The 143,038-nt window shown below is 37.8% G+C and overlaps 11 protein-coding genes and 5 pseudogenes across 14 annotated transcripts; 9 read left to right on the top strand and 7 right to left on the bottom strand.

Annotated features, from left to right (window-relative positions):
• Positions 1-390: 390 nt before the first annotated feature.
• Positions 391-2,612, bottom strand: LOC136282179 (uncharacterized). Its single transcript, XM_066169499.1, has one exon. It carries the CDS (start codon positions 2,568-2,570, stop codon positions 1,248-1,250), a length of 1,323 nt encoding a protein of 440 aa, XP_066025596.1. The 5' UTR covers positions 2,571-2,612; the 3' UTR covers positions 391-1,247.
• LOC136282180 (uncharacterized) lies at positions 1,952-3,550 on the bottom strand (annotated as a pseudogene).
• Positions 3,551-5,711: 2,161 nt separating this feature from the next.
• LOC131778631 (uncharacterized) lies at positions 5,712-9,045 on the top strand (annotated as a pseudogene).
• Positions 9,046-9,864: 819 nt separating this feature from the next.
• LOC131778630 (uncharacterized) lies at positions 9,865-20,095 on the top strand (annotated as a pseudogene).
• A 1,324-nt stretch (positions 20,096-21,419) lies between these two features.
• Positions 21,420-25,636, top strand: LOC131778629 (ubiquinone/menaquinone biosynthesis C-methyltransferase UbiE). 3 transcript variants are annotated; one of them, XR_010718148.1, is made up of 4 exons: positions 21,420-21,554; positions 21,714-23,417; positions 24,080-24,427; positions 25,009-25,636. XR_010718148.1 is itself a non-coding variant. In XM_066169500.1 (2 exons), the coding sequence occupies exon 2, from the start codon at positions 22,034-22,036 to the stop codon at positions 22,817-22,819; it is 786 nt and encodes a 261-aa protein (XP_066025597.1). In that variant the 5' UTR covers positions 21,420-21,554; positions 21,714-22,033; the 3' UTR covers positions 22,820-23,839. The 3 variants fall into 3 exon arrangements, 1 of the variants encoding a protein (XP_066025597.1); XR_010718149.1 differs by having other exon boundaries at positions 25,318-25,634; XM_066169500.1 differs by lacking the exons at positions 24,080-24,427; positions 25,009-25,636 and having other exon boundaries at positions 21,714-23,839.
• A 2,658-nt stretch (positions 25,637-28,294) lies between these two features.
• LOC131778632 (uncharacterized) lies at positions 28,295-31,303 on the bottom strand. Its single transcript, XM_066169498.1, has one exon. The coding sequence runs from the start codon at positions 31,163-31,165 to the stop codon at positions 28,916-28,918; it is 2,250 nt and encodes a 749-aa protein (XP_066025595.1). The 5' UTR covers positions 31,166-31,303; the 3' UTR covers positions 28,295-28,915.
• Positions 31,304-33,679: 2,376 nt separating this feature from the next.
• On the top strand, positions 33,680-34,586 carry LOC136282536 (uncharacterized; annotated as a pseudogene).
• Positions 34,587-38,687: 4,101 nt separating this feature from the next.
• On the top strand, positions 38,688-43,563 carry LOC136282177 (uncharacterized). The gene is made up of 2 exons (XM_066169497.1): positions 38,688-38,812; positions 40,653-43,563. Exon 2 carries the CDS (start codon positions 40,734-40,736, stop codon positions 43,551-43,553), a length of 2,820 nt encoding a protein of 939 aa, XP_066025594.1. The 5' UTR covers positions 38,688-38,812; positions 40,653-40,733; the 3' UTR covers positions 43,554-43,563.
• Positions 43,564-45,197: 1,634 nt separating this feature from the next.
• Positions 45,198-49,448, top strand: LOC131778626 (uncharacterized; annotated as a pseudogene).
• Positions 49,449-53,366: 3,918 nt separating this feature from the next.
• On the top strand, positions 53,367-64,872 carry LOC131778624 (uncharacterized). 2 transcript variants are annotated; one of them, XM_066169323.1, is made up of 8 exons: positions 53,367-53,569; positions 54,864-55,181; positions 55,851-60,576; positions 61,024-61,053; positions 61,490-61,574; positions 62,158-62,463; positions 62,574-62,752; positions 63,220-64,872. In XM_066169323.1, the coding sequence occupies exons 2-8, from the start codon at positions 54,907-54,909 to the stop codon at positions 63,616-63,618; spliced, it is 6,000 nt and encodes a 1,999-aa protein (XP_066025420.1). In that variant the 5' UTR covers positions 53,367-53,569; positions 54,864-54,906; the 3' UTR covers positions 63,619-64,872. The 2 variants fall into 2 exon arrangements, with proteins under 2 accessions (XP_066025420.1, XP_058951025.2); XM_059095042.2 differs by having other exon boundaries at positions 54,864-60,576.
• LOC131778625 (uncharacterized) lies at positions 64,184-69,298 on the bottom strand. The gene is made up of 5 exons (XM_059095043.2): positions 69,171-69,298; positions 68,677-68,767; positions 67,404-67,589; positions 66,850-66,957; positions 64,184-66,199 (listed from the first exon to the last, which is right to left on the bottom strand). Exons 2-5 carry the CDS (start codon positions 68,752-68,754, stop codon positions 66,080-66,082), a joined length of 492 nt encoding a protein of 163 aa, XP_058951026.1. The 5' UTR covers positions 68,755-68,767; positions 69,171-69,298; the 3' UTR covers positions 64,184-66,079.
• Positions 69,299-70,894: 1,596 nt separating this feature from the next.
• LOC131778639 (kelch-like protein 3) lies at positions 70,895-76,667 on the bottom strand. Its single transcript, XM_059095053.2, has 5 exons — positions 75,968-76,667; positions 74,188-74,561; positions 72,101-72,309; positions 71,635-71,997; positions 70,895-71,449 (listed from the first exon to the last, which is right to left on the bottom strand). Exons 1-5 carry the CDS (start codon positions 76,595-76,597, stop codon positions 71,220-71,222), a joined length of 1,806 nt encoding a protein of 601 aa, XP_058951036.2. The 5' UTR covers positions 76,598-76,667; the 3' UTR covers positions 70,895-71,219.
• Positions 76,668-76,845: 178 nt separating this feature from the next.
• LOC131778636 (thiopurine S-methyltransferase-like) lies at positions 76,846-78,650 on the top strand. The gene is made up of 2 exons (XM_066169532.1): positions 76,846-77,243; positions 77,713-78,650. Exon 2 carries the CDS (start codon positions 77,873-77,875, stop codon positions 78,584-78,586), a length of 714 nt encoding a protein of 237 aa, XP_066025629.1. The 5' UTR covers positions 76,846-77,243; positions 77,713-77,872; the 3' UTR covers positions 78,587-78,650.
• Positions 78,651-79,212: 562 nt separating this feature from the next.
• LOC131778635 (RNA polymerase-associated protein RTF1 homolog) lies at positions 79,213-92,272 on the bottom strand. Its single transcript, XM_059095048.2, has 17 exons — positions 92,144-92,272; positions 91,948-92,061; positions 91,066-91,186; positions 89,760-90,267; positions 89,580-89,660; positions 89,012-89,102; positions 88,025-88,107; positions 87,760-87,847; positions 85,550-85,657; positions 85,092-85,169; positions 84,122-84,243; positions 83,532-83,589; positions 82,986-83,057; positions 82,627-82,728; positions 82,253-82,288; positions 81,640-81,787; positions 79,213-81,044 (listed from the first exon to the last, which is right to left on the bottom strand). The coding sequence occupies exons 1-17, from the start codon at positions 92,261-92,263 to the stop codon at positions 80,935-80,937; spliced, it is 2,040 nt and encodes a 679-aa protein (XP_058951031.2). The 5' UTR covers positions 92,264-92,272; the 3' UTR covers positions 79,213-80,934.
• Positions 92,273-92,379: 107 nt separating this feature from the next.
• On the top strand, positions 92,380-102,844 carry LOC131778637 (zinc finger FYVE domain-containing protein 1-like). Its single transcript, XM_059095051.2, has 11 exons — positions 92,380-92,531; positions 92,727-92,840; positions 94,060-94,588; positions 95,018-95,229; positions 96,536-96,633; positions 97,182-97,293; positions 97,821-97,918; positions 99,977-100,094; positions 100,527-100,697; positions 101,252-101,460; positions 101,768-102,844. Exons 1-11 carry the CDS (start codon positions 92,424-92,426, stop codon positions 102,168-102,170), a joined length of 2,172 nt encoding a protein of 723 aa, XP_058951034.2. The 5' UTR covers positions 92,380-92,423; the 3' UTR covers positions 102,171-102,844.
• A 1,596-nt stretch (positions 102,845-104,440) lies between these two features.
• On the bottom strand, positions 104,441-111,254 carry LOC131778627 (fibrillin-1-like). Its single transcript, XM_066169954.1, has 8 exons — positions 111,127-111,254; positions 110,217-110,494; positions 109,779-109,893; positions 108,960-109,082; positions 108,133-108,255; positions 106,950-106,980; positions 106,353-106,479; positions 104,441-105,447 (listed from the first exon to the last, which is right to left on the bottom strand). Exons 1-8 carry the CDS (start codon positions 111,197-111,199, stop codon positions 104,929-104,931), a joined length of 1,389 nt encoding a protein of 462 aa, XP_066026051.1. The 5' UTR covers positions 111,200-111,254; the 3' UTR covers positions 104,441-104,928.
• Positions 111,255-143,038: the final 31,784 nt, after the last annotated feature.

The raw sequence follows: 143,038 nt of genomic DNA, 5'->3' as shown, positions 1-143,038 counted from the left end.
ACATCTTTCGTTCTTCTATAACCTTTAAACTCCCAGAAGCAACTGAAATGCACTTACTTCTTTGTATGATATCCATAAATTACCAAGCAAACAGGTAATGAGAATATTCAAACTTATCAGGTAGAAGCTGTTACTTTGATTAAACACTAAATTTTCATAATTAATTTGGAAGGAAATGTCTGGCAGCTACAGTAGAGAAGAAAATTAAGAGTTTAACTCTTGCCTCATCTATGCACAGCCCAGATTATGTTTAACAGATTCAGTAAGGGCAGAGCTAGAAACCAGGTTGGGTTGAAGGTAAATTTAAGTGAAGTTCAAACCATGCTAATTGGACAAAGTTTAAATTTTTTAATAGAATATATACATTTTTTAATTTTGTGTTACTTTCTATATATATTTTTTGTGGTGGTATTTTGATGATTGGGGATGGGGTCAGCACATTTAAGCCTGCAGGCTGTTTAAGATGAAACCAATCCTGCTATTAAAATTGGTCAGCACATACATTGTAACATACTTGCTTTATTTCCAAAAAAAATTAACTACAATGATACATGTAGTATTAACAGGGTAATATGCTTCTTAGATCCAATTAAAGTTAACCTCTTGAAGTAAAGTAGTCCCCTTAATACTAAATTTGTTATTATCCTCAACATTACGAATTCTACATTTATTGCAGCAGATACAATGAAATTTAATATATCAGTATATCATTTTTTACATATGATTATTTAATATTTTTGTAAAGCCATAATAATATCCTACAGTTGCAATGTTGAACTGTACTGTTGGTATTATAAGAGAAAAACCATCAGTGGGATCCAGTTACAACTCTACCTCATTTGGGTGAAATGATTTTGTCAAATAAACTAAAATAAAATCATGAAAAAAAAATAAGGGAAAACATAACCCAATTTGATGAGAAAAATGGTTAAAAGTTTAATATCGTAGGCAATTGTGTGTTATATGTACATAAGGAAAATCCTACAGGTTATAAAAAAGTTAATAAAAAGAATCATACAGTGTAATAATTCAACCCTTTAACTCCTTGTATGGTGGGAAGGGATGTTAATTCTTACAACTAGGAATTAGGTCAAATTTTCAGGCTAAGCCAAGAAATTTGTAGTAATAATCATATCTATTCCAAACCGGAGCAAGTTTCATTTACATCTTGAGTTAAAGCGTATATACAAGAGTATTACCAAAGCACAAAGCGCGCTTGACTTACTTTTTTTCCTTCAAAATACTGCTTACACTTGTTCAACATCTGTACTTTGTTTATTCACTCTGTCACTAATAATTGTATTTTCATTTCTTGACTCTGGGTAGAACTGTTCCACTGCAGAGTGAATTTTTCTTTCCAAGCTTACTCTTTCCAAGCCTTTGAATGATTTTCCCTCAGTTAAAAGTTTTAATAGTAATGCTGGAAGAACCCCAGTGAGAACTACGGCGACGACGGAGAAAATAGCGGAAACGTCATTTTCACTTCCGTAAAAAGCAATTGAATATACCACTAAAAACAAAAATATCAAAATCAAAACCATATTGCGAAGCATGCGACAAATTTCAGATTTAACTGGCAAAACTATGTTGCACACAAACCAATAAAGCCTGGTCGGTATTGTGACGTTGGAATGAAAGCTTCCGGTATTCTTATGTAATTCCCATAGGCATGTTGATATCATCCCCTTGACCTCTTTGTATCTGTTCTGAAAATTAGCGTAACAGAGATAAATGTTTGTAATAATTACAAGGACGAAAGCTACATATGGCGTTACATTACCTGCGTTTAGGGCGATTCCCACGATAGTATACGCTACAGTACTGGTAAAAAATCGACAAGAAGAGGTCAACAAAGTTATGGTAAAAAATAAAATTGCATAAGAGCACATTACCAATACCAGCATTGTAAAAACTCCAATTACCCTATTCAAAACACGGTATTCGCCAAAAGCTCTGGTTACTCTACGCCATGTCTTTAGAGAAAAAATGAAAAAAAGGGTATAGAAAGGTGAGAAAATAACTAGAAAGCAAACTTGCATAACAAGACAGAGGAAGATGAAGAATACTTCACCAAAAATGGCCAAAAGTAGTGTAAGAAAAAAAGAAAATATGACCCAGGCAGCACAAAGTGCGCTCCTCATTCGGGAAATTTTATGATTACTTATTGTTGTCGAACACGTGAAGGTATTAAACAGCGTGTTTAACCTACGTAGATACCAATTTGTAAAAATCGGCACCAAATTGTAGACTCCATATCTCAGTAAGTTCAAATGAACACGTATTTCATCTCCCACTGAGCTTCGTTCGATATCTAGTAAAGGAAACCGAAGCAGCTTAGATAATCTACCGCATAAACAACGCCTTGTAATCTGATTTGATAGTAATAAATCTTTCGGTCTTAGAAAAAAGCAAGGAAAAGAGACACAGATTGAATAGGCAATGAATAAGACGGGATTAAATGAACTACGGTCTATTTTTTTCCTTAAGGCTTCATCCATGTGTCTTTTGTTTATCGCTAAATTGAGCCCCAACTGAACGTAGATAGGAAGTGGACAAAGAAAGACGAGCATAAAAGCTAACTTAAGGTTGAACGAGAACCTCGAGTCAGGCAGTCGTTGAACAACTTGAAATAAAAGAGTTGAAATAGTCAACGGAGTGGCATCATCCACGGCAATCCCATCGTCCTCCTCATCATCCTGATTGATTTCAACATATCCATTTCTCGTGTGATGCAAACGATCGGCGTGCCGACCTCTGTCTTCCGTAGGGCGATCTTCGGCCTTGTCACACTCTCGCTGAAGGCTAAATATATAATCTGGCAGTGCCAATGGAAACGCCGGAAAAAAAAGGACCAAGAAAATACCAATGAGAGTAAGAATGGTATCGAGCAGCTCTGCCCAGTGGCTTCTGCTAACAGTTTTACACCGGACCTGATGAGATTCAAGATTGTTAGGCGATATTTTACAGCACCGATATTTAATATGTTTACTATCTTTCCCTATTATCACTCCCACACAGACTACTTGTGACTGTAAATCACTAGAGTTTTTTTTCTTAACGGTATATATTCTAACAGCATTTTCCCAATAGCCATGTTTTGGCTGGATGAGTTCAAACTCGCTACACATCCTGTTGGTTTATCCGCCAAATGCACGTCCAGACTTGTCACCCGATACTTTAACAATCCCAGTGATAAAACATCGTAATTTTCGGGCAAAGAAAGCATATGTTCCTTGATTGACTTTGCCCAAACCCATCTTTCTGGAAGAAATTTGTCCGGTAACTTCAATGGATGGTAGCTTCCGTTTCCAATCTTTAAATTCAAATAAACCATTTTCACACGTTTTTTGGATGCTTGGTGGCGAAATTCCGTGGAAATATCCTTATCAGTGGGTAAAAGTCTGCAGTCAACATCCCGCTCGGCAGTTAAGAAATGTATGAAGGGGTAAACGTATAGTAGAGAGAGGTACATGACATGTAGAGACATTTTTCACCGATACTTCTGGGTTCTACAGGACAGCGATAATATTCTTAAACTTTCGATTTACAGTTACTTACTCTAGATTGGTTTCTGCTTTTGACTTGTTAAGACGTGTAGACCACATGATCTTTATTATTTTGTTACTTTGGAAACAGGACGAGAAAATAAAGTGTTAATGACCTCTTTCGCAGCTCTCTCTCTCTTCCGTCACGCATCCTAGTAGGCTGGAAGTCTTCCAGGCTCTCTGGAAAACTAGCTTTCTAATCGGCATCAGCAGTATTTAGATCAGAAATCTTAGAAATCAGGTCTTATTCAAATGAAAATTGTAAAAATTATGGAATCTAAATCCAAACTATAGCAAATGCTAATTGTACATAAAAAGTGTACATACACCTTTATTCAAATTCTATATACAAAATAAATTTATATATAAAAATTTGAAAAGGGGAGTTTGGAGGTTAGCCCTATATAACAACTCCCCTGAATAAAAAATAAAAAGTAACAAATGTAGAACTATGTACAGAAAAAAAAAAAAAAAAAAAGAAGAAGAAGAAAGGAACTATCTAATGTTTACAATTTTAAAAATATTTTTAATTTTAATTTTAAAAGTTCCAGAGTCCCTGCCTCTACAACATGCTTTGGTAAATTGTTCCAATCGCTAACTACCCTAATAAAAAAAGAATTTTTAAAACAATTTATCCTCGAAGATTTGAAGTAAAGTTTATAAGAATGATTAGCCCTTGTGGAACGCACTTTTGTAAATTCGAAAAATTCTTGAAAGTCTAAATGGGAGAGGCCAAAAACAATCTTGTAACATTCCACAAGTGAAAAGTAGGTTCTCCGTGTGGATAAAAGAGGCCAATTTAAAATGTTACATCGTTCCTCGTACGGCATTTCACCTCGTTTCTGTCTGAGAGCTAATCTCGATGCACGGCGTTGCACGTTCTCGATTGCCTGTATATCTTTCACAAGGTAGGGATTCCACACTGGTACAGCATACTCTAATAGAGGTCTCACCAAAGATTTGTAAAGCAGTGAAAAAGTACTTGTATTGGCTGTTCCAACAGTCCGCCTAACGAGTCCCAGGACTTGGTTGGCTTTGTTTACTATGATACTGATGTGTTGAGACCAGGAGAGATCTTTTGAGATTACAACTCCAAGATCTTTAAAGCTATAAACATCCTTTAAGGTCGAGCCGAGAGTGTAATCCGTGGACGATTTTTCACGGGAATGCGTTATACGCATTGCTTCACACTTTTCCTCATTGAAACGTAATTGCCATGTATTCGCCCAGTGACCGAGGCTATCAAGATCAGATTGAAGTGTTTGTATGTCAGAAGTCGGATTACGGAGTTCTCTATAGATCTTAGTGTCATCCGCATACAATTTAATATTGGACGAAACACAGTCAGCAATATCGTTTATGTATGACACGAATAAAATTGGGCCAAGGATGGTGCCCTGCGGGGTACCAGATACCACGGGTGCCCATTCAGAAAAGGTACCTCTAACAACAACTAATTGCTTGTTGAAGACTGAATTAGGGACCTTACCTTGGTTACTGAGATCTTAATAATAGAAAGGTCAAAGAATTTTCAATTTTGATGCTAATGCATAACAATTCAAACGATTTGGTCCATTATCCCAAGTGGAAAATAAACATAATGCTTACGATAGTTTTAGATTTTGCGCACAAAAAAGTACAAGTTATGTGTTTGTAGAAGGTGTATTCGATTGATGAATAGGACATTGAAAAAAAATATTTATTTCCTTCCGAAAGCCAAACGGGATTATTCCTTAGATTGCTCTATATTCTTGTTAACCTTTCAAGCTTATGTTTGCCATATTTTACATAATTCCCTGATCATGATTATACACAAAAATCATGGTTTAAGTCGCAAAAATAGAACTAGTGCTTGTAAAACCCGAGTTTGAAAGAAGAGGGATACTCAAGTCCTTAGAGATACGAGAAAATCTTCCCCTGCAGATGCATCATTGAATTTAAATCCCATAAGTTAATATTTGTAGTACCTCCTGATTCTAACTCCTATTGTAAATGTATTCTCGATGTTATTGTCATTTTTTATCATTTTTAAATACAATCGTACACGCATGCATCAAAGCTGAAGAAACCAAATTGAGAAGAATATTTCTTTTCAACTCTACGCCTTCGAATTACAAGGACACCCAGAACCTTATTGATATGGCGTTCCGTCCGGCTTGTTTGAGATCCTTAGTATGCAAAGTCCTCAGAAATCGTAAATAACGAAAAAATCGTCTCTATTGTATCGTTTAAAGACATCACAGTACAGCTACGGTGTACCTAAATTTTGTTCTTCTGATTGATCGATTTTTTTCTTAAAGCTTGTCTTAAGTACCATCCTGATGGACATTTCTGGAGATGCTTACTTGGGCTTCCGCAGGAAAGCCTGAGTCTTAAAATGCAGGCCTTTCTTAGGCGCTAAAAGAGGGGTCATGGTCCCAGGCATTCTTCGCGTAAACCGCGGAAGCTGGGGATGAGAGTCTTGCACTTGTCTTATCATGTGCTCGCTCTTCGTAATCAACATAAATCAGTTTACGAAATGCTGTGTGTTACGAAGTCCGCTCTGCAAAGATTCCTGTCTCATGCGCTCATCTCGCATACGTATGCATACGCTATTCGTGGTAGGCCCACACTAAATGATGTCGAGCGTTTTCAGAATGGGCCGGTCCACAGACTCTCTAGCTTGAAAGCTAGCCAAATGTGCAAAGTTTATACTAGTTCTTACGCGATAACAAATGAGCCATATGTGAGTTCAAACTTCGAAAATACTAGCAAAACTGTGACAGCCGATTTAACAACGAACTATGATGCTGAGATGAACACCTCGCTTGCTGAAAAAATCAAGAAAGTTCGTGAACACAACTTCGAAGATGGCGCTAACGACAGCGAATTGGATAAGGATACTGACGTAAGCAACTTGAATAGCAAGGTTGAATATCTAAGCTTAACTCTTCCGTTAAATATCCTGTTTCTGTTACTGGTTTTTATTGGGTTCAATACTAGTAAAGTACGATTTGGTATTTCTTACACAATCAGTATTATTATTGTACAAGCGATCGTGAATGTTGGTTTGCTCTCCACATGGGGTTGTGTGTTCTTTGTATAAGACATGATGAATACTCTTGATGATTGTGATATACTAGAAAAAGTTGTCAATATGACCAATGTACATGAACATAAGGATTTTACAGTGTCAATAAAAGTACAACAATTCAGATCTCGTTGTGCAAAGTCTGTATATTGTAATCGTACTCGTGTTGTGTGTGAATGCCATGGCTATAAACGTGATCGTGAACCAAGCAGAGTACCAGTGAGGATGTTAAAACGTGTCTCTAAGAAAATTTGAAAACTGCAGAGTTATGTACGGAGCCGTTTAATTAAAAACGTACCAAAGTCAATGAAATTCCATGATGTTATTAAAAATAATGCAACATGAAAAAAAGGTACGGTAAAATTTCCGCACAACCCCATCCTACATTATGCATTCAGTTCTTGAACAGAGAAAACAATGACAAAAATACACTTCCATTGGGAAAACAGATTTGTTTTACAATAGTATAGGGCTGTGCGGAAACTTTACCAAAGGTTCATATAAAACAAGAATCAGGTTTGTACAAAAAATGGGAAGGAAACCAATTTTTAGAACAAGAAACGTTTACTCTTCAATGAGATATGTCTACAATTCATGTAGAGATAAACATGGAAAGAAATATCTCAAATACTTAAGGTTCTTTTTGTGTAATTTCCCACATAGTGAGTACAAGGGTGTAATTCACAGAGGCAATTGTACAAAGAACAAGCTCTATAATGATGTAGAGAAAACCCTGTTCCTTGTAGGCACCTTGTGGATTCCAGAAAACAAAAAAAATAACATAAAGTCAAGGGGATGTTGTATTTGGACAAAACACTGGGCAACAATGTGTTGCAATGAGTTTATGTGCATTAATATACCACAATATGAAAGAAATAGGCAATCCCAATGAATTGAAACAAATAGTGCATATTGGAAGTAAACTATATAGCAGTTTGTCACAATTATCAAGACAATCATTTTTACTGCTAGCAGATTTACCATCAATGCTTACAGTATGAGAGGAAGATTACCAGCTAGAATATAGTGAAAGTCACCTTGGTAATGTCCATGTTGAGCCTACCATTGAGGGATATCAATACTGTATGGGCCTGAAAAGAGCATTTGAGTTATTGATATCAGAACAATATAGGTTATATATTTTAACAGTTGGATGTATTGTTGTGAGTATTAGTTACTGCGCTCATGATGGCCATTTTAAGTGTTTGACTCACATGCTAGAGATTTTTATGGCAAAAGTCACTCTTGAGGGATGTGGTCTATTAGATATATCATTTACAGACGACTTAGTGCATCACTTTCAAAGTTTATTTATATAATAAGCTCAGTTATGCACATATTCTGATTGGTTCTCACTTATGATCTACTGGAGGACAGACTTATAAATGATGCCATCATTAAAAACTTTTTTTAAATTCTTTATTATATAAAACACTGAATAGATTCCAAATTGCCATGCGTCTGTTCAGTAATAGATCACAGAGGATGTCAAAATGTGGTAAGAACATCAGTGCCTCATGTGCCACTTTTTTGTTCTTACCACATATTGACATCATCTGTGATCTATAACTGAAGAGATGTACAGCAACTTGGAATCTATTTGTTAAATGGAGCAACTGATCTGTTTGAACTAAAAGGCTAACATTACAAAATATGATGTGGCAATTAGTAACAATGTAAGAGAGGTATTAAAGAGATATCAGGTCAACACAAGTGTCACAAAGACCACTGTTTTGCAGTAGTTCTTTATTCTACATTACTAAATCATTTCACCTTGTAATTTCTAGAACTCAAATACTTTAGATGCAATTATTGAAAATGGATCTCAGCTTAACAATACAATGCAGAGTAAGCACTGTTTAATATCAGCTACCCTGACTGACAGTTTTACAATTTTTGGCACTAACATAAATGTACGTGTTAATGAAGTAAGTCACAGAGAATTAAGTAATTTAACTGAAAGCAGAATATCTTTAGAGACCTTGATTTTAAGGAACCCCACTGGGAAAACAGGATTTTTAATGTGGATTTCAAGTTACTGTATAGCTTGTATTTATCAACAAAATACAAAAGTTAAGCAATTGTTTTCTCTTCTGACATATGAAGACAGTCATTCACCTGCAATGAACAATACACATTCGTGGTGTGGATAATCTAGTAGAGTAAATTAATATTATTCAAAATAGACAGGAATGTCACTGACTATGGAATGTGATATACAATTTATTCGTTGTTCATGTAAAATTACTAAAATTGAAAGGAAACACATCATGAGAAAACACAGAAAAAACATATGTATGACAGCATGGAACCTGTTGCCAATTGGTGTATTCAGTATTGTTTTCTGTATTGCCAACTGTTCAATCTTTTTTAGCCCAGTTTCTTGGCAAAGCTGTGACCCTAACGATAATCATTGGAGACTTAATCTGAACTTGAGCATCCCATGAACAAAATAACAGAGAAACATGTTTCATACATTTGTACAAGGCCATACAGATCAATGAGTGGGATAACATCATGATTATTAATGATTGAAAAAAATAAACAAGTTTCTGGCTGAAACAAATTTTGGCAGTTGTGCTAATGTGTATATACTGATGCCTTCGATGTTAATTATTTTGCAAATAAAGCAAGTTACCTAAAGTATCAAACTTAAACAAAGTATTCTTTTGGTAGAGAGGCCTGTGGTTCTGGGCAGAGGTTTTCTGTGAGTATTTACTCTTTGTGGATAATCTAGTAGAGGAAATTAATAATATTATTCCAAATAAACAGGAATATCAGACTAAGGAATATGATATACAATTTATCTGCTGTTCATCTAAAATTACTGAAATTGAAAGGAAACACATCATGAGAAAACAAAAAAAAAAATATATGTATGACAGCATGGAACCTGTTGCCAAAAAAAGGTTTCTAGAAGACATTAAAGAAAATATTCAACTATGGATGCTGGAAAGAAGAAAGAATTACTTTTCTGACCCAATGAGAAATTAGTGAAAGCCAGATTGGTTGAATTGTGTATTAACCAGTTAAAGAGGAAAATAAGAGAGGGCCCTTAGCTTATTTTATATGTACTGTCTGTAATCGAATACTTTATAAGAAATCAGTAATAACATGCATAAACGAGAAGTACCCTTGCCAAACATATTTCAATATTCAACAGTCATTTGATGGAAAACAGTGTATATGCAACACATGTCACTCAAAGGTCATAAAAGGAAATTACCATGTCGGGCTGTAGTGAATAATATGTATGTGGATGAAATACCCACAGAACTATCTTCATTAGAAAAACTAGAACAAATACGAATAGCTCAACGAATAGTATTTGAGAAGATTGGGGTTGTGCATAAAGGACAACAGAGAAAAATTAAGGGTGTAATATACAATGTACCTGTAGGATGTGATCAGACATGTAATCAACTCCCTCATCAACCTGATAGATCTTGTATAATAATAATTAAGCTTAAAAGAAAGTTACAATCTGGAGGACAAGTTTATTTTGAAGCATCACGACCAGAGTTAATACAACAAGTTCTTAACTGGCTCAAAGTACATAATCCATTGTACAAAGATGTACTAATTGATATCAACAATATTGATAGCAACCTCACAACTTTACAAAATGATGCAGACGATAATGATACACATCGACAAGCTACATCTAACAATGTAACAACAGATAGTGATCCTGCTTTGAAGTTTGATGCAAGAGAAAACGATAAATTAAATAGTAATGGAGAAGAGAATGATGACCCCTTAAATGAATATAGAGCCCCAGTATGCGAGACATGCTTAGAGTCAATTATACCAAACCAAACTATCCAGAGGTGAATGCTCAAGTAAAACGCTCGATACGAAGCCCGAGTGAACGCTCCTCGAGGGTCTAGTTAACTTAAGAAAGTAATTTCACTGATTTCAGAACGTAGTTTGTTTTAATTGATAATTTAGGTGACTTCAGACGGTAAATAATCCTTCGAGCTTTAACTTAAATCAAACCTTTTTAAAAGCTGGCCACGCTGGTGCTGATGTTAAACGGAATAATACTGTTGACATCTACATGTTATCTGCAGCAATCATAAGCAGACTACTCTGTGGGCTTGAGGCCGCGTGACGTCAGTTATTTGATACGCTGGTGTGTCAGTCGAAAGACGTACCAACTAGCTCAGGCGTGGGGAAGGTAGGGTGAAATCTGAGCCCAGTTAGTGATTAATTTGTTAATTACGGTTTTGTTAATTGTTAGTTACGGTTAACCGAAGGCTTATGATCAACCTCTTCGGTCCACATATATCATGTGTCGACGGCAGATGATGAGCGAATGCCGGAAATCGAGCAGGCTTTTGAGGTGGTTAGACGCGGGTAATTGCACTGATTTTTGGCTTGGCTCTTACACGTTTATCGAATTTTGACGTGCCCGAAGCTGGGAGGTGAGCGGCATTTGGAAGCGGAAGAAATTTGCGAAGTTCTGGAGATTTTTGGCCAAGACAGTCCTAGAAGTTGCACGCCTTGTGTTTTTCCTTTGCCTTTGGAGGGGCATCAGTACAAAGTGGCGAATGAACCGTCCCAAACTCCCGCAAAATCACTTTGGACAACACAGAAAAACCAAGGTAAGTGAACTTTATTTACCTAACTGTCATTAAGCGGATTTTGGGGATGAAATGTTACGATTTGCGGAAATTTTGATCGACCGTTGCAAATTACAAACAATGTAAGAGTTCAACCAGCGCATCAAATAACTGATGTCACGCGGCCTCAAGCCCACAGGGTTCTCTGCCTGTGTAGCAATCAAATCAAAATATTAATCCCAGTATTGGGAACATAATACTCGCTGTACACGTGGTGCTAAACTACTGACATTAACGATTTGCGATCGTAATTCTCGCAGTTTTTCCACTGAATATTAGCGCTCATAAACTATAGCATATTTCAAATGACAAGCTTATCTCAGACATCGTGACGGCTAGAGGAATAGCGCCCGTTAAATTAATAACATCTTACGAACATACAAAAACTTAAACAGTCTTGATGGATAATCCATTTTGGGTCAATGAAGTTATTTATCTACAAGATCTAATTAATTTTCTTTTTACGCGTTTTTCCATCTTAAAAGAACCTCACAAAATATTCATTTCCAAATAAACAAGACCCGTATTAAATCACCTTTCCCGGTTTTTTTCCGTGACAAGCGTCGCACGGTCAGCTGGGTAACCGCGCGTCATAGTCAGCGGTATTATGAAAAGCCTCGTTTTCGTTTGTCTTTCCCAGTAATTCACTTCCGCGAGAATTTCTCGAAAACAATCGCTCTAGGACAGAACAGAGGTAAGTGTGACTTCAAAAAAGGTCCTCTCGCTTTATGAGCTTTGTGATCACAAAACTACTTGATGAGCGAATGTTGAAAAGGTTATAACTCAAACGAAATATAATTTGCCGACGCACAAGGATCGCGGATGGCTAGGGTATCTGATTACAGACAGCAATATTATCTTCAACTATGCATGGTTTGCTCGGTTGGGAGCAACTCAGACCAGTCACTGATGTAGTGCATGGCACGGTGATTATTTATGACCTTGTTTTTTTAAACTCTGTATATTACTCCTCCAAACAAAATCAGTTTGTCAGTGCGTTTCTTGACCTTGCCTCAAAAGATGCGACGAATTCGAAGACAAAGGAAAATCTCGATCGTCTGAAGACGGAACCTTTACTAGCTCTGCTTTTTGAGAATTTGCACAATTATGCGCCCGATGTCTTTTATCTTTTCTCGGGAAAATCCTAGACGATCGGCGATTTCACTGTTTCCCGAACATCCCAGATTTTTTCGACAAATGAGCACTTGAGATTGTAGAGATCCTCCCACTGTCTCGGCGACAAATCAAGAAAATTGGAAACGTTTCTATTTTCCCAATGCCTTCCCAGATTTTTACGATGATGGCGATCATTAACCTTGTTCACGGTGTATGAAAGCTTCGATTCTCACGGTCGAGGAAGTCGGTTATAGCGTTGCCTCCCTACCAGTCCTCCAGTTGCTTAGCTACAGTACCCCTGAGTCACAATTGAAAATGGTGTGCGCAATTATTTCAATGGGACAGACGTCTGTCGATCCATCGATATATTAGCAAAATCAGGGAACGTCGGGAACAGTGAAATCGCAGATCGTTCTATTTTGACGACATGGGAAAACCAGTCTTATCAGGTCTTAAACTTTAGAAATAATCACACGAGTTTGGATCTCAGATACCTTTTCATGCAAAAGGGGGTAAGAGTTACCCGTTTCTTGGAATGAATATTACTGCTATACAAACTAGCACGTCCGGTTGGTTACTCTGTGTAAGATATCAGGAAAAAGTAGACGTGTACATCTCCTTTGTCTCAGCCAAAATGTGCTTGATTTAGGATTTCAACTAAGTCGAGTACGTATATCATATATACTAAAGTTTTCAATCTAATTTAGAGGTAATGCACGGCCCATTGACAAACTAAGAAGGCAATCTTTGGGTGTTTGAATGGGAAAAGAAATAATTCTTTGGTGACAATGGACAAAAAGAAAGAATTCAAGACACTATGTCCGCCTACAAGTGTTCAGGGTCACATTCAACAGATTTTGAAGCAGAATAACAGCCTCTCGGGTCTACTCTCAGAAGAGTTAGAAACTATCGTTGCAACCTTAGTAGCACTTCCCTTCAAAGATGAACTACAGCGAGGAATCTTCCTTGAACAAGTACAGAAATTGCAAGGCTACCACATCCAGATTTTCAACTTAGCTGTTGCTCCATGTCGAAACTCTGTGGTGGAATCTTCCATACATTTTGGGCAAAATTTCAAGAAACTTGTTGATATTTGTATCCTTTTTTGTTACACCTATGATGAGTCGAAGCGAGTTGGCTTTTACTATTACACGAGCGCATTCTGTTTTCCTTCTGACACCAACCTGAAATGCCTGTCCTTGGGAGTTCTTTCTAACTTACTGAAACTTGTACAAATTTTTCAAGATGGGAAGTTAAAGGCTTCGGCTGACTCTTACTATGATGATAACTTTATATTACTCGGCAAACACAATTATACCAAAGATTTCTTCAGCAGACTGCTCCAGGTTCTTGACAGTAGACGCAATGAAGACTATCTAGTCGAGGTCATCGATATAACAGTAAGGTTAGCCTCGGTAGACGACAAAGATGTGATCAAATCAAACGATTATGTCGGTGCACTGCGAGAAGGACAGACGGTTTCATCATTCTTGGTAACCAACTGAATGAAACTTCTGGAATCAGCGAATGTCAGCATGTGCTTTAGCGGCGGTTGATCTTTCCGGAGAGAAAATCGAGCCTCTTGGTGTAGGTTTCCAATATTCAGCATCCACTTTTCCTTGTCAAAGTACCATTTTCTATTTTTTGGGGGTTTTAGAAGAAATGAAAAGGAAGGCCGATAACCATAGGATGCCCAACGACAAGACAAGGATGAACATACTTTTAAACCATGTAGATCACTTCTGCATCCACCCTAACGTAGCTGCCTTATCCCTTCAGTTGCTAGCAGCGATTACTATTTCCAATGATGTCTTGAGAGAAGTACTCGATGGATTCTTTCACAAAGAAAGAACTGAGTCATGATTCTTGGAAACAGCGCTCGCGCTCCTGTTAAAAGGTCTGTTGCTATGTCCAAACAGTGAGCTGCTCAACAAAGTCGTGAATTTTTGGATAAAAGCTTTTTCTGATGACCAAGGCTACGGAAATCTTGCTTGCTTGTTGGCCCTTTTGGATGAAGGATCAAGCAGCAATACGGAAACAGCTGAAAGTGTACTGAATTACCTAGAACAACTTCCTCGCACTTTGTTGCCTTCGATGATGGTCTGGAGAAATGTGTTTTGGTGGCGAACTAAGATATTTCCAACCTCCTTTCACTTGCGTCAAGAGGTATTGGTCTTGATTGAGAAGAGTTCAGCTGCAGCCGCAGGACTACCAGTTCAATGGCACTGGCTTGAACGCCCTCCCTATGGACTGGTACCAACTTTACAATTTTTACGAAGGGTGTACCATCAGAATTGCACAGAAGAAGCTAAGAGCGAGATGATTCAGCTGCTCACCTATTGCACTCTCAATGAAACAACTAGCAACTCATGGGCTCCTTCATCAGATGTGGATCTTGTTGAATTCTTAAGCGTGTGTGAGCAGCTGCCGTTCAACATCAAAAAGCATCTTCTTTGTGATTCAAACCCATCCCTTAGGAGGCAATTGAAAACACTTTGGAATGAATTTTCTACTAAAACAAGATCAAGTCAAAATCATATGTGTAAAGGAGAAATCTTGAATGAAGTTCTCTCAATTGTCATGACTTTTTCTGCCCAAGAGGGACCTGTGACCATTCCTGAAGATGTATTGGAGGCGTTATTATCCCTACCTAGACTGCCGCTCTCAGGTGAAAGAAAACTTAGAATCATCAAGTGCCTTTCGAATAAATCTGAAACTAATTATAAGATTGTTCTCTACATTCTGCTACTGATGCAAACACAAGCGTGCGTCCTGCAAGAGGAAACAAACGAATACTTTGATCTTCTTTGGCATGCAGTTCTGGATACTCTAAAAGGCGACCATTTGTCACGTGAAAAGCTACTTTCCAGTCAGCATGACCACTATTAAAGCAAGCAATCACTTTAAAAGCAACTTTGTTGAAGAGCATTTAACATGGAAATCATGTGAGATTTATGTCTGTGAATAAAAGATTGTATTAAATCATTTACCTTCATTTCTATTTTTTTGTAAAGGACACTCTTCCCATACCCATGGTCCGCACAAGCACTTGACAGGTACTAACATAGATGCAACACAGTCTCATGCAGATCATGATGAAACTCATACACAAGTAGATGTACTAAAGAACCAGATTTCTCAAGTTGAACCTGACGTATTTATTGGTCTTTCCTTATGCTGTGGATTCGTGTTCATGCTGCTGATTGATCATATCAGTGGGGACCACTCACATGCTCCTCCTGCATCAGGTGTGTGTTATTCAACTCCAGTGTATAGCAGTCTCCTCAATGAGTCTCTTAAAAAAAACCGTTTTGTATGTTCACCAGTATTATCTCACAGATGAGAAAGGATGTTTCCTTGCAAACCATGTTCGTGCATGGCAGTAACGTTTGAATTTAGTCGGAGCTCTTGATTTAGGATATTGGTCCGAAAAAATGCAGAATTTGAGAAGAAAGTGTGAGTAACTTGCATGGAATTCCTTTCAGAATCTGCATTTTGTGTGGGATGTGACACAATACATTTTAAATGTGTATCAGGAAATGGAAAAAGATGGTGTTACTCCATGTACCTTAACAGTGGCATTGTTGTAAGCCTTTATGAAAGGTCTTTGCTTTCTCTTTCTCAAACAGAATGTCAATGAAGGTTCTGTACTTACATATAATTATGTGTAGATTTCAGCTTTGTTTTCTTTTTCATTTGCAAATAAATTATTTATATCTTTATTTGATGTAGATCCAGAAGGAAATGGCAGACAAAGACACAGTAAAATCACAGCAACAGTAGGTCTAGTTGTTCATGCTGCAGGTAAGTGTTAGTTTTGTTTTGTTTTCTCATTTATTATATTCTAAGTGGCTAAAAAAAAAATCTGATTTTCAACCACTTACCCTCAAGGCACCAGCTTTTAAGTTCATCTACATTTTTACATGACTGTACAAATGATAAGTGAAGCTTGTTTGTTGACCAACATACTTAGTTGTATCAATGATAAGGTATGGCGTTATCATTACTTTACTGCTCCAAAATAAATCTATGATTAAGAACAGGAAATTGTTGCAGCAGTGTTAAATAAATATATAGCCTCAAGTGGACCTTTAATGATGACCCTTTTTTTCGGTAGCTGATGGTGTTACCTAAGTGCAGCTGTGACAACATCAAAAACTGAAGTTGAAGTAATCGTGTTTTTAGCTATCATGTTGCATAAGGTATGGGTTTTTTTTTTTTTTTCGTTTTTTGGTAGTCTTGCCTGGTGTGGAGTTGAATTTGTTTTTCCTCTTAGGGAAGGAAAGTTTTGCTTACCATGACAAGTAATCATTGGTCTTCTGCTCAGTGAGGTCTCCAAGGACTATAGTGAAACATTTCTAGGCTCATTTACAGTACATATAGTTTATTAAATTCTGGTCATATTATTTTTTTTTTGTAGGCACCAGCTGCATTTGGTTTATCAACATTTCTTCTTCATGAAGTGAGTCTATCATTGTGTTTTACCTTCTCGTAATATTTTAAAAATTTTTCAATCTTTTTAAAATCCAATGTTCAGTCTTATTGGCTGATGGAAGTGCATTATTTAATAGCAGTGTAAGGCACAATGCATATGCATTTACAACCTACTTCAACACCATTTTCCTTATTTTAAATCTTAATTCAAGTTTTTTTCCTGGCTCTTCAGACACACTACACTGTAATTGACTGAGTTTTGTCAGGCTTGATGAGAAATACATGTATTTGGCTTGAGATTTTGAGGCACAAACTGAGAGCAGTAAGGTCCCTGCCTGATGAGATAGTTCATCTGGCATGACCCAACTCAGTGGATAGGTAGTTAATCTTATGATCACTAAGGCATGATTTGATAGTAGGGAGGGAGGTAGGCTGTACAAGTACAAAAAAATTTTATAAGAAGACTTTTTGTTATATCTTTGATCTCCTGTTCTGAAGCACAAAGCAACAGAACCTCAAGAGTGCTTACCGGTACCTGAGAAGACTACTTATTCCAGACTATAGCTCATGTCAAATGGTCTGGCTTTACACATATGAGCTTTCTCTATGTTGTCTACGTGATTATTTGAGCATTGAGCTGTATAGGTCATGTATAAGAGATTTTTATTATTTATTATTTATTTTGGGTTTCTATCTCAGGGTCTTGTTACAACTAGAATACGTAAACATCTTATGGTGTTTGCTGCAGCAGCACCAGTGATGGCTTTGGTGACTTACTTCGGTCTTAGTCAGGTAATAATGTAATAATCATGATGCTATTTTATCATTTTATGGCAAAGTTTGAAGTAGATATAAATTCCATTGACTCTTTGACCCATAAGAGCGATTGGCATTTAATCCTCCTTACAATATCACCCCAAATCACATGTACGGGTGACAAGAATAAAGGAAGAGATGAAAACTTTAAGAAGCTCTAGTCTAAGATTGTTTAATTATCCTTTTTTGTGAGCACCTTAGGATGTGTATATAGTTTGGGGAATATAGATCAATCTATTGCCATTTATTTGTGATGGTTTTTCTTATCGTTTACTCCAAACAGAGCAGTAAAGAAGTACTATCCAGTGTGAAGGGGACTGGAGTAGCCACGCTGTTTTCAGCGGGGACGTTTCTTTATGTTTCCACAGTTCATGTCCTACCAGAACTTATGAGTATGAATACGCATTGTGACAGTAGTTCCGACCAAGGCCAGTCTGACAAAATGCAAAGGACTGATCTTTTCTTGATGGTGTTTGGAATTGTGTCACCTCTTTTAATTTCCCAAATACATAGCCATCATTAACGCCTCTGATATTGTTACTGGATTTGCATTGTCTTTTTTCTTGACCTGCGGCATGGTCACACAGTAACCATGTGAAAATATACAAAAAATGAAACCCTAAGTGTGAGCCTTTTGCTTTACATGTACACTGCAAATGCATGGTTGTTCAGGTAGGGGTTTCTGGACTGGCCTTTCACATATGCAGTGAAGTCATCATAGGTTCATATTACCATCCTTTATGGATAATGCCTTATGTGTAAAATCGTGTAAAATTTATCCAATACTTATGTTTGTATGAAGAAGTTTTGTACAAAATATGGAATTCTTGAAAGTATATGGAATTCTGCCACTAACAATGATTTTAAGACCCCTAAACAGATCAAGTTTTGAAATGCAAAAATTCTGGAGTTTACTTTCGACCTATAGCAATTGCTAACTACATGTTGGAGACTATATTAAGAGATCTTACCTTGGCTAAAATGTCGGGTTACTTCATAGCTAGAAAGGTCTGAGAAGTTTCAATTCTGTTGCACATGCACAGCAATTCCTACTCAGTTCAAATGAAGTGATTTATAACAGTAATAGGACCGAGTGGAGTCCAATTCCATCTGTAGTCATACAGTACCAGTGATTGACAAAATTGGATGACTGCTAAGTGAGAGTCCAATTTGTTAGTCACTCGTATGATTACAGACAGAATTAGACGACAAGAAGTCTTGTTACCAAGTAATCATAACCATTATAATTTCCAAAAACAACAAATAAATTTTGGTCAAATATCTCTGGTAGAGACTATGTCTAAAGTGAAAAAAAATTCTCCATTTTAGAAATTCCTCAATTCATTTTAGGATTACTGGTTGTTCCTATGGTTAATGTGATTAATTCTGTAATTAGTGGACTTGGCTGAGTGGATGATGGCTGCTTCAAATGTCCGATTACAGGTGTCCGAAGTTGTTTAAAGAAGAGAGCTTAAACGGTTGTTTAAGCTATCTTCGGTGCAGGCTGGTGCACAAATGCGTATTTTGTATCACAGAAATATAAAACACTTCTAATACAAACGCTTTATCAAGGAGAGGAAATCAGTTGACACTGTTTGGAAAAGTCATCTTCAAACATATTTCACAAACCCGTAAACAGAAAATTGTCTGCCTTGAAATACAAATTTAGGTTGCACAATATAATTTAGTACCATTTAACTTATATTTGCGAGCACAAAACGTGAGTGCAAACAAAAATAGCACTTCCTGGGGAGTAAGGTTATGCTGAGAAGCATTAGTTTCCTCAGATAAAGGTCCGGTCATTGTTTTACCACCTAGGAGGGATGGGTGTTGTGGAGGATTTTTGTTGTGTTATGATAAAATATTATTACTATGATCTCCGTTCACTGAGAGTTTATTGACAGTCAATTCGCTCTTTATGCTCTGCTGTTGTCGATTTACCCTCCCTCCGTCTGTTACCTTCCCCCCTTAAAACCATATGACCCCCCCCCATTCTCCCCCTTTCCCCCCCCCCCCCCATACCAGGGGATAGTTAATGAATGGTCCTTTATCTGATGAATGCTTCTAAGCGTAACCTCATTAGAAGTCATGGATGATATCATCATGAAGTAGCTCTTCCTCACTAGTCACGTTTTTACCTCCAACCACACTTGTTTACATACAATACGATACAGTTTATCATGTTGTTTCATCACTCTTTATAACATTCATGCTTCGCGAAGGACAAAAAGAGTCGCGCACGACTGCGCACGACTCGATCTACAGGGATTGTGAAAAATTGACGTAAATCTTAGCCTGCGTGCAGACCCTCATTGTTAACCTTTCAAGCGTTAAGGCAAGCGAGCGAGAGGACTGCAAAGAATCTACGTCTAGCACTGACTTATTTGTATAATTGGTGCTAGACCCCCGGCAAACCTCTCCCCGACTCGTCTCAAATCTATTATGCAGCGCTAATAAAATGAAGGCCTTGTGAAATGCTACTTACTTCTCGTTATTCATCTCAAATAAAAAAAAGTAGTGAAATAAAATTGTATAGCGAAGCTTCTGTTTGAAGTTAGTTCGACTTGTGCTTCTCGTTCTACTAAGAGTGAGACAAACTACAGGTGGTATAGATTTTCTTTTCATGGCCGACTGGTGCAAAAACAGGCTCAGGTCTCGTGCAAAGCTTAATCTCTCCATTAATATTAACAGCTGGAGAGTCAAAGGATCTTGCCGTGAAAAGAAAATTGGAGTTTAAGTTTTGAAATCGATTCATATATCTTTTGGTTTCCTGACAAGAGCTAGGGGAAAAAAATGCATGGATTCACCTTCAGGGTCCTTCTTTCGATTTTGGGGTTTTGTTAAAGTTTTCTCCGCATTTTCAGGTCCTTTAGGTTTCAACCACATTTTCAGCATCTCGATTTTCAAATTCTGTGAACTTTCGATAATTTCTATGAATGCGGTATACATTCTTTGTTTTTCCTCGTTGGTTTTATTTTGGTGCGGATTTAAACGTGCACAAAGAGATCGTGGGACAAGACAACAACGACATCTTCTCAAAGAGCTTTACTCCATAGAGGTTGAAAAGATTCCAATGATCATTGATCGCTTTTTAAAGCTATACAGAGGAAGTCCACGTGGTGAGGAGGAAATCTACGCAAAGGACAGTGCGAGTTGTTGGGTGGAAAAGCGCTGTGCAGTGTGTTTAAAACTTGTTCTAAAATCAATGAAGGCTGTTCATCACATGACGCTGTATTGGAACGAGTATATCTCGTTTGCTATTGTATCACACTACTGTTTTAGACAAGGTATTTATACCACTTAAATTTAGGAAAGAATGAGTAGAACATAAATCATATTTTCTGTAAAGTACACGAGCCATCCTAACCTCATTTGTCAACTGCTTTCCAGGCATCATCTGTAAAAAGCCTCTTCGATTTTTCAAATTTGAACAATTTCAGCAAAAACTGTAGCTCCCAAAATATATCTCTCACCTTGCCTAAAAAAAATTAAATTCAAAGTATCACAACTTTGCTTATTCCTGCCCGTAGGTCCAGCCAAGCCCTTACGGTCATTAGCCCCCGCAATAGCCGTCAACAATGGCATATAGATATAGGCGTTTAGTGTTAACTTGTAAAACTCCCTTAGGAAGTTTACGACAGTTAGACGAAACGCGTCAGAGAATAAAGAAGTTTTACAACTACTGTTTGCAGAGCGCTGCTCTCTTGTTCAGTTTTAAATTTTTTTAAAAATTGTTCAAAAAATCATTGAAAAAAAAAATTAATAACCGTTTGAGTCGGAGCTATCCCTGTCAGCGGTGAAATACAGGAATGGCTCCAGTCTCTGGTCGTCCTCCTGAACTGACTAAATGAGTTTAGTTAGCGGAGCTAGTCAGCAGATGACTTTTTCATCGCCGAAATATCGCTGAATGACCTCGCTGAGCAAGAAAGGCTGCCTTCCCTTCACTACGTAAGTAACCATTTCTTGTTTGACACATCGGTGTTTTCACTCGCATTGATATTTCATTGTTCCGCTTCGAGACACGCGGTTAACAATACTCACGAGCAAGAACTTAAGATACAACTTATTAACTTTTACTCTTTTACTATTTTTATCTTCCAATTACAGGTCGGAGCCATTCCTGTATTTAGTCGGTAGTTTCACAAGCAAATAAAACTTCTTTGGGACGAAGGTTATGCTGAGAAGCATTAGTTTAGCTTAAAGCCATGTGATCTTTCCCCCGCGAATTCTCCGCTCCATACCCCTCCTTCCCAGGCGATGAATAATGAATGGTCCTTCATCTGATGAAACTAATGCTTTCAAGCGTAACCTTGTGACTCAGCATTATGATTATAAAGGCCTCTTGAAACCCCTTGTAGTTACCATCAGAGTACAGTTCAACCTGATCGTGAAATCATTCTCCGTACCGTCTCCGTCTGTCATCAATCATGATAAACAGTGCGCAAGCAGCTAAGGGTTACCAGCAAGCTTCAGCCACGATGCAAAGATCTTGGGGCAGAAAGTTAATTGAAAATGTTCAACCACGTCTTGGAAATGTGATCTTGGATTTAGGATGTGGCACTGGAGAACTGTCTGCCCATTTGGCGGAGCTCGTGGGAAGAGATGGAAAGGTTGTAGCCGTGGACCCTGACACTGCTCGAGTTCAATTGGCCCAAAAAACACACGGAGGAATCAGTAATCTTGCCATTCAAGAAGGAAGTGCCTCAAACTTCCCAGGAATGGGATCACAGTGTTACGACGTTGTCTTTTCCAACTTTGTGCTTCACTGGATTCAGGACAAACATGAGGCCTTCAAGAACTCGTTTCAGAGCCTTAAACCAGGCGGGAAAATTCTGTTGTCGTACGAAGATTCATTGGTTAGCATGTTTGAGCGCTTTTTTAAAGAACTTGTCCCAGAAAACTGTAACACTATATTAAGCAAGTGGCACTTCATAGAGAAAGCAAAGATAGAGGAGATGTGTGCAGCTGTCGGCTTTGATATTGTGAAGAGTTACGACGTGAAAAGTGATGCCTTTGTATTTGATAACGAAGAAGAAATGATTTCGTTTTTCTGGGCAGATTCACATGGCTTGTTTGATCGCAAGCTAATAAGAAAAGACAGGCTGGCAAGTTTCTGCACTCGGTACACAAGTGGAGAAAATTCTTCACCATTTAAGTTGTTTCCTGGTGAAGGTGATCACTATTGTGTGTTGGTTGCGGCAAAACCGGTATAAAATATCTCTGCTTCCTCCTTTGAAGACTGTTGAATTAGCCAATTTTTCCAGTGTTCATGTCACGGAATTTTATGCGAACGTATTTTCAGTATATTCTTGTTCTCTTCAAATTAGGAAATCGTTAGAGTTCTTTTTATAGAGCATGTAGCTGGTTATCCTCGAAGATCATAGCAAAAAATCATCGAAACTCGTTTTCGTGTTGCACGGATTGGGCAGATATAAAGGATAAGTGTTAATCTTATTGGAATGTTGTGAAGAGTCACTTTCCAAGAATGTAAACAAGAAATGCTAATAATTCAGTTATCTTAAATTTCCATAATAATGATAACGAGCAATTATCACGCAATTACTTGATGTTAATATTAAGACAAAACGAGTTTGTGCCACGCTTGACCACACTAGACAAGAAAGAAGCACAGTGTTCAGATTCAAGTACAAATCAGAGAGAACGATGAACAATGTGTAAGCGTTTAGTTAACCACCTCCCCCGCACTCCCGATTCAGTACACAGCACAAGGTGTTTATCTTCATGAAAGCTGGTTTATGTGCTGCATATAAATTGGAAACTGATGCCTCTTAGCATATGCTTCTCATCATGGTATTGCTTTTTAACTGATAATAACTTCCTGAAGCTGTAGAATATTTTATCAGTGTCGTTCATCTTAGTATTGTAGTCAAATAAATAGTTTATGTCAGTTAACTGATGTCGACATGTCGCTACAAGATTATACGCACCACTCAATCAGGAGTAACAGATTCGGTTTTATATAGTCAGTCATAAGCGGGTCTTAATAAAGTTATACTTAACAAATAGAGAAGCTTTGACTGTGCTTTGTTCTGTTGTAAAGCACGCAGGAAGCGGTTAGAGCACGAAAGAGGTGTAGGGAGAGTGAGTTCTTGAGTGCTCTAACCGCTTCCTAAGTGCTTTTCAACAGAACAGAGCACAGTCAAGGCTTCTCTATTTGTTTTATAATAAAGAATCCATTAAATTCCCTGCGCATTACTTTCAATTTTCAAAATAAATTTTAAATCCAAAGCGAACCACAGTGTCGTCAGCATGCTTTCTACTTTCATAAAGCACGCTACAATAGGCCAATCATAATTGTTGTTATAATAGTTCAAATAATCTGATTGGCTGTACTGGACTAAAGCTGTCAAAAATGTCAAACCATCAAAGTTCATTCTGCAGGAATTGTTTACAAACTTAAATAGTTTGGTAGGTCTAATCTAACACTTTTGCTTTTTTAATCTCTATTACAGAATGTGGAGGTGAAATGTTCAGTGAAATCCGGCCGAATTGTGGCTCACAAAAACACGCAAGTTTTTTCACATGACAACTAGTAAACAAACTGCTCAAGGCGAGTTTTACGAAAGAAGGACAGCCGAATTCACCGAAACATGAAGATTGCTCGTGATGACAGAGCCGTAAAACTCGGTTGCAGTGACTGATGTGGACTTCACTACTCAACGCATCGGAAAGGACATCAGAGCAAGCCCTTAGTTGTTCACTCGAAGGGCGGTCGATGTAATTTCTGAGGCATGCTTCACTGGCGATCTCCGAGCTAGCCACGTTGGACTTCAGTAATCGCTCCGACACCGTCATGATTGGTATGAATTATATCAGTTATGCCACTTTGGCTATATTTTTTATCATTCCTGTTTTGTTCTGTTTTGTTTTTGAAATCGAACTTTATATACTATACGAGTGTTAGCTGTGTTTTATTTTTATTACCACTCGTAAGCTTGCAATCTACCTGAGCGTGAAAACCTTCAAAACTCGGACTGTCCAATTTTTTTTTTCAGGATTTTCGTCTCTGCTCTCGTTATAATAACGTCAATTACGGTGCCTGGCATGTTTATAAACCTTTGTTTGGTTGTTCTGTTGCTACTTGCCGGCTCGCTTGTTTCGAAATTTCACTTTCAATTAACGAAAAAAAGCTACAGAAAAGTCCCGGGAAAGGTCGGACATAGTCCAATTTGGGAGATGTGGCGACAGCTTTAACTCAGCTCTATGCTCTATACTCTCATAGAGCACGCTCTTTCAACCAATGACAGCGCGCGTTATATCCGAACTTTATTAGAAATCGAGATAATATATAAATATTCAGATCAAATATAATTAGAGATATTTTCTGAAACGATTATTACCATTGGACGCTACTAGATTAATGAGTCATAATTAATTGCAGTAAGCGCTGTGGCTCAGCATGTGGTGGGATTTGGAGCACGACTCAAACAGTTGAAAAAGCCAACGTGGTTTGGTATTTTCACTCACTTACGCCCCCACAACTATGGAACGTTGTAATGTTGGCATGAAATCAAGTAACGTACAATAGACATGGCATTGTTTACCACTTTATCTCCACAACCTCAAACTCTCCAGGAATGGGGCGGAAACTTCCTACCTGTGAACACTGACGCTTCTAAGCATATGTCACACGCCATGAACTGACTCACCGTCTCCAATTGATCAAAGCTTTCAAAACTATTTTTTTCAGTATCGGTCATCTTCACAATGGAAATACCCAAACAGTCTGAGAAGAGCCAAATCGGGTTGGTATTTTCACTCACCAGATATTTTTGTATCGATTCTTCCTGTATCTTTATTGTGATTGTTTCCTGGTGAAGGGAATCGTTATTGTGAGTTGGTTGCAGCGAAACCGGCACAAAAAGAGTACTTTTAGGCTTCTTTGGAGACTGCTACCTTGATCATTCCTTCGGTTGTTTAAATTTTTATGGAATTTTGTTTCAATGTCTCAACACATTGGAATAGGCTGAAGACACATTCATAGAAATTTTATTTATTCTCTTTGAATCTGAGAAACTCGATGGGTTGCTGTTAAAATAGTTTTTATTTTTATATTAAAAATCTGCGAAGGTCAAATCTCTTGGGACTGCATTGTATGTGCAATTTTTAATGAGTACAACTAGAAACCCTTCATGGTAAATTATTCCAAAGCCCTCTTTCATTGTCATTCTGGCAGAGTTTGAGCATGCACAGTACTACTCAACCATCACAAAGCAGTAAACGAGTCAACATACAAGATGTAATCATCAGCGTGATATTCTACTCTTCTACTCTCGCCTCTTCCTAACTATTTGATAATTATCGGTAAAATATATTGTTTTGTAGGATTGCAGGAGAGCCAAAGAATCTTCAACTCTCCATAGTTTCAGATTTAAATTGAAAAATAACCAAATCTGTACGAGTAAAACATGTATGAACATGTTACTACCAGTTTTTCCTTTTTTTTCCCATTTAAGTACTGTAGTTACCAGAAAATCTTATTTTCCATTAAGTCACTCCCAGTTTTTCCAATCTTCATGTGCTTACTGTTCTTTTAAATATTGTCCCTTTGCCGCGTTTTGGTGAACACAATTAACTTCTCAGAAGCAACTAGACCATTCTCAAGTCTTCATGGACCAATAAGCACCTCTCCTTTTACCCGAAATTTTAAATAAGCGCCCGTTCGTTAGGGTTGTCCGATTACAGCCAACTGTCCATTTACCATTTGCGCTGTCCGATCACAGCTGTACAGAATGATTAATGAAAAATAAAGCAGCTTATGCACCAATCACATTTGATGAAATTGTAATGGTTATGATTAGACTCATAGCCTCTAAAGGAAAATGAAGATGATGTTTACAACACTCAAAAATGTGTACAATTTATGGGTTTATTTGTAGGTCTATTAAAATGGTAAAAAGACTTTAGTGACATGGGGAAAGAGAAATGGAGAGTATAATGTTGCCTACATTGGAAGAATGAGACATCATAGAAAAAAAAATATATAAATAATCTCATGCTGCCCTAGGTTGGCCATGGAATGTAAATGTATGTGTTTGTACATTAAAACACTATGAGTTAATTTATATGAGATCATGCAAGCCAGGGGAAAAATGCTCTTTGCAAAATATTACAAATAAGGTACAGCTTTTTAACACTTTAACTCCCATTCATGAGTGATCAAGACAGAATTTCTCCTTACAATATCAATACAATATCAAGCAGATAAGTGATAAGAATAGAGAAAAATCTTAATAAGGGGATTATTACATGTAGTTGATCTAAAACCAAATTCTCCAAACTAACATCAGGAAAACTATATGGCAGACATTAAGGAGAATTACTAATGAGATCTTGGGAGTTAAAGGGTTACATGAATAAGTACAGCAAGCTTGGGAAGATGGATCTCATCTGATTAACAAACAACAAAATCGAACACGCTTATTTATTTTCTTGACTTGAGAGGTATTGTGAAATAATTATAGGGAAAAGAGACAGAAGTAGTGATTGACTGCATGTATGGCCAATTAAATTCATTCTATGATTGTACAGAAACTTGACCTGTGGAGAGACATTCCATAATTTTCTATTGGATTCCTGTTTGCTATATGTGCTCGGAGTGCTATTTGGTCTATATTCTGTGAACTGTATCAAGCACATGATCAGGCACCAAAGTAAAGTTGCATTGCAGTTGTGTGGTGAATTTTACGGAAAGCACAATGTAATCGACTCTTCTGCAGTGTTTGATACAATGGTAAATGGCCTAAATTAAGGTCTTGTCAATACTTTGTTACACAATTTAGAGAACACAACAACCACTTGGGATCACTGTGAATACATGTAATAATGGTATGATATGCTTTTGAGAAAGTACAGAGAAGTAATGACACAGCATTTTGGAATCATCCATCATTTTTATGGTGGAGAGGAGATCGACTCAGCCCTTGAAATTAATCTAATTTAAATTACAATTTGTTTGGCTTGAAGAGAATTTTGAAAACATTCTCTCTTTTGTTGTACACAATGCACAATTTCTTTAAATCAGTGTAGATGGTAGGCATAACTGTATTTTTGATACAAAGTTGTATCCTCTTACTTTGCTACAAGGCAGTACAGAAAAGGTGTAAGCCTTTTCAAGCTTGTTCAACTCTTCTTGGAGATGGCAGTAACTTTTTTTTTCAGAGCCTGTCAGTTACATCTTTCGTTCTTCTATGACCCTTAAACTCCCAGAAGTGATTGACATGCACTCACTTCTTTGCATGATATCCATAAATTACCAAGCAAACAGGTAATGAGAATATTCAAACTTATCAGGTAGAAGCTGTTACTTTGATTAAACACCAAATTTTCATAACTAATTTAGAAGGAAATGTCTGGCAGCTACAGTAGAGAAGAAAACTAAGAGTTTAACTCTTGACTCATCAATGCACAGCCCAGATTATGTTGAACAGATTCAGTAAGGGCTGAGCTAAAAACCAGTTTGGTTGAAGGTAAATTTGAGTGACGTTCAAACCATGCCAATTGGACAAAGTTTAAATTTTTGAATTGAATATACACATTTTTTAATTGTGTGTTTCTATATATTTTTTTTGTGGTGGTATTCTGATGATTGGGGATGGGGTCAGCACATTTAAGCCTGCAGGCTGTTTAAGATGAAACCAATCCTGCTATTAAAATTGGCCAACACATACATTAAAACATACTTGCTTTATTTCCAAAAAAATTAACTACAATGATACATGTAGTATTAACAGTGTAATATGCTTCTTAGATCTAATTAAAGTTAACCTCTAAATATTTTTGTAAAGCCATAATAATATCCTACAGTTCCAATGTTGAACTATACTGTTGGTATTATAAGAGAAAAACCATCAGTGGGATCCAGTTACAACTCTACCTCATTTGGGTGAAATGATTTTGTCAAATAAACTAAAATAAAATCATGAAAAAAAATAAGGGAAAACATAACCCAATTTGATGAGAAAAATGGTTAAAAGTTCAATATCGTAGGCAATTGTGTGTTATATGAACATAAGGAAAATCCTATAGGTTATAAAAAAGTTAATAAAAAGAATCATACAGGGTACTAATTCAACCCTTTAACTCCTTGTATGGTGGGAAGGGATATTAATTCTTACAATTAAGAATTAGGTCAAATTTTCAGGCTAAGCCAAGAAATTTGTAGTAATAATCATATCTATTCCAAACCGGAGCAAGTTTCATCTACATCTTGAGTTAAAGCGTATATACAAGAGTATTACCAAAGCACAAAGCGCGCTTGACTTACTTTTTTTCCTTCAAAATACTACTTACACTTGTTCGACATCTGTACTTTGTTTATTCACTCTGTCACTAATAATTGTATTTTCATCACTTGACTCTTGATAAAACTGTTCCACTGCAAAGTGAATTTTTCTTTTCAAGTTTACTTTTTCCAAGCCTTTGAATGGTTTGCCTTCAGTCAAAAGTTTTAACAGTAAGGCTGGAAGAACCCCAGTGAGAACTACGGCGATGACGGAGAAAGTAGCGGAAACGTTATTTTCACTTCCGTAAAAAGCAATTGAATATACCACTAAAAACAAAAATATCAAAATCAAAACCATATTGCGAAGCATGCGACAAATTTCAGATTTAACTGGCAAAACTCTGCCGCACACAAACCAACAAAGCCTGGTCGGAATTGTGTCGTTGGAATAAAAACTTCCGGTATTCTTATGTAATTCCCATCGACATGTTAATATCATCCCCTTGACCTCTTTGTACCTGTTCTGAAAATTAGAGTAACAGAGATAAATGTTTGTAATAATTACAAGGACGAAAGCTGCATATGGCGTTACATTATCTGCGTTTAGGGCGATTCCTATGGTAGTATACGCTACAGTATTGGTAAAAAATCCACAAGAAGAGGTCAAAAAAGTTATGGTAAAAAGTAAAATTACATAAGAGCACATTAACAATAGCACAATTATAAAAACTCCAGTTACCCTAATCAAAACACGGTATTCGCAAAAAGCTCTGGTCACTCTATATGTCTTTAAAAAAAAAATGAGAAAAAGGGTATAGAAAGGTGAGAAAATACCTAGAAAGCAAACCTGCATAACAAGACAGAGGAAGATGAAGAATACTTCACCAAAAATGGCCAAAAGTAGTGTAAGAAAAAAAGAAAATATGACCCAGGCAGCACAAAGTGCACTCCTCATTCGGGAAATTTTATGATTACTCATTGTTGTCGAACACGTGATGGTACTAAACAGCGTGTTTAACCTACGTAGACACCAATTTGTAAAAATCGGCACCAAATTGTAGACTCCATATTTCAGTAAGTTCAAATGAACACGTATTTCATCTCCCACGGAGCTTCGTTCGATATCTAGTAAAGGAAACCGAAGCAGCTTAGATAATCTACCGCATAAACAACTCCTTGTAATCTGATTTGATAGTAATAAATCTTTCGGTCTTAAAAAAAAGCAAGGAAAAGAGACACAGATTGAATAGGCAATTAAAAAGACGGTATTAGATAAACCACGGTCTATTTCTTTCCTTAAGGTTTCATCCATGTGTCTTTTGTTTATCGCTAAAGTGAGCCCCAACTGAACGTAGATAGAAAGTGGACAAAGAAAGACGAGCATAAAAGCTAACTTAAGGTTGAACGAGAACCTCGAGTCGGGCAGTCGTTGAACAACTTGAAATAAAAGAGTTGAAATAGTCAATGGAGTGGCATCATCCACGGCAATTCCATCGTCCTCCTCATCATCCTGATTGATTTCAACGTATCCATTTCTCGTGTGATGCAAACGATCAGCGTGTGGACCTGTGTCTTCCGTAGGGCGATATTCGGCCTTGTCACACTCTCGCTGAAGGCTAAATATATAATCTGGCAGTGCCAATGGAAACGCCGGAAAAAAAAGGACCAAGAAAATAGCAATGAGAGTAAGAATGGTTTCGAGCAGCTCTGCCCAGTGGCTTATGCTAACAGTTTGATCACACAGGACCTGATGAGATTCAAGATTGTTAGGCGATATTCTACAGCACTGATACTCAAGATGTTTATCTCCTGCACCCTTTATGACCTTTATCATTCTCACACAGACTACTTGTGACTGTAAATCACTAGAGTTTTTTGTCTCAACGGTTACATATTCTAACAGCATTTTTCCAATAGCCATGTTTTGGCTGGATGAGTTCAAACTCGCTACACATCCTGTTGGTTTATCCGCCAAATGCACGTCCAGACTTGTCACCTGATACTTTAACAATCCCAGTGATAAAACATCATAATTTTCGGGCAGAGAAAGCATATGTTCCTTGATTGACTTTGCCCAAACCCATCTTTCTGGAAGAAATTCGTCCGCTAACTCCAATGGATGGTAGCTTCCGTTTCCAATCTTCAAATTCAAATAAACCATTTTCACACGTTTTCCGGATGCTTGGAGGCGAAATTCCATGGAAATATCCCCATCAGTGGGTGAAAGTCTGCAGTCAACATCCCGCTCGGCAGTTAAGAAATGTATGAAGGGGTAAACGTATAGTAGAGAGAGGCACATGACATGTAGAGACATTTTTCCACCGATACTTCTGGGTTCTACAGGACAGCGATAATATTCTTAAACTTTCGATTTACAGTTACTTACTCTAGATTGGTTTCTGCTTTTGACTTGTTAAGACGTGTAGACCACATGATCTTTATTATTTTGTTACTTTGGAAACAGGACGAGAAAATAAAGTGTTAATGACCTCTTTCGCAGCTCTCTCTCTCTTCCGTCACGCATCCTAGTAGGCTGGAAGTCTTCCAGGCTCTCTGGAAAACTAGCTTTCTAATCGGCATCAGCAGTATTTAGATCAGAAATCTTAGAAATCAGGTCTTATTCAAATAAAAATTGTGAAAATTATGGAATCTAAATCCAAGCTATAGCAAATGCTAATTGCTTGTTGATGACTGAATTAGGGACCTTACCTTGGTTACTGAGATCTTAATAATAGAAAGGTCAACGAAATTTTCAATTTTGATGCTAATGCATAACAATTCAAACGATTTGGTCCATTACCCCAAGTGGAAAATAAACATAATGCTTACGATAGTTTTAGATTTTGCGCACAAAAAAGTACAAGTTATGGGTTTGTAGAAGGTGTATTCGATTGATGAATAGGACATTGGAAAAAAAATATTTATTTCCTTTCGAAAGCCAAACGGGATTATTCCTTAGATTGCTCTATATTCTTGTTAACCTTTCAAGCTTGTGTTTGCCATATTTTACATAATTCCCTGATCATGATTATGCACAAAAATCATGGTTTAAGTCGCAGAAATATAACTAGTGCTTGTAAAACCCGAGTTTGAAAGAAGAGGGATACTCAAGTCCTTAAAGATACGAGAAAATCTTCCCCTGCAGATGCATCATTGAATTTGAATCTCATAAGTTAATATTTGTAGTACCTCCTGATTCTAACACCTATTGTAAATGTATTCTCGATGTTATTGTCATTTTTTATCATTTTTAACTCGTGAATTGCGCGCATGCGCAAGAACGAGTTATAGATACGATGTGGGGAATGGCATTCGCTCGCTCGCTCGATTGGTCGATTCCTGTAAACTTTTTTTTAGATTTTAGGCTTTTGAGTGCATTTTATAGTTTTTGGTGAGCAATAAACTGACGAAATGGCGACCTTTGTTGCTAAGAATAGTGGTGGGGTGAAAAAGAAGCCAATGATAATCTTAAAAGAGTTTTTTTTTTCGTTTTAGTTTCAACAAGCGGCGCCAGCGACTGGCAGGCATGCAAGGATTCACACTGAAATAACAGAACAACCTTCGTTTTTCATAAAATTGTAATTTACAATCCTTGAACTTGAAACAATCCGAAGATTCATTGAAAATATCACTTACTGCGAAGCGCTCGGAGTTTACAGATGTTCAAAAGCTTTTTCTGTTATAGCGTGAGATTGAGGACAAAATTGATCATTACGTTTCGTCGCGTGTGTTTTTCCTGTGTGAAGCAACAAAAGATGCCGGCGACTGACGAAATAACAAGTTAACACGAAAATCAGATAACACCTAAACAAACAATTTTAGCGACCGATTTTCAGTGAATTTTTAAAGAAAAATTTTCTTTTAAGTTTTTAAGACAAATTGAAGATTCAACATACATACAACGTACTAAAATGCGAAAGTTACACACCACAAAATTGATAAATAGGCCTGAAATGAAATTCTCTCTTGCTATTGATCATACGTTGCCTAGCACGTGACCTAAATCTACCCAGGCGGAGATCCAAAATGACGGTGGCAGGCTTGGCTTAGTTATATCACTCAAAACCCGTTCCCGTTTGTCTCGTTTGATAAAGAGGGAATCGTTAATGTTTTCATTAAAAAATGACAGTGTTGCCTTGATTTTCTAATATTTACAACGAAAGACAGTAAATTTCACTTTTCACCCACATTTACTTCCAACCTTTTCTTTTGAACCAGAAACAAAAATGATAGACGTTTAAAACACATGACATCATCCACCTTGTCAAATGTAATAGCATGATCATTTCAATTGTAATGCCTTCTTATCCCAACGTTACTTTGTTTCTTTGCTACATTAGCGAACACTGAACTACTGCTCGTACTCTAGATATGACAATCAACCACAAAATTCCCTAAACCAGATAACATTGAACATAATATAAAAAATCATGTGTCAATTCACGAGTTTGCTCACAGAGCACTTTGATTAAATACAATCGTACATGTATGCATCAAAGCTGAAGAAACCAAATTAAGAAGAATATTTCTTTTCAACTCTACGCCTTCGAATTACAAGGACACCCAGATCCTTATTGATATGGCGTTCCGTCCGGCTTGTTTGAGATCCTCAGTGCGCAAGTCCTCAAAAATCGTAAATAACGAAAAAATCGTCTCTATTGTATCGTTTAAAGACATCACATCACAGTAAATGCAGGCCTTTCTTAGGCGCTAAAAGGGGGGTCATGGTCCCAGGCATTCCTTGCGTAAACCGAGGAAGCTGGGGATGAGAGTCTAGCACTTGTCTTACCTTGTGCTCGCTCTTCGTAATCATAAATCAGTTTACGAAATGCTGTGTTATACGAAGTCCGCTCTCAAAGATTCCTGTCTCATGCGCTCATCTCACATACGTATGCATACGCTATTCGTGGTAGGCCCACACTAAATGATATCGAGCGTTTTCGGAATGGGCCGGTGCACGGACTCTCTAGCTTGAAAGCTAGCCAAATGTGCAAAGTTTACACTAGTTCTTACGAGATAACAAATGAGCCATATGTGAGTTCAAACTTCGAAAATACTAGCAAAACTGTGACAGCCGATTGAACAACGAACTATGATGCTGAGATGAACACCTCATTTGCTGGAAAAATCAAGAAAGTTCGTGAACACAACTTCGAAGATGGCGCTAAAGACAGCGAATTGGATAAGGATACTGACGTAAGCAACTTGAATAGCAAGGTTGAATATCTAAGCTTAACTCTTCCGTTGAATATCCTGTTTCCGTTACTGGTTTTTATTGGGTTCAATACTAGTAAAGTACAATTTGGTATTTCTTACACAATCAGTATTATTATTGTACAAGCGATCGTGAATGTTGGTTTGCTCTCCGCATGGAGTTGTATGTTCTTTGTATAAGACATGATGAATACTCTCGATGATTGTGATATACTAGAAAAGTTGTCAATATGACCAATGTACATGAACATAAGGATTTTACAGTGTCAATAAAAGTACAACAATTCAGATCTCGTTGTGCAAAGTCTGTATATTGTAATCGTACTCGTGTTGTGTGTGAATGCCATGGCTATAAACGTGATCGTGAACCAAGCAGAGTACCAGTGAGGATGTTAAAACGTGTCTCTAAGAAAATTAGAAAACTGCAGAGTTATGTACGGAGCCGTTTAAGTAAAAACGTACCAAAGTCAATGAAATTCCATGATGTTATTAAAAATAATGCAACATGAAAAAAAGCATAGCCCCATCCTACATTATGCATTCAGTTCTTGAACAGAGAAAACAATGACAAAAACAATACATTTTCATTGGAAAAACAGATTTGTTTTACAATAGTATGGGGCTGTGCGGAAACTTTACCAAAGGTTCATATAAAACAAGAATCAGGTTTGTACAAAGAAATGAGAAGGAAACCAATTTTTAGAACAAGAAACGTTTACTCTTCAATGAGATATGTCTACAATTCATGTAGAGATAAACATAGAAAGAAATATCTCAAATACTTAAGGTTCTTTTTGTGTAATTTCCCATATAGTGAGTACAAGGGTGTAATTCACAGAGGTAATTGTACAAAGAACAAGCTCTATAATGATGTAGAGAAAACCCTGTTCCTTGTAGGCACCTTGTGGATTCCAGAAAACAATAAAAACAACATAAAGTCAAGGGGATGTTGTATTTGGACAAAACGCTGGGCAACAATGTGTTGCAATGAGTTTATGTGCATTAACATACCACAATATGAAAGAAATAGGCAATCCCAATGAATTGAAACAAATAGTGCATATTGGAAGTAAACTACATAGCAGTTTGTCACAATTATCAAGACAATCATTTTTACTGCTAGCAGATTTACCATCAATGCTTACAGTATGAGAGGAAGATTACCTGCTAGAATATAGCAAAAGTCACCTTGGTAATGTCCATGTTGAGCCTACCATTGAGGGATATCAATACTGTATGGGCCTGAAAAGAGCATTTGAGTTATTGATATCAGAACAATATAGGTTATATATTTTAACAGTTGGATGTATTGTTGTGAGTATTAGTTACTGCGCTGATGATGGCCATTTTTAAGTGTTTGACTCACATGCCAGAGATTTTTATGGCAAAAGTCACTCTTGAGGGATGTGGTCTATTAGATATCATTTACAGACGACTTAGTGCATCACTTTCAAAGTTTATTTATATAATAAGCTCAGTTATGCACGTATTCTGATTGGTTCTCACTTATGATCTACTGGAGGACAGACTTATAAATGATGTCATCATTAAAAACTTTTTTTAATTCTTTATTATATAAAACAAATAGATTCCAAATTGCCATGCGTCTGTTCAGTAATAGATCACAGAGGATGTCAAAATGTGGCAAGAACATCAGTGCCTCATGTGCCACTTTTTTGTTCTTACCACATATTGACATCATCTGTGATCTATAACTGAAGAGATGTACAGCAACTTGGAATCTATTTGTTCAATGGAGCAACTGATTGGTTTGAAAAAAAAGGTTAACAAATTACAAAATATGATGTGGCAATTAGCAACAATGTAAGAGAGGTATTAAAGAGATATCAGGTCAACACAAATGTCACAAAGACCACTGTTTTGCAGTAGTTCTTTATTCCACATTACTCAATCATTTCACCTTGTAGTTACTAGAACTCAAATACCTTAGATGCAATTATTGAAAATGGATCTCAGCTTAACAATACAATGCAGAGTAAGCACTGTTTAATATCAGCTACCCTGACTGACAGTTTTACAATTTTTGGCACTAACATAAATGTACACATTAATGAAGTAAGTCACAGAGAATTAAGTAATTTAACTGAAAGCAGAATATCTTTAGAGACCTTGATTTTAAGGAACCCCACTGGGAAAACAGGATTTTTAATGTGGATTTCAAGTTACTGTATAGCTTGTATTTATCAACAAAATGCAAAAGTTAAGCAATTGTTTTCTCTTCTGACATATGAAGACAGTCATTCACCTGCAATGAAACAGACAATACACATTCGTGGTGTGAATAATCTAGTAGAGTAAATTAATATTATTCAAAATAGACAGGAATGTCACTGACTATGGAATGTGATATACAATTTATTTGCTGTTCATGTCAAATTACTAAAATTGAAAGGAAACACATCATGAGAAAACACAGAAAAAACATATGTATGACAACATGGAACCTGTTGCCAATTGGTGTATTCAGTATTGTTTTCTGTATTGCCAACTGTTCAATCTTTTTTAGCCCAGCTGCTTGGCAAAGCTGTGGCCCTAACAATAATCATTGGAGACTTAATCTGAACTTGAGCATCCCATGAACAAAATAACTGAGAAACATGTTTCATACATTTGTACAAGGCCATACAGATCAATGAGTGGGATAACATCATGATTACTAATGATTGAAAAAAATAAACAAGTTTCTGGCTGAAACAAATTTTGGCAGTTGTGCTAATGTGTATATACTGATGCCTTCGATATTAATTATTTTGCAAATAAAGCAAGTTACCTAAAGTATCAAACTTAAACAAAGTATTCTTTTGGTAGAGAGGCCTGTGGTTCTGGGCAGAGGTTTTCTGTGAGTATTTACTCTTTGTGGATAATCTAGTAAAGGAAATTAATAATATTATTCAAAATAAACAGGAATGTCAGACTAAGGAATATGATATACAATTTATCTGCTGTTCATCTAAAATTACTGAAATTGAAAGGAAACACATCATGAGAAAACACAGAAAAAAAAATATATGTATGACAGTATGGAACCTGTTGCCAAAAAAAGGTTTCTAGAAGACATTAAAGAAAATATTCAACTATGGATGCTGGAAAGAAGAAAGAATTACTTTCCCGACCCAATGAGAAATTAGTGAAAGCCAGATTGGTTGAATTGTGTATTAACCAATTTAAGAGGAAAATAAGAGAGGGCCCTTATTTTATATGTACTGTCTGTAATCAAATACTTTATAAGAAATCAGTCATAACATGCATAAACGAGAAGTACCCTTGCCAAACATATTTCAATATTCAACAGTCATTTGATGGAAAACAGAGTATATGCAACACATGTCACTCAAAGGTCATAAAAGGAAATTACCATGTCGGGCTGTAGTGAATAATATGTATGTGGATGAAATACCCACAGAACTATCTTCATTAGAAAAACTAGAACAAATACGAATAGCTCAACGAATAGTATTTTGAGAAGATTGGGGTTGTGCATAAAGGACAACAGAGAAAAATTAAGGGTGTAATATGCAATGTACCTGTAGGATGTGATCAGACATGTAATCAACTCCCTCATCAACCTGATAGATCTTGTATAATAATAATTAAGCTTAAAAGAAAGTTACAATCTGGAGGACAAGTTTATTTTGAAGCATCACGACCAGAGTTAATACAACAAGTTCTTAACTGGCTCAAAGTACATAATCCATTCTACAAAGATGTACTAATTGATATCAACAATATTGATAGCAACCTCACAACTTTACAAAATGATGCAGACGATAATGATACACATCGACAAGCTACAACAAACAATGTAACAACAAATAGTGATCCTGCTTTGAAGTTTGATGCAAGAGAAAACGATAAATTAAATAGTAATGGAGAAGAAAATGATGACCCCTTAAATGAATATAGAGCCCCAGTATGCGAGACATACTTAGAGTCAATTATACCAAACCAAACTATCCAGAGGTGAATGCTCAAGTAAAACGCTCGATCCGAAGCCCGAGTGAACGCTCCTCGAGGGTCTAGTTAACTTAAGAAAGTAATTTCACTGATTTCAGAACGTAGTTTGTTTTAATTGATAATTTAGGTGACTTCAGACAGTAAATAATCCTTCGAGCTTTAACTTAATTCAAACTTTTAGGAAAGCTGGCCAAGCCGGTGCTGATGTTAAACGAAATAATACCGTTGACATCTACATGTTATCTGCAGCAATCATAGGCAGACTACTCTGTGGGATTGAGGCCGCGTGACGTCAGTTATTTGATACGCTAGTGTGTCAGTCGAAAGACGGTACCAACTAGCTCAGGCGTGGGGAGGATAGGGTGAAATCTGAGCCCAGTTAGTGATTAATTTGAAATTTATTACGGTTAATCGAAGGCTTATGACTTATGATCAACCTCTTCGGTCCACATATATCATGTGTCGACGGCAGATGATGAGCGAATGCCGGAAATCGAGCAGGCTTTTGAGGTGGTTAGACGCGGGTATTTGCACTGATTTTTGGCTTGGCTCTTACACGTTTATCGAATTTTGACGTGCCCGAAGCTGGGAGGTGAGCGACATTTGGAAGCGGAAGAAATTTGCGAAGTTCTGGAGGTTTTTGGCCAAGACAGTCCTGGAAGTTGCACGCCTTGTGTTTTTCCTTTGCCTTTGGAGGGGCATCAGTACAAAGTGGCGAATGAACCGTCCCAAACTCCCGCAAAATCACTTTAGACAACACAGAAAAACCAAGGTAAGTGAACTTTACTTACCTAACTGTCATTAAGCGGATTTTGGGGATGAAATGTTACGATTTGCGGAAATTTTGATCGACCGTTGCAAATTACAAACAATGTAAGAGTTCAACCAGCGCATCAAATAACTGATGTCACGCGGCCTCAAGCCCACAGGGTTCTCTGCCTGTGCAGCAATCAAATCAAAATATTCATCCCAGTATTGGGAACTTAATACTCGCTGTACATGTGGTGCTAAACTACTGACATTAACGATTTGCGATCGTAATTGTCGCGGTTTTTCCACTGAATAATAGCGCTCATAAACAATAGCATCTTTCAAATGACAAGCTTATCTCAGACACCGTGACGGCTAGAGGAATAGCACCCGTTAAATTAATAACATCTTACGAACAAACAAAAACTTAAACAGTCTAGATAGATAATCCATTTTGGGTCAATGAAGTTATTTATCTACAAGATCTAATTAATTTTCTTTTTACGCGTTTTTCCATCTTAAAAGAGCCTCACAAAATATTCATTTCCAAATAAACGAGACCCGTGTTAAATCACCTTTCCCGGTTTTTTTCTGTGACAAGCGTCGCACGGTCAGCTGGGTAACCGCGCATCATAGTCAGCGGTATTATGAAAAGCCTCGTTTTCGTTTGTCTTTCCCAGTAATTCACTTCTGCGAGAATTTCTCGAAAACAATCGCTCTTGGACATATCAGAGGTAAGTGTGACTTCAAAAAAGGTCCTCTCGCTTTATGAGCTTTGTGATTACAAAAATACTTGATGAGCGAATGTTGAAAAGGTTATAACTCAAACGAAATATAATTTGCCGACGCACAAGGATCGCGGATGGCTAGGGTATCTGATTAAAGACAGCAATATTATCTTCAACTATGCATGGTTTGCTCGGTTGGGAGCAACTCAGACCAGTCACTGATGTAGTGCATGGCACGGTGATTATTTATGACCTTGTTTTTTTAAACGCTGTATATTACTCCTCCAAACAAAATCAGTTTGTCAGTGCGTTTCTTAACCTTGCCTCAAAAGATGCGACGAATTCGAAGACAAAGGAAAATCTCGATCGTCTGAAGACGGAACCTTTACTAGCTCTGATTTTTGAGAATTTGCAGAATTATGCGCCCGATGTCTTTTATCTTTTCTCGGGAAAATCCTAGACGATCGGCGATTTCACTGTTTCCCGAACATCCCAGATTTTTCCGACAAATGAGCACTTGAGATTGTAGAGATCCTCCCACTGTCTCGGCGACAAATCAAGAAAATCGGAAACGTTTCTATTTTCCTAATGCCTTCCCAGATTTTTACGATGATGGCGATCATTAACCTTGTTCACGGTGTATGAAAGCTTCGATTCTCACGGTCGAGGAAGTCGGTAATAGTGTTGCCTCCCTACCAGTCCTCCAGTTGCTTAGCTACAGTACCCCTGAGTCACAATTGAAAATGGTGTGCGCAATTATCTCAATGGGACAGACGTCTGTCGATCCATCGATATATTGGCAAAATCAGGGAACGTCGGGAACAGTGAAATCGCAGATCGTTCTATTTTGACGACATGGGAAAACCAGTCTTATCAGGTATTAAACTTTAGAAATAATCACACGAGTTTGGATCTCAGATACCTTTTCATGCAAAAGGGGGTAAGAGTTACCCGTTTCTTGGAATGAATATTACTGCTATACAAACTAGCACGTCCGGTTGGTTACTCTGTGTAAGATATCAGGAAAAATAGACGTGTACATCTCCTTTGTCTCAGCCAAAATGTGCTTGATTTAGGATTTCAACTAAGTCGAGTACGTATATCATATATACTAAAGTTTTCAATCTAATTTAGAGGTAATGCACGGCCCATTGACAAACTAAGAAAGCAATCTTTGGGTGTTTGAATGGGAAAAGAAATAATTCTTTGGTAACAATGGACAAAAAGAAAGAATTCAAGACACTATGTCCGCCTACAAGTGTTCAGGGTCACATTCAACAGATTTTGAAGCAGAATAACAGCCTCTCTGGTCAACTCTCAGAAGAGTTAGAAACTATCGTTGCAACCTTAGTAGCACTTCCCTTCAAAGATGAACTACAGCGAGGAATCTTCCTTGAACAAGTACAGAAATTGCAAGGCAACCACATCATTCAGATTTTCAACTTAGCTGTTGCTCCATGTCGAAACTCTGTGGTGGAATCTTCCATACATTTTGAGCAAAATTTCAAGAAACTTGTTGATATTTGTATCCTTTTTTGTTACACCTATGATGTGTCGAAGCGAGTTGCCTTTTACTATTACACGAGCGCTTTACAATTCTGTTTTCCTTCTGACACCAACCTGAAATGCCTGTCCTTGGGAGTTCTTTCTAACTTACTGAAACTTGTACAAATTTTTCAAGATGGGAAGTTAAAGGCTTCGGCTGACTCTTATTATGATGATAACTTTATATTACTCGGCAAACACAATTATACCAAAGATTTCTTCAGCAGACTGCTCCAGGTTCTTGACAGTAGACGCAAAGACTATCTAGTCGAGGTCATCGATATAACAGTAAGGTTAGCCTCGGTAGACGACAAAGATGTGATGAAATCAAACGATTATGTCGGTGCACTGCGAGAAGGACAGACGGTTTCATCATTCTTGGTAACCAACTGGATGAAACTTCTGGAATCAGCGAATGTCAGCAATGCTTTTGCATGTGCTTTAGCGGCGGTTGATCTTTCCGCAGAGAAAATCGAGCCTCTCGGTGTAGGTTTCCAATATTCAGCATCCACTTTACCTTGTCAAAGTACCATTTTCTATTTTTTGGGGGTTTTAGAAGAAATGAAAAGGAAGGCCGATAACCTTAGGATGCCCAACGACAAGACAAGGATGGACATACTTTTAAACCATGTAGATCACTTCTGCATCCACCCTAACGTAGCTGCCTTATCCCTTCAGTTGCTAGCAGCGATTACTATTTCCAATGATGTCTTGAGAGAAGTTCTCGATGGATTCTTTCACAAAGAAAGAACTGAGTCACGATTCTTGGAAGCAGCGCTCGCGCTCCTGTTAAAAGGTCTGTTGCTATGTCCAAACGGTGAGCTACTCAACAAAGTCATGAATTTTTGGATAAAAGCTTTTTCTGATGACCAAGGCTACGGAAATCTTGCTTGCTTGTTGGCCCTTTTGGATGAAGGATCAAGCAGCAATACGGAAACAGCTGAAAGTGTACTGAATTTCCTAGAACAACTTCCTCGCACTTTGTTGCCTTCGATGATGGTCTGGAGAAATGTGCTTTGGTGGCTAACTAAGATCTTTCCAACCTCCTTTCACTTGCGTCAAGAGGTATTGGTCTTGATTGAGAAGACTTCAGCTGCAGCCGCAGGACTACCAGTTGAACGGCACTGGCTTGAACGCCCTCCCTATGGACTGGTACCAACTTTACAATTTTTACGAGGGGTGTACCATCAGAATTGCAAAGAAGAAGCTAAGAGCGAGATGATTCGGCTGCTCACTTATTGCATTCTCAATGAAACAACTGGCAACTCATGGGCTCCTTCATCAGATCTGGATCTTATTGAATTCTTAAGCGTGTGTGAGCAGCTGCCGTTCAACATTAAAAAGCATCTTCTGTGTGACTCAAACCCATCCCTTAGGAGGCAATTGAAAACACTTTGGAATGAATTTTCTACTAAAACAAGATCAAGTCAAAATCATATGTGTAAAGGAGAAATCTTGAGTGAAGTTCTCTCAGTTGTCAGGACTTTTTCTGCTGAAGAGGGACCTGCGACCATTCCTGAAGATGCATTGGAGGCGTTATTATCCCTACCTAGACTGCCGCTCTCAGGTGAAAGAAAACTTAGAATCATCAAGTGCCTTTCGAATGAATCTGAAACTAATTATAAGATTGTTCTCTACATTCTGCTACTAATCCAAACACAAGCGTGCGTCCTGCAAGAGGAAACAAACGAATACTTTGATCTTCTTTGGCATGCAGTTCTGGATACTCTCAAAGGCGATCATCTGTTATGTGAACAGCTACTTTCCAGTCAGCATTCCACTACTCAGTTTCCTTCAACTAATGTGTTAAAAGTGTGGACCTTTACTGCCAGCGGACTGATATCGCTGGGATTATTTAGGGAAGACATCGATGTGAAAATTTGCCGCCCTGTTCTTAGTATGGCATGGGGGTTTGGTTCTCCATATGAGATTTTGCAACTTTTCTCTCTTACGAGATCAACAGCTCTCAGACTAGCTTGTCTATCCAGAAGTCAAACGGAAGCTTGTTCGTCCCTTAACTCTCAAGAGTCTTTTAAGGGGTGCTCTACTAAGAATTCCGATCTTTTGGAGATGTTAGTTCGAGCTGCTGGAGATATTCTGCATTTTAATATGTTCTCAACTATGACTAAGTTGGTATTGATCAAGAATTTGTGCAATATTACTCTTAGTAGTCCACCAACTATGGCAACATTGACAAGTGCCATGCACCACTTGCTTCCCTTTTTTCAAGTGTCTTTGGCGAAAGGCAGTGTTTCAAGCTATGAGGAAATCCACTTGCTTAATCAGGTCATCGATATCTTACATGATTCCGCCCTGCTGAACAAGCTCGCAAGAATGCCAACAGCCGTAAGAAGAGACCTTTCGTCTGCTTTTTCTGGAAAGTTTTCCTCAGTGTCTTCCATAACTGACGGGCTAAAGATTCTTGTCCTCATTTCCTCAATGCAAGACTTTCTTCGACCATTTAGGACCCTTTATCAAGGTGGCCATTGAAAAGGTGTCATCACTGAAGAGCGTTCTAGATGTTTTGGAAGAGCTGGTGCATGTTATTCGTAATGTTCGACCAGAGCTGATTCCTTTCACGATGCTCAACGTTTCGTTTCTCCTGGGAAATCCTGTCGAGCAACAAGAAAAACAAGAATTTCTGTCTGAAGTTTCCGCGAGGTGGAAAATTCCTCCTAGCTACCAGATATTGTCGTATTTTGACGTCCCAAGACTACTTTGGAAAATTTACAATTTTTCAAATGATTCATCGAGGACAGGGGAGTTGATGAAGCGTCTGAGAGAAATCCTGAGGAAAATCAGCGCTGATCGATTTCACTCTGAGTGGCATTTTGGATGTCACCATATTATACCTATGACAAGAAGAATTGCAAGTTGTGAACTTGAGTGGCTTGTCTTTTATTCCGCCATTTCAGAAGAAGATGCAGGTCTTGCACTAGATCTGAGTAATCGCTTCTTCCAAGTTAGCTCTGGTCAACAAGCGAGATGTTTGAATTTTTCTGACGTACGAATTGAAGATGGGCTCTTCAAGTTTAACCCTTATGAAGATGAAACACCTTCTGGGGTACGTAGCAAGGGTCTCTGTGCAACGCCCGTGGTCAAAGTGGAATCAATCTCCACCGACAAGAAGGTGGGAGAGGCCATTTTAACCCCAGTCTTAATTGCCGTGCAAGCCATTTATCACTTCAAACGCCTAGTCGTACATAGGAATCAACTTCATGAGAATTCCTGGGCGTTTTGGAAACTCATCTTTGAATCAGAGAAACAATTTGGGTGTGCAGAAGGATGCAAACTCTCTGTAGACGATTTTGTGCATTCTTTTTTATCGATTCTAGCCGAGGCGCCGTTCATAGAAATTATTTTTAACTGGGCAAAACAGCGTGACCAATTCTTCCCGCATTGCTACTCAAAGGTTATTGTAGAGGCTTGTAAGGTGCATCGGAACGACCTCGACAAAGAGACTGCCTTAAATTTTCACAAGTTAGTCAGTGAAACGTTGTCTAAGATGCAAATGTCTCGCTTTCTTTACTTCAGACTTCTCAAGCCGAGCTCAGAGCAGCTACATAGATTTCTGGAGAGGCAGTTGCACATTAAAGCAATATCAAGCGTTCTAGAGCTATACAAAATCAACATCCAGGCTGGTGACACTGTTGGCCATATTGTCTCTGTGTGGTCTTCAATTGAACAGTCACTGGAGCTGGTGAGGGAAATTCGTCTTTTGGGCGAAAAAGGCGCGATGTCTTCCTTGAACCGTTTGCAAAGTGAATTTATATAACAGTTACTTGAATCCATCGCTCATCGTTGCAAGAATTCGAGTGGAGATCTTTTAAGAAGGCTAAAGAAACTCCGTGAGTTATACGACCAGCTGGAAGATGATCTGTATGGCCTTATCATTTTGCCTAAGTGGAGGCAGGCGATGATAACAGACGGATTTTCTGCTCGGGCAATTGACTCTTGGTGTCAAGCATTTCTTCTGACACCACCGAAGGATCTGAAATCACACGACATTGAAGCTATTTTTTCACTAAGTTCTCGCTCTTTGCAGCTTGCTAATGTAGACTCCACGTCGCTGCAGGTTAACACACCTCTTCCTGAGATGATCAAACGAGTCAACTTTCCTGACGATGGTTTTCAAGTGACTGATGGAGGGCATCAAGACGGGTGAAACTAACGAACGCATACGATTAGCTAGATTGCTAAGCGAATTCGTCAATATCCTGAAACCTCTACAACCTGAAAAAAATCTCAAAGATGCTAATGCCAGAGAGTTAGTTGTCGATGCTTGCCAAAGGTTTTGCGTTAGCTATGAAAAAGAGGAAGGGATCAAACATCTCTACAAAATTCATAACCAGACACTGAAGTCTCTATTGACAAAGATCTTCGGTAAGGAAACATCACTAAAGAAAGAAACCGACGAACCAAGAAGAGATGCAATGTCTGTTGCGAGTCAAGCATGTTCCATGCAGGAGTATTTTCCAGCTGCTCTGAGATACAAGGAAGTGCATGAATCATTGCTTGTGTTGCTGAGGCGTTGGCTTACTGGGATCGTTACCAAACCAAACCTCGTGGTCGAAAGAAATCAATCTCTCATCGCGCAATTTCAAGCAGTAGGATACAATGAAAGGGAACCAGACAGTCCAGATCTGTGGTCTTCACCCAAAATTGAACTTCCTTGCTACCTAAGTGAGCGAAAGTCGCCGAATGACACAATATCTGATGTCCTTAGATCACACTGGAATGAATGGAAGGATCTCCTTTCCATCTACCATGTTGAATTTGTTCAAGTTGGTGATGTCAAAGTACAGAGACACGACCTCTTTGGAGCTCAGGCAACCTTGGAGGAGATGGAGGAACAGGTTACTGCCGTAAAGGAGTGCGCCAGACAGCTAAGCTCGGAACTTTTTTCCCAAGATTCCTTCCACTCAGCGGGAGAACTGGACAGACGTATCGAGCAGCTGATACGTGGAGAAAAACAGCATCGAGTGGCCAATGAAAAACTATGCAAGAGCAAGAGGGTAAGTAAGGATATAGATCATAACCAAAATTTTCTTTGTGATGATTTTATGGTGATCTAATCGTATTTGAGCAGGTAAGACTTTTCACAGGGATCCGTCTTAAGTCTGGGACACTAATTACAACTTTTAAAGCAACAAATTGTCCCTACGAAGAATTAAATTTCTAGCCCTGTAAAATTAAGTGCTATATAATTATAGCGCAGCAATTATGAATCATGTCATTTCAACTGGTCACAAAAACAAGTTTGACAGATCATGTTATATTTTGGTACTGTAAAACTGACGATTTAGAATTAAGTATGTTGTCTCTTTCTCCCGAGGAAATTATGCTGCTTTAAAGTTAATCGTTGTTACAACGCAATGGAACTTTCCATGTCTTTTATTAGAGTAGAAATTTGGGCATAACATTTAATGGGAGAAGTATGAGAGAAAATCACCTCTCATGCTAATGTACATTGGAATAAGGAGTACTAATCTAAGTAAAAATCACACTATGATGATTCTTTTCAGGATTCTGAAATGAAGAAATTTGTCGCTGTTTGGGAGAACCAGTTTTTCGAACAGGTCACCCTGTGCTCGGAGAGAATTCCAGGCAAGTCGAAGCTTCTTTACCTGACTCCTTCAGTCGGCTATTGATGAATTCACTGTTACTTAGCTTTTGCAAATATATTTCAATCGAAAAATGTTAGCCTCCGACATCAAGCATCATTATCTCCGATTGAACAGCCGAGTGATTTACCATACTCCACATCAATAGAATTTGTGTGATTTGCTTTAAAAGTACTTGTTCTTAAGAATTAATTGTAGGAATGCTAAGCCATTAGGAGACAGTGTTTAATGGGGCTTACTCCCCACGTAATATACCGCTGAACGGAAGGAGTTTATTATTTTTCAACACTTTTTTAACAATACTAATTTGACACTCAATCGCAAAGGATGTTATGCTCCCAACGGTTTCCACGCCGAGAAACCTGTGATATGCGCTCTGTCCGTGGATAACAGGATCTTGACCGTATTCAAAGAGAAGAAAGGGCGCAGAGAGGAAATCGAAAATGTTGAGGTGAAACTCTTTGAACCTGATTTGTACGTGTTCGGGTTGCATACCATACGAACTATGGGCCGCGTTTTATAAGATGCTATTAGAAAAACGATTGGTGCCCAGAATTGTCTTGTCCAACGAAAGCCCAGGATTTAATTGGATAAAGAATTTTGCACAACCTGGTAAGTATGCAATTTCTATAACGCATCAGTTATGAATCATACAGTCAATCTGATTTGGAATGAAAAGAAAAACAGCTGTTAGCCGAGATAGCTAATTTTCCCTTACTTGGTTATTCATCCCTTTCCCTGATCTTGAAGTAGAAAAATAAACCATGCGCATCAAGTGCTTCCAGAATGTAGAAATGTAAGGGTCCATTTGAGAATTCTTCAGCTCTGCTTTTCGGTTACTGAGGTGTCTAGTCGGTGGGCTTCGACCAAATCCAGATATGAGAAGTGTTGCAATTGTAGTACTTTTCTTATTTATTGCATACAGCCAAAAGTCTTCCTTATCCCAGGAAGTGGGACCTTCATGAGGGGATTGTTCCTGAAAAGGAAGATTATTTCGACCACTTCCCACTCTATGCAGCGTTGTGGAACCGCGAGAGTGGATTGACAGAATTTGTCACTCTAACGACCGAGAACGTTAGCAGTTTTCAGTTCAAAGATTTGAAGGTATTAAAAAATGTCAGAGGAACATATAATGCATGTTTGATAATTATCATAGTGGCACTGTTTTGCTCCTACAACGGTGCAAAATACTTGTATTTTAAAATGTTTGTGGTTGCCTCCCAGTTTCCCTCCCCCCGCCCGCACCTTGCTATGAGCTGAATTGAAGTGTTGCCAATTAAAACATCATTACAAAAGCACTTAGTGTTCACAGTATGATGCCCCTTTTAAAACGCTGAGCCTATGCATAACTCTCCCACACCTATGTAATATGTAAAGGGCTAAGTTATTGAGGTTCTCTACCTGGCGCCCTCTAGTTCTTACCGTTAATTAATTCATTAAAATGTCTGGCAATGCTTCAAACGTCACATCAGAAATCTTCATTTTTATCTCGAGGACCCCAAAATCGTCGAGAACCAAGAAAAGAAGTCGAAGCAAATGGTTGGAGAAGCTATTAAGCAACTCAAACACGAGCTGCAGATTTTGCATGGAGAGGACGAGCCAACCAAAAGAACTTTGGCGGGAAGATTAGCGGTGTTAGTCAGAAAGACGGTGAAGTGCATAGTTGATGGGGTACATCCTACGATACAGATGGTAGATCAACATATCGATATGAATAAACTTGCTTTTCGACGCCCAGAGGTGGATACGAGTGATGAGGGTCGACAACATTACGCAGCTGCGGTACTTCGTGCGTGTGAGCATGCGCGATTGATATTTACCTCGAGTGCAGGACAATAACTTGTGACAAAAAAGTCAATATTCGCACTAGGAAACTTTTCGGAATTAAATCCCCTCAAAAGATCGTAGCATTTCAACTTACCAATAATGTAAACCAAGCTTGGTAATTTTTTCCAATCAGCATTGTAAAATCTCTTTACTTAGAGCCTCAGACAGATCTTAATTCCCGATATCCTTGGTATCTTAGAAACTCATCGAATCTAAAATCTAAGTTGTTATTGGCTCTTCACACAAACCTCTTGACTCACAAATTTTTCTATACCTTTCTTTATTACTATCATTACCATTATTTTCTTACCTACTTACTCTATACACTATTTTTCTCACAAATTTTATCAAACTAAAACGTTGAAGACTACTTACTTAGGATTAACGTTGGAGCAAAAAAAGTACAGGGCTTCGTCTACGTTTCTCTTCACTTCGTATTTATTCAATCATTTACTTCTTAAAGGATACGCACGTTTTTGACAGCACCCATGCGATTCTTAACTTTAGCGATTGGATTTTCTATTTCGTAAATATTTGAACTTGTTTTCTTGTAATTATAATTATAGCTGGGGCGCGCTTCTTTATATTTACGAGTGTTAATATAGTGTTTGGTGATAAGTGTTAGATGGTGTAATAACAGTTCGAGGAGTATAGTCACAGAGGAAAACTTTTCCATGTTTGATATAAATTGTGTCAGGCATTGAGAAAATTTTCCCCAAAGGACTTCGAATAATTGCACTTCAAGAATAAGAAAAAAGGCTTTCGGCTTCGTTTTCACAGCATGAACAAGAGTCAAACTGCTTAACTCCTATTAAACTAGAATTTCAACGAAAATCATTATAGGACTCGTCAATGAAGAAGTTTAAATTAAAACTCTTTCCTGTTTATTTCGTTGGTGCACTTAAAGCGAGCGAGTAAATCTGTCTTGTTTATAGCTGTATTTGTCTCTGTCATCTATTTAGCTTGGCTCATGAGTGGTGTTGTGGCTATGTTTTAGTGCGTCGTTGATACGTTTCCCTGCATATTTTTCTACTGGATGAAAAGGAGACTTCAAAGTATCTTTAGAGCCATTACTGCTGTTAATAAGTCAGTAAGTAAGTCGTACTAACTTACTCTAGCAACTTTTTCAAGGTGCTTTGAACAGCAAAAACTTGTAATCGTTATAGTAATTAAAACTGGTATTGTAGTTTAAAATTTAATGCAATTCTTCACCTGGGTGCCTATTTGCACTGCCGCCTCCCACAATAGAGCTCGTGATCATGTCGCAAAAGAGGTTTACGGTGGCTCATTTCGTCGCAAACACAACTGTCAATCCGAGATCGCAACATCAACAAATTTAGTGCTTTACTTACAATGTAGTGCATTTCAAGCTCGAAAAACTGGTATGAATATAGATGAACTTAAGTTGGAATAACGTCTTCTCATTCAAAGTTGTATCACCCTCAAGGAAACTGGCTGATTGCTTCCTCAAGCTGTCTGAAGGCAATTCCCCGTAAATTTTTTGCAAACCAAACTCGGCGATCAAAGCGTAGAAAAAAAATTAACTCAGCTATGCAAATTTATTATTCAAGAGACATTCCAATGCTCTGCTCCTCGTCTCCTCAGTCTCCTTGGCAACTGTCCTCCACAAAATGGAATCATTGGCCCCATCAAAAGATCATTACCACAGTTAATAAGAATTATAGCGAATTCCTTTCAATAAACCTTTTTTCCTATGTATCGACTCACTTGACCTGTGTCACAGGAGCCTTTTTCTCCTAAAGAAATCTCAGTTTAGTGAGTTCTGATATCCTTGAATTATGGGGGTAAATTTCTATAGATACTATGGAGCTACGTCGGTGGGGGCTATTACAAGATAGGTAGGTTTTTCAAATTAGTTGACATTGGCCAACGTAGAAAGTTTCTAAAGCTGGGGTTTGGAGTGTTGGCCCTTCATCAAAGCGTTGGTCGGGCATCGGTGAGTCCACAGAGATTGCGATGGTAACTTCAATTACCAGGTCAATTTTTGCGACTCACTAAACCAATTTTTTGTTAAGTTAAGTTGTGCTTTACAAGTCTATTCTTAGCTTTCCCTTCCTCGCTGAAAAATTATGGTTTAACAAAAGCTTGTTACATTGAATTTAAGACGAAATCCTGAAATTTAGAGCGTACGCACCCATACTAAGGGCGGTCATTGAAAAATATTTTGTGTACGATGAAATTATACTGACTTGGACTCCACGTCATATGTCTTTACTTAGCCTAGGCTTTGCACGTGCGACTTAAGAATCTGCTATTCTACTGAAGAAATATTTTGATGACTGAGTTCTGCACGCATATCAAAGATACATGTACAACCCCTCGAAAAAATCAGTTTCCATCTGCTTGGAAGATGAGTAAAGACAATGACTTTAGCTCACCAGAACTGTCTCAAAATGTGTGAGAGAAGATTAGGGAGATTTTAAAGCAGGTTTCGACCCTGTTGGAGCAACATATCAAAGAGTTAAAAACTGTGCCAGCATCAGTGATAATTCGTTTCAATGAAAAATTCCAACAAGCTTCCTTGAACATGCTCAGAGATTACAGGGAAACCACACCATTCAAATTCTCAATGTAGTATAGCTGTTCCTTTTGAAACCTTAGAAGAAGAACCTTTGGGCACCTTTCTGGAAGTGGTGAACAGGTCTGCCGAAATTTGTTTGTCCTTTTGCTACATTTGACACGCGTAAGTTCATATTTCGTGAGTCTGATCAATGTTTCCAAACGGTCAACTGCTTAAAAGAGTTTTCAATTTGTGAAGAGAAACCTTTACTAATATTCCCTTTTTAAAACCCAGGCGGATCACATGACAGGACGGATAACATGTTACGAGCTGGAGTGGCTCGTTCTCTATCCTTCAGTCTCCGATCAAGAGGCAGCTTTTGCATTTCAACTAAGATGCAAAGCCTTACAAATATTGTCTTGTCCTCTTATATATTATCCGTTTTGAAGATGGATTCTTCAAGTTTGTGTCCGGAGAGAATGAGATGACATCAGTAGCAGACGCCTGAGTAGTGCATTAGGATTCTCTTTCGATTTTCAAGGGCGATGACTTTGAGAACAAATGCCTATATCTGGCCTTGGTACTTTTCTTTTGTTAAGAGTGAATGAATAAGCGCCAAGCCATATGTGAGTGTTTCAAACTAACAGGCGTTCAGTCGCTAAAACGAAGCGGGGTCACTGGACGGAGTGATAGTGGTGGGTTAAGATGCATAAAAACGCCGTTCCGGCGTTACACGCCGACGCAAACTTTTCTTGTTTTTTCGCTCCGCTGCGTTGTTCCGTCACTATTGCGCTCTTTTATTAGTACCTGAACGCCTTGGAACAGAAAATTTCTTGTTCGGAGACGTTTAAGAATAAACATCCCGAAGCCACTCTAATTAAATTAAAAATTGTTAAATTGTAAAATTGACTCTTATCAATCTATTCCATTTATGTTAACTTCAAACAACTAAGTTTAAACCAAAGCCCTTCGTGCATGGATGTATATCTAAGATACCCGCTTGGCATTGGTTGTTTTTTATACTTAACAGGTTGATTCTTTGTGGTGTCCCCTCTTTTTCGCTTCGGCTATTTCGATTTATTTATTTATCTATATATTGGTAAGAAAGGCAAATGATACATTTTATGTGTTCCATCCGTTTGCCGCTTTTTCGGTCGAATTTCGTTTTGTGTAACTGAAATTGGAGACAGAGAGATCAATTACGAGATACGTTTGTTTTCGTTTTCAGAGATACGGATTTTTCCTCAGCATTATAAACGCTTACAAAACTTCATCGAAAACGCCGACAAAGCATGTTTCGAAACCGCTTACAAATTCGTTTCCAAAAAGACTGAGCTACAAACCTTAACTAAGACATTTAATTTACAATACGTATAGCGCAAAGGGACATATAACATTAGTGCACTAATTACTGTAGACATAATAGGCACATTAATAAATAGAAACGTAAGTAAGAAAAAATTGTAGAGAAAAGCGTAAACACAAAAAAATTGTGATCTTACAAAACTATTATCAATTCATGCTTTTCACTGTCTTTTTTACAATTATTTTCATCGGTTATTTGAATTAATTTTTTCCTTGTTTTAACCACAGAAAAAAAACTTTAAAATACTCAACTAACCATCAAGCAAGTTTAATAAAGAGAAAATAGCAAAAATTTCTCCTGATTTACTGTACCTTGATTTTATTCTAATTGACAAATTTTTTCCAAGTTCACATGACGTAAATGTACAGCATTTGATGACATATCTTGAATTCATCTGAAAACAAAGACTATTCCAATTTTTAGACGGAGCGAAATCGGACTGTTGAATGAATTGTCATCGTTTTCTTTCAGTTATTATCATTATTTTTTTCATCGGTAGTGCTCTATGGTAACGTTTGGAAGATTCGCTGACACTGGTCGATAAATGTCCTAAGATGAGAGTATGTAGACATGGTTTTTGTCGTCACTTATCGTCATTTGTTGAATTATTTTTGAGAAATGTTTCATAAAAGCAATAGAAAACTCTCGAGAGTTACGCAAATTCTAAAGTGCGTCTCGGATTTGCGTAACAAGTTTTAACAACCTCGAATTAATTCTCCCAACCCCTCGTGTTTAGATAAGGCCATGTAAACACGGGGGGAAAAAGACATAGGATACTTTTTGTGTGTTTATCCGTATTTTTCTTTTCTTTTGCGGTCGGATTTTGCTTACTTTAAAAGCGATCGGGGACACAGAGGTCACTTATGAGAGACCTTTGTTTTCGTTTTTCCGAGAAACCTGGGGGTTTTTTCCCGGAATTAGAAACGCTTTCGAAGCAAATATCGAAAATGCTTACGAAGCAAATATCGAAAACGCCGACGATGCATATATTGAAAACGCTAACGAAGCCGTTCCCAAATACAACTGAGCTATTCACTTAATCAAGGGAAGGAAAAGTAAGAATCTTCTTAGCTCCATGGTCGTGTTATCAACTAATGATGTATTTGAAGAAAAATAGTGTCACAGCTGGTGAATAGCATCGAAAGTGTCGAAGGAATTACCCAGTCTGGTATGTCAAATTTATCAACAACATTTCTTTAGGGTAGCGTAGCATTTATTCATGAAATTTTGAATTGGCACAACGAAATCTCTTACGCGATGAAAAGTTCAGCCTTCACAAAAACAAAGACTCTTCCAGATCTAGATACGCTGCGGACATCGAGTGCATCGAAATGATTACATAGAGAAATAATTCAGTTAAATCTATCGATGATATAACATTCAATGGAAGTCGATCGATTCACTCTCAAGATTCCTCTTTGGCAGGATACGAAATCAAAACGATTTGCTGCGCTGAGAGTTGTCTTTTACAGGATTATGTAAGCCCTAACATAACTTAAGCAACGATTATAAGTATGAAAGTTGAACATTACATGATTATGACAGAGGAATAGAGTTGAAATATTGTACTTTCGCATCATATGTAAATCTTACGTGAACTAAACAGTTTAGCAATGATTTCCATTTTCTGCCTCGCCTTTTTCCTTCTATACTCGAAAAGTCTGATTATTCTGGATTCTAAAAAAAAATTGTGTTTGTTCAATGAGATAATAAAAATTTCAAATCATGACACAGGTTTCGATCAGGGTAACCGTGTTTGAGGCCGAGACAAATAACGATCCAGAAGGCTTCTTGGCTCAGTAGAGCTCATGTTCTCTCGTGTAGAATGAGTCTTGAAAAGGACTATTTGAGTAGCTTAACCTTTTCATTTGTTTGAGCTTGTCAAGAACAATAACAAGGTACAAATTAATTAAAGTCAATCGTTTGAACCATCTGCGTGACTGTAAAATAATATACTGTAATTAAATCGAGCAGGTATTAATTTGATCACTTCACTAAGCTTCAATGCGGTAAGATTATTTTGAATCGTACACGAAAACTATGAATCTTTGAACAAAAGACCAAACTTTGGGAAACATTCCAAAGCATTGTGATGGCTGATGAAATAATCACTGAAACATAACACGCACTGTTTGCCATACATGTCAAAACTTGAATATAATAACTCGTCCGCTCGATTCGTTAAGGCAACGGGTATTATAAATTGTGGGTATCGCTGAATGCAATTTTGACTGTTCCCATATGGTTGCTTGCTTGTGCGGGCACTGGCATCGATTTGTCCTATTTGTCCATATTTACTCGAGTGATAGAGTGATCACGGGAACAAGAACGGATCAAGCTCGGGACTCGATCTCTTGTTACAAGCCATATTTTAGGACTTTTGTTGACCTTTGTCAGCAGAAATTTCAAATTTTCAGCGAAAGAAAAGGAGTAAGCAGAGAACTTTTCCCTTTACATTTCAGTTGTTCGTGACTATTACAGATATAAGGAAACCAACCGGCTACGATGGCGACCAAAAGCGACTTGGTGCATGAGAAAATCAAGGAACAAAAAGAGAATATTTGCAAAAATAGCCCGAATCTCTCTAAAGAAGCTGTCAATGACCTGGAAGCAGCCCTTGGAAGATTACATTCCCTAACCTTCAAAGCCGCAAAACAAAAGGATTTATTTTTTGAAAACCTACAATGTCTTCAAGGATATCACATCATTCAAGTTTTCAATACATGGGCGGCCTCTCGTCTTCAAGATTCACTTAAAGAGCCTCAGCAATCTACTACAGAGTTAGTGACACTTTTTGAAATTTGCTCTCAATTTTGTAATTGTTCCCCCATCAGGTCCAATAGAGTATCATTTGAGGTGTTTATCAGGACTGTTAAATTCTGCTTTCCCTCTGATTCAAAGAAGCACTACTTTTCGACAAAAATTGTTTTGATGCTACTCGAGCTTATGCAGATTCTCCAAGAAGGAAAACTTACTTTTCCCGCTTTGGATTCTCAGAAGAAAAATTACTGCAGCATTAAAAGTACCGCGGATCTCTTCGAAGACCTAATTGCAATTTTAGAGGCAAGGGACTATTGCGCGGAAGATATTGTGGATATAATCTCTCAAGCATCTAGGTTTGCCCGGGCAGATTCCAAACACAAACCTAACTCGGAACTTGTGAAGACGTTTTTTCCTAACTTACAGGCACCTTTTGATGACTTGATCCCTGCGATTTCCTTCAAAAACTGGGGTGATCTCCTTCAATTAACGACGGAAGGGGATGTTGCATTCATTCTTCGTTTAGCCAGGGAAGATCCACTTTATAAACCATTACCGGGCACCATATCTCCTCTTTTCCATATGGTAGTTGTCTTACAGGAACTTGAAAAAAAAGGAGAGCAAGTTGATCTTGGCTGTGAGGAAGAACGACGTGATGTTTTCTTTAAACACATGTACGATATTTTCAGAGACGGCTACGAGATGACAGCTACCTCATTGAAAATCTTCTCGTGGAAAAAGGTTAACGATGCCGACTTAGCAGAGGTGTGTAACATTTTTTTTCTCAGAGAATGTAAAGAGCCTAGACAATATCCAACCCACAGAGTACAATGCTTCCAATCAATCAAACAACTGCTGCATGAAATTCCCGACGGTAGTCTAGTCACAAGAATTCTCAGATTTTGGATTGACGTATTTCCGAATGATCTGGAAAAAGCGGAGCTTAAAAAATTGCTAAACCTCTTCATAGGACTCTTTGATAAACGATCAACTGAAAGAGTAAACCGCTTACAAGAAAAAGCTGAACGGCTCTTGGGGTATATTGTGAATATTTTCAAGCTGCTTTTAATCCATCCTTTGCCTGGAGTACCTAGAGTATTGGATGAATTCAAGCGATTAGCCTATTCTTTTTTAAAATGGATTTCACAAGAAGTTGACTTTAGCGAGGATGCGAAAGGAAACATGGTTGCCCTTTTCGTGCGTTGCTTCAATCGTACAGAAAGATGCGATCAATTTTCCTGTGAAATCATCAAATCTTTGTGCTTATGCAAAGGTTTGTCCTTAGAATACAAGGAAACTTTCTTTAAGGAAGTTGTAAACTTTTCCACTCATCTCGACGAGAACGAAAAAGACATCATTGTAGCTTTTGTATCTAAAGTATCTACGTCCAGTCAGAGCCTTGACAGTAATCAGCAAGTCTTCTCCGAACTGTTAGAGACACTGAATCAATTGAGTTTCAAACACAAGCTTCTGAAAAAACAAACTAGATCTAAAACATTTCAGCTCATTATGGATCTGGCCAAATCTCCGCTTACGAGCATGAAGACTGATAATATAGTTCGAATATTGAGGCATTCAAGGAATTCAAAGGATGACCTATCATGCTGCGGATATGTTTTAAGAGTAGTAACCTCAGCTACAACAATTGTCAAAGAAAGAGCTCAAGAGTATTTTGACATTCTTTTCTCAGCAATTTTTGAAACTTTGAACGGTTCGAAACCCCTCAGTGAGGTCTTTAGCATTCACCATCGGAAAATGACTGACCTACAATTTGATGATGGTGTGTCAGTCGATGTGATGACCATTTGGAATGTCGTCGTAGCTGGACTATTAGCAGTCGGCATCTTTAATGAGAAGGTTGACTCGCATTGTTGCTTGCCGGTTTTTGCAAGGGCAAAGGGATTTAACTCCCCCTTCGAAGCATTGTTACTGTATTTTGAGTTAAGGCTGGTGTTTTCTAAAGTCATTTTTTTGTTGAGAAATTCGCCCAAGAGAGGTAATAGAGAACCATTACCTCAAGCCCCTGTCGGAAACTTGGTTGATGCTCTGAAAATCATTGTGCAGTCTGATGTCTTAACAACAGAGGCGAAGCTTAGGTTGATCCGAAAACTTTTAATCCTGGTGCAAAGAAAACCATGGCTTCTTACTGGAAATACCTTACCCTGTGCACTCATGAATGTGATTCCGCTTAGCTGCAAGATCTGCCAATCAGATAAAATGAAGCATTTGGACTTTGAGCTCATTGCAACCATCATTGAAAGTCCTGGAATGGTGGAACGCCTTGGAAGTATTCCTTCGACGCCGTCAAAATCAATGTGTTCCGTTCTTTGTTCAAACATAGATGATGTTGGCAAGATATACGATTGTATTGCCTCCTTTAGAGTTGCAAAGCAAGCATTCCTGGAGCATATGTTATTACTATTGGAATCAACTATCAAGGTTTCCAGCTCAGCCATTGAGGTAGTTCGTCTCCTAAAAGAAGCAGAAGAACTACTCTGTAAATTTGACTCACAACTGATGCCTCTTGCTGTTTCTATCTTTTCTTACCTTGTTGAAAACAACGTAGCCCCAAAAGAGAGATTGGCCTTTATTGCACTGGTTTCTTCCCGGTGGGAAACTGCTTGCGACTCAAGCGTGTGTGCAAGGTATGAAATTCCTCATATCCTTTGGAAAACCTACGAAAGTAGTAGGAATGGAAAAGGAACGCTTGAGGCCACGGATCAAATACACGAACTAATTGAACGCGTCAAAGACCTGGAAACACGAATAGTTAAAGAGGCTATGGAAAATCCAGGTACCTTTGAGCGTGGCAGCACTATTACTTGCGACCTAGAGTGGCTTGCTCTCCATTCCTCTTTGTCAGGCGAAGATGTTGCCCTGTGCTTCCACCTCTCTTGCTGTTACCCAGGTGTTCACCGTCTGACTTGTTTCAGCCCGTATGCAGGTTCTGGTTCGCAAATACAGGATGGTCACTCACTGCCTTTACCTCCTCGGAACGACGAATCAAAAAACAAAGACGATTTCCGGAGCCGTACAAAGTTCAGTAGTGCCACCCAATGTTCATTTGAACAAAAATCTAAGGCTTTAACACCAGCGTCTCTCTTGACTCCAGGTAAAATTGCAGAAAAAATGATGAAACAGTTAAGACGTCTCCGAGGTGATGATATAAACCTCTGTGATATTGCAGTTAAGCTTTGGAATTCTTTGTTTGCTAGCGAATGCTTAGCTTGTCCAGATGAAGTCTGCAAACCTTCAGACGATTCTTCAGCTTGTGATAATGTGGCAGGGTTTTTCCTCTACTGCTTGGAAAAGGCACCGTACTTTGAGGTTGTACCTTTCTGGTTCGACAATGAAATCCGCAAGGGCCTTAGTCAGCACCACGTCCTTCAATGTTCTGAGGTTATATTTGGATCATGTGGATGGAACGCCCAAAGCCTGGACAAGGAGGGGCATCTTAATATTCAGGTTGCCATTATTTCAATATTACAAGACATCCTGAGAAGTAGCTGTCAGTTTCCCGGAATGCCCCTTTTCCCACGTACAACATCCTGTTTTCGTGGTCTTAAACCCCAGCTGGAGTCACTCCTTTGCATTCTTCAAAAGTTCTTACCGTTTCAAATAACCTTTGATCTTCTACAACTGGCCAGAAGAGACCTTCAAGCTGCAACTACGATTGCAACGATTTTTCCTCTGTGGACTTTGGAGAGAAATGAAGCACAAAAGTTGCTGGAGGAAGTAAAGAGGCGCATCGAAACGGAAGGATTGCTTATAAACCCCTTGTGCAAAGACTTTGTTTGGTCAATGCTAGAAGCGTGCGGCCGGGTTTACAGAGATAGTTCTAAAGTTTTGCTAGACAAACTCGAATGGCTAACCGATTTACACAGCCTAGATGTTTTAAATTACGGCCTTGATCGGCTTTCAAACTGGCGTAGGTTGATGACGGCGGACGGACACCCTGCCCACGTGATTGACAAATGGTGTGTGTTTTTCCTCTTCACGCCCAAGGAGAATTTTTCTCTGCGTGATGTTGATGCAGTTCTTGACCTCAATCCCTCGTCCCTGCAGCTCGTTAAAAATTCCTCTGAGAATATCAAAAGATGCTTATTTTCAGGAAACGGCTTTCGAGAAACGCATTTGCAGGAAGAAGAATCACCAAACCCTTTGATCAAGGAACACCTTCGACTGGCTAGATTTCTCAGCGAATTAATTCACATATTGAAGCTCCAAATGTCTGAAAAAACTGTCACCGATGCTGTTGTTGAGAGAATTGTGGTCCAGGCTTGTAACAAGCTGTGCAAGAGTCATATGGAAAAATTCAAGAAGGAAGAAGATGAAGTCAGCGATACAAAAAACAGAACCAAACAGTTAGAGGACAAACAACAACAGGAAGAAGACAAAACAAATACGGCAGAGGACAAATCCAAAAAGAGAGGAGACGTAACCAAAAGAGAAAAAGAGCAAACCAATACGACAGTAAGCAACTCAAAAAGGAAAGAAGAAAAAGAGGTAGAAGCCAGAACCGAGAACATGGAAGAAAACGAGGGAGAAAAGACGGCAGATAAAACAGAAGACACAAACGACGAACCCAAAATTGCAAAAGATGAAACCAAAAGTAGAAATCCCTACAGTATCCTCCGCAAGACACTTGAGGCCCTTTTCAATGAGTTGTTTGCCAAACAACCCACAATCGCTGATAATCAATCCAGTTTTCCAAACTGTGGCGAGGCACTTCGGGGACAAGAGAGCGAATTAAGTTCGACAGGTCCATTCTTGAAAGGTTCAACTTTGCCGCCACATAATCTCCCAAATAAAGTTTATGAGTCAATGCTGGTATTAATGCGACGCTGGTTGTCGGGTATCGCCAACAAACCAACCCTCGCTTCAAACACTATGAAGATTGTTAAATCACTTTTCTCATTCTCGTATGAGAAAAATCATTCCCAGATAAAGAAGCTACAGGACGAGATTCGACTTCAGATTCTATCATTTCCAAGAAATCAGCTTCTTCTTTCTCAATTTCAAGCAGCAGGCTACAACCAAGGAGACTTAGTGGACTCTAAGGACCTTTGGGCTTCGCCCTCTCTCGAACTCTCTTGTTTCCTCAGCAAGAGTGAGTTTCCAAGTGAGAAACGATATGAAACGAAACTAACGAATGTCCTCAGGCTTCATTGGAGCCAATGGAAGGACCTGCTTTTCATGCTGAATATTCACTCTATAAAGATCGATGACTGTGACTTTCCCACGAGAGATCTCTTTGGAATTCAAGCTTCGCTGGATCAAATGGAGAAGCAGGTTGCGGCAGCTATAAAAGAAATTGGTGGGCGGATTGAGTGTGAGGGCGTTACCAGACGCGCGACGCAACTAATTCGTGAAGAGCAGCGACATCGTGCCAGGGTGACTAAATTCCACAAGAGAGTAAGTAAAATAACTCACGCTAACTTTGTCAAAGACACTGCGAGCGCAGCTTGGAAGCTAGGAATTTGGAACGTATTCCAGTATCGTATGCAATACTTTCTTTACCAATGGTTAAAATTGCAAATTGTAACATTTACGGAGGAACGATTATGACAGCTTGGACGAGGTGCTATGATTTGATAGCCTGTAAACCTCCCTATAGTACACGTCAATAGCCCTTCGAATAAGTTGTGGTGTTATGATGGAACGAATAATCTACCACAACGCACAAATGATTTGAAGATGCTCCGATCTGTAGATAGGGTAGGAAAAAGTTCAGTTTCCTTGAGATGCATTTTTAAACTTTTCTGCCATGGAATCAGTTCGTTTCAAAAACATTTTAAAAGGGTGGCTACGATTGCCTGAGTTAAAGCTGACGTTATAACAAACCTTGTCTTTATTTTCCAGAAAGAGACTGACAAGCCTTGTAAAAATAAGGTGGGTTTCGTGTGCTTTATTATATACCTGGCTTGCAGTCATTTCATTGGCTAGCCTTCAGGAAAGTTATCCTGGGCAGTAAGCCGGTAGGCACCCTGTTCCTTTCAGTATGTCAAATATGATGCTTATGAACATTCTCACTAAATATTCTTAAACTAGACTTTATGGCCCGTCATTAACTTAAAAAATAAAAGAGAAGTTAGAAAGCACCAGGTTAACGCAAGATGAACTCGAGGTAAACAAATAGCTTCCCACAATTATTTTAGCGCTCTTGATTCGCTGATTAACATTAAATGCGCTGATTAACATTTTCTGAATATGTAATTGAATCGCTCTTAAGGTGCGGCTTCGTTTCTCAGCCATACATATATATGCTGCTTAAAAGAAAGGCATTCTTTGTTTAAAGTACTTTGATAATTTCTGTTTCCTTTCCAAGACGGAAAAAGGGAAGACAAAACTGGTGGCTGTGTGGGAAAACCGATTTTTAGAAAACATCAAACTTTGCTCGGAGTTAATTCCAGGTAAGCGAATGAAAATGTTAGGTAACTTCATAAGTTTGTCTCAGAGAACTTGACAAAAAAAAAAAGACTCAAAACGATCTCCTGTCTAAATTTTCAACGTCCGAATCTAGCTTAAAAATAGCATGCCAAACGACAGCTAACCTCTAAATGCAGAAAATCTCTTTATTTTTGCATGCTAATTTAGCTGGATTTACACATTGAAAAAGTGAACCCGTGACTCGTATTTCTCGCAATGCCAATCGGTTGTGATGAACTGAATCTGGTAATGATGAGTAAGTCAAACGAAACGTAGTTGTTGAAAATCGACCCACGAACAATACAATCGTCAAATTGGCTTGAAGCATTTCTTCTAAGAATAAAATCAGAATCTGTGCCACGACGAGGACATAATTTTTTAATTTTTGGTAACTCAAAGTAAGTGGATTTTGTTAGTGCTTCTGGGTAGAAGGGAAACTTGGCACACTTCGACTTGCCAAGGAGGATTTTAATTGCAAGTCTTAAAAGACTTCACGAAGAAGGGAGCTTGAAAGATGGTGGGACTTCTTGGAGAGATTATGTCACTTTCTACCGTTCCAATTTGTAGGTTGTTACGCCCCCAACGGTTTCCACTCTGAGAAACCTGTGATTTGCGCTTTGTCCGTGGACAACAGGATCTTGACTGTGTTCAAAGAGGAGAAAGGCCGCAGAGAGGAAATCGAGAATGTCGAAGTTAAGCTCTTTGAAGCTGGTTTGTACGTGTACGGGTTGCATACCAGTGGTCATGACTACGTCACTGACGAGCTGTGGGCCGCATTTTATAAAATGCTATTGGAAAAAAGATTGGTGCCCACAATTGTCTTGTCCAATGAAAGCCCGGGATTTCATTGGATCAAGAAATTTGCACAGCCTGGTAAGTGGAGACCACACGTGAAGAGATTTTAAATCAGCCATCACGTATTTTTCAGAGTAAAGCCAACTCCCATTTTTAATAATGAACATGTCTGTGTTTCAAATTTTCAGTAAAAGTACATCCCTGCTTCTGGAAGTGGCACCTACATTGCGGCATCGTTCCTCCAGATGAAGACTATTTAGACTACCGCCCAATTGAAGCAGCCCTATGTCCTTGGTTACACGGACTGAGCGAATACCTTACCTTAACAAGGATAAACGTCGCTAGGTTTCGTTTCAGAGATTTCACGGTGAGTTCATTCGATATCACAGAAGCTGGCCGGAAAATTTTGACCTTACATTCCCCTTCTTGTGAATCAGGACCCATTTATATCTTATATCTTTTGCATCCAATATCACTCACTGCTTTTGCAGTAAATTGAGTTGGATCGCATCCTTTTCAAAGCTTATCATATAGAAAGATTTGTACTGTTATTCGATGACTGGCCATTGGTTGGAGTGGTCTATGCTGAAAAACGCTTTTAAAGGGCTTAAAATGAAAGGAAAGCAACCGCTTACTTGTGACATGCTTATGTAGTATGCTCTAGTGAAGTTAACGAAACGAAATGCCCAAACAGCTGAGCCGTTGATTCAAAATTTTTTAAACTTAAGGCGTTTTAGCTTCGTGGTGTCATTTATTATTTCCTAATTAAAGAAAAATACAGAAGCAACTAATTAACTTCAAACTTTCAAAAATACTTGTCTAAATCATGATCAGGATGCTCAAGTCGTTGAGAGGAAAGAGCAGCAGGCGAAAGAAGTGGCAAGAAAATTCAAGGCCATTCCTCAACTGGAACGGGAATTGCACTCGCTACACAACGACGCCTCAGTAATAGGGAAACTGGCATTGAAACTGGAATTCGCTGTCAAGAAAACACTCACCCAAATTGTAAAGGGAGAATGGCCCACCACAGAAACTGTCAAGAAGCATATTGATATGAGAAGGCTGACGTTTATCAAATGTGAAGAGTGCAAGTTGAAAATTCAAAAATGTAATTGTAAAAGTTACCATGAGGATTATGCAACTATTGTACTCAGGGTGTGTGAAAACGTCCAGGAAACACTCTTAGTTTTGCTTTTCTGTGCGTTTCTAGTCAATCTGTTTGCTCTGGACTAATATAGCTCTTGGTTAGGGGGTTTTAGGAAAACGCTAGTTGAATGAGGACACTTCTTCCGAATAAAGTTTCTTTGAAGAGACCTAATTTTCTTTTAGTTTTATTTTGTTTTGCCCTTTTCTGGCCTCCACTGAAAGGCAGAGTGACGCTTAAAAAAGTAGGAACCACTCAGGGGTCAAAGGTGGTTGGCCGGCTGCAGACGAAAGTTTACTTTTGTCGTTTAGCTGTTTCCTTTGATTTCGTTATTTTTTAGAGGGCTCTTCTATAGAGTGTTGTGAAATTAAACCAAAGTAATCAAAGTAATCTAAACGAATGAAAATATAAGTTTATGAAAAATGAGCCAACAAGAACGCAAAGTAAAAACATGCAAACTGTTCAGGGCGCGAGAAAACACGGGTGACAAAGCCACGCATGGTCTTAGTTTTAAAGCCGACTTTCTGGACCAATTACTGAGCGTAGTAGAGAAAAAAAAGTGATCTTGAATTACTTTACACGCTCAACCGAAAGTGCTCTATGCGCATAACATAGTTGGTTAACCAGAGCAATGCTACTATAAAATAAAGAGACTTTAAGAAGCTGAACTTTTAATATCTACATACTGACATTCAATCAAAAATCAGATCCATTTCATAAGTACCTGACTTTAAGTGTTTTACTATTAAATATTATTAGCTATGCCAAAATGCTGACTTCTATTAGTTATTCGCTACAGTGAACTGAAATCTTGAAGGTGTACAGAGTCTGGCTGGTAGCCAGAGCTAAGTTAAGATATAGTGAATGGATTCAATCCAGAGATAACGAAGATCATGTGGCCTGATCGTCCGGGTTAGAGCGGTCCTGGTCCCAACTGATGTCGAACACCCTAAACAGAAGTTACCTTCAGAGTCATGTGAGTTAGACATAGCCCAATTCAGGACTACTCTCACCTGGACAATCAGACTACATGATTGAATAAGTGAAAATTGGTAACTTTTAATTGCTACCCAGGCAGAGGTTTGAGCAGGGGAAAATAAGTAATCAATGTGACTTGGCACTTGACATATTTCACATAGAATTGAGTGAGAGACCCAGTGAATCTTGTAATGACCAGCTACTCAACCTTTAGCACCAAAATCATGATAAGTGAAGTAAACAGTCAATACTAACACAAACTGTAATAGAATAATTCAGATCAGTTTATATCAATTGTGAAAAGTGAATCGTCCATTCCTATAAACTGGTATCAATAAAGGACTGAGAGGAATTTCAAAGTATAATTCTGGCAAAACCTAATTTTGAAGGTTGTACAACTGACAGACAGAGACACACAGAGAGAGAAATGCTGAAATACATACACACAGACAAAAGACAGCCCAACACACAGACAGACACCTATTAATGCAAAAATAGCCGAGGTAATCGCAAAAACAAGCAAGTGGAAATGAGGCCCTTGAATTTAAGTGCCTGTGAGAATGGCCCCTCTTGGGATGTCATCAATAATTTCACTACTTACAGTTACAATCATTCTTACACAGATAACAAATTTTTCCATTACAGTACCACAACATTGTCAAGCAGAAAGGTAAAGAAAATAAAGAAAAGCATGACCTGAGTAATTGTCTTTGATTCAAATTGTCATAGTTCAATATATGAGGAATTTATGAAAGACAGTAATAAGAATTTTTATTTTAAGGGTTAAAATAAGAAAGAAGATTCAATCAACACTTTGAGCAAACCACCCTAAGCAGTATCAGGATAGTTACAATCATGTTCCAGCTCCTGTGCATTTAGACAATTGAAAAGGAAAGTTTTCAATTTCACTATAATTTAAGGAGCACCCTAATGGACAATGGTCAATAATCCCTTTGGCGCACGATCCAGGGTTTTACAACAAACTAATTACAAAGTCTGAAAGAATTTGCTGTTCATCCCCTGAATGCCTTCATACCAAGTCAGTCTGTAAGAAAAACTAAGTCTACATATTCTCATTTTAACCCAGGAATAATATCCATGAACTAAATTAGTGGAAAAAAGTGATCTAAAAAAACCTTCTGTTAAAACCAAGAAGTGCACTGTTCAATGCATTGTCAGCTCCTGGCAATACATTTATAAAAAGTAATAAATTGCAACTTATAGATATTAATTCTTCCATAAGTTAGTGAGAAACAAAACATAAATAATGTACATGTTAGTTAAGTTAAAAATAAGCAAACCAATGAAATAAATCCAGCAACAATACTCATGTCCTCAAAAAATTCCTTTGTGCTCACACATAGGAAAAGTACAATAATTTCCATTTTTGGACAAATTCTGTTATTAAAAAAGCTTTATACAGTCATAAACACCTTGATTTCCACCAACAAAGTCTTAGCAAAATTACATAAGCAAATGCCTTCAGTTGTACAACTTTCTTTCTGCTTAGAATTGTTGCTAGAAAAGCATTTACAAGCTTTTCCCAGCCAGTCTTGAACAACTGTCTCTTGTCTAGGCCCTGGTTGATTTATCGCCTTCCCAGGCCACCTCTGTCAGCCTGATTTTTCTGACCCGGCGATAGTAGATAATACACAGGATGAAAAACACAATCACCAAAATAAAACCACAGATCTAAAGAAAAAAATTATTTAAAATACATGTCAGTTATTGGGAGAGATAAATTTAGAATACCCAATCAAGAGAGCTATTTGCAGATTTGTGCTAAGAAACATTGAGTGACAAGTAGTTGCCAAATTTTGTCAGACGAACAGGAAGAATTTTAATGAAAATTGTTGTCTCTGTGTCAAAATTTTTCTCTTGTAATCAGTCCCAAAAATTCAAACTGATGGAAATCACACAACTGATTGCTGTGAAAAATTATGTTTTGAGAAAAAATATTTTTGCAAATATTCTCCAAATGACACGATGATGCAAATGTTGCTGCAATTAATGTCTCCACAAACAATTGCAATATGTTTTGGAAACAGTAAAAGCAATGCCACCTGTTCCAGAGTCTTGTTGCAGCCACTTTTTCCAGCCATTTTCCCTTTAATCACCCTTGCCTAAGATTTTGAAAAAAGCTTTCTTATCTTCCTTACACATGGCTTTGCAGCCAATTTAGGTGCCTTTTTACACTCAACAAACATAAATAGGAAAGCAATTTTCAGTAAACTAACTACTCCATCAAAGACAAAGAGTCACTTCATTTCACCAAGAGAGAGATTAAGCTACCATTTAAAAGCATCCTAATAGCAATAAGCACATAAAATAGTTTTACTTACTGCTGCTATGATAAACTGCGCAGACTTCAGGGTCCACTGAGACAAAAGAGCCGAGGAGAACAAGAAGAAGAAGAAATACGACAAGGAGTAACTCAGCAGAAAAATCCACTGTTGGAACAAAAGCAAGTAAAATCATTAGTTCAATGCCTTTGACTATGTCTAACTTTACACAAGTTATAAATACATCTACAGTATGCCATTAACTTCTGTAACAAAATTTTCCTTTAACCCCCTATGAGTGACCAAGACAGAATTTCTCCACACAACATCACTAAAATATCAAGTAGACAGGTGATGAGGAAAGAGAAAAATATCAATTGGAATGCAGGGTTAGTAGTTGATCTACCTCCAAATTCTCAGGACTAATGGCATAAGAGTTGTATGGTAGACAGCAAGGAGAAATACTAATGAGATCTTGAGAGCAAAAGGGTTAAATATGATTCTTTAGAATTATTTTACAATTTTTCAACTTTTGAAGAAATTGAATCAGTTTCTTTGGCCAGCTCTGGTCATCTGTGCTAAAACAGAGCAAAACTGAATCACTGAACACTCACCAGAGAATATTCCCTCTGCCAAACACCCAGTATCTTGACTTTACAGCAACCAACCACATGGAAGAAGATGATGAGTAATGCTCCAATCCAACACAGAGCACTGACGACAATGAAGAAGCCATAATGAGAGAAAATGCTGGATTCTTCATGACTCAAAACCAATGCAAATGCAATCACACCAAGAACCTAGAGATTTTACAACATAATCATCCATGAGAAGGCTTTCAGCTGTTCTCTCTCAGAGAAACCAAAAGGAAATTTCTTCTTAGTCAGTAACAATACATTTTTGTCCACAAAGGTGATGAGAAGAAAGAAAAAGGTAAAGTTTCTGCACAGCCCCATACTATTGTAAGACAAATCTGTTTTCCCAACGGAAATGTATTGTTTTTGTCATTGTTTTCTCTGTTCAAGAACTGAATGCATAATGTTGGATGGGGCTGTGTGGAAATTTTACCTAGAAAAATATCAATTGTAGATAATAATCAGTAAAACAACAAATTTTCAGTGTTTAATTAAATAATATGAAGTGAATGAATGACAGTGAATATAATTTATTGTTGGATGTTGCACAAGAAAGGGCTACATTTCTAGAAAATCCCAGACACTAATTCATATATTTCCCAGTTTCCCAAAAATCTCTGGTTTATAGATTTGTTATTCTGTACAATTTTACAACAAAATGTTACAGGTTCGTCATTATCGGCTATAGATAACTTATTGATTAAAGCCCTTGGTTCTTGATACCTGTGGCCACAGCTACATCAGTGAAGACTAAACCCTTTCACTGACGTGACATTAAGCAGCGCTGTGTAGTCTGGATTTTAATAGCAACTACGTAAGCCTATTGTAAATGTACATATCAAACACTTCAAATCCTACGTATAAATCATTAAAATCTGTGATTTGCCGGTTAAAAAATGTTATGCTTCACGCAGTCGTAACAAGTACGTACTACGGCAAAATATTTTCGTATCGTTACATTAAAAAACACTGAATTGTCTAGAATAATCCACTGATGTAAAACCCACTGTAAGTTTCAAACACGCCAAATTTCGCAGTTGATTTGTCAAGAACACTTGTTGGGTGCGGTGAGGCAATGCATGCATGTTTGAAAAATACCTGCATATTTCAAATACGATTCTAACAAAGACAGAAAAACATTTGACATACAGAAAATACAAAATCGGAAACTGAAATCCGTCTGAAAGCTATCGAAATCGTAGAAAGAAATGTACATTTAACATAATTAAGAAGTCGTTTGACTTTCACTTACGAACTGTAGCAAATATAGGAGTCCTTCGAGCGAAATCAAAAAATACGTTTTGCACCCATAACTGTCGCCTTCAGCCATCGTTTAAATAATTCTGTTGAGAAAAAAGGACAATGAGGTTAAACTTTGACGAAAGAAACCCCAACTCGAAAGGAAATATTGCGAACAGACGGATATCCCATCGCCGTAAACATTTGAAATAAAACTGGAATCGCTATTATTTTAAATTCCGAGATAAACAACAAACTAGACATCCTCTAGAACGTAATATGGCAGCTATCTGTTCGAAAAGTAAGTATTAACCATCAGCTTTCAGGCTGGAAGGCGATAAATAGAAGGAAATACTTTTACTATTCGTTATCAACAAATTGGACGCTAAATAACTTGAATACTGCATTTGAAAGTGAACGGTGACATTCGATTTTGTCAACCTTATATCAGTTTAGACAGATCTCCAAAGACGATTTAGACATGAAATATTATCACTTCACACTTACCTTACGTTTCAGTAGAACAATCTTGCATCAACGACAGCGAAAAAAACCGAAAATATCTTGAAAGCTTGATGCTGAGACCCGTGAGAAATAATCCCTAGAATCCAACAACGTACAAACAGCTCAGCGGCTTTCCACGTAATTTACATAGTTACCTTCAGGGTGATTCTAATTTATGTGCATTTCATTACTGCATCTAAAGGCTGCCGGAACTGAGTTTTTTTCTCTCTTTTTTCATTTTTTTCTTTAACTTTTTAAAATTGATTGTTAGTTTTCTTAGCCAGATGGCTTTGTGGATGTTTGAACGCTACCTCTTGGCCCTATCTGATATATCAAAGTTCATCTCACATAAGTACGGCATAAGTCAAAATCAAGTAACTTCTAAGAGGCACAAATGCAATAATGGTCATTTGGAAGCCTAGATGAAGGCAAGGTGAAAATTTCCCTTTCTTTTTTTACCATGTGAGATAGAAGTAAATTGGTTTTTCTCCTAATCTAATATGTTAGTAGTTCTCTCAAGCGGGAAATTGCCAGAGGACACGCGCACTATCAGAGAAAAGGGAAATTACTATGTGGCTACCTTATTACCTATGGTTGGCAGAGCGCATTGTTCATGCTTTCAATTCGAAACCATATTCAATGCATATGACATTGTTCACGTGAAGCACGTGTGGGGGATTGTATCGGCATGTTTAAAACATATGGACTTTATTATTAGCATACTAGTTTCGCTGTTTGAGGATGCGGTATTAATGTACAGGGGTAATTGATTAATCGAGTTCCTTTCTGAAACGAATGAAGCGAATGACCAATGACTAGTGCTGGAAACTCTTTTAAGGGGTAAATTACGTTATCAATTCCGTTGATAGAAACCAAATTATCATGTTATAGTCCTCGACTAACGCAGCACCACAGTTTCTTTCGAAATTCACCCTCTTAATGAATTTGTTTACATGTTTGTTGGCTTGTTTGTTTGTGTGTTTGATTGCTGGTATATATAATGGTGGCGAATAGGTTTGCAGGTTGGCAAATTTGGACATAAAAATCTTAAAGATGACAGATTTGTGAAAGCAAGCAACAAATTAAACGAATACGTAGATTTGAGAAAATACAGTTAATCTAGCAGATCGGCTGGAGATTTTGCTCGGCTTCTCGATTTCCGTCTGGCTTTCACTAGAGGTTTAGGCTGATGGGAGATCGAGTAATAAGATGCTGAGTACACTACAATGTCCTAAAAGTAAATTAGCATGATTCCAAAGAGCCTTTGTAGAAGCTTCTCGTTATCTTTAGTATCCAGTGTTTATTTCGAGCAGTCCCTCCTTTTCAACGAAGTCCGCCTGTTGCACGAGTCCGAAAAAAAATCAGCGAAAATGGTGGTTAGCGCGCCGCGTGGAACCCTGGGAGTGAGACCACTCACAGTCTATTTCCAGCGTTCTCCACCAAGTAATGCGGCTTTTTATTGATTGTAGTCCCCAATTACTAGCACATATGTTGGGGCTTCCTCAGTTGAAATTTTCTTATTGCGACAAAGAGCGCAGATCAATACAATTAGTATAAAAAATAAAAATTCGCAAAAGATATGGAAAAAAAGATATCGAAGAAATCGAGCATAAGACTTCTGCAACTTTGCAGAGATCTAAACAAAGCTTAGTTCTGATCATGAATACACTGCTATCTATCAAGAAGTTTTCAAGAGTTGTTATTAAGAATCGCAAGTAGATTAAACATGACGTTTACGACAACTTTTATTCTGAATTTGCTAACTTCTTATTTGAAAATATGATAAAAAAATGGAATAGAAGAAATAGAAGAAACAGGATAAATGGAAATAGAAGACCACAAAAATGTTTTTTGGTGTGTATCTCCCATAATCAGATGCTGTCATCGCGAAGGCAATTATTGCCAATTTTCCCAATATTTAATGGCTTCTTTGCTTTCACTTTTCTCAGGGAACAAAAAAATTTATGTAAAGCAAAACAAAAAAGCAAAAAAACAATGAAAGAAAACCACGCTAGAAAAAAATGTAATAATTTCGCCTTTGATCGCTGAAAATTACTCGAGTTTTAATGGAGCGAGGTGATCTCGACTCACTCTACACGTCACGCATCGGTAGCCTACTCTTGCAATCGGAACTGACGTCAATCGAGTCCATTCTCCCGTAGATATGTCGAAGCACTCTATGGAAAATAGTTCCCGTTCCCCTTTGTAGTCTCGTCCACCAACAACGTAGATCTTCCTATTAAAAATAACAGCCTCGGCATCTTGGCGATACTCGGTCATGTCTAAAAGAGAAATTGTTATTATCATCTGAGAGAGCAAAACGGTGTAGAATGTAAAATGAGCTTTCAGCTCAATGAGGTTAAATTTTGTCATTTTTTGGCGTTTATTGGTAATATAAGGATGAAAATCTTGGCAAATCGTAGGCTAATCACTTAGGTGTATATACCTGTGGCTAATTAAAGCTCACCTTTAACCATGTTCCACTGATGCGTCTGTATATCATACACTTCACACTGTCGGAGCGTTGTGTATCCGTTATGACCACCCATGACGTAAATTTTCCCCTCAACTTCCACAGCACATGCCCCTACTTTCCCACAATTCATCGGTAGCACAAAACTCCAGAGGTTAACCGCTGGATCGTATCGCTCCATGCTGATCTCGGGCTCAATTCCTTGTCCTTCACCACCGATTACGTAAATATGCGTTTCTGTATTAACCATTGCGTGACGACTTCGTGGGACTGTGGGAGGGGAAAGAAATTGCCATTTGTCGTTGATAGGGTTGTAGACCTCAAACGAGTTGCCATGGGAACCATTTATAATTCCACCTGCATCAGAAACGCGAAAAAAGTAGCGATTGTCCCCATAAAACACCATAATTTGGATACTGTTTCAGAATTTTGCAATAATTTGTTTGTATTTCATTCTCACCTAAGACATAGAACAATCCGTCATGTTCCGTTGCAGCGGACTTTGCCCTTGGTTCTTGCATTGGGTTCACATAGTCCCAGTAATTGTGGTGCGGATCATAGCATTGCACCATATCTTGAAGAAGCAGGGAGGCCTGACCTTCTATAGACCCGGCGCATGCGTATACGAATCCATCAACAGAGACCACTGAATGATCGAACAGTTGAGTTCTGGAATAAGAAGGAGGTGTTTATCATGTGTTAGCTGTGTGATACATGGAAAGCAAACAACATTTAATCGAGGAACTCATCTGCTACATCAGTCAACCTACAATATTATCTATTTTGTCAGACAAACACAACTTTTCGGAGCTTTGAGAAAAAGTACTTTTAACCAATGCCCAGAAGACACGAAAAAGGGAAAACTGATATCAGCCACATTGAAGCTCGATTCCAAAAACTCGGTTCTCATAATGTACATTGGAAATCAGTGTACTGCTGACTTTCAGGTGTGATATACCCAGCTGACAATCCCCAGTTAAATCACTGTTTACTCTAAAGTTGATCTTACTACGCTTCGAAATGGTCCACGTGACCTACCACGATTACGCTTAAACCATTAATAATACAACAAAATGGCTCAGCTAAGTGTCGAACCCAGACCTCTCGACCCCGAATCTGGCGCGCAAATCAGTACGTTAACGCGTCTCCAACCGGGAGGCCCGATTACTATTTAAATTGGAACACTTTTTCAGTTTTTTTTTTTATGAAAAAAAAAAAGAAAACTCTATGTTAGCGTTTAGAGTGGTATGTTGCTCGCACCATATAGATCGCCGCATTAGGATATGTATCTTGCGCCAATCAGATCACTGCACTAGGGTATGAATCTTGCACCGATCAAATTGCCGCATTAGGGTACGTATTAATCAATCATATCACCAATCCCATGACCATTAGGCAATCTTTCACGTGCGCAAATTGTATTCCACCAATCAAATTCCATTTTGTCACATTGGCCTTCGCTCCATTACGAGTCATTTCCTTGTACACAACCTGCGTTTCATCACATATTCTAACCGCAATGTCCAACCCTACTTAAAAACATTTAAAAGAACTAAATGCTACTGATGGTGAATTTTCCAATTCTCTCTCGTTTTAACTTTTTCTACAAATAAAATTCGCTTTTAGCTATCTTGGACTGAACCCAATTGCGTGTTAATTTCTGGTAAACAACCTGCATTTTGTCACGTAATTCATACACAGAGGGCAAAGTCCAGATAGGTAACAACCACTCAAGGGGCCCTCTTTGAAATATTATCCCTTTTCTCTTGTTCACAATGTATCTTCACTTATTCGCGATCGCAATATATCTTTGGTCTGGGTATATTGGAGATACAACAGTTTCAGTTTGCTTTTCGTAAAAAAAAAAAACCGTGAAACTATATTTCTTAAGCGAATAATTTTGATTTTCTCTCTGATAGAGGAAAGACAGTGAGCGTAATCCCTATCGCAACCGTTACATGGCCTCGTCACGTAACGCACTGTCTTTCTCTAACGGGGAATAGATGGTGTTGTGTGACGAAACCAAACAATAGCAGCGAAAGAGACAACGGTAATCGCGGCATCAATGCATATTATTTAGCTTAGAGGTACTTAGACAATAGAGACAATAGACCACAAAATCCCTATAGATGTAAGTTCAGATAACCCAGGTATTTTTTTCTATCTCCTAAGGTAAAGTAATGCGATATTTTAATTCTTTGAAAGTTATGCCCTTCTTCTGTTACAAAATGAAAACATTAGGTACACAAAGTATCCCATCTTAACCCACCCAGCCGAAGAAAATAAATCTTGCATGCTACGCATGCCTATGTTTTTTTAAAAAAAGTTTCGAAGGAACTTCATCAAAGGAGGTGTTGTTTTGGCCGACAATCTGGCAGTTCTTATGCGTAATGGTAGGGAGCTATGTGTTTTGCCCTGAGTCGTGCAGACATCTGTAAATGATTATAAACCAATGCCAGACCTTCATTCAACCGGTTTTAGGGATTGCCTTTTTTCCCATTTCTGTCACCATGAAATAGAAGGGACTATTTGTGTTCCATTACTTACTTCAAGGGCGCTAACGAATACCACTGATCACCGTTAGGCTCGTAACAGAATGTCAATCGACCTTCCTCTAGATTTCGCCCTTTACCTCCGACAAACAAAATCACGTCAACTAATGTTGACCAAGTTCTTGGCAACGTCCGCGGACTGCTCAAGGTCTTTCTGGTGTTCTCATCTTGTGCTGAATTAAATCGCAAGGCTTCCAAAACCATCTCTTGCGCTGTTGGTGAGCGCTGCACCAATTGTTGTCGTTCAACATGGTCCATTAGTACGCTGGGAGGAAGGAGCCCAAGGCGAACGTGCTGGAGTAGTTTGGCAAAATGGACGCCTCGCTCCCTACGGTCATATTCAGTCCATCTTATTAAACTGTCGAACACCTAAGAGATCAATAAGAAATCAGTGAGACGACTTAGGATTTGTATTTTCAATATACTAATCTTAGACAAGAATATTATTGCTGGTGACTTATACCTCCCTGGGAGGTATGGGGAGGAAGGGGGGGGGGGAAATCAGGAGCCCATTATCCAGAGCTTCCATCTTCCATACTTACCCCTGTCCCGTATCTTTTTATTTTTGGAAGCACCTCCCACGGGGTTTTTCGCGGGTGTTTACATAATAGCCAGTCATTAGAGAGTTGAGGTCCTCTATTGTTTACGTAATATGCAGGCCGGACGAAAGTATTTCAATAATGGCGAAAGCACGGAAAGTTTATCATTTTTTTAGGGAGTTATGCGAACTTCATTCTGTTCTCGCGGGAAATTAAAGAAACCCCCCACGTATCTCAGTTCTAAAAATAAAAAGATACGGGACAGGGCTGACTCAAGGGTACAATTGGTATGGAGGCTCCGGGTAATGGGCTCCTGGGGTATCCAATTAAAGATTGATATGTCGGTCATTGTACCTCTTTTCAATTACAATAAAGAATTGATGCCACTAATTTCTAGTGCCTTCACTGACTACCTGACGTGTTTCACGGAATGAGGTTAGACAAAATCTTAAAATCTGACTCTTACTATATTCGTGGTTGCCTCTGCTACAAAATTTTGGCACCTTAAACCCTTTACCTCCCAAAAGTAATTAACTTGTAACTTCCCCCCTGTAATAACCATACTTTATCCAGCAGACTAAAAATGAGAATACTTAAAATTATCAGATAGAAGTTGTTATCTTAATCTAACACCAAATTCTCTCAACTTATTTCAAGGAAATGCGTAGAAGCTGGAGGGGAGAATTGACAGTCAGGTATTGGGAGTTAAAGGATTGATAACATGTAAGAAGAGCCGGTATATGAAATTTAAGGCTCATTCGAAAACGACGGTTATTAACAAGTAATGCATAGTTACGTCCAATAGATAATTACTCGGTCATGATCCCCAAACTATACAAAGCCAAGCCGAAGGGATATCCAATTTCACTTTGTTGAAACCTAAAGACAGACGTATTATCTGGCAACTTGAAGTATGCTAAATTTGGTGAGAACCAGAGAAATGAAATTGCATTTACTCATATTTCTGATGTAAAACTGACTAAAAACGGAAACATAAAAAAAGGAAACGACATGAAAATATTAGCTTAACTATGTTTAGTTGTGCACAAAGCATAAATATTTCGTTTACCCTAAAAATACTGTGCGAGGGCGTTTTCTCAAGGGGGAATGTGTATAGAATCAAACACAAAATTACAGCGGCATCAATCTAACCTGAGATTGTGCTAATAATACAAACTAAATTCTCTTCATCATCCATCATTCATTTTCATAATCACTTTAGAGTCGCCTTACTACCTGTTGCTCACTAGTTGTACAAATATCATTGTTGGACAGTATGCTTTCCAGATCATTTTTATGTAGCTCCAAAAACTGCGTTGTTTCTGCGACTTTGACAAAATTTTCACATAGAAATCTGTTGCACCGCTGATGGAGCTTTTCTTGTCCATGGGTTAGCGAAATTTCCCGCACCGTCAAACAATTTTCAGGCGTTAGAAAACTCACAAGGACGTAGGAACATTCCTCGATCAAACTTTGTAGCTTGAAGAAGACTGCGGCCTTGAAAATGTCAATAGCGTTGCCGATGTTGATAAAAATTCGTCCTCCATACATGTAACCCAATAATGCCTCCATGACGGAACGCTCAATTTCTTGAGGCAGATCCACGTGCTTGATGAATCGACCGCTTTCGCTGTCTATGAACAACGATCGAAAATACGGACTCGCTACGCCGAGAATGTTACGATGGCACGAAAACTTGAGGCTGCCAATTCGCAGCGTTACATCGCAGAGAATCGCCTCCCTGCGTAAGAACTGAAAGTACTCGATGATAGAATCTTGGAAACTCCTATCAACAAATAAATACGTTTGGTCCTTTTTGATTCCATTAATGTCTGTCTGGATATCTCCAACATGTTGGGAAGGCATGTTGAACTCTTGAATCTGATTCCTTTAGTTTATTTTTACTAGGGCCGGGTTTGATACCTTAAATGCGTACAAGTAGTATTGACATGCCAAGAAAGCTGCGTGAGTATTATTTATTCGAATTTATGCTCATTTAATAGAAGCATTTGTTGTGTAAACTAACAGGTACCACTGGTGTATTATTGTATGCAAATGTTGGCGGGTGTCGCCCGTGTGTTATTCGAATTGTAAATGGCTATTGTTCACCTGTTAAACTAAAGGAATGACAGGAAGAAAGAGCGAGAGAGAAACACTGGTCAGGAAGACTTGATCATTATTATTTTCTATGTTTTGTTGGCATCGCAGATGTTGGCCGTTCATTTTTTATCGCCAGGGGGTCGGAGGATTTTGGCCGGTGTCACGGGAAAATTTCCCTGATTTCCCCATAAGGCTCTGAACCTCTTCATAGGAAGTTAATCGGCAGTCAGTTTTCTACAGTCCCTCTTTTATACTATGTTGGCGATGACTAATCCCCTCTCCATTCCCCCTGAAAACCATGCGATCTCTACCAAAAATCCCTCGATACCCCCACCCTCTCTGCGACAAATGGTGACCGGTCCGAAAGGAGCGGAAAAAAAGAAGAAAATGGAAAACAGGCGTTGGAAGGAAGGTAATTTAGTGTTAACAACTGAGTTGAAAACGTACATTGGCCACCGTAGAGAGTTAAAAAGGCCGACGTTTCGAGCGTTAGCCCTTCGTCAGAGCGATCGCTCTGACGTCCGAATTACCTGCTATACTCTCCCACCGACGCAGCACCACGGTTTCCTTAGAAAATTACCCCCTTTATTCGTTGGAAAGCAGACCTCAGAGGCACAAAAGAGTAGTAAACATTTTTATTTTCAAATCTTGCAGCTTTTCACTATATGTTAACGACAAGCACTTGAAATCTGTTTTAGTGGAAAGAAACTCGCCTCACCCAAAAGGTGGTGTGTTGCTGTTCCGGTATAATTCAGAGGAATATAGCAGGGGTCATGGGGCTCCCGGAGGGGTACAGGATATCGAAGAGGAACGGAAGAAAAGGCATAGATAGATAGATAAAGATTGATATGGGCAGCTTTTTGATTTGTTTCTTCTTACAGGACACTTCAATTACATTACTTAAATGATTGTTTACATGCGTGGCTACCAAGGCGAAACAGTTCGCGCCTCCTGCCGTGATCCAAACTGACGATCGCGTGACATTAGAATGATCAAGCTTTCGTCTCTCGAACCGAAGTAAGATTTAAGTCATCTGCGACGATGTCTGATGAACCGAAAACAACCACTTCTGATTTTTGGAAGGGGCTTTGGAAGGACGGTAACACTGGCTGGCATCGTAACGAAGTGAATGCATTTCTGATCAAGTATTTTGACGAGCTCACAGGTGGACGATCGAATCTTCGCTTCTTCGTGCCCCTGAGTGGAAAATCGGCGGATATGTTGTGGCTGGCCGACAAAGGGCATACTGTGGTTGGAGTAGAGCTCGCCAAACAAGCAAACGAATGTTTCTTCGCAGAGAATAACCTGACTTTTACGGTGGAAATAATTGAAATATCTGCAGTCAGTGAACCCGTGGAAGTATACAAATGTAAAGAGAAGAGGATCACAATCTTTTCCTGCGACCTCTTCGCTGTCACCGAAAATGATGTGGGTGGGAAATTCGACGCAATTTGGGACCGTGGATCGTTGGTTGCCGTTGCTCCTTCGTTCGGCGATAGGGGTAAACGGTATACCACAAAAATGCGTTCACTTCTGGCTAGTGATGGAAACTACCTTCTTGAAAGCTGTTACTATGAAGTTGACCGTGGCATGAACCCTCCGGCTAGCATTACTGACGAGCAGATAAATGACATGTATGAAGAAGACTTCACTATCAAAAAGCTGGAAATGAACAAAATTCAGGCGAACACCGAGAAGGAATCATCCTTTGCTTTCGACATAAATTATTACCTGTTCAAGCCAAAAGGAAACTAACCTAACCTTGACCTTAAGCTAATGGACTTTTTGTAAAAAATACAGTGTGGTTCCCTTAGGATCAGAGAGTGTGCTTGTTTTTTTGTTCACTTGCATTTTTCAGTCTGTTGAGATTTACCCTAAGTTTAGTTGTAACAATTTGATCTCAGATTTCCCCATCTGAAATGCCAATGTACACCAATCATTGATTGCAAATTGTAAGATCAGTTGAAATTTAGTAATTTGTGACTAGCCTTGCATATTGGTCAAATCAACACTAACATAAATGAAATGGTTGGTTATTTATCTTAGTCAGACCAAAACTATTTGAGTCTTTCTGATTGTTTTGTTTGTGTGCTTAGAAAATTGCTCAATTTTCACTTCATTTAGCTTGTCCTCCCCACTCACTCAAATCCAGACATCATTGATCCCCTTGTATAGCCTAGAGTATGCATCAAAACTTATTTTTCAGTGTTTTTCATTGAAAACAATTTCTTTTTTCAAATGCAGTAATTAATCATTGAAATAAGCAGTTCACAGTCATAAGTTTGTACCTTTGATGATAAAGAAGTCAAATTCCTTGATACATTCCCTAATTGCATTTTAATGAGCAACATTTGGAACTTAAAAAGATTTCTACAAACACAAAATTATGTCACTGCATCAGAATGAAACATTATAATACAAAGTTGAAGATTGACTAAAATCACACTTTTCCCACACTGGTGATGAATACACAAACATAATTCCAAGTAGTCAAGACTAATTATTTACAAAAATTACAACAGGAGAGAAAACATTTGCCAATACAAAAGATATCTAACAAAACTTTCAAGGAGTGGGAGAAGACTTAACCCATGAAATTATGTTTATGCACAAATGTAGGATCGAGGTCAACTTATTGATTCTCAATGTTAGTTTTGAGAATTTCAAGCCTCATGAAAAAAATATTCACTGTGATTTCCTTCTATTTGAAAGATTACTACCTTAAAAATTCTACAAGGCTAATTGCAGCCTGTGACCAACTGGAGCACACCAACCTAGAATAAAACACTTTTCTAACAATGACATCAGTGTTTTCATACCATTTCCTGCAATGTGCATAAGGAGCGTAACATTCAAGAACAACTAAAGATTGCAAAATTAACACTGTTTCCCACTGGTGGACTTGAATAAGAACAAAAAAACAACAAAAAAAGGAAAGTAAATGCACGTTATGTGAGTGCATATCATAGCATTATTTCTACTATCTCTACTCTATATCATGTTGATCCTTACTTTGTAGAGTAGTAAATGTTACAAACTAATTTTAACATTGCATAGGAAAAGTGCTTGTGCTTGGTGGTTAATGGTGTGCTTATCTCCAATTTTTCTTGAAACGACATCCAAGGAGTGATTCTTCTACTCAGAGTAACTGGCATGCATTGAAAAAGGTTTTAAACAAACATCCAACTTGCATTTGCACATGTTCTTGTGTTGGTAGAGGCTCAGTCTGACTCTTACAATTATCATAAAGATTTGCTTTGCTTTCCAAAGAATAAGATTCTCTTTTTGAAATTACAGACAGAGTGAAAGAGATAACTGAGAGAAACTGGGAAGAAACAAAACCAACTGTTGGTTCAACAGATCACAATTTGCCCTGAGGCCAACTATTGCCCATGTAAATTTTGTCGACAAGTAAAATAGTCCACTGTCATAACTGAGGCCAAAAGATGGTAAAAATAACAAAGAACACAAAGCAATCAGTAACTTTTATGGGCTGTAGTCATGGGTTGTCAATTCCTTTTCAGAGCTCTCTAAAACCTAAGAAACTTTATCACTACAAAATACTGATAAACATATGAAGGCATAAAATTCAAAGTTACTGTCAGTGACAAAGGTGCTATTTATAATTTCCCTTTTTCTCTCTAAGATCTATCATTTTTTAAAAAAGATTCAACAAAAAAAGTCCACAAACACTTTTTGCTTCTTTCAAAGAGCCATTTGACTATTCTTCCATGCAAGTTTCAGTATTAGACAGCAGTTGTTGCATGTTTTCTTGTGCAGTGTCTGATTTGATGTTTTTTTTGTACATTTTCCAGGTTTTTCATATCTTTCAGAATTAATGCAATGTGCTAATTTGAGTGAATTTGTTGACAGAAACAGATGAGCTTAACTCCTTGGCTCACATGGAGGAAAATGAAAAGTCAAACCAAAATTCCTCCTTTCCTTTTCTTCAACAAAAATAAGCACTGAAGCACCATTATCTTTCCTCCAATGAAACATGCACTGTCCAAACACTTTCTTCTGTACTACAAATCCAACTAGTGAAAAAAAAATTCAAGGTCAGTTGCAATTTAACAGCTAGTTCAGCCAGTCATCCTCAAAGTTCATATCAGTCCTCTTCGCTTCTTGTAGTCTTCAAGGTTTAGTGATCTCCTAGGTGCTCCATCCCTTTCGGTGTTGGCAGGTCTGGGAGTTACTACCACTGGACGAGACTCTGTTGAAAGAAGGCTTTGTTTAAGTCTTTGATTATCCAAACTTGAACCTGTCTTCTTAGTTTTTAGCAATTGTCTACAAAAAAATCATTTCCTTGATCTCAAACAAGACATCCTAGCAGAGGATAAGGGAATAGTCCCTTCCATATTTGTCCATCATTTCTCTAATCAAATTTATCAACAGTTTCAAAGTTTGATGACCATACATGGGTTATTGACTGAGTAATCATGCAACATATTTTTTGGTATTTGGTTGGCTTCTTCAGGTGAACAAAAACGTGTTTCCTGAATTGCTATCTATCTGTCATAGATAAAGTAAGCTTTACATAACAAACTTGGCCATTACCCAGCCAAGCTTGGACAAATAAACATCTTTCAAAAGCATAATAAACACAGAGGAGTCTTGTTTCCTTCAATCCTGAACAAATAATTTTCCTGTTCTATTTTTATCTAGCTCAGCACATATCTTTGAGTGTAGACTTGTTCAATGTATCACTTAAACTTGACTCTGGATATTTCCAAAATGTCTGTACCCCAAAGCACTTTTATAGCAATTGTTATATCCACTGTAGATAGTCATAAAAAAAAGTGTGTCACCTGTTCCAGGGGCAGGAATGTCGAGATTGATTGTGATGTCGAAGTTGTGTGCTGAAAACAGATCCTCTGACTGAGAAGGTTTCCCCTCAGGAGGATGAGGTGCTGCTCCAGCCAATGGCATTTGTGAAAGTCTTTCTATATCTGACACCTAGAAATGACAGAGAAATGATAGTGTCAATTGTATCTCCACCAATGAGCCTCCACAAACAACTTTGTCATCCAGGCAAATGTTCTATATATTATTCTCTCTTCTTTGAATACCTTGACAAAGACAACATCTCCACAGCTTGTAATAAAAGTGCATCCTAAATGCTTAATTTTTTTTAGGGGGGATCTGTCATATTTACAGTCTATAATAACCATCTTTGGCAAATAAAAATGTTTTACCCCTTGAAAAATGGGTGTGCTTTCATCTCCCATTCAACCTTTTATTCATGGCAACCTCTTGTGGTCACTTCCCTCTGTAAAACGAGCTGACTACTGAGGAGAGGGTCCATTGCATCCTCATACTAACTCAAATCCACTATTATTAATTCACCATTCACATTTTTTCTATTCAAGATATGCACATAGTTTTTCCATTGCACAATTGTAAAGGATGAGTTGAACTTACATCAGCTGTTTCAGTTGGTTGGCTTGATGATGAAGCCTGCAACAAAGATGAAGCAAATAATTTGGAAAAAATCTTACAAAACTTCTTCCAATAATTGTACAGTATGTCTACATGGTATACAGTGTCAATAAAAGCTTCAGAACACTGCAATAAATAACAGCATATATACAAGAGAGCATGATTACAGTATGATGGTCATAAATAAAGGAAATGATCACCACCTAAAGAAGCTCTTAATTGTAAAACAAATTCTCCTTTTCAGCAGCTGGGAGATGTATAGAGAACAGTATGGAGAATAAGCATACTGATCTTAGGGTGTAAAGGGCTGCTACATAACACTATAAAAGTGGCAAACAATAAATATCAACACTTACTCCATCCGTGCTGGTGGATTGGGGCATCGAAGAAGAAGCTGCCCCTTCAGTATTCGCTCCATTTTGTGGTTGTGTAACAGAACTTGGAATGGTTCTATTAGCCTGAATATAAAAGCAGGTCTGCATAAACCCAAGAATTTAAAAGTACATTTGACATTACACAAGTCTTTTCACAAGAAGGTAGACAACTTGGTGAAATCAGCTCTACAGAAAGAATGTATATCAAGTTTGGATGTGCAGTGCAACCTTTCATGCAAATTTTTGAGGTCTAAAACAGTTTAAGGTATGGCTCTGTGGCATTCAACAGGTTCAATTCATGTTGTCTTGATGTGTCATAATTTTTACAGAGTTTGACTCACCATAGACACAAGTTGAGGAAGGGTTTTCCGTCTTGTGAATGGATCAGCTTTTTGTTCCACATTCATTTCTTCCTGATTGGAGTGGATTAATAGTTGTGAAAAAGTTATTATCAGTTTTAAAGGTGTTCACGCCAAGAGAGACTTGAAAGGAGGATTACAAATTTTAAACCCCAATCACCCTCAGTGTTTTCTGTTAACCTTTAACCTCCCACATGTTACTCCTCCTTATAATATCCATACTTCATCCAGAAAACAGGTAAAGAGAATCACTAAACTTAACAGGGAGACAACATTATTCTCTTTACTAATTTCCACCAAAATATATAGCAACTGGAGGGGAGAATCAACAATCAGCTCTTGGGAGTTAAAAGGTTAAAAGATGCTTCTTGGAAAAAGAGAACAGATAATTCACATTTTTTTCTTAACAGTATCTGTAACTCATCATCATCATCATCTGTACATGATTCACCATCAGCTTATGAAAAACTGCACTAACTTATTTTACAGAATCCAAGCAATAAAAATATAAAACTACAGTAATCTTACAGCTGCAGCTTTTTCAGCCTCCACAATATTCCTCTTTCTGTTTCTTTCATTGATATAACTGCAAGTGGAAACAGATTGCAATGAGATGAGCTGCTGGTAAAAGCATGAGGAAATTAAAAAGATGAAAAAATAAAAAAATGAACTATAGAATTTTCACAAGAAACAAACCAATGAAACTCTTAAAAAGGTAATAAAACTTTGTCTAGGTACATGGGGACCCTGAATAAATGCCCATGACACTCATCTCAAGAAGAAGCAAAGAATATCTTTTGATGCAACACCCTATTCTTTAGACTAACTTAAAGACATCCACCTTAAGATATTGGACTGGTTTTTCAAAAAGTGGTTGTGCAGGCTCTATATAATTTGTGAATGAAAGTTAAAATTGGAAGCACGGACATAGGGTGTGTAACATCTTGTGGGCTTTCCCATATGAAACATCAGGCAAAATTGAAGGAAACAACATAATACCAGTATGTAAACCTCTAAAAAGCAAGAAACCAAAATCAAACAACTAAAAGTGAACTGCATGTACAACACAGGGTAGTTTTGTCTCAATTTGCAAAACACAGCAGAAAGTTACCCTTTACCTGATAGCACTAAGGTTTTTAGACCGCACTTTGTCAAGTTGTTGTGCTTTCTCTTCCAAGTCATCCAATTCACCACGCAATTTTTCTGCTTCTTCCAAGTTCCCCTTCTGTTCTGCTATTTCCTGTTACCCATAAAAGAAAATAAATAAGTGCTGTTAACCCACTTTTCCTTGTTTGCATGCAGTGAAAATGATTACAAAACAAGCGGTACTATGGAGAAATGAAATTCACATCATTCCCTTACATCAAAAAGTAAATTAAATGAAATAAAATTATTATCATTCCTTCCACATCACTTCACATGTGAATATCAACTTATGACTGGTTGTGACTGTCAGGCAGATATTGTGCAAGGTGACCATTGAGATCAGAGAGGAAGATACATGGAATTAGATAATTTAGCTTTCCTTGCCTAATCTTTATGGATCATCCCAAATTCATGGTAAAAACCAGCCAGCAGAATGTTCTCTGACTCCTTGCACCCACAATGTAGGTAATTGTGAGATTCAGTATGTATGGTGATTTTCAATTGGTTGTTGTAAAACTAAAATGAAAACCAATACAATCACAGCAGCCAATCATAACCAGGAAAATATCTTGAAGAGCCAATAAGAACATGAAATAAAATCAAGCAAACTGCCTGGAGCTCAGGAAAATGGACATGACCAAGTTATGATTGATTTTAGTTTTGATTATGACTGATTAAGGAAGTCAGTGGTACAAGTAAAGTATAAACGAAGCAATTCTGGATTACTTTTGACACTTTATTGAAAATTGCTCTTTCCCACTGAATCACTCACTGTGATGGTTCTGATTGGTTATACCCACATGTTTACCATGGCTACCTTTTAAAACTAAGCTCCCTCCTTCCCAAGTCTCCCAAAGTCATCTTTTCTTGATGAGTTTAACTTGGTGTTTGAATGTGACTGAGCTACTTGAACTAAAAGTTTTTAATAGATATTTTACAAACCTTTGATCGCATTAAATGATTCTTCTTCTGAGCATAATTAAAGGGTGTTTTCCTGAATTTCTGTTTCTCTGCAACAATCTGTCATCAGTGCAGCAAATAAAAAGACCATAAATTAAGCACTGCCTTGGTTTATGAAACAAAAAATGATGAAAAATTTTTGTCACACAAAAGCCTAAATTTTAAGCAAGGTGGAAATTTCTAGTAAATCTAAAGTACTGTGCTCAAAAAAAAGTTACCAATTTTGTTATAAATATGTCGAATTACTGAGTGCAGAGTATACCCTTTAGAGGGAAGACATGAATTTGGTGTTAGATCAAAATGAAAACTCCTACTTGATGAGTCTGAGTATTCTCATTACCTGTTTGCTGGATAACATATGGATATTAGAGGGAGAATTTACATGTTAATCACTTCTGGGAGTTAAAGGGTTAAGCTACTCTCTCTCTTAGTTTTCATACCTTGTCAATATCCTCTTCATTATACATGTAATGCTGTGCTTCATTGAATTGTTTAGCTTTGGTGTCCACCTCCTCAAGTGTTGGTAAAGGAATGTCATGAGATTCACACTGTTCATAAATGACAAATAGAATCATTCACATCATTATAAGGCAAACATAAAAGAACAACAAAGGAGGAATTGTCTTGCTCATTTGTTTAGTTTATTACTGTTCCTGCTTTATTAAAACTAAATTAATGTATTTTAGGTTTTTCATACATCTCTAAGAGAAGAACACAACTACATAATGAGGACTGGACACTAAGTTTTATATGCACAATAGGGGCCTGGCACTAGTTTATCAGACCACGTTGTTCTTGTTTTATGTTCTCTGACTCCCATGAGGTGATGGAAGCAATTAGGAGACTTGCTGTACGGGAGGAAAACACAATGGTTGCTTGGGTGCATCTTAATAATATGCCCGCCTTTGCTGCAAAGCAGGTGTTTGCAAGTTTTTGGTCACATACCCCTACTGCAACTCTGAGGGAAACTAAAAAGGGAATTTCCTCCACAATGTCCTGAAGTGCAGCTTAGCCAACAATGAAATCCAGCTGGACCTTATCAGTGACAAAAACCAGGACATGACCCTTGACGAGGTGTTTCAATTTATCAAGGCAAAAGAGGCCGACAAACGATCTGCTGAGTGCCTATTACACACTCAGGGGGTTGATGTCACCAGGAGCCAATACTGTTATGCCAAACAGGAGGAGCCTAAACAACACAAGCTTAGTGAAACATCAGACAGACACCTCATATCCCTCAACCTCCATTTGTAAAGCAACTTCCACAACTGGTGGGTAAATCAGCGATCCCAACCCCAACCATTCCTAATGAGCAATGGTCCACCCCAATGACCATAGAGCCCTATGATATGTACTCTCCACATAATAGCTGAAACCTCTATGACTCTCTGCAATGGCAGACACTGGCTGCCAGAGCTGCCTAGCAAGTATGAAGGTTATCTGCCCCAGCCTGTGGACAAAGCACAATTCTTTGTACTGGGCTGCAGTGACTTGCTTTTTGCCGTGGACCACAAACCCCTCCTTAAAGTATTTGGTGAATGCTCCCTTAAGGAGATTACCATTGCTAGGCTCCTCAACCTCAAGGAGAAACCATTGAGATACAGATTCAGAATGGTGCACTTCCCTGGTGTGCAGCACAAAGTTGCTGTTGCCCTCTCCCTCCACCCTAGTGGGCCTACGGAGCCTGCCCTGCTGGTCTTACCCGATGATATTGCTGCCACCAGCAACCTAGTAGCACCACTTCTGCTCTACACACCCCCCAGCCACCAATTCCTTACTAGCATCCGCTGCCACAAGCCCCTTGCAGGAAACAACTCCCCCACCATTGATGACCAGCTGTCATATGCCCTCCATATGCCCTGAGTACCAAGGCCATCATATAGGAGCGGGTCAAACTGGCCGCAAGCAACAAGGACCTCCCAGCTGACATCTATTGTTGAAGTTGACTTCCCTAATTTCAGACACAAGTTACCACCTGCTCTCCAGGAATACTATCAGTTCTGTGACCAGCTCTACACCTGTGACAGCATAATTCTCTACAAGGACCACATAGTCATCCCACCTTCACTCTGACAGCATGTCCTGACAGTCCAACACTCAGCACACCAAGGCATGACCTTGATGACTGCACATGCTGAAAGCACCGTATTCTTGCCATGCATCACCCCGGTTATTTCTTCCTTACGGGCCACATGTAACCAATGCAACTGCATGGCACCCTCTAAACCAAGTGCCCTACCCTATCCAATCATACCACCAGTATACCCTCCCAGACTTTGTTCACTACAAAGGGGTAAACTACCCTGTTGTTGTGGACAGATACTTCAACTAGCCCATTATTGAACTTGGCCAGGAGGGCTCCAATGGCCTGATAGAGTGTCCGTGGTGTACTTTTGCCACATATGACACCCAAATGAATGTGCCACCTGATGGTGCCATGGCTACACAGCAGTTCCTAAAGGAGAGGGGCGTGCATCACCAATTGTCCTTTGTCACCTTCCCACACTCCAGCTGTCAAGTGGAAGTTGGAGTCCGATAAACATGATTTGAAGTTGCCCCAAAAGTTCAACATGGTGGTAAAATTAAGTAAGTTGCCTGAGAAAGAATGGAGAGATTGACCCTGTTTTAATTCATTTGTAATCAAAGTTACCTCTTCTTTCCACCTGGCAAATTCCGTTTCTGTGAATCTCTGATTTGACACAAACTCTAATCTAAACACCCTTTCCTGGTTGCCATGTCTATTAAGAAAAAGGAAGAGAGAACCATTAACCTTTATTTCTTGTAAATGTAACATTATTTTAGAGAGGAAAAGTTCACAACAAACTGAAGGGATTTTAGTCATCCATATGGAGAACTGGTAAAAACTCAACTACATCATCTTATAAATTTAACACTTAAATTCTCAACTAACATACTTCAACTTCAATCCTTTATTTGTTTTTGTACTTCCCAAAGAGTATATCTTGGCTGTTTCCACCACATCTCTTATCTCTGCTACCTGGAATGAAAAATACCCATTTTATAAGTGACTGTAATTAATGTTTATTGGTTGTAATTGGTTAGTTTGAACCCACCTGTTAGAAAGAAAAGTTTTTAAACCATTTAACTGTCAGAAGTGATGTACACTTAACTTCTCCTTACAATATCAATACATTATGCTGCAAACAGGTAACGAGAATAATCAAACTTATCAGTTAGAAGTTGTCATCTTTATCTAGCACCAAACTCTTGTTACTTATTTACAAGGTTGGGAAAAGTGTAGCAGCTAAATGACAGAATTTTGAAATCAGATTTGGGAGTCGAAGGATCAAGTTTGTAGTGTCCACAATAAAAGTCTGCAATACAGAACTGAAATCTGTTAAGAGGAGTCTGCTCTGTAGGAGTATACCAGCTCTCTCTGTCATTGTCAGGTCAAAACATAAGTCTTTCTTACATGCTCCTTTTCAAGGCTACCCTTACATTGTCATACCCACTAAGATACACCAAAATAAAAATTCTTGAAAGCATCAGAAGCTGGCAAATACGCTGTGTACCAGCACCATCTATGTTATCATTCAATTTCTTTATCTAGGATTGGAAATTTTTCAAACCAGTTTGACTTGCAGTTTCCTTTGGTTCAGATTATGATTTTTTACATCATAATGAATATAATATTAACAGGAAAATAAAATTCAAAACTTTTTGAAAAAATCTGTGCATAATCATAAATAAATATGTTGAAAGGTTAAATTAATGTGTCCTTCACTTCATCTCAATAACATAAACAAACCCACAAGCTAACTTCCTCAAAGTAACTCAGTGCTCAATCACGAAAAGAGAAAATAAATAAATATAGCATTAGTTTGTTTTGTTTGTTTTAATTGATGTGTGGTTGCTCAGGTGCAAAAACAAAAAAACTTTACCCTATAAACAGGTCTTGCATCATGATTTCCGATACCAACGCGGACATAACAGCCAATCACTATCTTGCCAAAGAAGGGCATGTGTACCCATCTGTTTAGAACAGTTTAAAAAATAATAACAATTATAAACAACCAACCATTGATTACTCCTATGATTACTTTAACTTACAGAGTTACTTGAATGTGTTCCCAAACACATTAAAAAGGCACTAAGTTCAAGTATAACAAGCCAGTCCTGAACTGAATGGAGTGCTGTTTGAGTTGTGAAGGTGCACTGTTGTTACCAAGTAACGCACATTGTAAGGACCTGAATGTAATGTACAGGAGCACATGGAGGAGAGGATAAGATCAATTTTCTCTTGGGTGCATTGAAAAACCAATGTTTAAAAGTAACTCTGAAGTTAATCTTCTTTAACCATGATCTCTACACTGATTTTAGTGAGAGAGAGTTTACCCAGTGAGACAAGATGCTTGTGTTGTACTAGACAAGGCAAGAGTGATATCTTCCATGATCTTTTCAAAGGTATTAATTTTCATTTCACTTTTTTTACACCATACAGGCCAGTACCTTTCAAGCTTGTGCCGTGATATTCTTATCCTCTCCAGATCTCCCAAAGCTGACACCCTTTGAGGTTGTGCCTCGCCTTGCCTAGAATATCATTTGAAAAAAAAAACAGTAATCCATTTTTACATAAAATAGTAAATTACTGAATGTCCATGGATACCAACTTGGCCACCATGTACTTACTCTTCATCAGATTCTTGGTATGATCCTTCCCCCGAACTTGACTTGCTTTCCTCCTGCTCATCGTCATCTTCATCGTCAGTAAACACATCACTAGTCTTAAACTGTGGTGCTTTTTGGTCAGCTAAAGATTCTGCAACTTTCTTCTCTTTCTTCTCAGATCTCTTTGCCTTTAGATCATCCAAAGCTTTTGCTTTCTTCTCTTCAATGTGTCTCTTTCGCTCTTTTTTCCGCAAAGCTATTCCTTCCTTCTCAAGATTTGCTTTTTCCTTCTCTCGTTTCTTCTTCTTCTCCTTTCTTTTTGCAAGACGGAGTTTTCTTTCAATTTCAAATCGAGTCTTAAGAGCTTCTCTTTTCTCAACACGGTTGAAAATCTCCTGCTCTCGCTCTTTCTCTGTCATCTTTTCAAGTCTTGCCCTATCTGCTTCATCTCCCATTAGGTTGTCATCCCAATCATCATGATACTGCTCTTCCTCTTCATCCTCTGAGGATGATGATGATGACGATGATTCTGTTTGAATTAAACAAACAGTTTTACCCTGTTAAAAAGGCAGTAACTACTTACTTTGTATTCCTTAACCCTGTAACTCATATGAGTGATTAGATTTTCATGGAATTTCTCAGAAGTTGTATAAGACAAAGGTGAATTTTTGTTCTGTCTGTGCTGAACAGGCTTCAAAGGATTATGGTAAAAAGAGGTTGAAATTTAAAGTATCTGATGATTCAAGTCAGAGTCAGCAATCAAATTTCATAAACCTTATAAAACCAGTTCACATTTTGGCCTAGCTGACAGTGTTACATGTGCATGTAAACCTTTTTATATATAACTTGGGCATTGGGTAATTTGTTTCTATTGATACCCAGTATTTGTATCAAAGCCAGCTTTTCAGTCTCTACAATGTATATCTATTGTCCATATAATAAAAATTAAATTACATGTTAGCTCAAAGATATGAATGTTATGTTCTAATGGCACAAACATTATCTCATTTCTTGCACTCAATCGTGATATATTTTTCTTGCCACTTAAACATAAAATTCACATCTTTTTGTCCCCATATAATATCCTCTATATAAATATGTTTAGAAATAGAGGACTTCTTTCTGTCTTCATAGCCTCATCTAAACACTAGGGGAGGGGAGGGGAAGGGAGGGGAGGGGAGGACTCTGAAAAGTTTTGCAAACCTAAGATGAGATGCAATTGAGGGTTTGCATAACTTTCCTTAATTCCTCAAGCCATGCTTGTGTTTCAATGAAGCTATGTAAACAGAGGAAAGCTCCTTTTTTGCTTCAGTACAAAGACTCTCACCACCAGAGGATGTTTCACCACTTTCTTCTGATGAAGAACCTGATGATGAAGCTTTTTTGGCTTTTTTCTTGTCCTTAGCCTTTGCAGCCTTTCCTTTACTATTCTCAGAATCCATTGTCCACTACAGGAATTAACAAATCAAATAACTGAATAAACAAACACCTATTAAACCTTTGATCCCAAAGAGTAACTAGCACCTAATGTCTCCTGACAATATCACCCCTGAATCAAACATTAAGGTGACAAGAATTAGAATAATGATCACCCACTGAAGATGCTCTTGATTGTTTCACAATTCTCCTTATCAGCACCTTAGGAAATGTAGAGAGAACTACAAGGAGAATATCTATACTGATGTTGGGGTGTAAAGGTTTAAGCAAGGCATTAAGATGCATGACCGTGAGAACCGTGACCCTTTGTTTTGATTTGGATGGTTTACACAGCTGTGATTGGTGCAATCATAAACCTTGCTGTTCTGATAATATAATTCCAAATTCCCTCATGGATCTCTAGCTGAATGGTTATACCGTTGTTCCTCTTCTTGATTTTTCCCGTAAAAAAAAGTAAAACAGCAACAGGAGAGCCATACATTATACACAGTATGTCATATGATGTGATCAAGTTTAAACATATACCATTTTTTCCGAGTACCAATTGAGCGTAAACAATCTAAACAGCGGCGGTTGTTAACAAGCTGCAGTTTCACCATATCATAACTTATAAAGCAAACTCATACAGGCTTGAAAAACTGATGAACCAAGTTGTTTGGGAAGTTTTCCAATTGTTCGATCGTTCGCATTCAATTGCGTGAGGTTTAAAAAAAAATTGGAACAATTCACAACGAGATGAAATAGTTGCTTATAGAATCCTGCCATATATTACCTCATCATCACTTCCCTCCGATGAGTCCAAGTCACTGTCTGAATCTCCTGATCGCTGTGGCTTGGCGTTACTATCGTTCGCTGGTCTCGAACGTTTAGCGAGTGACTTCAATTCCTGAAATAAACAACAACTTCCAATGTCACCAACACTTGAAGAAATGGCGAACAACTCAGATATCTGCGAAATTATTATTCACCTCCTCTAAGTCTTGTTCACTCTCATCATCGTCGCTGCTTGATTCCACTGCAACACGTTTTCTTTTTCGTTTCGAATCATTAGCTTCCTTCGTTTTCCCCATCTTAGTGCTTGAGAACATGCAGGAGGAGGCTAGGTTACTAGGCGTTACCCATCTAAATGCATTGTGGGATAGAAACCTGGCTACCAAGTCTGTTGTCGTCCCCAGATCTTTTCATCGACTCAATTTCGAGTAAAGGAAAAAAATATTTGTTGATTACGCTTCGTGAACGGATTCCTTCATGAAAGTGTTAAAAGACATGGCTGCCACATTACCCGACGACGGAGATCTAGAGGAAGTTATGCTTATGAACCATCCTGTAAGAAAATCCTCCACTCGAAGAGGCGAGGTTAGCTAAAACTTTCGAAGACGAGGACGGATTTTGATCAGCATCGCCTGAATTTGTCTTCGTCCAGCAATCTTTCGTACCTGCATCGTACCTTGACCGTTTTTCTTTTGCGATTAAGTAACTGTGATTGGTTGAAATTTATCTGATTTTCGATATGTCTTGACCTATGGTTTTTATTTAACCTTTTTTTTTAAGGAAAGGAAATCGCTTTGTACAGAAGAAAGTGAACCAACTTCAACATCAAGAGAAAACATTCCCCCAGCTCCGCCGAAGAGCTTTTTGCTGCTTGACGAAACGGAAATTCTTCAGGTAACCTTGGATGGCGAATGCAAAATAGTGATCAGTAATTTATCTAAACCTTAAAAGATGTTAAGAGTATTTGAATTATCCAAGACCGAGGTTTTCTCTTATAACTAACTTATAACCCGGCCGGACCAACACTCAAGGTCTTAAAATGTGCTACCTTTCTATAATATCAAGACATGGATAGAAATTCTAGTCTACTCGGATAAGGACGAACAAACCGTAGGTCCCGTCTCCTGCATCTATTAATAATTTGGTTAGGCAAGGGACGTTAAAGAACCCACTCACGAGATTACTATGATGTGGTCTGGCCTGTAAAGTATAGTGTAAGGTAGATAGCAGGTCCACATCAGCAACAGCTGCTACTTATTCAACCTGCTTTACCAAATAAAGAATGTATGTATGTATTACTTCGCTGTGGATATTGTATTTATGTTGACATAATAAAACCGTTTACAACTGAGAACTGACAGCCGTGATGATAATAAACAAAGCGACTTGTTAAGGAGTGATTGGTAACAATTCATTGAAGAACTATTTAATAGTTCAATGAAATATTTAGAAAAATAGCAAAATGAGAGTTAATCACAAAGAAGACTGTATTTATATAAATGAAGAGTGTACTAAAAGTTTGTTTCTTTGATTGCTGGTAGATAGAGCTTTGTAAGACAGCATGGTTATTTTTTTCATCTGATCATGACAAAAACTATTAATTGATCTGTAATGATTATAAATATGGCTGCCATTTCAAGTGTTAGCCCATCCTTAGAGCGTTGGCCCATTGGCTCTGAGGTAGGGCTGACACCTGAAACTTTATCTTTAGAAACTCTTTGCAATGGCCTGTTTACATTATCAACTCAGTTTATAAAAACCAAATGATAATAACTTTAATAATAACTCCTTCCCCCACAAATGCTGTGCCACAGTTTCATTGGAAACCTATTTCCTTTATTCATAGATCTCAGAATTACAATTATAGCTTTGGATGTTCAGTGTTACTTATGTAGCAGGATAGTGTTTTGGAAAGGAATTCTGTAACAGAAGTTAATGTGTGAATTATGTATCTTTTGAGCAAGGCTATTTAAAAGTCAGTTATCAATCACTGTCTTTTGGTATTAGTTTTGGTAATTATGTTAAATGCCTTCCATGTCAGATTTTTAGTTTTTACAAATATGTCTCTTAAGGTATAGTAAATACTTACAGGGGTCACCACTCTCTTCTTCAGGTGCATACAGTGGAGGACTTCATTGCAAAGCTGTCATGCCATGGTGATACAAGCATGAAAGTTGTCTCCATATTTGGTAACACAGGTGATGGAAAATCGCACACCCTTAACCATGTCTTCTTCTGTGGCAAAGAAGTATTTGGAACTTCACCATCGCAGCTTTCCTGCACAGTGGGTGTTTGGGCTGCTTATGATGAGGGTGATCGGGTAATTGTCTTGGATACAGAAGGGCTATTGGGTATGTCTGGAAATCACAACCAACGCACAAGGCTCTTACTGAAGGTCCTTGCGATATCTGACATTGTCATCTATAGGACAAGAGCTGAAAGGCTCCACACAGACATGTTTACTTTCTTGGGAGATGCATCAGATGCATATCTAAAACATTTTACCAAGGAGCTGAAAGATGCAACAGAGCGATGCCATATGGATGTGCCTCTATGTAGTCTTGGTCCAGCTGTGATTATCTTTCATGAGACACAGCACACTCATTTACTAGGAGTGTCACAGAATGAAAGTAATCCATCAGGTTTGGAAAAATTTTGCAATTTGTTGATAAATTACACTGTAATTCCTCTTACTAATAAATGCTTGGGCATTTATTTAAAATTTTGGCCAAAGGGAGGGGTGCTTGATGGAAGTAGGCTCTTGACAAAGAGGGTGGAGGGGTGTTTACTACTCTCTTGAACAGATTCTGTTTCATGTGTAGCAGAAGCTAAAAAGTTACTAGATAAAGTGACAGTAGAAACAGGCTTTCCTACCATTTAAGAAAATGAGGGAGAAGGGGCAATAATTTGAGAGGGCGGCTTGTTTGATATTATGGCCCAGGGAGTAGGCACTAATAGATATATCTAGGGGAGGACACCTATTAAAGGGTGGAGGCCTATTTGAAGAAATAATGATTTATTTTCTATTCTGCCACTTTAAAAGTCTTGTTATAATTTTCTTACTGAAACAGAAAATCTGAAGCGTCCTGATGAGATTTTAAAGGAGAGATTTGCAAATATAGGAAGAGTTCCTCGTGCATTTAGTTCTATCAAGTACCTGGGGACAAGAACAGAGACTCCACCAACAAACTTCAGGGGATTGAAGCAAGCTGTAAAAGAGTGTTTAGTTGACAGCTCTGTGCGCTCGTCACGCTCACCGACTGTCATTTATAAAGCTTTGATGGTAATTATTCTAAATTTTTTGAAAACTTTGATACCTAAGAGTGACTTTAGGCATCCTACTTCCCCCACAGAATATCACCCCCAAATCACTCATTAAGGTCACAAGAATAATGGAAATGTTACCAACTAAAGAAGCTTGTGATTGTTCAACAAATTCTCCTTGTCAGTACCTCAGGAAAATTATATTGAACAGTATGAAGAATATGGATACTGATGTAAGAGTTAATTGATACAGGTCATTATTGTACTTGTTAGTCTGGGGAAAAACTGAGGCCACAGCAACTTTGGTTGCTTTCATAAACACAACCAACAAATTAATTCAATCCAAACTTTTGCTGTCTTTGCCAGCATGCTGGGGTCCTAAGAACTACCTGACAGAATTGAATTTGTTTGGAATTATTGACCATTTCCTTCTTGTGATAGGCTGGCTATTTAAGTTTGTTTAAGAGGCTAAGGGATAACACTGGTATATTGTTAAAGGCCTCATGCAGGTGAAATACCTAGATGGCCTCTGCTGCAGAAAGTGTTTCTTGTACATGGATACCATGTTCATGTAGGCTGAATGTTCAAGTTAATCAAGGAAAAATTAAGTAGTCATTGAAATGAAAATGGGTACTCTTTAATTATTGTTGTACTAAATTGACCTAAAGGAGGCAAGGACCAGTAACTTAAGGAGTGTTAATTAAGAGCAACAAGCAATAAGTAGTATGTACATGCACCTCCTCAGGGAGTGAAGTTAATTCTTTTTTTCTGTAGCCACTTGGCTCCTAAATTCTTCAAAGTGGTCCCCATTTTCAAAGACAAGCAAAACCTTTTTTTTATGCTGTCACTGTTGAAGAAATTAAGTTAGGGAAAAGATCTTTAAATGTGCTACAAAGTGGACACTAGGATGGATGATATGCAATGTTCAAGCTCACCTAAATCCAAGATGGTGTCTAGTTATCGATTGAGATGCATGTGCTTGGAAACAAACGTAACAAGGAAGTTTGCTGTGGATTTATCTTTGCATATATCTATATTTATATCTCTAGGTAAGGTTATGATGAAACATTCTAGTCACCAATTTGGCGACTAATTTTCAGGATTTGAATGCCAAAGTGAAAAATTTAGTTGCATTGGCGCCCGTATTAGGCGAGATTTCACACCCTGCTCCTTGTACCCTTCCTCTGAAATCTGTAAAGGAACAAATTATGAGGGGGGGCAGGTGTTTTTTATTAAATTATCATTATGATAATAAATTAAGTTTATGATGATCATTGTGTTACTAATTTTTATCCTTCAAGTTTCTTTGCTTTCCTTTTCATTAGCTCCTCAATGAGAAGTTCAGTGGGGACATTGAGAGAACAATACCAAACACTTTTCCTGATGAATATTTCACTTGCCAGGCATCATGCCTCTCATGCAAGTAAGCACAAGTTTTATGGCTATGATCATGTAGGCTAACTGTCCAGCCAAGGGTGGTCCTGGTATCTGTGACAGTAAGCGACAAAATCACCTGAAAGGAAGTCATCACCCAAGTCAATTGAAAAGTTCTTTGTGTGTTTATTGTTGTATTCCTTAATCCTCAAGAGTTACAGGCATCTGATTTGTCCTAATGGTACCACAGCTGAGTTGACATTAAGATCATGAGAATAAAGGAACATGATCGTCAACTAAAGATTGAAGCTACTGATCATTTTAACAAATTCTTTTATTTGTACCATAGGAATTGTATAGAGAACCCTATGCAGAATATAAAATCATATTAATGTTAGAATGTGAAGGGTTAAGTTGACTTTTTGCAAGTCATATGTCTTGAGCTTTGAATTTATTGTTTTCTGGAAATGTGTTCAATCATTTGGCTTATTATTAACTTTATGAAAGTTTTGTACTTACAAGGTTTCTCGGTGCTTTCTAACATGATTATCCTTTTTAACTATGGATATAATTTTTATTTGGTTTTCATACTTGTAGAGCACGATGTCAAAAGAGCATGAATCATGAGAACGATGAATCATCAGCACACCACAGTGATGTCAGATGTCAATATCAAGCCCAGTTTGACAACAGGATTTTTACTTGTAGGGTGAGCTGTAAAGCATATATCTATGCATATTTTTCCATCTCGACAGACTCTTGGAGTTCTTGCCATAAACTTTCTTCACCCAATTTATCCCTTTAATTCCCATGAGTGTCAGAATTTCATCTTACAATATCAACACAGAATCAAGCAGACAAGTGATGAGAATCAGGAAAAATGTCATCAAGGAGATTATTAGTTGATCCAAGACCAAATTGTCCAACTATTGTAACATCATAAGAATTACATGGCAGACACCAAGAAGAATTGCTAAATGGAGATCTTGGGAGTGAAAGGGTTACTGTATTGCATACAGTTACAGTTATTGATTTCTAGTTTCAATGGTTATAGTGTGCTTGCTTGTCAACCTTGCCAATACTGTAAGCTATAATTTAATGAGCTTAAATTACTCTCTGCCTTTGTTGTCACACTTACTTGTGGTATTCCTGTAAATGATTTGTTGGATATAAACAACATACACTGTATGTGATAATTATATGTCTTGATTACTTTTTGATGTTGTTTTAATAAAGGCCTGTTATGAGAGGGGAAAACAGAATTTGGTTGTTCCAAAAATGTGTTCCTCCAATGATTCATCCTGGCTTGGATTTGCTAAGTATGCCTGGTCTGGGTAAGCACTTGCAATGAATAATTCTTCATAATGTTTAAAAAGTTTGTTCACCTCTAAAATAATTTTCTCTTATAATTAAGGTGCTTCAAAAATACACTCAGTAGGGAATTGAAAAGGATGGGGCAAATGATGTACAGTTTGTGCATTTAGGATTAATCCACACTTTAATCACAACAAAAAATTATTATGATTATCATCATTATTGCTATTATTGTTATTACACATTATTTATTATTTCATATCATTTGTTATTTCAAAATCATCTGATGGACATGAAGAGAAGTAAGGTCCAATGCAAAATTTTTGTAGAAGAGTACATGTACATCAGTGCTTCCTTTCTTCTTTGATGTTCAATGTGACTTCAATTGTTTTTGTCTCACCAACAATTGCACGTTTATATACAAATACAGACAGTAGCATGTTTGTATACAAATACAAATGATGAAATAATTGAGAGGTTTGAATGCAAGCATGATCTCTCCCAAGTTTTTATCTTCTGGCTCCTTCTATCATGGACCAAACAAACACTTTTTAAGATGAGTAAATTTGTAAAGTTATCGTCTTCAGTTCGGTTAGAGAAATTTGCATTCAGAATAGAGCAATGGTTTTTGGAAAGGGCTTTTCTACTCCTTCACTGACTTAAGCCTTGGATCAATCAAGCCCTAGAATTTCAAATAACAGTGAAGCTGATTATACATTGTCTAACTTGAATGTGCTATCCATTGATGTGAATCGCTACGTCACAGCTGATGTCTCTGTGCATGAGGCTATCTCAAGGTGCCATAAGATCAAATGGCACAAAAGCCCTTTTACTTAGTGCCCAAACACTTTTGCAGCTTTCAATGTGAAAGCTCAATCCCGGCTCATCATTAGATGGAAAAATTCCAGTTATTATCTCCATGCGAACTCACCGCAGTCGAACACAGCCATCTATTGTTTCATGCAACACCTATGGTATAATGCCTGGATCAAATCATGGCCATTTGAAGAGTGTAAACATACAAAACCTCTCTCACCTCAAATGCACTAAGGGTTCAAATAACATTGGTGGCTTTGTTCCAATTGATTTCTGCCTTATTGAATACCAGATCTATGTATGTAACAATAACATGGTTGGTCCGAAACAAACTGAAGCTAAACACAGGAAAAATCGAGCTACTTGTTCTGAATGCCAGCCATTGCCCATGCCCGCCATGAGCCTATGGATATGGTGCTATAGAAATCCTTATTATTTTTATTATTATTATCATTATTATTATTATTGTTATTATTTGTAATTAACAATTATTCACAAAAGTGGAAGTGATTAGAGGTGGATATTTATCTCACCACTTTGCAGATCAGTAAATCTCCAATAATGACACTGAGTAGTGTCGCTGATGAATTTTTACTGTATACTACACAGATACCAAAAATCAGTATAGTCCTCTTTAATATACTGAAAAATAGTTGGAAATTAAACCCTATATGCAACTTGGTCTCTTTCTCTGCTTGGAGGTAAATATTACTTGCTATTCACTTTCAAACCTGCCAACTGTGCACACACACCAAGCACTTTTCACGTGTGTGGTATATAATTATATACAAACAGTTGCTATCATATGATAATAATATACTTAGTTACAGTGGTGTGTTTATTTAATAATAATTATCATCATTTGTACCAATACTGAGATGTTACTGTTCAACTCTAAAACTTGCAATGTGTAGTTGTCAGGGCCCCCACAAATTTACATGTTCATGTAACTCTGTATTTATAGGAAGCCAAACTAGTCTGGCTCTTATGGAAACATGTACCAGCATTCAATTTCTCAAGTCAGCAGATTTACAAGTCTTATACCTTTTGACCCCTAAGACTAACTAGCAACTAATTCTTCAGGGTCATGCAAAGAAACAGGATGACGCCTAATAAGAGAGCTCTTTTAAAACAAATTCTCCTTGCCAGGACTGTTTAATTTACAGAGAAAAGCATGAATAATATGCATACTGATGTTAGGGTGTAGAGGGTTAAATTAGTTTTCATTGTAATCTCAGACTGACTAAATCTGTTATTGGCAGGTATGTTCTGGAGTGCCCAGGATGTGGTGTAATCTATCGTAGCCGTCAGTACTGGTTTGGAAATGAAGACCCAGTTAAGACTGTGGTCCGGACTGAGCTTCGCCATGCATGGCCTGGGGTGAGGTTTAAAGCTTGACTACTGACAATAAATCCAGCCACTTTTTTCCCAATAATTCATGAAAATCTGTGACATTGCTTAAAGAAACAGTTCTTTTGTGTTTGAGTAATATACCACACTTTCTATCGGTTTACCATCATAATAACCATGCAGTATGTTGGGAGAACACATGAAAAATTCGTAAATCACAAACCGAAGGCAAGTGATTTATAAACTATTCTAGTGTTCACAACATCTCAAGAGGGTTATTAAGGCAGTAAAGCAATAAAAAGTGTGGTCTATTCCTTCTAAAAACAAAACACAGTTCAATTTTCTGTGAGTTTTAACTGGACAAGTGCAACAAATGAAAGGTTTTTGATCAAAAAGTTCTGGTTATTTCATAAAGAAAATATTCTTTTGCACCTTTTATTGTAACACACTTTTTGTATTCAGCAAGTATTTGCAAAGCTGGATGGTGGCCATGCAGCCAGACGGTTTTTGGATCATATCAGCTATGTCACTGATGCAGTTAGCAGTCTTGGTACTCCATCCAGTCAGGCAGTGACCAACTGGATCACAGACAAAATAGCCCCAGATTATTGGGTGCCAAATTCTGAAATAACAGTAAGTTAAAAAAAAATTGGCTCAGTTTGCAGTTAACTGCCTCTACACTGCAGTCATACACGATGAAGTCAAGGGCTCAAAATGACAGCTTAAGAAACCTGTTACAGTGGCCAATTTACATTATCAACTCAGTTGATAAAACCAAATTATCACGTAATACCTCTCCATTGACTCAGTGCTACAGCTTCACGTATTAGAAACTTACCTCCTCTATTCATGCGTGCAAAGCCTCTCAGTTGGCAGTATCACAGCAGATTAAATGTCACTGTCTGCACTGTGCTGAAAATGTAGGATAGTATTAACTGCAGTTTCTTGTAAGCCTATTGATTTTTTTAGTGAGAGTAGTTTTTCTCAACTGTGCTTTGTACTTGTAGACTCCAAATAATTCTTGTTTTTTAATCAACCAAAACCAGGAAATATTAATTAGCAACTATTAAAATTTAATAGTTTCAAGCTTGCATCATTTTTACCAAATTTTGGTTGAACAAATTTAAAAGTCAAATTAGTCTAAAAATGTCTTAACTTCTTCTTCTGTCTTATCTCTTATCTTCTAGGCTTGTCAGGTATGCCGTCAAATATTCAGCGATGGAAAGACTAAGCACCACTGTCGCGCCTGTGGAGGTGGGGTCTGTGATGCATGTTCAACCAATAAGAAACCTGTACCAGAACGAGGCTGGGGTGAGGAACCAGTGAGAGTGTGTGACCGCTGTTTTGGAAAAACGTCAACCGTGGAGGCTCAGCCTCAACCCACATGTGACTTAAGGTAAGGTTGTCATTTGCAATAAATTAACAGTAAAACACTAATCCAGAACTTTAACTCCCAGAAGTGATTAACATGTAACTTCTCTCTATGATATCCATACATTATCAAGCAAGTAGATAATGAAAGTACTTAAACTTATCAGCCAGATGTTTTTATCTTGATCTACCACCAAACTCTTATAATTAATTTAGAGAGAAATGTGTGGCAGCTAGAGGGAGAATTAACAATTAGATCGTGAGTTAAAGGGTTGAGCTTGGTTGTGATTTCTCTTCAATATTAAATACATATTTTGTGCTCTTTTAAACAGTGATTTATCGGATGCTCTAGAAGAGGAGACTCCTCAAGAAATTGTGCACCCTGAAGATGACCACAGCCTGTATTCTGAAAACCCTTTTGGACCAGTAGCTGCCCGAAAAGTAACAGAGGTTGTTCAGTCCGCTGTGGGTGTTTTAAAAACAGCCATTGTTTACCCTAAGGGGTTCATCACTGATGCAGCAAGGCCAGGATACTGGGTACCAGACTCTCAAATTTTAGTCTGTAACTGTTGCCAAACCGAATTCAAGGGAAGTGATACCAAACATCATTGCCGAGCCTGTGGTATGGGTGTCTGTAGCAACTGTTCAGAAAGTAGGAGACCTGTGGCTTTAAGAGGTTGGGATCACCCAGTCAGAGTTTGTGACCAGTGTGCTGCTAAAAAAGGACAGCTTTAGGGTCAATTTGTTTTCAGTGAGAAGCCAGCCACGAGAAACTTCCAGCTTATTGGCCCTTTATGATCAAGTTTTTATTAATACTGCAACCTTATGAGGTTTAAATCAAAATTACTACTTCATGGCCTTGCATGGAGATGGAGAGCATCATCAATGGCTGTGAGATAAAGTGTGATTTAAGTCCATGGCATCCTTTGCTTGAGGTCTTTTAGATCCAAAACCAGAGTCTTTTGAGGGCTTTCTACTGAAAAGACATAAAAACCAACAAAAAGGTTATCACAGAGGCCTGTCAGACCAAAGAATAATAACCCAAAGAGGCAATGGACTCTCAAATTGAACACATGAAAACTGTCTGATATGCAGGAAAATGCGCACCACCAAGTCTTGATTGGTTTTAAGCTACTACATTTGATTGATTGAGAGGGTGTCCAGAGTTTTTTAGACCATTCATTAGGTGAAGTGTTAAGTAAAACTAGTGCAGTGCTGGTTTAATTTGGATGCTAGAAAATCCTATATTATCCTCTTCACCTTTGCTCTCTTAGGAGAGATCAAATGAGTAATTTATCGTAACAGAATCATTAAATCCATAAATCAAAAGGTGATGAGAGTAAAGAAAATTATCAACCTTATGATGAAGCAATCTTTAATTTACTACCATGGCGGATGGTAAGGAGAAATTACACTGCGATCCAGGGAGAAAAAGGGTATATGGGACCTATAGTAGTAGGTTCTTAGAACGTTTTTAAAATGCTATACCCGAATTTTGGAAGAGGCTATCTGCTAATTTTACTGTACAATAGTTACTATACTTTTAAGAAATAATACTACAGGTGTATGAGATATTATAACTCAAAATAACTAAATCCAACATTTCTCTCCCTGTAAAAAGTTTGGGTGAAATGTTTTCCATGTATATTTCCATGTTTGTATGTCTTGTGAGCATTTTCTTTAGTAGGTTTATTTCTAATTTTCGTTAGCTAAAATTGATGATAAACATTTTTCAGGCTGTTCTGTGCTAAACTTTATTTGGGATTTTTCCCTAGTTTCCAGGCTACTTCAATTTATACACATTAAGCAACTGACAAAACAGTACTTAGGACCATTGTGACTGCTCTCACAAAATAAACTGGCTGAGAAATAGAAATCATGTGAAAGGTAACATCAGCTCATAAGTAAAAGGGCTGTTCCTTGGAGCTTTCACGTACTCTGCCTTCAACTCCCATCAGGTGGAATGGAAATCTATTTAACCCTTTCCACTCTAAAATGAGGATGCATATTCTCCACATTGTTCTTCATGTTTTCTTAGGAGCCGAGGAGAATTGGTTTAACAATCCAGAGCTTTAGTCGGTGATCAATTCCTTGATTTGGGTGACCTTAATGTTTGATCCTGGGGTGATATTGTAAGAGAAATTAGATGCTTGTCACTCTTAGGCGTCAAAGGTTATATAACTGTTTGTTTAGCAATTTTTAATTGTTCAATTCTTGTAGAGGACAATAGATTCTGAGAATAGGAAGGGATGTCAAAAACCAAAACAAAAGAAATTACAACAGCCTCTTGGAATATAAGAAAACATCACATGGAGCCAATTGAGATTTCAAAGCTACCACAAGTAAACTGCCTGGGGGTTGAAATAGACGAGACGTGAGAACAGTGCCGGTTTTTTAGCTAGAGAAAAATAAGGGCAGGAGAAAGGTCACCCGTCTATGTCAAAATTGGAATATGTGTGCTGACCACTTACTGAGGCTGGGCGTCAAAAAAAGTTATCAACAAAACAAAATAATATAAGAATTTGCAGCGATTTTTCTTTCATTTTAGTGATTCGGAAGCACTATTTATTAGTCAGACAGGTGCAGTATCATAACTTTAGTTTGAAATGCTTATGTCTCCGGGAGAGAACTAAAGTGAAAAAAGTGAAAAGCGAGGAAAAGAGAATTGTATGTGGCTTTCATTTCGAAGAACATCGTTTTAAGGAGGGTCTGACCGTGAGGGAAGGGAAAACGGTGACCAGCAACGGGAGATAAGGCTCTGAGAATCAGTGGGAGATTTGCAACGAAAGGGTAAACAAAGTGGGAGAGAGGAAAGAGCGTAGAATAGAGGGCACCTATGTAAAACGGGCGATGTGGTGGAGAGACAAGATTAGTTAGGGAAGATTGTTATATCTAAGCAGCAAGTCCAAGGTAGTTATCAGATAAGTGCACCGCTCGAACTTAGAGGAGCTTATAAGTTCAGAACTGTGCAACTACATATCACTGAAGGCAATGAAAGATAAAACTGCAACAAACTAATCTATTTTATTGAAGTATCGTCTCGATTTCATTTAGGCCAGAAAGCATAGCTGTTCCTTTCCTTTAAGGCTTATAGTGATACACATAACAACCCAAACGCAGTGAGAGAGATTTTGACCCGTCCACCTCTTCCTCAAAAGATACACCTTCTGAAATTTTAGGATAATATTGGAAAACATTATTGGCCAATAATAATTTTCAAATTTACAAAGTAAGCGAGTTGGACACCTCTGTTATCAGAATATTTGAATGCTGTTTGACATGCCGTTTTACATAAGAGAATTTTCAACTTGGTATCTCAAATTTTCCTTTGTAGGCTTAGTAGAAAGAATGGCTAGAGGTTGATCCGGGTAAAAACCAAAGTTATACACGGACATAAGTCCCTATCCGAGGGGTTGCGCTTGAAATAGGAAAAATCTGTACAATGACTATTAGACTTATTATAATTTTTTTTTTTGCGAAAACTGAGTCATATTTATTGTACCAAGATGTATCCCATGGCCTTGATGTGTTTTTCTCCATTATCTGGAAAAAAATCGGCCTCGTTACCACACGAGTTTGAATTCTCAGGGTATCCTCCTGTGCCAAATCCGATCCTTGAGTCGCACGTGGAACACTCGTCCTGGTTGTTGCTAACAATACCAATTCTGGCTTTAGAAGATCCATTCATACTACAAACGACATTGAACCCTTCTTTATTGCAGTTGGACTGTAATGAGCCTTGGGAAACAATCAACTCTTTCCACTTCTTACGACCCAGTGAGGTGGCGCAGTATTGGCCATCAGCAATCAGTGAGCGCAGAGAGTCAGCTTGCTTGTGGATGACAATAAACCTGAACTGCTGGTCGATCTTCATACCGAGACAGATCTTGGAGAAGGATGTGTTCCAGTAGGTGGGTAGCTTTGATTCCTGTTCGTCGAACCCAGTCTCCCCTCCGGGAAGATTGTATCCTTGATCATTTATCCAGTAATGCTCATCATAATGGAAGGTGGTCTGAAATATAGGAGCAATTCAATTTTTTTATTTACTCCGAATTAATGGATATTTGCTGTCGAAGTCCTGTCGTGTATCTGCATTTATTGATCCATTACTCATTTGTTTTACCGTTGAATTGACCTTGGTGTTTACGGCATCGTGTCGTGAAGACTAAGGTCATTTTTTTTCCAATACGGACCCCGCGCCGTAGATCAGTGCATAACATACCTATTTAGTTATAAGGCGTTCTGATGTGTTTTTCAATTGCCTGCCAATCAAGAGGCATTGATATGATAAAAATTTATGAAGTGAATGAAGGATGATAGACGTTGCTATTCCTTAAAGAAATTCCTATCTCTTTTTAGATATAACAAAAACAAATTGGAGTTTGTTTGTGTCACGATAAAAGTAACTGATCCCCGATAAGACTCTGCGATATTCCTATGATCCATGATTCCTCCTCATTGGCAAGTTGATTGGCCCTAAATGTTCTATAGTCCTTTAAGAATCCTCCTCTACCTATCCCCCTCCCCCCGCTGTGTAGGGGATGAGCAATGACAGCTCTTTAAATCAGTGTGATATCTACATATCCATTAACTAGCGTGGAACTTCAACTCAGATACGATATATTCTTTGTTACGAACAGCTTTTAACCAAATTATGATCTTAATGATGTGTATTTCTTATCTACCTGTTACATGATATTAAAGAAAAATATGTTAGCATATATTTATGCATTCCTTTTCATTCTTTTTCAACAGTCACCACACACAATAAGTCTTGAACGAGGTCTGTTCATCATGTATTACCTTCTCGATGAAACACAAGAGGCATACATAAGTTACATGCACGTTTTTAACTTGCAACGTTTTGAAAGAGAGCGGGTTTATAAAGGAAATGAATTATTTAATGAAAATAGGCACCTTTCTGCCGTCAATCTTCATGACTGGCGTCCATCCTCCATCTCCACACCCAAAATTTCCCATGTGACAGAAAACGGACAATGGTTGGGAGTCAGCAAGAAGGGTAACCACACCACTCACATTGGATCTTTTGAATCAAAATGAAAAAAACAAATACAACTAATAATGAAGACAACGATGGTGAAATAAAACTTGAGCTTATAAAAGTCATCGCTACAATGGTGGGAATGAAAATGACAATGGGAAAGTTACTGAACGACAATAATAATGATTCGACAAGTAAGCAAACGAAAAGTTGATCCTTCAGACGTCAATATCTGTGGAATATAAACAACAGCCTTTATAACAACAATGCTTAGTTATTTGTCCTGGAATCAAATAGATGTCCCAGGGCAAATGTTATTTTTCTCTTCTTCTGTGAGGACAGTAATGCACTCCTTTTAAACGAACCAAGGTTCAAAGGACGACTTTCTTGGTATATGGAACGTGGTTTGAGAATTGGGCTGTATTCGGTGACGTGATGGGCTTAAACTAATTGAGGGCAAGCGGAATATTTGACGTACTATGAAAATTAAATCGAAAATTAATTCTACTTACATGTCATGAATTTCTTTACACGAGGAACCTCCTGGAACGAATTTAAAAATACCTTTGATTAGAAGAAATTGTAAATTTGTTTTAGCTTCATCTTAATCCATCATTGGGAAACTATATTGACTGCAATCTGACTGATTGACAAAATAATTTTATCATGTTCCAAGCTCTGCTTTGTAGCTGAAAAGAATTCTCAGTTTCATTTACTTTGTTTGGCAGCATGCATGTTTTCTTCAAATACATCATTGATAAGAAACGGCGTCAGGGGAGGACCATTGTTGTTATCTTAATAAAACAATAAATGTTTTTATCCAGTTTTTAAACTTTCTACTTTATTTGAAGGCTTACCAAGTTTATTACCAGTTGTGTCGGAAAAAAAATTAATTATTTCGAAAAACATCAAAGACTCATGATTGGGCATTTAGTTTCCACACTAATAATATTAACGGTTTAAGCTGCAACACATGCCAGCTCGTATTTTGTGATTTTACTCGAAGAGAACATTCAAACGATTAAGAATCATCGACGGATGTGTTTCAAAGGCACTTACCAACTGAAAAAAAAGGAGATGAAGAAGACTTTTAAGCTAATAAGCAATTTGTGGATGAGGTTGAGTATGATATCTTGAATTAGCAAAAGCGAGATCTGAGTTGTCTTCTGAAGCCAAAGGACGAGGGAGATCACGCGGACACATACAAAAGGTTTAATATATCGTGATTTCATGCGAAAACCGAATTCAATGATTTTCTTATTACGTAGATTTTTCAAAATCTGAGCTTGCGAACGTTTTAAAACATTACACGGAATAGGGAATTAGAAACTAAGTAAATTTTGAACTCGAAATGATAGCTGCAATATAAGTTACGGATATTGGGTTATTGTGTCAAGTGCACACGCTATAAAATATTTATTGGTCACTATCAACCCATCAGACATTTTATAATAAGTCTAATGTATAATAATAGTGGTTATCCTATACCTTTGGTAGCCTTAAATAGTATAATAATGGTGACAAGATTCTTAAATTTGCGCTGCAATGTTTGCTTTGTAGTACCTGTTTATCTTCAAATAGTTTATAAAGGTCTCAATGCCTAGTGGAAGGGCAGTGCTACCGTTAATGTAGCAAAATTCTTACTTATACTTTTCACTAGCTGATTTTCCTCTATATTTCGACCCCAACGTTTACCTTTACATTCTCGTCCATTTCCAGTAAGTCCATGTTTACATGTACAATTGTATGCCCCTTTGGTGTTATAGCAAAATGCATGAGGACTGCAGGTGTGTAACATTTCAAGACACTCGTTGATATCTTCAAATTAAATAATAAAAATGATTAAAAAAATAGACAGACGAATAAATGAACAAAGAATAGCAGCAGATATAATTGCAATATGCTTTCTTGTTTATATTGTACTATTTCGGTTTTTAGTCAGAAGGCAGAGTTTTTGGTTTTAGTGTTTTATTTTCGTGGGTGTAGCGATAATATACTGGCATTTCACAATTTCTATCAGAAAGTTCGAAATAAGAAAGTCCGCTTCCTCTGCTCAATATTTCCAAAATTGACGCTCACTTTTACATTCTCTTCCACTCCCAGTGAACTCAGGCTTACATGTACAGTTGTAAGACCCTTTGGTATTGTGGCAATAGGCATCAAAGCCGCAAGAGTGTAACCCTCCGATACACTCATCGATGTCTATAGATATAAAGCCAACAAACAATTGATGGAAACATAAATGACTTAAGAGGTCAGCAGCTTTACTTGATATTCACATTTTAATATTTTAGGAAACAGTGATCAGAAGATTTATTCTACTTGGTGCAAAAACACCTTGGTGATCAAGAATAACTTTTTTCAATGACATTTCGTCCATATATATCTTTCCTCGCGTTCAGTTTCACTATACATTTTCTTGCTGAAAAGATCGAGATGTAAGTTCCCATCCCTTTGTGGATAATTTGCAAATGTAAGCTTTATCTTTTCCTTGCATAATCGCTAATAAATCCAACGCTCACCTTTACATTCTCGTCCATTTCCCGTGAATCCATTTTTGCATGTGCAATTGTATGAACCTTTGGTATTGTTGCAAAACGCATCAGAGCTGCATTTGTGTATCCCACGAACACATTCGTTGATGTCTGAACAAAAAAATTAACAAATAAATGAAAACAAAATTATCGTACCAAAAAAAAACAAACACACACAAAAAAAAAGCATAGAAGCACCAACAACTGTGAAAACCACAATAAATGCGTAGGCCTCCTTCACATACTTTTCCTGGTATGGTAAACGTAGTTTTAGTTTTCTCATGATTACTACACAATTTTTTTTAAAATGAATCGATCAACAGCCGCCTTGAAGGTCATAAGCAGTACTGATGAGCTGCGAAACATTCATATCTTCCTTTTATTTCAATGCGGAAAGTTCTGCAGGTGGCTTATTACCTTATTGCTTGTGGTGCAATATCAATGAAAATATTCAATGAAAATCATTGAATTCGGTTTTCGCATGAAATCACAATGCACTTTGTCACTGTTTCTTTCCACTTTCAGTGCAGCTCAGAAGATACGAGAAGACGAATGAGGAGAAGGGAGATGACCAGAAGAAATGACAAAAAACGAAAATTTCGTTATTGAGTTGTGTTGGTGAAGAAACCGTGACAAAGGCCTGCTGTCCTTCGGTTTTTACTGACTAGTAAGAACGGTTTAAGCTACATGGGGAAAGGAAAAGCTCTTTTATTCTATGAGACCCAATTAACAAGCAGCGCGCTAAAGGTTTTCCTCGTTGTTGTTAACCTGAAGGTCTCAAGATATCAACATAAAAGCTGTGTTTACCTCTTTGGCAAATCGGACCCTCAAATCCAGCGGTACACAGACACCGATAACCTTTCTTAGTAAATCCGCTTTGACAAGTGGCATTGTTTTTACAAGGATTTTGGACACAATTGCTCTGACAGAAGAAACAAACCGTTGTCATTGTCATTATCATTATCATCATTATAATCATTTTCATCCTCTACTAGACCACTACGGTTATCAATATCGTTATCGTTATCCTTGTTATCATAGTTGTCCTTCTATTTCTAAATTTTTCCAATAACTTTAAATGCTCTGTCTTTGAGGAGATTTTGGTGAAGACACAATATTACCGCTAATGTCTTGAAAGAGTAAAAACAACTCAAGTTCGCAATTAAAGGTGAACACGAGACTTAGAGTTCTTAAAAGAAAAACAAAATAAACCAATCTGACTCTTACATTGAAAGTTACATTTACCTCAGCTGCGTGATAAAAATACATCTCTTGGTCTATCAACTTTTCTTCGTGTCCTTCATGAGTAGCATTGTTCAGTTCACATTGATAGTTTCCATTTCCATCTCCCCGTGTATAAAGATTAATGCTGACACAGTCGGGCTCCATGTAACACAAGTTTTCGCAGAACCCGGAAACTGTAATTTCCACGGTGCGAATTGTGTGGTTTATGAGGCGTTTCCCGTCAAATGCTTTCTCAGGCCCAAACTCCAAATTGCGACACTGGTCTGCGATGCAGACGTCTTTGAAATGGCAATTATAATACATTATACGTAACGTTATTGCTTATGATGATATGTTTAGAATTTCGATAGGTGACATTTCATCATCAATTGTGTTAGACTTGAATTTTTTTCTTCGTCTATTTTATTTCTACAAGAAAAGGGATATACAAACCCTCGACAGTGTCTCAGGTGCTATTATGAGAGTATGTAAACACGGCAAAAATTCCCTATTATTAAATTGAAAATGATTTCATTTGTGTTTCGCCTGTTTCAAGGGTTGTTTTAAAGGCTTCGGAAAGACGGCAATCTCTGAACAGTTTGGGTCAGTGAAGGAAGACGACTAAGGGGGTTCAAATTCCTCGGCAGAAGTTTTGTTATCGATTTTGTAATCGTCTGTGTTTCGCTTTGTAGAATTCTTACTAAATTAATACACTTACGTACACGAAAATGTCATACTTCTTCAAAGTACTATCTGTGCCTTGATAACTGAATATTTTAACGACAATTCTTCAGTTAATATAGGTGGAAAAAGCTAATTTTCTGACTTAATGACAAATTGTCATAATTGAATAAAACGTTTCCCCCCCAAAAAAACGAATACTCGAACCAAAGGTAAACATGGATTGGATATAAGTCATACTGAAACTAACCTTGTGATCTGACAGCCCTTTGTATCATAAAGCAGAGCTCCAATAAGAAAAGGGAGACAAAAACAGAATACATGATACAGATAACGATTAGAAAACTTCTAGCCCCTTAAACATATGCTTAAGAAACGAATTCTTTACTTAATATTACTCATCATGACAGGGGAAGTTGGAAACAATGAAAATTAGGCTGACGCCGGTTAAACCAATGGCAGTCAAATTATTTCGTATGTCAGCTGTTCTGCCTTAGTTTCTACCAGTACAAATGTTTGTTTAGAATGCTGTTCGGTTCAGCAATAATTTGCCTGTCAATTGCCATAATTAAGTTTTGTCACATCATTCTGTAGCCTGACATGCTATCATGAATAATTGTTCAAAAACTCATTAATTAACCTATCAAATGGTAGATAATACATCACGTGCACTGACTTTATATCGATAAACCTCATCCTTATTAGTATGCGGTGTTTATCAGATATAAAGACACTGCAGGTGACTTATGAATATTAATTAATTATCAACACAGAAACTGACACAACAAATGGTGGGAACATATTTAATGTTGTTTCAACAAATTTGACACAGTAAATTTACTTTTGCACCAAATTAATAGTACAGTTGTGAAATACACATCTGGAAAAATTCTCTATTCCATTAGTACAGTAATCTGGTAAAGGCATATTAGACAATACCCCATCCCTAATGTTTTTCTCGTATGTTAATTTCTAACGTTCACAAAAGCATAATTGTTATGAACTCTCTTGACACACGCTTTTCCAAGAATGTTTTTAAAACCGTTCAAAAAACTCGCAGCACGTGTTTTATCGGGTCAAAAACCACTCGGCTACGCCTCGTGGTTTTAAACCCGATAAAACACTCCTGCTCGTTTTTTAAACATTACATAAATAACAGTTGAAATTATGCAGCCGTGTAACACGTCAGCAAATTCTACTCCACGACACCTTTCATATCCATACTGTCGTTCCATTTTAGGAATGATAAATGAAATTTGTTAAATGATAAGCGCACTGATATTTAAACCGTTTGTGCTGAATTAGGGTAAATTGGACCTGAAAGAATTGTTTTAGGTCACGCAATGTTCCTACAATTTTATATTCATAGCATAATCGAGCAGACGTTTAGACCGGTAAAGCTCGCATAAGTTCTGTGTCATAATGTAATTGACTAAATTGGTTCGTCGTTGAAAATGCGTACGTTAAATAAATGGATAGATGTAAACCTAGTTTGTGAAAATGAAGAATTCATTTGATGGTTTCCTTGGTTAATGCTTTTACACATGTACTACAGCTGGCATTGTGAAAGTTTGCCAAATTATCATGTAACCACAGTTTATTTTGGTGGTGGTAAGAACTTCCTGTGTGTCATGATATTCGTGATGGATAAGTTTTGATTATCATGGAACCTTGTTACAAGCTAAGTCAGCCAATTCACCTCCTCGACACCTTACATATACATATTTCTGTGAATATTTCTGTCTTCCCTTTTTTTCGCTGAAAGACTTGTACAACAGCTGGGATTATGATGCTTTGTTAAATCGACATAACAATGTTTATTTTGGTTCTCTGGTGAGAACTTCCTGTGAATCATGTTCCTTCTCCATGATTTACTGCTCCCGTTTAGAAATAAAGGCTTAATATTAGAGGCAATAAATCAGTAGAAATTGATTTTCACAACTTCAAATTAGCTTTGTTATCTACACAAGTTTCAAACTTTTCACTTGATGTACACTGACACTCGGCATGACTTCCTATCCTCTTTCATCGCAGACGTTATCGAAAACTGGAATGATGTTGTAGTAAAAGTTGCTGACTTTTTTTTTGTAATTGTTATCGATATTTTTATCATTATTGTTTGTTATCATTTTTAGTCTCAAGAGGGAGAAGTCCTCCTTCGTAAGCACTTCGCTGTTTTTTTTATCCATTTAATAATCAAAACAAGCACCTCTGTCTGACTCTACAAGCAAAAGTTCACTTATCGATATGAAGCTCTAACGAACGAATTTGATGAAGTAAGTCCGTTATATTCCGATTTTGTAACGAGTAGGAAAATAAAAAAGAAATAAAAAGGTGGGTTTTCAATTATCATAGAGTGCCATAGGAAATCAAAATGTGTTATTGTTTATGGGAAGTTATTTCAGCATCGTGGTGGCGCACCCATTAAAAATGACCGTACAAAAATATTGAACGATTATTTCTCCGCAAATGAAATCTTTGAGGAGAATCACTTGATTTTTTTTTTCTATTAGTGGAAGTCTTTTAGCATACCTTCAATGTATTTACATTGCTTCGTGTTTTCCCTCGAAAATATTAATGTTGTCCAAACAATGTGCTCGCGTTTCTTGATTTGTTTTGATCACTTTTATTATTAATGAGGTTTTTTATGTTGATTGAACTAGAACCTGTCTCCTTGAAGCTGTAATGTTGCTATGGTAGCCTTAATTGTTTAAAAAAACAAACCCAGTTTGATTGCAGTTCTTTGGGCATTTTTGAACATCGATTTCAAGGAGACAAACAGAAAAGTGGAGAAGCTATAATCCATCAAAAAGAATAGGTTTTTCCAAATAACGAAACCATTTGAACCTTAACAAACTTTTATTCCAGACTCATTTGACCCCCAGCCTCTCGCGACCATCGATCCACAGTAAAATGACGATTTTTTTAAGTTCAGGGGAAAATTGATGAAGATAGTCTTTGAAATTCTGGTGCAAATCCTAATTTCCACCCTAGTCCCCAACTTTATTAATATTATTACCTGCTATGAACAAAATCAAGAAGTGTATCAACATCGCACTCAAAGACGTCAGCTGCACTAAGCCTCTCCATGCTCTGTGAGTGAGATACTTTGTGGCTTAAAATCCACACCGTCAACTTAAAAAAAAGGGGCTAATGACTGATTCCAGTGCTGGCCAAAAACACTAAAGGGCAGCATGCAATGGTGTGGAGGATTGGCTTTTATATATATGAGGTGATACACTAAACTCTGAACTTTTCGGCGGCTGTTGAGATATTCATTGGGTTACGTATTCAGTGGCTTTGGTGTTAGCAGTTCTCTCGGCTGAGAAAGATTTTTCACAGGCCAATTTTGGCCGTTTACCTGAAAGACTTCCACTGTCGGTAAGGGCAAAGTCAATAAATGAGAATTTTGTAAATTGAAAATGACGACCATTGTTGTTTATGTTATCGTGATTCAACGCATTTTTCCATCTTAAGAGTTAGCGCCAACGCACTCTACAATTGTTATTCGAGAGTTGTCGATTCATTTATTTTCATTCTTTCATGAATTCGGATTTTATTCTCAGTAAAGGGCTATTGTGTTTATATGATAAACAAAATAATACATGGTTGCTTTTAGATATGGCATTTCTCTTCTTGTGTTCAACTCGACATCTCACTCGTGAGCTATCGAGTTAAACACTCGAAGAGAAATTCCGTATCTACGCGCGCCCATGTATTATTCTCTATTTATCGCTTATTGTCACGAAGTTACGGAGGTACCCTTCTTTATTCTTAACTGTCTTTAATCCTAAGCACGCTTCCTCCAACTTTCTTCTTAATTGCCTCGTACATAATGATTGTATGATTGTAAGTAGGAATCTTTGATGAGGGTGAGCGCATATTTGATAAGTTTATGTTGTGCGTCGTCCAATTTTTATTTTACCAAACAGCTTTCATGCAGTAGGTGTCTTCACAATGACATCTCTATGCTTTAAAAAAATGCAGATAGTTTCCGATGAAAGCAAGAAAATAAACATTGACATCTACAGAATATTCTGAAATTGTTATCTATCAGACAGGATGGGAAACGCTTTTGAATAATTCCAACGAAGAGCCTTCGAGTCATGCCACAGATGTTAGTTTGGCGGAGTTCTGCATGGAAATGTTCGATGACGGTAAGTGACAACGACAACACTATTTTAATTTTATTTTCGGAATAATAGTACAGTTTTCAGTTTGATAGAGCTATTGATATTTCCTCTCATGCGAGAGCGTAGAATTTCTCGTCTGTAAAAGCCGAAGTTGTCGCACACTGGAGCTTGTAATAATGTCAACCAACACTCAGCGTGTGACATTCAAATCTTCAAAACCTACAATGAGCAAATATAATGATAAACAATCAAACTATAGACTACTAAATGTTTTGTGCTGTACAAAAGCCGTATTTGCTGATTTTAACAGTCTAAAGTAATAAACGGCAGAAGAAAGAAACGCTCCGATTTTCCAATCAACATTTCGCCTACATGCATATCTCTAAACGTGAAATTTTCCATTCCTACAAAAAATTATCCAAAGTTTTTCACATTTCTTCGATTTCTTGATCAATCATCTTGTATAACGAGCTATAAAATGTGGGTTTCTTTGGTCAAGTGACCGCCAAGAGCCAGAATTGCGTTACAGGTGCAGTTGAGAGAAGCTTGTCACAGTAGCGGATTTTAAAAGGCATAAAAGACAAAAATGCGATGGTACCCAAAGATTTTTTTGATGGTATTCAGAGACGAAACAATGGATTTTAAAGGAGAATTCAAAATTGGTGTTGTAGCTTTCTGGCAAGGGGAGATATTTGACCTCAAAGTTGTCAAGTTAGATGAATCGCAAAGTCTTAAAACACCGTCATTTATTTTCCTCTGTTGATTGACAAGCCGTCGATCAAATTGGCTGATACTTGCGTCGGACATCAACTAAGGGTGTAATAATATGTATGCAATATGTAAATGGTGAGATATGTATGGTGAACACCAAGAAAAACCGGGGGGGTGTGGTCTATCTCATCCCGGAGATAGATAGTGTCGTAACGAGACACTAACTAACTAACTAACGGGACACGAGACGTAGTAGCACTTCTTGAGTGCTCTAGCCGCTGCCTAAGTGCTTTACAACAGAACAGAGCACAGTCAATGCTTCCATATTTGTTTTATAGTAAAGAATCCGTTAAATTCCCCATGCATTACAATCAATTTTCAAAACGAAGTTTATTTCAAAAGCGAACAGCATTGTCGTCAGCATGCTGTCCACTCCCATAAAGCACGCTACAATAAGCCAATCAGAATCATTTTTAGAATGGTTCAAACAATCTTAGACCACAACTAAAGCTGTCAAAAGTATCAAACTATCAAAGTTCACAAATCATCAAAATTCACAATCTGCAATAGTTCACAAACTGAAATAGTTCCGCAGGCCGAATTTAACACATTTTCCCGAAGTGTTTCAGTCTTAATACAGAATCTGCAAGTGAAGTGTTCAGTGAAATCCGGCCGAATTTTGGCTCATAAAAACATGCTAGTTTTTTCACATGACAAACAAACTGCTCGAGGCATGTGTGATGTGAATGAACGACAGTCGAATCCACAGCAACATGAAGATTGGTCGGTATCACAGCGCCGTAAAACTCGTCCGCTGTGACTGATGTGGCCTTCCACTTAAAGAATCGGAAAGGATATCAGAGGAAGCTCTTAGCTGTTCACTAGGAGGGCGGCCGACGAACCGGGTGTGGGTGTGTGTGAACGTAACTCGAGTTGGAAAATTCACTTTGCAAGACCTGTTAGATTGCACATTTTAATGTTTAAAAATGCTATGTGCCTTTTAATTAACATGGCAGCCTTCAAAGGAGCAGATGGAAAGCTATGGTGTGAATTGTTGTCTTCTGATAAGTACAGAGACTCCGCGAACCACAAAGGAAACACAAGGTCGCTTCATTTGTTTATTCAGGTAGGCACTTATTTATAAAACACTAAAACAGCTTGTAGTTTCATGCAACTAATTTCAAAAATTCACTTGTTTTACCGATCAATTTTTTTTCATTTAAGTTTCCTTGTTCTTCTTCGCCATGTCAAAACGGAGGAACCTCTATTCCGAGTTTCAAATACAATTCTTGCGACTGTCTCTCTGAACAAAGTTTCGCAGGAGAATATTGCAAAAAAGGTAATTCATATGTCAGAATCTTTCTTGCATATTCAAGGTAAAAGTACGGGCAACGTTGTTTGAAGCAAGATTTAACTCCTTTGGACACATTCTAAAGGAAAAGTCTAGACGCATATTCGATCGGTAGGGAGCGAGAAGGAGAAGGCTGGCATTTTAGCAGCAGAGAAATATCTCTACACTAGGAAGCACGAAAACCCGTCGATTTTTATACTGGGATTGAAGTGACTTATTACATTAAATTAATCAAATCAGTCTTTTTGATAGATCTGATGTCAGCAAACTGATTACCCTCCGTTTGGACTCCAAACCAGTCTCTGTCCTCTGCCACATGCGAGATTTTGGGTGTGGAGATGGAGGGTGGACGCCGGTTATGAAGATCATGAGGGGACGCAAGCGGCCTCAACTGTAAGTACTTTTTAGAAATGCTAGGATATAATCCTAGCATTCCTAACATTCCGAGGTGCACGAGAGTGTCAAAATCCGTGTGTATGTCAGAAATGTCTCTAGACCTAAAGTAGGCCAGATGAGGGCGAATAAATATGAAAAGATAAATAAATTAATGCCTGATCTCAAAATGCTATCAGCTAATGCTTTTGTTTCACACGCAATCACTAGTGCCTTTATTCCTCGGCCGGTTCCCTTGTGTTACATTGTAGATTATAAAGAGAAATATATCCACACGATTTATTTGAGGCCGCTTGCGTCCCCTCATGGATGGCACTAAGGTACCTTTTATCACGTTCTGGTTTCTTTAATTTTTTTTTCGTGTCTGATTGGCTGAAAACAAGCCAAGCATTTTTCGTGTAACACAAGTGCAAAATTGTAACACGAGTGCAAATTACGAATAGCGCGCGAGCTGCCAAAATTTCGTCCGTCTTAAATTTCTGTGCTACACTTCTAATCTAAATTATTAACAAGTAACAACATGATTTTGAGTGCAATTTAGTATAAATAAGCACCTAAAAATTTTCGTGGACTACAAATCGCACTCGTCCAAAGGGCTTGTGCAATTACGCTATCTTTGAAAACTTTAATCGTGCTTTTTAACACTAAATTGCACTGTCAATCATGTTGTTACCTCTATATACTGTACACAGAACTTGTTACTGAATACAGATAGTTCAGAGCTCGAAACGTTAATGGGTCTAGCGAAGACAAAATTAGAGACCAGTATCTGTATTTTTCAGTCGGGTTCTTTTTATTCTGTTAGTTTAGAAAAATATGAGACTTGATTGGTTCGCAAGGCTCATTACAGGACAACGGCAACAAAGAAGGATTCAATGCAGTTTGTGGTTGGAGTGAAACCAGAATTGGTATGGTTAGCAACAATGAAGTGTGGTGTAGCTCGTGCGATTCGAGGATCGGATTTGGCACAGGAAGGAGCCCTAAAAAATCAAACACGTGAAGTAAGGAGGCCAGTTATTCTTGGGACACATCTACTCAGCTTTCGCAAAAAAATCTGATAAGTCTAATCGTCAATATACAGTTTTTCCTGTTTCAAGCGCAACCTCTCGGATAGGGCTTATGTCCGTGTATAACTTTGGTTTTACCCTGGATCAATCCTTAGCCATGCTTTCTATTAACTCGAGCTCCATATAGGTAAATTTGTGATACCAAGTTGAACACTCTTTCATGCAAAACGGCTTATCAAACAGCATTCAAATATTCTGATAACTAGAGATGTCCAACTCGCTTGCTGTGTCGTAGAAAAAGTTATCTGCCGATAATTTTTTTCTAATATCATCCTAAAATTTCAAAAGGTGTAATCTATGAGGAAGAGGTGGACTATCCTCCTGCGTTTGGATAGTTATACTTCAATAAAGTAGACCACTTTGCTCCAGTTTTATCTTTCGTTGCCTTCAGTGAGATGTAGATGCACATTCCTGGAGTTATCAGCTTAACTAAGTTCGGGCTGGGAACATTTCTGATAACTAACTTGGACTTGCTGCTTAGATGCAACAGTCATCCGTAACTAATATTGTCTCTCCACCACATTGCCCATTTTACATAGGTGCCCTCTTTTCTACGCTATTTCCTCTCTAACACTTGATTCCCCATTTCGTTACAAATCTCCCGCTGATTCTCAGAGCCTTATCTCCCGTTGTTGGTCATCATTTTCCCTTCCCTCACGGTCAGACTTTTGAAATGATGTTCTTCGAAAAAAAAGACACTTACAATTCCCTTTTTATCGCTTTTCACTTTTTTCACTAAAGTTCTCTCCCGGAGAAATAAACATTTCAAACTAAATTTATTGATACTGCACCTATCTAACTAATTAATGGTGCTTAGGGATCACTAAAATGAAAGAAAAACTTGCAGCAAATTCTCATATAATTTTGTTTTGCTGATAACTTTTTTTAACGCTCAGCCTCAGTACAAGGTCAGCACACATATTCCACTTTTGACATAGAATGGTGACTTTTCTCTTGCTCTGAGTTTTTTTTTTCACAAAAAAACCTGCGCTGCCCTCTGAACCATTTACACGTCCCATCTATTTCAGCCCCCAGGCAGTCTGTGGTAGCTTTGAAATATCATTGGCTCCATGCGATGTTATCTTTATTCCAATTGACTGTTGTGATTTCTTTTGTTTTGGTTTTTAACATCACTCCCATCGACTGAAGAGCTCAAAGCCTTTCCTTTAATATTCTCAGAATCCATTGTCCTCAATAGGGGTTAAACAATTAAAAAAAATGGATAAAAAATATATAAAAAATAACCCTAAATAAATAAAAAAAAAACACTTATTAAACCTTTGACTCCTTAGAGTGACAAGCATGTAATTTCTCTTACAATATCATCCCTGGATCAAACATTAAGGTCACCCAAATCAAGGAATTGGTCACCAACTAAAGCTCTGGATTGTTAAACTAATTCTCCTCGGCTCCTTAGAAAACATGGAGAGCAGTGTAGAGAATATGCATACTGATTTTAGGGCAGAAAAGGTTAACCTTGCAGTAGATTGGCATCCCACCCAATGGAGGTTGGGGGCAGAGTACTGGAAAACTCTTAGTGCCCTCGTGTAGATAACGGGCCCTTAGTTGGTCTACAACAATAAAAGCTGGATAAGCTCTGGCAGGAACAGCCCTTTGACTTATGAGCTGATGTTTCCTTTCATATGGTTTCTATTTTTCAGCTGGTTTATTTTGTGAGAGCAGTCACAATGGTCCTAAATACTGTTTTTGTCAGTTACTGAATGTGTATAAATGGAAATAGCCTGGAAAATAAGGAAAAATCCCAAAGAAATTTTAGCACAGAACAACCTGAAAAATGTTTATCATCAATTCTAGCGAACAAAAATTAGAAATAAACCTATTAAGTAAAATGCTCACAAGAAATACAATCATGGAAATATACATGGAAAAAAAATAACCCAAACTTTTCACAGGAAGAGAAATGTTGGATTTAGTTATTTTGATTCATAATATCACACACACCTGTTGTATTATTTCTTAAAAGTTTAATAACCAGGGTAAAGTCAAATTGGCAGAAAGCATTTTGCCACATTCAGGCATAGCATCTTCAGAACGGTTTATGAACCTACCACTGTATGTCCCATATATCCTTATACTCCCCAGATCGCAGCGTATGTTAGTTCTGAGAAGGAAGTATTAAATTAACTGGTAATTTGGTGTTAACAACTGAGTTGAAAACATAAATTGGCCACTGTAAAGAGTTAAGAGGCTGACGTTTCGAGCGTAAGCCCTCGGTCAGAGCGAATGATCATATATGTTATCATAAGGTTGATACTTTTCTAAATTCTCATTACCCTTTGGTTTATGAATTTATTGTTTCTGTGAGGAGAATTTTTCATTTGATCTCTTCTTAGAGAGCAAAGGTGAAGAAGGTAATGTAGGATTTTCTGGCATCCAAATTAAACCAGAATTGCACCGGTTTTACTTTACTTCACCTAATGAATGGTATGTAAACTTGTAAACTCTTGACACCCTCTCAATCAATCAAATGTAGTAGCTTAAATCCAATCAGGACTTGGTGGTGAGTATTTTCCTGCATACTGGACAGTTTGCATGTGTTCAATTTGAGAGTCCATTGCTTCAGTCTTTAGTCTTTGGGTTCTTTGGTCTGACAGGCCCCTGTGATAACCTTGTCGTTGGTTTTTATTTCTTTTCAGTAGAAAATTGAATTCAAGAATGTACCGATAAATTAAACAGACCTCAATTTTCAGAAGTGCGTTTCGTATGAATGTCTTCGTAACTGTGCATCAGTGCACCCACACACACACACACACAAAACAAAACAAAACACGCGTTCTGACCGAAAAAGGAAGAATGAGACACGAACATAGGCAGACATCTTCGTTATGGGCGTCGTTTACCACAATGTAAGTTTGAAAACATTGACAAAGGGCTAAAGATTCCTTTTAAGTGACAAAATATATTCTTTGAGAAGTGTTCCAAACTGCACAGAAAGGCGTTAGAACGCGTTTGAATTCTCAAATTTTTAAAGGGAGGAAGCCTCCGCAGTTTGAGTAGAAACCCATATCGCCAAGGTTCTGTTCTGTTTTCCTTTTCAGCCCCTCTATGATTAAATTAACGAGAAAGAAGAAACCATCTCCTTAACAGGCCGCTATAATTGGTTAGAACCTAATAAAGAGCCAATGAACTCCAAGATCTTTCAAAGAGATGGAAGCTGGAAGTCCCTAACACCACCCAAGATAGAGAAAGCGACTTAATTTGTGCCCGGTTTCATCTTTACTTTGGGTGTATGCGGCGACACGAGGAACAGTTTTCCTATGCTGATACTCCACAGTAATGCTAATCATATTTTCGAAGTCGTCTAAGAGATAATTGTTTACATTTATGACAGATCCGGCCAAAATACGATTAGCAGAATATCAAATAGTCAGTCGCACAGGTGGGTGCAAATGCTGTAAGAATAAGTACTGGAAAGTGACTCCAATCTTATATGCCAGGAGTTCTCACTCTTAACTGATGACCACCATAGTTCCTCGCGTAAATCATCGATCACGTCTTCCAATTTCCGTTTGATCTGCATATTATTAGACGCGAACCACAGGTGGCCCAAGCTCCAGCTGTAAGATAATCATCTTGCTAAGAAAAAGTCATGCCGAAACTATATGATTTTGTTCGGGAATATTTACGACCGCTTTGAGGAATGAAAAAATAAGTCATATTCTAAATGAAAATACCTCACCTTTTTTCCACAGTGCACCGCTTGTTATCTGACCTCTTTCTACGTTGTAGGGAACCCATAAAGAAACTTTCCTTATGTACGTAGAAGACCTCGAAATGGGTAACTCGCTGAAAAATGGGTTCCCTTCAATGTAGTAAGCGGTCAGATAACAAGCGATACACTGCGGAAATAAGATGAGGTATTTTTATTGATAATTTGACTAATTTTTTATTCCTTAGAGCGGTTGTAAATATTCCCATACAAACTCTTATAATTTTGTCATGGCTGTTATTTCGCAACATGATCATCTTACAGCTGAAGCTTGGGCCATCTGTTTCGCACACTGTTTTCGGATATTATGTTTCTAATTTGAGCGATGACATATAACTTTGTTTACTAGTAGGTCTCAGTGGGGTGGTGGCTTTTATGGCTAATGGTTAAATTTTTGGCTTTGTTAAGGCTACCATTTAATTTCTTACCGCCAAGTTTAAAACATTGTACTTTTACAGTTAACTCGATGATCACCCTGGGTGGTGATGGGTAATTATAGTAGAGAACACGCCCCTGATCAGTTTGTCTTAACTAGTTCAGTGTATCGGGTTTCAGATCGCTTCCCCGCCCACACCACCCTTACTGGTTTAGTTTATTGATTTTTCGCGCCAGCGTGTCGTTCTGCTAGTCCATAAACAGTTTTGCCCAAACATCGTAGTCTGTATTTGATATAAATAGTAATTTCGGTAAACATCTGCCAGTTCGATCAATTCTACGCCTAACGGCTGAATTATTTTGCGACCAACGTTGAACATTATCGAAACCCTCTCACTATATCAACACTCAGTTGAGTCGTTGAGACATTACAGAAAGAACAGTTGTCTTAGTAAAGTTTAATGTCTAGCCAATACGATCAAGGGTTTGTCATGTTGTTAATATCAATGTTATTTACCTAATAACTTAGTTACCTCAGTTAGTTACCTAATCTGTATCTTCCAGAAAGATCTCACTTCTCTCTGGAAAAACGATCAACTGTCTGAAGAAAAAAAAATAAAAAAAACTGACAAGTTTTTCATTTCAAAAAACCCATCCTCTCGGAATTTGAATGAGTCAGAAAGATCGATGTTAATGGCCGAAGTAAATAAAAATGAAGACTAAAACTATGCCTTAAAATGTTAGCTTACAGAATGACAAAAAAAAAATCCGCAAATGTTTTATATAGATCTGACATAGAACCTCAAATACTCTAAGACCAAACCACTTCAACAATCGTAATGGTCTTTCACACAATTATATGACAGGGCAGCAAAAGCCCGCAACTAATGGGGGTATAGCCTGTAAGGTAGGCCATCGAAATGGACGACTAAAAAAGTTTTGCTGCCCTAGAAAGCTTAAACCAAAATTATTTGATTAAAACAAACATTTTTTGTTATTACAACAGGAATACAAAAGTTTGGAACAGGTATGGCGTCCTTTGAAGCGGTCGTTTGAGAAACTTCAGTTTCAAAAGAAGAGTCTCATTATCTGAACGTAACTAGAAACTTGTGCCTTTCAATAAACATGGCCGCCTTCAAAGCAGCAGATGGAAAGCTATGGTGTGAATTGTTATCTTCTGATAAGTACAGAGACTCCGCAAACTATAAAGAAAACATGAGCGCGTCATTTGTATATTCAGGTAGGTACCTATCTATCAAACACTAAGGTAGTTTCGTTCAACAATTTTTCAATAATTATCTTGTTTTACCAATCATTTTTTTCATTTAAATCTCCTTTTTCTTCTTCGCCATGTCAAACGAAGGAACCTGTATCCCAAGTTTCAAATACAATTCTTACGACTGTCTCTGTGAACAAAGTTTCGCTGGAGGATATTGCGAGAAAGGTAATTGTTATGTATACTCAGGGTAAGTTGTTTTTGTAATCCATTTCTTACAATATGTTGAATAATAGTGCGAATGTAAACTACTAGGATGCGTTTTTGTGCTTTCGGCTGTTCAAAGGCGAGTTGTACCTCCTTATCACTTCAGTGCTGTTCTATCGCACATTGTAATAATCATCAAGCTTAGCAATACCTGCCGAAAATTTTAGTAAAATTTTCGCACTTTGTAAGAAAATGCTGACGCTTTGTAACAACAGAATATGAATTAAACTGGCGGTCGCACTTTGTAATAACACCTGTCGCACTTTGCAATCTTGAAATAAAGTGCAAAAGGTTTTCAAAGTGCGACATATTTGTCAAGGATGCAATGCTTCTTAAAAAGTGTGACAGACCGAGTGTTGAGCCAGTCGGTTAGTACTATCTAAATGCGTGGCCTATACCTATTATTTTTATCAATATTCAAGACCTCGATGCACTAAATTTTTTTTCAGTGCAGAAAAGTTTTAAAGCACAAAGGATGGCTTTAAAAGGCTTTCTTTTTTTAGAAAACCGTCAGAGTTTTTTATTGTCTTCAAATATTTTGACCTCTGGAAGGGTTGTTCAATTTTACGAAGTGTAATAAATATTGTACGCTCTTGTCTGTCTCTCGCTCTTGGTGAATTTCAGTCGCCAGCATGCACAAAATACAACGAAATTGACCTAAGAATTAGTAGTCCGTAAATGTTGTGACGGCACGAAATGGATTACAAAGAGTAGAATATTAAAAGAAAAACGTGTTGAGTCAAACCAAGTTTAACTGAATGAAAACGGAAAACTGAAAAACTTTTCCATGGGTTTCAAGTAGTCATTGATTGGAAATTTCAATGTGCTACCTTTTATGAAGAAAAAATTAACAGTTTTTGATAAAAACAGCTTTAAAAAGTATTATTACTTTGGTGTGAATGGAGTTTTAGAATCTAGATATAAATGAGAAAATATAAATGGAATTTTCAATGTGCTACGTTTGAAGTCGACAAACATCGGTTAAAGCACCTTTCATGAGGAAAAAAAAAAAACAGTCTTTAATAAAACGGCTTGAAAGAATATTTATGCGTTGGTGTGAATGGAGTTTTAGAATCTTGATGTAAACGAGAAAATGTAATTGGATAATTGATTTTAATAAACCAACAAGATTTATTTTCCTTCTAAGCCGTAAAATCTTGCAAGTAAATGTATGTCGTCTACAGGCTAGTTTCTTCTTTAGGTACGTTTCTGTTCCTTGACCTAAAAAGTTATCATACTATCATCATTGCTTCTCTATTACATTGATGGCATCTTAACAGTACACTATCTAACCTGCTCAATCATCATGCTTGGCTGAAGTCTAAGACCGTTAGGAAACGTCCTTCAGCGCCCTGGTATACGGCTGAAATCGGTGCAGCCAAGCGACTTCGGAGGAAAGCTGAAAGAAAGTGGAGAAGGACGGGTTTACACGAGGACTTTATCGCATTTAAATCTCAGAGAAAATGTACAACATATCCAATGAATGCTCCTAGGAAGACCTTTTACGCTGACTTTATCTCTGAGAATAGTACTGACCCGTGGAAATTGTTCAGGACAGCAAAGAAACTTCTGTCTATGAAGGAGGAGCTATGCTTCCCTAATTATTCTGACAAAACTATCCTCGTCAACGACACTGCTGATTTTTTTGTGAGTAAGATCGATACAATTCGCTCAAACATTGATGCTTTGAGCTTATCGTGCTTGAAAGAAAGTTCCTGAGGATTTTGAAATCGGCCCTCGAAAAGTTTTGTCTTTTAAACCTTTAACAAAAATTGCCATCCGTAAACTCATTCAATCGTCTGCAAAGAAGTCCTGCGCCTTGGACCCAATGCCTACCCCGCTAGTCATCTCGTGTCTTGACGTTCTTCTTCCCGTCATAACAACGATTGTTAACTCTTCCCTTCTCCATGGCCACTTCCCTTCTAACTGGAAGGAAACAATTGTGACTCCCATTCTGAAGAATCCTAGCCTGACATCTGAATTCTCCAAACTTAGACCCATTAGTAACTTACAGTTTATCTCAAATTGACTGAGCATGCCGTCTTTGATCAGCTACAAACTCACATGTTGGACCACATTTTATATCCCTTACTACAATCTGCCTACAGAAAATCGCACAGCACTGAGACAGCGTTAATAAAAGTTCAGAATGACATCTTGATGAACATGGACCGTCAGCAAGTAACTCTACTTGTATTACTCGATCTCAGTGCCGCGTTCGACACCATAACCATCGAGTACTGTTAAATCGCCTTAGGTTGAGTTTTGGGATACGTGGATATGCGTTAGAGTGGATCGCGTCGTATCTTTCTGACAGGACACAACTTGTTTCTTTTGAAAATAACTTCTCTCAGAGTCGTTATCTGTCCTTTGGTGTACCCCAAGGATCATGCCTCGGTCCGCTGTTATTCACAGTGTTTGCGAGCTAGCTCTTTGACATCATCAAAGGTCATCTTCCTCGGACACACGCCTACGGAGATGACACTCAATTGTATTTATCTTTTAAGCCTGACACTACATCTTCTCAAAGCAACGCAGTGGATGCTATGGAACGCTGTATCAGCGCCATCAGATGTTGGATGATTAAAGAAAAGCTTAAAGTAAATGATAGTAAGACAGAATTTATACTAACCGGAGCGAGACAACAGCTCGCTAAAGTTGACATCAAGGGGTTGGTCGTTGGTGACGCTACTATCAATCCTGTGACTGCCGTTAAAAACCTCGGATCGTGGTTTGATGGAAACATGAACATGGGCTGTTATATAAACAAGATGTGTAAGACCATGTCATTTCACCTGTATAACACCAGACGCATCAGAAAGTATTTATCTAAAGACTCCACACAAACACTCGTTCATGCATTCATCACCGCACGTATTAATTATTGCAATGGTTTGCCGTATGGTCTACCAGCCGCACATCTCAACAAGTTTCAACGTATTCAGAACAGTGCTGCCCGACATGTTTGTTCCCTTTCTCGTTTTTTTCATATAACTCCTACTTTGTTTTCCTTACATTGGTTACCTGTCTGTTTCAGAATTGAATTTAAATGACTTATTTTAGCGTTCAAGGCTATCCATGGGCTGGCACCTCAGTACATTACGGATGTAATTAACGTTAAGCAACAATTCGGACGTATGATGTTACGATCTCAGTCTGAACTACAATAATTGCCACCCAGGACCATAACTAAGAAAACTTTAGGTGAAAGATCATTTATGGCATCTGCTCCTATACTATGGAACAGATTGCCATCAAATATAAGAGCAGTAAATGATCTTAATTGTTTTAAAACACTTCTTAAAACACATCTCTTTAGACAGGCATTTTCATGTTTGCTTTTATAGTTCGTTTTTAGTTAGTCAAATTGTATATTCTTAGACTTTTATAGTTCGTTTTCATATTTTATTTTGCTTAGTCTTATTGTATAGCGCATTAGATCATATCCACATGTATTTTGCGCTTTATAAGTAATAAATTATTATTATTATTATTGCAGTTTTATCTTTCGTTGCCTTCAGTGAGATGTGGACGCATAGCTCTGGACTTGTTAGCTCATCTAAGGTCGGGCGGGTACTTATTTGATAGCTACCTTGGACTTGCGGCTTAGATATAACAATCTTCCGTGACTTATCTTGTCCTCTCCTCCACATCGCCCGTTTTAAATAGGTGCTCTCCTTTCTACGCTCTTTTCTCTCTATCACTTTATTTACCCTTTCGTTGTAAATCTCCCGCTGATTCAAGTATCTCACGTCCTCACGGTCAGACTCTCTTTTAAAATGATGTTCTTTGAAATGAAAGCCACATACAATTCGCTTTTTATCGTTTTTCACTTTTTTCACTTTAGTTCCCTCTCGGAAACATTTTGCTGATAACTTTTTTTTTACGCCTAGCCTCTGTACGAGGTTAGCACACATATTCCACTTTAACAAATAGAAGGGTGACTTTTCTCCTGCGCTGAGTTTTTTTTCTGGCTAAAAAACCTGCACTGCTCTCTGAAACTAATTGCATTTCTCATCTATTTCAGCCCTCCGGCATTTTGCTTGTGGTAGCTTTGAAATCTCATTGGCTCCCCGCGACGTTTTCCTGTATTCCAGTTGACTGTTGAAAAGCATTTCATTTCCTATTCTCAGAATCCATTGTCCTTTACAGGAATTAAACAATTAAAAAAATGGCTAATCAAACATTTATTAAACTTTTGACCCTAAGAGTGACAAGCATCTAATTTCTCTGAAAATTTCACCCCTCGATGTCTATCATCAATTGTAGCTGACAAAAATTAGAAGTAAACTTATTAAGTAAAATGCTCACAGGAAATACGAGCATGGAAATATGGATAGAAAACAATTAACCCAAACTTTTTACAAGGAGAGAAATATTGGGTTTAGTTATTTTGACTTATTATATCTTACACATTTTCATACACACATACACTTTATTGAGCATCCCTAAAAGGGGCTTTTCAGCATCAATATAAATTAAAATAAAATTAAATAGATAAATGAATAAATTAATAACAGTATTAATTGATCAAAACTATGTAAAAGCTATTTAGAAGAATAACTAAATAAATCAATTAATTACATCACTAATTGATAAAAAACTATGTAAAATCTATCTGCAAGGATAACTAAATGATAACTATATACAGTGATTATCATCTAACCTAGATGTTTCCATATCTTGTCTGCCTGTAGTGAATCGTAGCTTCGACTTGAAAATTTGTCCGACAAGTAGCTAGGTGACAGTCCTTGAAGACATTTATGCATCATAACTGCATCATTGACCACAAGTCTTTGTTTGACGGTAGCCACCGAAGGTATCTCAGGCCTGCAGAGATATGATTATATTGCGAAGCCCTAAGATAATCCTGGCTGCAAAATTTTGCCGGAACAAGCTGGAGCTTATGGACATTTATCGCCGAAGTGTTACCCAAACTGAGGAGCAGTAAAAAAGCCTGCTGGTAACAAGACTATTAAAAATCAACGAAAGCGTTTCCTTATCAAATAAATGCTTAATTCTATTGATCTGGATCAGTTTGTTGATACAACTAGCAACGGTTACCGTTTTACGTATGTGTTCCGGTAAACTATCCTTAAGTATTCTTGCTGGAATTTTGCTAAAGCCGGGTGCTTTGTTAGAAGGCAAATTGAGGATAACATTCGCCACATCTTTCTCTGTTACAGGCTGGAATTCAAACTGCTCACTCTGCACAGGAACGTTAGAGGTTGCATAGACGTTTGGATCCAAAGTCCAAGTTTGGTCTTTTGGCCAACTGGTTGGCTTTAAGACCTATTAAACATCCAACTGATGTGAAATACTTATTACAGCCGTTGGCCACATTCTCATGTCTTTCATTAAACTGGTACGCTGCAAGATTTTTTCGGCAAACATCTATTAATCACCTTCCCTATGGAGTTTATGTTACCTTTGCTTTCCATAATCTGCGTTTTCACATAGCTCCTTTCAGCCAAACAGATTTCCCGTTTAACTTTCTGCCAAAAAATTTATATGCATTCCAGCGCAGCTTATCGTTTGTTTTCATCGCACTATTGTACCAGTTATCGCGTGTTTCATCAGCTGCATGATTTCTGGCGTGACAAACGGGTTAATTTATTCTCTTGATCGGAGCGTGTTCGTTGAGGACATCAAGAAACAGGATACTGTACACCTCCACTTGATCACTGACATCATCAAAAAAGTTTACAATGTGAAAAGGAACGAATTGAAGATCCTCTTGGAATTTTTGAGGGCTGTAGCTTCTATAGCTCCTAACAGACACATAAGAGGGTTTTCTCTGGGAATCTTTGAATTTAGTAACAAATAAATGAGGTTTTGGACGCTCATGGGTGAGGTAAGCACCCCGCTTGATGTAACAAGCTCCTTGTTTGAAGTCATGATAACATCTATCAAATACTGGCTGTTCTCTGTGACTCTGGTTGGCAAGTTAATCAACTGAGTTAAATTAAATGTTGTACAAAACTCCAAAAGAGCCTTCGCTTCATGGTCTTTGCCAAGTAGGTTGCAGTTGAGGTCACCAATGAGAAAGATATCCCGGCCACTTAAAAGAGAGTCGATAAAATCCGAGTAAGGTTGTCAAGGAAATTCACGGGAGTGCTAGGTGGTCGAAAGACAGTATTTAGTACAAACGATTTACAAGATCTCGTTTGTATTTTAAGCCATAATTGCTGAAAGCTATTGTTGGCCACTAAAGAAAGGCTTTCGACGTGCACCAATTTCAAAGTATCTCTCTAATAAACGCAAAGTCCACCACCCGCTTTGTGAGGACCATGACCTGTCTAAATATTGTATATCCTGGTGTGTAAACAAAGGCGGTCGGGAACCGAGGAATCCAGCCACGTTTCTGATATGGTAAAAATATCGAATCCAATCAATTGAATAGTATCTTTAATCAGAATGAAATTTCTCTGAACTGAAAGGAACACACATTAAGATGAGCATTTTGATGTTTAAGTGAGCATCCCTTGGGAGGTTAATTTTGGAAGCCACAGTCCTTGCGGTCGGAGAGCCACGAAGCGCTGTCAAGTTTGGTCCGGGCTGTGGATGTATGTCACCACCAGTTAATATTCTAATAACAAAGGGTTGAAGGAAGAAGTCCCATTACAAAAGTAAAGAATAAGTCTTCCCAAGAATCGAACCCAGACCAGTTGATATCATGCACTTGGTGAACCAAGATGGCGAAGAAAGCCAAACAACTGCGATGGCATAAGCTCGATGTACAGCAAAAAACAAACCATGGCTGCACACGAACAAATTCTATAGCTTGTTAGTATCCATTGTGGTAAAATTTGTGATTATCAAGGCCCGCCTGACCTAATAAAAAGGTAAAAATCAGAGCAAAAGCCAGAGCGGCACAAACCGTGATCGCTCGCCATGACGAGCGCCTTCTAATACTACACCTGTAGTATTATTTCTTAAAGTATAATAACTATATATGGTACAGTAATATTGGCAGAAAGCCTTTTCCCACATTAGGCATAGCACTTTCAAAACGTTCTAAGAACCTACTTCTGTAGGTCCCATATACCCCTTTTACTCCCTGGATCGCAGTGTAAGTTCTCCTTACCATCCGCCATACATTTTTAAATTAAAGTTTGCCTTATCATAAGTTTGATGATTTTCTCAACTCTCATGACCTTTTGGTTTATGGATTTATTATTTCTTTGAGGAAAATTACTCATTTGATTTCTCTTTAGAGAGCAAAGGTGAAGAGGATAATGAAAGATCTTTTAGCATCCAAATTAAACCAGAATTGCTTCACCAAAGACTGGTCTATAAAAACTCTAGACACCTCTCAATATCAATCAAATGCAGTAGCTTAAAACTAATCAAGACTTGGTGGTGAGCATTTCCTGCATATCGGCAGTTTGCATGTTGTGTTCAATTTGAGAGTCCGTTGCTGCTTTGGATTATTATCCTTTAGTCTGATAGGCCCCTGTGATAACCTTGTTGTTGGTTTTTATTTCTTTTAAGTAGAAGGCCCTCGATAAAATCTGGCTTTGTTTCGCAGCCGTTGATGTTTTCGTGTAAACCTCATTAGGTTGCAGCAAAATAAAAACTTTTATGAATAAAACTTGATCATAAAGAGCCACTAAGCTGGAAGTTTCTCATGGCTGGCTTCTCGCTGAATAAAACACACATTGACCCTAAAGCTGTCCCAAACCCCCTTCCCTCCTCCCCTCCCCTCCTGAATCATGGCCCAATCGCTCTGACGAAGGGCTAAACGAAGGGCTAAAGGGCTAAGGGCTAAACGAAGGCCATAAGAGTTTCCGTGTACTCTGCAAACAACCCCCATTGGGTGGGATGCCAATCTATTGCAAGGTTAACCTTTCCGCCCTAAAATCAGTATGCATATTCTCTACACTGTTCTCTATGTTTCCTAAGGAGCCGAGGAGAAGAATTAGTTTAACAATCCAGAGCTTTGGTCTGTGATCAATTCCTTGATTTGGTGACCTTAATGTTTGATCCAGGGGTGATATTGTAAGAGAAATTAGATGCTCTGTCACTCCAAGGGGTCAAAAGTTTGATAGCGTTTGTTTAACTGATTTTTTAATTGTTTAATTCCTGTAGTGAACAATTGATTCTGAGAATAGTAAAGAAAGGCTTTGAGCTTTTAAGTTGATGAGAATGATATTAAAACCAAAAGAAAAGAAATTATAACCACCAATTGGAATACAGAAAAACATCACTGGAGCCAATGATATCTCAAAAGCTACCTAAAGAAAACTGCCTGGGACTGAAATAGATGAGACATAGTTGGTTGAACTTACCAGCGAGCATATCAATAAGTTTGTTTTTTCTTAATGAAAAGTCGTAAACAATAAGCGAGTTGGGACACCTCTGTTATCAGAATATTTGAATACTATTTAACATGCCGTTTTACATTAAAGAATGTTCAACGTGGTATCTCAAATTCACCTATATAAAGTTAATAGAAAGAATCGCTAGAGATTGATCCAGGGTAACACAGAAGTTATACACGGACATAAAACTAATCGACAAAAACTAATCGACAATTAGACTTATCATTAGGTTTATTTTGCGAAAACTGAGTCATATTTATTGTACCAAGATGTATCCCATGGCTTTTTAGGTGTTTGTCTCCATTATCTGGATTGATAACGGCCTCGTTACCACATGTGTTTGAGGCGTCAGGGTACCCTTCTGTGCCAAATCCGATCCTTGAGTCACACGAGCCACACCTATTCTTGTCTTCGCTAACAATACCAATTCCTGGCTTTAGAATGTCCACTCCGACTACAAACGACATTAAACCCTTCTTTTTCGCAGTTGTACTGTAATGATCCTTGCGAACCAATCAACTCTTTCCACTTGTCACGACCCAGTAAGGTGGCGCGGTATTGCCCATCAGCGATCAGTGAAAACAGAAAGTCAGCTTGCTTGTGGAGAACAATGAACCTGAGCTGTTGTCCGATCTTCATGCCGAGACAGATCTTGGGGAAGGATGTGTTCCAGTAGGTGGGTACCTTTGATTCCTGTCCGTCGAACCCATCTCTCCTCCAGGAAGGTTGTATCCTTTATAATCACTCCAGTAAGGTTCATAATACCGAAAAGTGGTCTGAGAAGAGTAAGATAATTCCGTCATTGTTTCTGTGATAACTCATCACATAGACAAATTCAGTAATCCCTTAGTTTTTTTCGCCTTTTAAAATGACGTCTGTTTCTATTGTCAGTTGACATCATCATCATTATTATCATCATTGTGTTTTTAATCAGTTATGTACGATTTATGGTAACGAAAATAATGACTTGGTAATTGTCGTGTCTGTCCTTTAGAATTTGTCCATCTGAAACCTGTGGTTATTAGCTAAAAGTAGCAGTACATCATTTGTATTTTTTCCATACAGTAGAAATAAACAAAGTAACATAAAAATACAGATATTTAGTCCACTGTAATTGTTGTTCTTCGCTAGCACCATCTAATAGTTTCGAGCTCATGGCTACTCGTATTCATAATAAGTTCTGTAATCGGAAACAACCATGATTTCGAGTGCAATTTTATTGTAAGCACGAGTAAATTTTTCAAATTACAAATGCATGTAACCTGAAGGACGAGGATCGCGATTTTTAAGTATCTTTGAAAACTTTAAAACGGGGCTTATTAATACTAAAACTGCACATGAAACATGCTGTTGTTGTTTGGTTCATAATTTCCATGAAACAACTTAGCACTCGAAAGTCAAGACGGGCGAAATTTTGGGGGATCCTCGCGCGCTATTCGTAATTGTGCACTCGTGTTATAACTTTGCACTCGGTTGTTACCTGAAAAATGCATTCGTTTTTCAGCCCCAATCAGACGCGGCCGTTAAATTTTTTTTCTCAGGTATGTTATTAATACAGAAACCAGAATGTGATGAAAGAATACCTTTCTTGCGTCAATCTTCATAACTGGCGTCCTACCCTCCAATTCCCCTCCACATCCAATATCCCCCATAGTTGGCAGAGGACGGAGACTGGTTTGGAGTCCAGACCGAGGGCAACAAGTACTACTGAACATCAGATCGAATAAAAAAAAAATGAGTGGATCGTTTTTGAAATGGAATAAATCACTCCCCAATCCCAGTAGAGAAATCAACGGTATTTGTTTTGCGCTTTCAAAGTGTGGAGATATTTCGTCTGCTCGCTAAAAATGCCAGCCTTACTCTTTCTCGTTTTCCCTTACGAATCGAAATATGCCGTCTAAACTTTTCCTTTAGAATGTGTTGAAGAGGAGTCAAATCTTGTTTTCCAACAACATTTGCACCAACTTTTTGTTGCATATGTCTTTAAAACCTGGGTTTCCCACGCTGAGTAATTGTCCTTCATACACGAGGGGGAGGGGGAGGGGGGCACTCGAATGGTGGAAGATGACATCAATTGAATAAAGAAAGAATCATGATGATATGACTGAATCTTTTTTTGAGCTGAAGAAACAGAAACCTGTTTATCTTAAGAAGAAAACAACCTGGTAAGACTCTCATACAGTTCCTTGCGAGACTTTACGACTTTAGAAGACAAAACAAAAATCTTGTTTGGTTTTTATTAAATCACTTTCTCATTTACATCTAAATTCTCCGCTCCATTCACACCAAAGCATTGGCAGGCTGTTATTATTAAATACTAATTTTTTTTTTTCTTCATAGAAGGTGCTCAAAATGATGTTTGTCGACTTCAAAAGTAGCACACTGAAAATTCCAGTTAGAGACCACTTGAAACCCATGAAATTTCAGTTTTTCAGTTTTCTGTTTCTGATTCTCATTCAATTAAACTTGGTTTGACCCTCAACATGTTTTTATGTTATATTCAACTCTATGTAATCCATTTCGCACCGTCACGACATCTACGGACTTTTAAATCCTAATTCCTAGGTCAATTTTGTTTTATTTTGTGCATGCTAGCAACTGACATTTACGGACAGACGAGAGAGTTCAACGAATACTGCACTTCGCAAGATTGAACATTTCTTTCGGAAATCAAAATATTCGAAGAAAATAACAAACGCTGGCGGTTCTCTGAAAAGTAAGCCTTTTGAAAGCATCCGTAGCGCTTTTAAAACTTTTTCTGCACTGAAAAAAATCTAGTGCATTGAGGTCTTGAATATTGATCAAAATATATAGTAGGTATAGGCCACACATTTAGATAGTACTGATCGACTGGATGTCAATATTGCAAAGTACCGCAGGTGTTATTAAAAAGTGCGACCGCCAGTTTAATTCATCTTCGAGGAGCCGAAAGCACAAAATCGCGTCCCAGTAGTTTTTTTTCGCACCTTTATTCAACATATTGACAGAAATAGATTACAAAAAAACAACTTACCCGGAGTATACATATCAATTACCTTTCTCGCAATATTCTCCAGCGAAACTTTGTTCAGAGACAGTCGTAAGAATGTATTTGAAACTCGGGATTGTTTTTATATAACTATAGTGGTCATCCGTTTGGAGTGAGAACTCCAGCATATAAGATTGGGGTCAATTTCCACATCTTATTCCTACAGCATTTGCGCTCACCCATGCGACGAACTATATTTGATATTCTGTGATCGTGTTTTGGCCGGCTTGTTATAAATGTAAACAATTCTCTTAAAACAACTTTGAATATTTCGCGGAAAAGGTTGTGGTTATTCATCGTGGTGAATAACAATAAAAAGGCTAAGTTTTTCGTTTGTCTCACGATGTAGTCACGTGTGGATGTAGATCGCGACGTTTCGACTGCATACTGCTAGTCTTCTTCAGGCGATGAGGTCGACTGGTCATGCGTGATCTTAAAAGCATGATGCTCTGCTGTGATGGTTGTTTTTCATTCATTTTTTTTCATTTTTCAACTTTGAATATATGATTAACATTACAGAGGAGTATCAGCATAGGAAAACTGTTCCTCGTGTTGCGCATGCACCCAAAGTAATGATGAAACCAGGCACAAATTAAGTCGCTTTTTCTCTCTATCTTTGATACAATCGACACCAACTTGATTTGTTCAACTACATTGGACATGTATGTTCAACGTCTGTGCTACCGCACAAAAAAAAATTGATGCAATTTCAAGGAAAAAACGGCTTTCAACAAGCCGTAGCTTAAATTTTTGCATGAACCTACCCACCCCGCTTATTGACCAGCATCTCAATGTTCGGTAAAAAACGAAATCGAAATGCTTTGAAAGACCGTTTAGAACATGGGTTCTAAATAGCTTTTAATCTGAGGTACATTAGGGAAAGCTGAGAGAATTCCTTCTAAGAGGGTCTCAATTAAGCTAACCTTTAAATGAAAACGGCAAAACAAATTAGCAGTTAAACGAAAGTACCGACAAATTTTTCCGTTAGTGGTAAAAAAAAAAAGTTAATCGTAAATATATTTTAGCGCAACCGAAAAAATTAAATGATAACCGTGAAATGGACAAAAATTTAAATGTTTAGCGTAGAGAGCCATCACCCCAAGTTAGACTGGTTTAAAAAAAAATGGTGGATGCAAAAATTCTCAATTAAATTTTTTTTTCAAATTCCTTTTCTAGCTTTCTCTTTGCTTTATTAAGCTTGCTGATTAATAAGGTCTTATATGATCAAGGTCAAATATTGAATGAAGACAATGAGCATTATGGAAAAATATATAGCTTATTTTCAGAAAATACGAGAATAAGAAAAGATTGAACAAATTTGAAACAGGGACGAGAATGGTGATGAAAATTAACATTCAGCAGACAATGCAAACAAAGCTTGGTTCAAAACAGAGGCCCCAAGAAAGAGCATGGAAATGCGATTTACAAATACTTTTTCTCAACACTCACTGCTATGAAGATTTCCGGTGAAATGTTTGTACAATGTGACTGATGTAAGATTACACAAACTGATTGAAATTTACTTTACATTCAAACGGTATAGTTGATTGTATGAAGATGAAAAATAGGTCTTGTATACAAGATATCTAATCGCTTGAAGATGTAATCGTTTTGGAATAAATTGAGACATAGCAGATCTACACTCGAGTCTACAGATTTCATTTGTTTCCATTGTCTTATCGAAAGTTTCTAAAAAGTTGGAAAAAAAATATCAGACTTTGTGCCTCGTCAGCTGGTTGTCAGTAACTTTACTTAAGATCATATGACATAATGAGAACAAGAACTCAGTAATTTTACAAAGGATCATGCGATATGGCCAGAACGATAGGTGGCCGCTAGTATTTCACTAATGCTCACATCATCTACAATAAGATCGTTCACCCTCAGTACTTTCACTGGATTATTACAATTACTTATTTCCATTCTTTAAAAACACGTTTGCATTATTAATCCGTTGGATATTGTTCGTCGCCCTTCGAACAACCGAGACCTGATTTTTTGATCGCATAACCATTACTATTTAAAAACACTGGGCAAAATGCCAAATTTTAGTGCCAATTAAGTAAAATTAAACAAGTATTGAACCCAAAGACAAATTTAAGCCATGCTTTGAAGCTGTTATTTTGATTAACATTCAATTCACAAAGTGTTTACTTTGACATACAACTTTTCAAAAATTCGAGATTTACAGTCAGGATTGTATCTGCAGGATTTTCATTGGGAGACTTGCATTGAGAATTTATTATGTTGACTTAAATTCGCGAATGTTGTGAAGCTTTAAAGAGCAAGGAAGTCTTGTAAAATTCTCTCAGTTTCTTCGAATTCCAGTTGATGTATATCCCTGGTATATGCATATGGAAATTAGCAATGGATCTCTGCCCTTTAATAACCTAGGGGAGTATTACGAGTTTAATGAGTTTCTCCACATTGCTCGTTCAGTCAAGCATTACAAAGTAAATCGCCCTAATGGAGTGATAACTTTACCCCAACTGAAATCTGGTCGCATCATTTATCATATAGTTGTCTAGAAGCAGAATCCTATTGTAATCATTTTCACAACGTACTCTTCCTGTTACAATTTATCTAGTTTAGCACAGACGGGTTATGTAATTTTAGGAATTTGTAAACACTACTAATCACTCTAAGAAAAATAGCGGCATTCTAAGTTTTAAAAAAGGTGTCGTCGGGACGTGTAAGGTGCTCAAGACAACTGCATGAACTGCAGGGACCGCATGGATAAGAGTGCTCTATTTGCTGTGCAACACTAGTTGCTACTATTTAGTTGTGTCGATTATTTGAGACGTTATCCTGACATGGGAAAATATAATTTTATTAAGAATTCGTAACTATTAATAGATCGAAAACATGCAAGACCTCTTGTAAACGCTGGAATTCATGAGCAATTTCTCTAGACGCGTTCAGTGCCATTTATTCTGTTCATATCTCCCCTCTAACTTGCTCTGCTTCAAAAAAAATGGATTTCATGTTACCGTGCACCTTTTCAATAAAAAAATCTAGCATGCACTACACAAGGTGCAGCTTGAGTGAATCACTGATGTTTCATTAAATCTACCATTGAACGGACCCACAACGACTTGAATCTATTTGTTTTATGTAATAAAGAAGCAAAAATGGTCGGTGGTGACGCAATCTATTCGTCTGTCTTCCAGTAGATCACTAGTAAGAAGTAATCAACTACATTTTGTAAACTTCTTCAAGAATAGTGTGACTAGAAAAATTGTCACCATCTGCTTAATATCATGTTTGACTGGCCCACTTGCTAGGAACCAATACTTTCTTTCATGCAAAGAGACAAAGAGGCAAGATACAGTCTGTTTTCTCTAAACAAGTTCCATTATTTGAATATGCCGAGAGTTGGAATATTGTTGGTGTACAACGATTTTGAATGTACCTTTAAATGCCTTCAACAACGAGTTCCTGTCATCCGATTAGTAGAGCGATCCCAAGGAATTCAGACAAGACAAAAGTTGGCATTACTTTTACATTGTGGTATCGGTTTCTCTCTCGTTTGATATTAGCCGAAATTTTGATGGAAAAATGCCATGTATAAAGCAAAATAGTTCAGGAGAAGTTTAAATGATAGCCCCTCTGATGTGTAATTACGTGATCATTTCTTCCAGCCATTTCCTTACTTCTAGATAGAACTGTAGTCCAAGTATAATTTTTTTTTCTTATTCATAATCCGTTTGCAATTTTAATGATCATTTATTTATCTATATATCTAATGCTCAGCTAATGATTTATTCGCTTATTTTTCTCATCTACCCTCGTCAACTGTGGCTTACTTCTTCAGAAATAGGCCTTTTTGAAACTAATACTCCCTGTATAACTATTTCATAAAAAATATCGCAAGAACAGTATAGGTGTTCCTTTAAATATACGTACTTCGCACAGTGTATGGAGCTCACTGTGTTTATACTTTCGATGATTCTTTCATTTTTTATTTTTGTTTCGCGAGAACACTTCAGCTGAAAATCATTGCAAGAACAAAGACCCTTATCAAAATGATGGTACCCACACAGCTAACTGTTTTTTATCCTACTGTTTTTGCGGGTTTGAGGTACTCAACAGGTGATCGTTAAACTTTTTGTCGATTTCTTGAGACCTTCCATTCAGCAACAAAAATAAAACTCTGTATTTATAGGAAGCCAAACTAGTAGTCTGGTTCTTATGGAAACATGTGCCAGCATTCAATTCCTTAAGTCAGCAGATTTACAAGTCATACCTTTTGACCCCTAAGACTAACTAGCAGCTAATTCTTCAAGGTCATGCAAAGAAACAAAATGACTCCCAATAAGGAGCTCTTTTAAAACAAATTCTCCATGCCAGTACTATTTAATTTGCAGAGAACAACATGAATAATATGCATGCTGATGTTAGGGTGTAAAGGGTTCAATTAGTTTTCACTGTAATCTCAGATTCACTAAACCTGTTATCGGCAGATATGTTCTGGAGTGCCCAGGATGTGGTGTAATCTATCGTAGCCGTCAGAACTGGTTTGGAAATAAATACCCAGTTAAGACTGTGGTCCGGACTGAGCTTCGCCATGCATGGCCTGGGGTGAGGTTTAATGCGACTACTGAAGATAAATCCAGCCACTTTTTTCCCAATAATTCATGAAAATCTGTGACATTGCTTACAGAAACAGACTCTTAATTTGTATTTGAGTAATATAACACACTTCCTATTGGTTTATCAGCGTAATAACCATGCAGTATGTTGGGAGAACACATGAAAAATTAGTAAATCACAAACCGGAGGCAAGTGATTGATAAACTTTTCTAGTGTTCACAACATCCCAAGAGGGTTATTAGGGCAGTAAAGCAATAAAAAAAGGTGTGGGCTATCCCTTTTATAGAATGAAGTTGAAACAAAACAATATATTTCAGTTTTCTATGAGTTTTAACTGGACAAGTATAATAAATGAAAGGTTTTTGACCAACAAGCTCCAGCCATTTCAAGAAAAAATAGTCTTTTGCATCTTTTATTGTAACACACTTTTTTGTATTCAGCAAGTTTTTGCGAAGCTGGATGGTGCATGCGGCCAGACGGTTTTTGGATCATTTCAGCCATGTAACTGACGCAGTTAGCAATCTCGGTACTCCTTCCAGTCAGGCAGTGACCAACTGGATCACAGACAGAGTGGCTCCAGATTAATAGGGTCGCAAATTCTGAAATAACAGTAAGTTTTTAAAAAAACTTGGCTCAGTTTGTAGTGAACTGCCTCTACATGTAGTCATACACGATGAAGTTTAGGCTCAAAATGAAGAAAAAAAAAAAGAAAGACAAAAAAAAAAAAAAAAAATATGAATATGAATAAAAAAAAAAGAAACCCTTTACAGTGGCCAATTTACATTATTAACTCAGTCGATAAAACCAAATTATCATTAATACCCTTCATTGACGCAGTGCCACAGCTTCATTTATGAGAAAACTTACCCTCTCTATTCATCAAATTTTGGTTGAAACAAATTTAAAAGTCAAATTAGTCAAAAAATGTCCTAACTTCTTCTTCTGTCTTATTTCTTATCTTTTAGGCTTGTCAGGTATGCCGTCAATATTCAGCGACGGGAAGACTAAGCACCACTGTCGCGCCTGTGGAGGTGGGGCTGTGATGCATGTTCAACCCATAAGAAACCTACACCAGAACGAGGCTGGGGTGAGGAACAAGTGAGAGTGTGTGACCGCTGTTTTGGAAAAACATCAACTGTGGAGGCTCAGCCTCAACCCACATGAGACTTAAAGTAAGGTTGTCGTTTGAAAAAAATTAACAGTAAAACACTAATCCAGAACTTTAACTCCCAGAAGTGATTAACATGTAACTTCTCTCTATGATATCCCATACATTATCAAGCAAGTAGATAATGAGAGTACTCAAACTTATCAGCCAGATGTTTTTATCTTGACCTGCCACCAAACTCTTGTAATTAATTTAGAGAGAAATTTGTCGCAGCTAGAGGGAATTATTAACATTTAGATCGTGAGGTGAAGGGCTAAACTTGATTGTGAGTTCTCCTCAATATTAAATACCTATTTTGTGCTCTTTTGAACAGTGATTTCGGATGCTCTAGAAGAGGAAACTCCTCAAGAAATTTTGCACCCTGAAGACGACCACAGTCTGTATTCTGAAAACCCTTTTGGACCAGTAGCTGTCTGAATTGTAATATAAGTTGTTCAGTCCGCTGTGGGTGTTTTAAAAACAGCCATTGTTTACCCTAAGGGGTTCATCACTGATGCAGCAAGGCCGGATACTGGGTACCAGACTCTCAAATTTATCCTGTAATTGTTGCCAAACTGAATTCAAGGGAAGTGATACCAAACATCACTGCCGAGCCTGTGTATGGGTGTCTGCAGCAACTGTTCAGAAAGTAGGAGACCTCTGACTTTAGAGGCTGGGATCACCCAGTCAGAGTTTGTGACCAGTGTGCTGCTAAAAAAAGGACAGCTTTAGGGTCAATTTGTTTTCAGTGAGAAGCCAGCCATGAGAAACTTCCAGCTTATTGGCCCTTTATGATCAAGTTTTTACTAATACTGCAACTTCATGAGGTTTACATGAAAATTACTACTCATGGCTTGCATGGAGATGGAGAGCATCATCAGTGGCTGTGAGATCAAGTGTGATTTAAGTCCATGCCGTCCTTTTGCTTGAGGTCTTTTAAACCAAACCAGAGTATTTTGAAAGCTCTTTATTTGGGAGCAATAAAAACCAACAACAAGGTTATCACAGGGGCCCTGTCAGACCTAAGAATAATAACCCAAAGAGGAAATGGACTCTCAAATTGAACACGTGCAAATTGTCGGCTATGCAGGAAAATGCTCACAAATGAGTAATTTCTCTTAACAGAATCAATAATTCCATAAACCAAAGGTGGTGAGAGTAAAGAAAATTATCCACCTTATGATGAAGGGATCTTTAATTTACTACCATCTTCTCAGAACTAATATTGAAAAATGTATGGCGGATGGTAAGGAGAACTTACACCACGATCCAGGGAGTGAAAGGGTATATGGGACACTACGATAGTAGGTTTTTAGAAAGTTTTGAACATGCCATGCCTGAATGTTGGAAGAGGCTTTCTGCTAATTTCACTGTACAATAGTAATCATACTTTAAAGAAACAACACTACAGGTGTGTGAGACATTATAGGTCAAAATAATAAATCCAACATTTTTCTCCTCCTTGTAAAAAGTTTGGGTAAAATGTTTTCAATTTATATTTCCATGTTTGTATTTCTTGTGAGCATTTTATTTAGTAGGTTTATTTCTAAAAATTTTGTTAGCTAAAATTGATGATAAAACATTCTTCAGGCTGTTCTGTGCTAAACTTTCTTTGGGAGTTTTCCTAGTTTCCAGGCTACTTTAATTTATACGCATTAAGCAACTGACAAAACAGTATTTAGGACCAGTGTGACTGCTCTCACAAAATAAAAACTGGCTGAGAAATGGAAATCATTTGAAGGTAATAACAGCTTATAAGTCAAAGGGCTGTTCCTGCCAGAGCTTATCCAGCTTTTATTGTTGTAGAGCAACTAAGGGCCTGTTATT

Source organism: Pocillopora verrucosa, chromosome 7 (genome assembly GCF_036669915.1).
Source record: "Pocillopora verrucosa isolate sample1 chromosome 7, ASM3666991v2, whole genome shotgun sequence".
Taxonomy (NCBI): domain Eukaryota; kingdom Metazoa; phylum Cnidaria; class Anthozoa; order Scleractinia; family Pocilloporidae; genus Pocillopora; species Pocillopora verrucosa.
This window is presented reverse-complemented; position numbering and strand designations above follow the sequence as displayed.

What these genes read in the sequence shown, in the direction of transcription:
- LOC131778632 (XM_066169498.1), bottom strand. Translation starts at nt 31,165, where the DNA reads ATGTCTCTACATGTCATGTGCCTCTCTCTACTATACGTTTACCCCTTC.
- LOC131778624 (XM_059095042.2), top strand. Translation starts at nt 54,907, where the DNA reads ATGGCGACCAAAAGCGACTTGGTGCATGAGAAAATCAAGGAACAAAAA. An exon ending in ACAAGCCTTGTAAAAATAAG is followed by an intron (nt 61,054 to 61,489) that starts GTGGGTTTCGTG and finishes TTCCTTTCCAAG; the next exon opens with ACGGAAAAAGGGAAGACAAA. An exon ending in TTCGTTTCAGAGATTTCACG is followed by an intron (nt 62,753 to 63,219) that starts GTGAGTTCATTC and finishes AATCATGATCAG; the next exon opens with GATGCTCAAGTCGTTGAGAG.
- LOC131778625 (XM_059095043.2), bottom strand. Translation starts at nt 68,754, where the DNA reads ATGGCTGAAGGCGACAGTTATGGGTGCAAAACGTATTTTTTGATTTCG. An exon ending in GGCAGAGGGAATATTCTCTG is followed by an intron (nt 66,958 to 67,403) that starts GTGAGTGTTCAG and finishes TTGTTCCAACAG; the next exon opens with TGGATTTTTCTGCTGAGTTA. An exon ending in CGCAGTTTATCATAGCAGCA is followed by an intron (nt 66,200 to 66,849) that starts GTAAGTAAAACT and finishes TTTTTTCTTTAG; the next exon opens with ATCTGTGGTTTTATTTTGGT.
- LOC136282179 (XM_066169499.1), bottom strand. Translation starts at nt 2,570, where the DNA reads ATGCTCGTCTTTCTTTGTCCACTTCCTATCTACGTTCAGTTGGGGCTC.
- LOC131778629 (XM_066169500.1), top strand. Translation starts at nt 22,034, where the DNA reads ATGATAAACAGTGCGCAAGCAGCTAAGGGTTACCAGCAAGCTTCAGCC.
- LOC131778627 (XM_066169954.1), bottom strand. Translation starts at nt 111,199, where the DNA reads ATGTATTCTGTTTTTGTCTCCCTTTTCTTATTGGAGCTCTGCTTTATG. An exon ending in AAATGGACGAGAATGTAAAG is followed by an intron (nt 106,981 to 108,132) that starts GTAAACGTTGGG and finishes AATTCGTTCCAG; the next exon opens with GAGGTTCCTCGTGTAAAGAA. An exon ending in TGAAGATTGACGGCAGAAAG is followed by an intron (nt 105,448 to 106,352) that starts GTGCCTATTTTC and finishes CCTATATTTCAG; the next exon opens with ACCACCTTCCATTATGATGA.
- LOC131778635 (XM_059095048.2), bottom strand. Translation starts at nt 92,263, where the DNA reads ATGTTCTCAAGCACTAAGATGGGGAAAACGAAGGAAGCTAATGATTCG. An exon ending in AGGCTGAAAAAGCTGCAGCT is followed by an intron (nt 83,058 to 83,531) that starts GTAAGATTACTG and finishes CACTCCAATCAG; the next exon opens with GAAGAAATGAATGTGGAACA. An exon ending in CATTCCTGCCCCTGGAACAG is followed by an intron (nt 81,045 to 81,639) that starts GTGACACACTTT and finishes TTCTTTCAACAG; the next exon opens with AGTCTCGTCCAGTGGTAGTA.
- LOC131778639 (XM_059095053.2), bottom strand. Translation starts at nt 76,597, where the DNA reads ATGCCTTCCCAACATGTTGGAGATATCCAGACAGACATTAATGGAATC. An exon ending in GTACAACTAGTGAGCAACAG is followed by an intron (nt 74,562 to 75,967) that starts GTAGTAAGGCGA and finishes TTGATCTCTTAG; the next exon opens with GTGTTCGACAGTTTAATAAG. An exon ending in CGGATTGTTCTATGTCTTAG is followed by an intron (nt 71,998 to 72,100) that starts GTGAGAATGAAA and finishes TTTCTGATGCAG; the next exon opens with GTGGAATTATAAATGGTTCC.
- LOC131778637 (XM_059095051.2), top strand. Translation starts at nt 92,424, where the DNA reads ATGAAAGTGTTAAAAGACATGGCTGCCACATTACCCGACGACGGAGAT. An exon ending in CCTCCACTCGAAGAGGCGAG is followed by an intron (nt 92,532 to 92,726) that starts GTTAGCTAAAAC and finishes TTTTTTTTTAAG; the next exon opens with GAAAGGAAATCGCTTTGTAC. An exon ending in TGCCAAATTCTGAAATAACA is followed by an intron (nt 100,698 to 101,251) that starts GTAAGTTAAAAA and finishes CTTATCTTCTAG; the next exon opens with GCTTGTCAGGTATGCCGTCA.
- LOC131778636 (XM_066169532.1), top strand. Translation starts at nt 77,873, where the DNA reads ATGTCTGATGAACCGAAAACAACCACTTCTGATTTTTGGAAGGGGCTT.
- LOC136282177 (XM_066169497.1), top strand. Translation starts at nt 40,734, where the DNA reads ATGGACAAAAAGAAAGAATTCAAGACACTATGTCCGCCTACAAGTGTT.